At 39.0% G+C, this 124856-nt stretch overlaps 21 protein-coding genes, 1 long non-coding RNA gene and 2 pseudogenes across 29 annotated transcripts in view; 11 read left to right on the plus strand and 13 right to left on the minus strand.

The window, feature by feature from the left end:
- The window catches only part of LOC149382656 (MSF1-like family protein), a 1833-nt gene extending 1449 nt beyond the window's left edge, over nucleotides 1–384 (plus strand). The window contains exon 2 of the mRNA XM_089630194.1: nucleotides 1–384. This exon is cut by the window's left edge and continues 384 nt beyond it. Coding sequence (XP_089486320.1) covers nucleotides 1–187 — 187 coding nt within the window. The 3' untranslated portion in view covers nucleotides 188–384.
- Nucleotides 385–689: 305 nt separating this feature from the next.
- Nucleotides 690–2263, minus strand: LOC149382657 (A20/AN1-like zinc finger family protein). The gene is made up of 2 exons (XM_089630195.1): nucleotides 2087–2263; nucleotides 690–1529 (listed from the first exon to the last, which is right to left on the minus strand). Exon 2 carries the CDS (start codon nucleotides 1476–1478, stop codon nucleotides 957–959), a length of 522 nt encoding a protein of 173 aa, XP_089486321.1. The 5' UTR covers nucleotides 1479–1529; nucleotides 2087–2263; the 3' UTR covers nucleotides 690–956.
- Nucleotides 2264–3191: 928 nt separating this feature from the next.
- LOC149382658 (ZIP metal ion transporter family) lies at nucleotides 3192–6435 on the plus strand. The gene is made up of 12 exons (XM_089601966.1): nucleotides 3192–3576; nucleotides 3860–3918; nucleotides 4042–4134; nucleotides 4224–4313; nucleotides 4421–4499; nucleotides 4606–4661; nucleotides 4767–4823; nucleotides 5077–5117; nucleotides 5548–5615; nucleotides 5776–5832; nucleotides 5917–6034; nucleotides 6138–6435. The coding sequence occupies exons 1-12, from the start codon at nucleotides 3513–3515 to the stop codon at nucleotides 6181–6183; spliced, it is 828 nt and encodes a 275-aa protein (XP_089458092.1). The 5' UTR covers nucleotides 3192–3512; the 3' UTR covers nucleotides 6184–6435.
- A 235-nt stretch (nucleotides 6436–6670) lies between these two features.
- On the minus strand, nucleotides 6671–8061 carry LOC149382659 (uncharacterized). The gene is made up of 2 exons (XM_089629993.1): nucleotides 7967–8061; nucleotides 6671–7725 (listed from the first exon to the last, which is right to left on the minus strand). Exon 2 carries the CDS (start codon nucleotides 7700–7702, stop codon nucleotides 6989–6991), a length of 714 nt encoding a protein of 237 aa, XP_089486119.1. The 5' UTR covers nucleotides 7703–7725; nucleotides 7967–8061; the 3' UTR covers nucleotides 6671–6988.
- A 4183-nt stretch (nucleotides 8062–12244) lies between these two features.
- On the minus strand, nucleotides 12245–15645 carry LOC149382660 (zinc finger protein WIP5-like). Its single transcript, XM_089601775.1, has 2 exons — nucleotides 14628–15645; nucleotides 12245–12898 (listed from the first exon to the last, which is right to left on the minus strand). Exons 1-2 carry the CDS (start codon nucleotides 15375–15377, stop codon nucleotides 12452–12454), a joined length of 1197 nt encoding a protein of 398 aa, XP_089457901.1. The 5' UTR covers nucleotides 15378–15645; the 3' UTR covers nucleotides 12245–12451.
- Nucleotides 15646–23860: 8215 nt separating this feature from the next.
- Nucleotides 23861–24362, minus strand: LOC149382661 (glyceraldehyde-3-phosphate dehydrogenase B, chloroplastic pseudogene; annotated as a pseudogene).
- A 3281-nt stretch (nucleotides 24363–27643) lies between these two features.
- On the minus strand, nucleotides 27644–32122 carry OEP80 (outer envelope protein of 80 kDa). Its single transcript, XM_089601194.1, has 16 exons — nucleotides 31502–32122; nucleotides 31282–31375; nucleotides 31102–31184; nucleotides 30924–31021; nucleotides 30725–30794; nucleotides 30340–30430; nucleotides 30042–30123; nucleotides 29885–29920; nucleotides 29643–29796; nucleotides 29405–29548; nucleotides 29165–29235; nucleotides 28979–29057; nucleotides 28780–28895; nucleotides 28473–28620; nucleotides 28210–28279; nucleotides 27644–28091 (listed from the first exon to the last, which is right to left on the minus strand). The coding sequence occupies exons 1-16, from the start codon at nucleotides 32063–32065 to the stop codon at nucleotides 27937–27939; spliced, it is 2055 nt and encodes a 684-aa protein (XP_089457320.1). The 5' UTR covers nucleotides 32066–32122; the 3' UTR covers nucleotides 27644–27936.
- Nucleotides 32123–38865: 6743 nt separating this feature from the next.
- On the plus strand, nucleotides 38866–44174 carry LOC149382663 (copper-transporting ATPase HMA4-like). Of its 2 annotated transcripts, none has more exons than XM_089601715.1 (9): nucleotides 38866–39031; nucleotides 39362–39663; nucleotides 40054–40799; nucleotides 40901–41372; nucleotides 41468–41635; nucleotides 41717–41971; nucleotides 42075–42197; nucleotides 42295–42780; nucleotides 43461–44174. In XM_089601715.1, exons 2-9 carry the CDS (start codon nucleotides 39406–39408, stop codon nucleotides 43851–43853), a joined length of 2901 nt encoding a protein of 966 aa, XP_089457841.1. In that variant the 5' UTR covers nucleotides 38866–39031; nucleotides 39362–39405; the 3' UTR covers nucleotides 43854–44174. The 2 variants fall into 2 exon arrangements, with proteins under 2 accessions (XP_089457841.1, XP_089457840.1); XM_089601714.1 differs by having other exon boundaries at nucleotides 39374–39663.
- A 270-nt stretch (nucleotides 44175–44444) lies between these two features.
- LOC149382664 (uncharacterized) lies at nucleotides 44445–46091 on the plus strand. Its single transcript, XM_089601721.1, has 3 exons — nucleotides 44445–44602; nucleotides 44787–44868; nucleotides 44933–46091. The coding sequence occupies exon 3, from the start codon at nucleotides 44998–45000 to the stop codon at nucleotides 46087–46089; it is 1092 nt and encodes a 363-aa protein (XP_089457847.1). The 5' UTR covers nucleotides 44445–44602; nucleotides 44787–44868; nucleotides 44933–44997; the 3' UTR covers nucleotides 46090–46091.
- A 186-nt stretch (nucleotides 46092–46277) lies between these two features.
- SLO1 (SLOW GROWTH 1) lies at nucleotides 46278–50178 on the plus strand. Of its 4 annotated transcripts, none has more exons than XM_089601719.1 (4): nucleotides 46278–48387; nucleotides 49506–49610; nucleotides 49704–49821; nucleotides 49916–50178. In XM_089601719.1, the coding sequence occupies exon 1, from the start codon at nucleotides 46295–46297 to the stop codon at nucleotides 48329–48331; it is 2037 nt and encodes a 678-aa protein (XP_089457845.1). In that variant the 5' UTR covers nucleotides 46278–46294; the 3' UTR covers nucleotides 48332–48387; nucleotides 49506–49610; nucleotides 49704–49821; nucleotides 49916–50178. The 4 variants fall into 4 exon arrangements, with proteins under 4 accessions (XP_089457845.1, XP_089457843.1, XP_089457842.1 ...); XM_089601717.1 differs by having other exon boundaries at nucleotides 49923–50178; XM_089601716.1 differs by having other exon boundaries at nucleotides 49704–50178.
- A 2565-nt stretch (nucleotides 50179–52743) lies between these two features.
- LOC149382666 (zinc finger BED domain-containing protein DAYSLEEPER-like) lies at nucleotides 52744–57494 on the plus strand. The gene is made up of 2 exons (XM_089630541.1): nucleotides 52744–53031; nucleotides 53846–57494. Exon 2 carries the CDS (start codon nucleotides 53885–53887, stop codon nucleotides 56828–56830), a length of 2946 nt encoding a protein of 981 aa, XP_089486667.1. The 5' UTR covers nucleotides 52744–53031; nucleotides 53846–53884; the 3' UTR covers nucleotides 56831–57494.
- Nucleotides 57495–60061: 2567 nt separating this feature from the next.
- LOC149382667 (E3 ubiquitin-protein ligase BIG BROTHER-like) lies at nucleotides 60062–62950 on the plus strand. 2 transcript variants are annotated; one of them, XM_089601985.1, is made up of 9 exons: nucleotides 60062–60294; nucleotides 60839–60902; nucleotides 61010–61166; nucleotides 61295–61526; nucleotides 61660–61694; nucleotides 61796–61840; nucleotides 62140–62267; nucleotides 62353–62461; nucleotides 62554–62950. In XM_089601985.1, the coding sequence occupies exons 3-9, from the start codon at nucleotides 61026–61028 to the stop codon at nucleotides 62605–62607; spliced, it is 744 nt and encodes a 247-aa protein (XP_089458111.1). In that variant the 5' UTR covers nucleotides 60062–60294; nucleotides 60839–60902; nucleotides 61010–61025; the 3' UTR covers nucleotides 62608–62950. The 2 variants fall into 2 exon arrangements, with proteins under 2 accessions (XP_089458111.1, XP_089458112.1); XM_089601986.1 differs by lacking the exon at nucleotides 60062–60294 and adding an exon at nucleotides 60325–60462.
- A 5487-nt stretch (nucleotides 62951–68437) lies between these two features.
- Nucleotides 68438–70512, plus strand: LOC149382668 (uncharacterized). The gene has a single exon (XM_089601749.1). It carries the CDS (start codon nucleotides 68483–68485, stop codon nucleotides 70310–70312), a length of 1830 nt encoding a protein of 609 aa, XP_089457875.1. The 5' UTR covers nucleotides 68438–68482; the 3' UTR covers nucleotides 70313–70512.
- Nucleotides 70513–73181: 2669 nt separating this feature from the next.
- Nucleotides 73182–74536, minus strand: LOC149382669 (pectinesterase pseudogene; annotated as a pseudogene).
- An 898-nt stretch (nucleotides 74537–75434) lies between these two features.
- On the plus strand, nucleotides 75435–78144 carry LOC149382670 (G-type lectin S-receptor-like serine/threonine-protein kinase RLK1). Its single transcript, XM_089601973.1, has one exon. It carries the CDS (start codon nucleotides 75543–75545, stop codon nucleotides 78003–78005), a length of 2463 nt encoding a protein of 820 aa, XP_089458099.1. The 5' UTR covers nucleotides 75435–75542; the 3' UTR covers nucleotides 78006–78144.
- Nucleotides 78145–78969: 825 nt separating this feature from the next.
- LOC149382671 (histone H3.2) lies at nucleotides 78970–79759 on the minus strand. The gene has a single exon (XM_089630747.1). The coding sequence runs from the start codon at nucleotides 79627–79629 to the stop codon at nucleotides 79219–79221; it is 411 nt and encodes a 136-aa protein (XP_089486873.1). The 5' UTR covers nucleotides 79630–79759; the 3' UTR covers nucleotides 78970–79218.
- An 8183-nt stretch (nucleotides 79760–87942) lies between these two features.
- On the plus strand, nucleotides 87943–90485 carry LOC149382672 (DNA double-strand break repair RAD50 ATPase). Its single transcript, XM_089602117.1, has 2 exons — nucleotides 87943–88550; nucleotides 88951–90485. The coding sequence occupies exons 1-2, from the start codon at nucleotides 88302–88304 to the stop codon at nucleotides 90397–90399; spliced, it is 1698 nt and encodes a 565-aa protein (XP_089458243.1). The 5' UTR covers nucleotides 87943–88301; the 3' UTR covers nucleotides 90400–90485.
- LOC149382673 (UDP-Glycosyltransferase superfamily protein) lies at nucleotides 90347–92142 on the plus strand. Its single transcript, XM_089602118.1, has one exon. The coding sequence runs from the start codon at nucleotides 90618–90620 to the stop codon at nucleotides 92055–92057; it is 1440 nt and encodes a 479-aa protein (XP_089458244.1). The 5' UTR covers nucleotides 90347–90617; the 3' UTR covers nucleotides 92058–92142.
- Nucleotides 92143–94515, minus strand: JMJD5 (2-oxoglutarate (2OG) and Fe(II)-dependent oxygenase superfamily protein). The gene is made up of 6 exons (XM_089602119.1): nucleotides 93987–94515; nucleotides 93245–93457; nucleotides 93021–93155; nucleotides 92791–92934; nucleotides 92577–92669; nucleotides 92143–92488 (listed from the first exon to the last, which is right to left on the minus strand). The coding sequence occupies exons 1-6, from the start codon at nucleotides 94425–94427 to the stop codon at nucleotides 92330–92332; spliced, it is 1185 nt and encodes a 394-aa protein (XP_089458245.1). The 5' UTR covers nucleotides 94428–94515; the 3' UTR covers nucleotides 92143–92329.
- A 1443-nt stretch (nucleotides 94516–95958) lies between these two features.
- On the minus strand, nucleotides 95959–96735 carry LOC149382675 (uncharacterized). The gene is made up of 3 exons (XR_016301967.1): nucleotides 96641–96735; nucleotides 96482–96522; nucleotides 95959–96336 (listed from the first exon to the last, which is right to left on the minus strand). It is a non-coding gene; the product is annotated as an uncharacterized LOC149382675 (long non-coding RNA).
- Nucleotides 96736–97449: 714 nt separating this feature from the next.
- Nucleotides 97450–100245, minus strand: EIL3 (ETHYLENE-INSENSITIVE3-like 3). 3 transcript variants are annotated; one of them, XM_089600990.1, is made up of 3 exons: nucleotides 99961–100245; nucleotides 97794–99481; nucleotides 97450–97713 (listed from the first exon to the last, which is right to left on the minus strand). In XM_089600990.1, exon 2 carries the CDS (start codon nucleotides 99473–99475, stop codon nucleotides 97829–97831), a length of 1647 nt encoding a protein of 548 aa, XP_089457116.1. In that variant the 5' UTR covers nucleotides 99476–99481; nucleotides 99961–100245; the 3' UTR covers nucleotides 97450–97713; nucleotides 97794–97828. The 3 variants fall into 3 exon arrangements, with proteins under 3 accessions (XP_089457116.1, XP_089457115.1, XP_089457114.1); XM_089600989.1 differs by having other exon boundaries at nucleotides 97794–99495; XM_089600988.1 differs by having other exon boundaries at nucleotides 97794–99552.
- A 4486-nt stretch (nucleotides 100246–104731) lies between these two features.
- On the minus strand, nucleotides 104732–108214 carry LOC149382677 (multiple C2 domain and transmembrane region protein 5-like). Its single transcript, XM_089600979.1, has 3 exons — nucleotides 107272–108214; nucleotides 105821–107197; nucleotides 104732–105050 (listed from the first exon to the last, which is right to left on the minus strand). The coding sequence occupies exons 1-3, from the start codon at nucleotides 107868–107870 to the stop codon at nucleotides 104759–104761; spliced, it is 2268 nt and encodes a 755-aa protein (XP_089457105.1). The 5' UTR covers nucleotides 107871–108214; the 3' UTR covers nucleotides 104732–104758.
- Nucleotides 108215–109314: 1100 nt separating this feature from the next.
- On the minus strand, nucleotides 109315–111970 carry LOC149382678 (NAD(P)-binding Rossmann-fold superfamily protein). The gene is made up of 12 exons (XM_089630544.1): nucleotides 111756–111970; nucleotides 111546–111686; nucleotides 111394–111442; nucleotides 111250–111267; nucleotides 111047–111162; nucleotides 110863–110979; nucleotides 110534–110584; nucleotides 110355–110443; nucleotides 110189–110249; nucleotides 110018–110095; nucleotides 109799–109909; nucleotides 109315–109672 (listed from the first exon to the last, which is right to left on the minus strand). The coding sequence occupies exons 1-12, from the start codon at nucleotides 111876–111878 to the stop codon at nucleotides 109547–109549; spliced, it is 1080 nt and encodes a 359-aa protein (XP_089486670.1). The 5' UTR covers nucleotides 111879–111970; the 3' UTR covers nucleotides 109315–109546.
- A 96-nt stretch (nucleotides 111971–112066) lies between these two features.
- On the minus strand, nucleotides 112067–116721 carry TOP6B (topoisomerase 6 subunit B). The gene is made up of 19 exons (XM_089630543.1): nucleotides 116550–116721; nucleotides 116396–116448; nucleotides 116176–116273; nucleotides 115922–116027; nucleotides 115487–115624; nucleotides 115352–115403; nucleotides 115146–115210; nucleotides 114960–115066; nucleotides 114443–114545; nucleotides 114281–114366; nucleotides 113988–114184; nucleotides 113784–113899; nucleotides 113612–113697; nucleotides 113419–113491; nucleotides 113118–113209; nucleotides 112880–113018; nucleotides 112715–112809; nucleotides 112458–112632; nucleotides 112067–112382 (listed from the first exon to the last, which is right to left on the minus strand). Exons 1-19 carry the CDS (start codon nucleotides 116641–116643, stop codon nucleotides 112236–112238), a joined length of 2022 nt encoding a protein of 673 aa, XP_089486669.1. The 5' UTR covers nucleotides 116644–116721; the 3' UTR covers nucleotides 112067–112235.
- Nucleotides 116722–124856: the final 8135 nt, after the last annotated feature.

Consider the following 124856-nt stretch of genomic DNA (forward strand, 5'->3'; position numbering starts at 1 on the left):
GACGGTTTGCCGTCAAGAGACGAGCATTCGGATCAAGCCCTTGTCGGCTCTGGCGTCCATGGCCGAGAAGGTCGAGCAGCGCTGCGCCGAGAGGTTTCTGCAGAATAGCGCCAAGGGCAGAGAGGTCATGGAGAGAATCTGCAAGTATCTCGAGGCCGAATCCACCGGGAGAAAAATTTCTCTCTGACCTCCACAGCACTTTTCTTTTAGCCTCTTTACTGATTTGTTTATTAGCCTTTGTTGTTTGTAGATTTTAGGATTATGTCTGTGTTCTCTCTCCCATATTTGAGGAATAATAAGAGAACTCTGGAGGTGTAAACCTTGAGATTTTACATCATGTAACGATTTTGAAGTTAGTTATAAAGTTTTCTCAATGTTGAGTTACTTTTTTTCTTTATAATGAAAGTGCTGTTGTTGTACTTGGAGAAAAGATGTACGGCTAGCTGAATTGCTTAACTTTTCATGGTTAATATGCTTCGTTTATAAATGGAAATTGGTATTTGTTTCGATATGCCTTGACGATGGTTGATCTATTGTGGTAAAGTTGTCGTTTATGCACTACCTTGGCGATGGCAATGGCGATGAATTGGTACAACTCATGGAAGAAGAACTAAGCAATTTGAACACCTTTTTCAGGTCGTTTAACTATATATAATATAGTCATTTGGAACTCAGAGACAAAGCAGCAATTGGAGATGAAATAGAACGATATATATTACAAAGTAACCATGACAACGTTCCAGGTAAAGCAGCAGAGACTACAACGTAAACCAGACAACAACAAATTTTATAGAGTGTTCGGAGATGCTTTCCAACCAGATTCGATCGCGGAAGAGCAAAGCCATCTCACACATCATCATCGTAAAACAAGCACCAAACCCTCAGGAAAATGCTAAAACACCTCTCTTTTTCTTACTCTCTCTCTCACACACAAATAATACACCACTCTTCTTCCCTCAGATCTTGTCGAGCTTCTCGGCCTTGACCACCGGGTTGGCCTTGGCTATGGCGTCCCGGCCCTCGGTGCGGTAATCGTACGGGCACTCGTGCTTGTCCGAGTACCGATGCTGCCCACAGAAGAGAGACCCGCACCGGCAACTGAAACCTGTCAATCCGACTCTCTTGTTGCACGAGAAGCACCGCTTCGGGCCCGATTTGGGCTCGCCCTCCAAGCCCGATAGCACCACCGGAGCGGCCACGGCGGGCTTGGGCTCCACCGTGCCCGTCTGAAGGCCCACCAACACCGCCGCCGCCGCCCCGGAGTTGGGATTCAGATTTCTGCCGCTGCTGGAAGACCCGTTGACGAAGTTTCCGATGGAAGAAGCGGCGAGCTTGGCTTGCTCTTGCTTCATCGTTATGTCTTTGTGACATTTCGAACACATGTTCATCGTCGCAGCGCTTCCGAAGAATCCGCAGTTGTTGACGCACAGAATCGGGCCTTCCGGCGCAGCTTGACATCCCGTCTTGTCATGGTCCATCTTTTCTTTATTCACCTCCGCGACTTGAATCTATAGAAGATGAATCTGCTTCTGAAAAACCATGATACCCAGTTTCAATTAAGCGTCCGAGGATTCAATTAAACATGAAAGCATTCACATGTATTATGCTCAAATTTTCAAATGAAAAATACAAACATGCAACACAATCTGGTCATATTTCATTTCAACATAATTTCATAAACACAAAAGCCTTCTCATGAATTCATTCTCACGGCGGAGATAACTTACATGTTTCGAAAAAAACCAATAAAAAAAATTAACACATCAAATTTTGAAAGGCGAGACCTAATCAAACATGGAAACATACGCGGAAAAAAAAAACCTAAAATATTTGCATGCTCAGAAAATATGCATCACAGCTTCACAGACCCCAATAACCAAAGCCAAACCTTTCCTATTATCCACAACCAAAACCTAAACGAAACCAGACTCTATAATCAGAATCGCATCGAACAGATTCATAGACCAGAAAAAGTAGATCATCAGACTCATCAATGAACGAAGATCGATCGAAACCCTAAATCAGTCGATGCGAACAGGAAACACAAACTAAATTTTGAAATCGTAAATAAAGCAGGTTCACATACCTAGCCCTACGAAATTAGAGATTGGCGACGAGAGAGAGAGAGCGAAAAAAATAACGAAGAGAGAGAAACGAATCTCTCTCCTTCGGTTCCTGTTTTTTGTTTTTTGATCTCTGCGAAGTTCTCGTTTCTATTTAAAAAGGGACTCATTTCCTTTACTTTCTTTCTCTGCCAACGAAAGCTCTTTCATTGATTAGGACGTGACGTGTGCGTTTCCTATTGGATTGCTTCTAACCCCACTTTACTTAGTTTCCCTTTTTGTCCCCTCTCCCGAGTCTTTATAACGGGTTTGCATGCTACACAATCACCGCCATTGTTGAACGCTGGCGAACGACACTAAAATAGGCCATCTCGAGTAAACGACAATAATCACACAAAACGACGACAAATAATAGTCCTAAAGTCAACGTATCCATACCTTTTTTTTCAACTGCTCCTCTACGGCGACTTTGTCGGAACGCAGTTGACGAAATTACAGAAATGTCCTTTCATACGCTCAATTTGTTTTTGGATTTATAAAAATCTCCAAAGGACGAAAATGTTACCATGTAATGTATATGATATCATTATGCATGGTTCAAGCAAAACGTTTGTTCCTTAGCGTAATTTATCAATAAACTAATAAGTAACACAACTTTAAACTAATATTTATTATGTTTGGTTGGGAGGATGAAGATAGACCAAGGACATAATAGAGTAGGTAATTGTACATTTTGTGGTCCATGGACATCATATAAATACGCTATTTTATATCTCCATTCCATGAGCTTTGTTTTTTTTATTTTTATTTTTATTTTTGTACACATAGTCCGAGTGACCGTAAAGTAAACTTTATTTAACTCTTATAAAATTTTCAAATTATATTACGTGGGCATCTGATTTTTTTAAACATAACTGACATTTGATTTTTGAATAATTTAGCTGATATTTGTTTCTTTTGCCAAAAAATTCAAAACTTTAGAAGTTGCATGATACTTGGCCAATTTCCTCGACTGCTTTCCGACAAAGCCACCGTAGAGGAATATTGAGAAAAAAAAAATTAGCCGAATATTGAGAAAGAAAAAAAAGCCTCCAATTGTTTGGAGAATATTTTGTAAATTGCCCTTTCTAAAATAGAACCCCTAATGTAACAGTAATGTACGTAAGAGTTACCTAAAAGAAAATAGAAAAGAAACAGAGAGACGAAATCCCCAATTAGATATTGAGAAAGTTAGGTATATGCAAAGAGAATGGCATGAAAAATGAGTAAAAGGGTTTTAAATCTTTCATAAACCCTCTTCTTCAAACCATCTCTTTCTTCGGCCCCACAAATTCCTTTCGGAACCCATCTACGTACAAATATCACAGCTGAGACCTTCTGATATTCGTTTGATTGGCTCTATAAGGTTTTTGAAGTTTCCGATTACTCGGAAGAAAGGCCAAGGCAGCCATGGATTCTCAGGTTTTAATCGCTCTTGCGCTCTCACTCGTCGGTGGACTCAGCACTTCTCTTGGTGAGTCAACTCGACTTCATTATCTTGTTTCCCTGCCCAAAATTATTTTATGTGGATACAGACTATTACGTATGTTTGTATATCTAATATATATCATCTTCATATCTCAAAATTTCTGTTCGTTTATTCAGGGTTTTATTTTCCTTTTCCCTTTGGGGTCTTTTAGGTTCTTGATTTGGCAAAGCATTGAAATATTTACAGTTCAACCTAGATATACAGTCTAAATGTACACAAAATGTGATACCTAATTGTGACAGAAACCATTTTTTTTTTTTGGGAACAGGTGCGATTTTAGTAATTCTCAACCCGACACCGAATTTGCAGATGCTCGGACTTTTACAGGCGAGTTAATCTCATCGTCTAAAGAGACCATTATTTTTGTTTTCCCCTCGATTAAGTATGGGAATATTAATATCAAAGCAATTTAATGTTTAACTCATAAATTTCTGATTGTTCGCTATGCAGGGTTTCGCCGCTGGTCTCATGTTGAGCATATCGTTCTTCGATTTGGCTCACAACGCAATAAACTCCATTGGATTCTTAAAAGGCAACCTATGGGTAAGAAGGCTCATCTCTAACTTTCAGTTCCCACGATACAGATATCATGGGATTTTTCTAATTAGTTGAATTGTACTTTTTTGGGACAGTTTTTCGCCGGTGTCATTTTCTTTGCCGCGGTGGCCAATTTCATTCCAGAGCCAACTCTAGCACCCGTAGCAGACGGGAAAAGTAAAAAGGTCAGGATGTTTTCGTGTTCAGTACCACTTGTGTTTAGGCTTGTCTTAGCTCTGTGAATGTTCGATTTTAAAGGGTTTTGACCAATATAAACTGCTCTCGAGAACAGAATAGAGGCGATGAAGGCAAGGATGTCTTGAAAAAGCACCGGCGTCAAGTCTTATACAGCGGTATCGTTACGGCAATAGGTACGAAGATATAGTTTTTAGATATCATCAAAACCTCAAGTTCTGGTATAATCGTGTTACATATCTGATCATTTGCGAATAATTTGTAATTCATTTCGAATTGTAGGCATAAGCTTGCACAATTTTCCTGAAGGAATGGCAGTGTTCCTCGGATCCATGAAGGTATTTATCGACATAAACTATCAGCAATATCACACCTTTAATGCAAGTGCTTGTTATTTATTGTTTTAAATTGATCTTATCCTTTTGTTTTGGAAATCGGTGTAGGGTCTCCGAGTTGGTCTGAATTTAGCACTGGCCATAGCTCTGCACAATATCCCAGAGGTAAATTACTAAGACTATATGGCCTTGTCTGTGTTTGTACTGATAGAAGATAGGGTAGAAGAATTGTACTACTTTTTAAACTCTTTAAGAAAGTATGTGTATTAGTTATAGAAAAATGGAAAAGAGAATGGGTTACAAATATCAGGCAGTCAATGGACAGTAAGTCCAAACTTAGATTTAGACCAACAATATCACATGGCTTTTGAAACTCGAGAAGTGGCATTGGACTGTCTAACATCTCCGTGTCTTTTAGGGCGTTGCTGTTGCACTTCCTGTTTACTTTGCTACACAAAGGTAATAAACTTTAACAAGAAACTGTGAAGAATGTCATATGAGTAAAAAAAAAAAAAAAAAAAAACTGAGGTGATACTGCATTTTCTGAATTGGGTTCTCTTAAGAAAGTCACCGAGGTAAATTGTGTAGCGAAGACACGTGTTTTTTGGTGATACTTTATGGTATTTATATAATAAGTTTTGTGGATAAAAGAGTCTTTGTCTTGTTAGAGACTAGAATCGACAAAAGTGAATGGGGGTGAGAAATAACGTCATACGCATTGTTAGAATTTTAGACAATATATATTTTACTTTTGTTTTTGCAACATAATTGGAGTAATTTATATTCATAAAATTTCTTTAGTGCTTGTTGTTTTCACGCATTCGGTAAAATGTAAATGGAAATCGTTAATCCATATTTAGATTTAACCCACATATTGATGTATTCTCAGCAAGTGGCAAGCGTTCAAACTGGCAACACTTTCCGGTTTAGCTGAACCTCTGGGCGTTGTAATTGTAGGTACGGTCAGTTTCTCTTGGCTTGTATTGTTCTCCGAAAGATTAAACCCTAAACCCTTTTTTGACCACCAATTTCACGTTCAAGGCGTATAACCAAAACAAAGGTTTAAACCTTTTTTTTTTTTGGTATTACTCTGACGTTTTATACACTTCAAAAACAGCCTATCTGTTCCCGAGGAGCTTGAATCCAGAAATCCTCGAAGGCCTTCTCGGAGCAGGTTTGCAAAAACTTTCCAATCTCTATCAAACTCAAGGTTTTTATTTTTATTTTATTAATATCATGATTTAATATTGTTTTTCAGTGGGTGGAGTGATGGCTTTTCTGACTCTGCACGAGATGTTGCCGTTGGCATTCGACTACGCCGGACAGAAGCGAGCCATAAAGGCCGTCTTCTTGGGAATGGCTTTCATGTCCGCAAGGTATATATAAATAGAAAAAAAAAGAAACATTTTCTTATGTTCGTGCTTTGGCTCTTACAAGGCTCAAGAGTTTGAACCGTGCCGGGTATTTTTTTTTTTGCAGCTTGTATTTTCTTGAAATCAGCTTACCAGCCAATATGAGCTTGTAGAGATTGGTTGGTCAATTTCTTGGCGTTGTACATGCCTGACCTGGTGATAAGCGAGTTTTTTTTTTTTTTTTACTGATGTACACCTTCCCATTGAATGATTTTAACGATCGATCTCGACCAATCGTAAATGTATGAGATGGTACAGGATGTAACATTGGCACTTTCTTCATAAATAGACAAGTATATGGAAACTAACAAATGTATTGAAATTTGAATTTAGCTCAATAAAAGTATCTACACTTTGATGAATAATTTGGGTCTTGAGATGAAAGCAAATTGTTTCTTTTTGTTTTATATATTGATGGAGTTGACCAGTTATACGAGATCACGGATTCATGATATATCGTACAAAACACGTATGTACTGTTGGTTTCAAAGTGCCTGAGATGTTATCGTGAAGATTACTGAGACAGATATTGATGCGACCGCGTAAAGTTGTGAAGCGAAGTCTTGTATGACTAATGCTTTCAAAATACAATCTTTTAACCCCAAGTCTATACCAACTCGCTTTGGTCGCCTCAATTGGTTGAGCTTTTCTTTTTAATGGAGCTAGAATTTACTCTCGCTGCCTAGTCCCAATTTCAATTTGAATTGAGCTAAAGTCAAGTTTTAGTACAATTTTCAAGATTGTTGTTCTCACCATTTCAACTAAATATGTATTCAAAGACCCCAAAATGTTGGAGAAAAAAGTTACTGGCTAATAAAAAAAAAGGTAACTAATAGCACCTTCAAATGAGACCTACTTCCATTTCTCAAGAGATTTAAAAAAACACAAAGATTCTCTCTTTCTTGCTTGGAATTCATTTTAGACCCTGGGAAATCTTATCCGACCCGGTCCAATCCTCCGAACGATCGGAATCTCGTACTTTTGTCGGATCCTCCTTATCTCCTGATCGAGCTTCTGTAAGTAGATGTTGCCAAACAAGGCCGATAAGAGTACACTCTGTGGGACACTATTCGACACACACAAATCAGAGCCTCTCTCCCTCGTGAATTCTTTTCCGCTTTTGTTCCCATTGTGAGACCCTCCTTTTACGCGATTCAGCGTTCCCGGTGACGAACGAACCGGCCTGCCAAAACCAGATGTTCCGAGGACTTTCTGAATGGAGTAGAAAAACTTGGGATCGTTGATCTCTTCCTTGAAGATCGAGATGAGTCGATGCCGGTCGATGGTGTGAAAACACTTCCTGATGTCGAATTCCAAAAACCAGCCTCTTTTTGGAGAGAGACCCCACTCCTCTTTGATCCGCATCAGAGCCGCGTGGTGGTCCCGCGGGGCGTCGTTGCGTAGGATTTTTCTGTCGAATGAGACCTTTCCGTTCGTTTCTGGATTTGCATTGAGATCCTCTTCCCCGCCGGATTTCGGTGTGTCCTCTGGTTTTTTTTCTCGGGAAGCCTTTTCCGAAGAAATGTCGTCTTTTGATGTGTCCTCGGGATCGTAAATGGATGAGAGGACCATTCTGATCGCCTCTTTCATGATCTTCTCTGTCGGGAGAACTACAGTGAGCGGTCTAAACATAACGAGTTGAGTAAATGATGAATCTGCAAGAAACATTGTGCACGGACAATCAAACACAAGCAAAAAAAAAAAAAAAAAAAAAAAAACCAACCTAAACGAAACCAGAGTGTATAATCAGAATCGCATCGAACAGATTCATAGTCCAGAAAAAGTAGATCATCATACTCATCAATCAACGAAGTTCGATCGAAACCCTAAATCAGTCGATGCGAAGAGGAAACACAAACTAATTGTCGAAATCGTAAATAAAGCAGGTTCACATACCTAGCCCTACGAAATTAGAGATTGGCGACGAGAGAGAGAGAGAGAGCGAGCGAAAAACATAACGAAGAGAGAGAAACGAATCTCTCTCCTTCGGTTCCTAGTTTTTGTTTTTGATCTCTGCGAAGTTCTCGTTTCTATTTGAAAAGGGACTCATTTCCTTTACTTTCTTTCTCTGCCATCCATGGAAAGCCTAAAATCCCATCCATGGAATTCGAAAAGTGAAGATAATGGAGGGACCGAAGGTTTACCTCGACGACGCCCGGTGGCTTTGCTATCGATCTCTGGCCGGAATGCGGACACTTATTTTCTTCGTGTCAGACGATCGAGCAAGGGCTTTAAGAAAAGAGAATTTGCTAATAAACCCTCACATTTTTTTTTACCCTCCTAACAAGTCTATTTTTCATTTCATTTGCAAATTGGTCCTTTTTCTTTGAAAACAATATTTCTTCTCCAAATAAATGGACTGACGACATAAAAAAATCAATGGAGAGATATTTTGTTCCATTTAATTTATATCAAAGGTGTTTCAAAACTTATTATCGTCTTGAGTCTGATTTATTCTCAAGAATTAATTCATCAAAATCTTTGTTCGAGAAAATTCATTCATTCGAGACGAAACTTTTCATAATCATTATGAAACCTTAGCTTAGCCTTATATATAAGCACAATTCATGAATCATTCCATAATCTCGAGAAATTTGTATGTGCAACAATTAAAAACTCGATTAAAGAAAAACTCGTTTATTAATTTTAAGCGGTAACAAGACAAGTTCTACCTTACGTTCCAAATCCAATGATCTATTTAGATATTTAGTTTTTCAAATAAGAAACTTTGATTTAGTGTAAAAAATTATGTGATATGATCAATGATCAGTACACTACATAGCCATAGGTCCTTCGTCACGTGTTTTTGCGCGTGAGAATTGTCTCCTCACATTTTTTTTCTCTTAGCTGTTTATTTAGCTTATGCGCTCGTATTTTAAGTGGTCATTCTGATAAAGGCAACACGATCTATCTGAGATCTATTTATATTTTGTTGATAGTCGTTTCATGTAATCATAGGTTTTTTCAATAATTTTTTAATGAATGCTCGCATTTTTCAAAATAGATATATAGAGTTTTTACCCATATTATAACAATTTGGTTTTTATTTTTCTCATTAGCTTTTATAGTTCAATTTACTTTTGCTAAAAAAATAATATTTTATCGGGCTTTTATTTCCCCTTTTATTTTTCAACGGTCGATTTAATTCCTTCCTGATTTCCATGGGAGGAAAGAAAATAAAATGATGTCAACAAATAATCAAGGCACTGTTAGAACCCTGTGCATTAACTAGATTCCTCACTCAGCTTTATTTAGTAGTCTCCTAATGAGAAATTATGTCATTCTCTTAGGTCTGCGTTAGGGTCTACTCTCCTTGATGAAAAAGTCAGTATTTATGATTTTATTGTAAACTCAAATGAGATGGTCAAACTCAAAATCTATAAAAGGTGAGGAATTTGATATAGGGTGAAGTAAATAGCTGGTTAACTACTTGATGAATAAATAACAAATAGTATTTTAACAATTTTCCAATTACTAAATAAATATATATTTCATAATCTTGTGTTTTCCTAAAAATTAAATGGGAAACAACTATTTAAAATGAAGCAATATTTCAGTCGAAACATTGAATAATAATAGGTATAAAGAAAGTTTTGGTAACAAATTGATATCGGCTTTTGCGTACTTCGTTTTGGCTGTCAGGTCAACAAAAGGAAAGAATTTAAAAAAATAAAAGAAGAAACAAATAGTTAGGCAATACGAATAAATGCGTTGGAATATAAAGGTACACAACCATTTTTTTCGTTCTTGAATTATCGCGTCAATCTATATACATAAATACAGATAATAGTACATGTAGTGAAAAATAAATCAGTCGACCTTCACTGGGAAAAATAATTTTCTGGGCGAGCCATATCCAGTGTCTTAGGTTGTGTTTGGTAGTTAACTCAAAAAGTTTTTTGTTTTCTGTTTTCTAATTTTTGTAGTTGTATTGAAAAACTGTTTTGTAGTTGTTTTCAAAAAGTTGTTTGGTACAGTTTTCATTTTTGTTTTTGAGAAAGTGAAAAAACTGAAAAAATTGTTTGGTATAGTTTTCATTTTTGTTTTTGAAAGAATGAAAAGAGAAGATGAGGAGAAAGAGGAGAGAAGAGAAGAAATTTTTTTTCAAAAACACCTTTTATTTGTTTTCAGTTTTCTTTACTTTTTTCCAAAACAACTTCAAAATTTTTTGAAATTTTTTTCCAAAAACACTTTACCAAACATGTTTTCAATTTTTGTTTTCAATTTTTTCAACTCAAAAACTAAAAAACAGTTTTTGAGTTGCTTACCAAACATAGCCTTAACTTCTATTAAAGTAAAAATTAAATGGAATTTTTTATCAAACCAACACATTTAGCTATAGTACTGCTATCATGGAGAGCTAGCTAGGTATTGGAAAGTATATAGCCCAGGTTTTCTAAGAGTTAGGGAAAATTGAATAATTAAATAAATGTATATATAATAAAAGAAAAGGAAAAAGGGTTACGTAACAAAATACAAGGATCGGTCATGTCGTGTGTAAAGAAGTGACTGACAAAATGTGATTAGCTGTGACACAAAGACAACACTGGATCTAGATATAACAAGAAAATAAAGAAAGAAAGAAAGAAAGAAAAAAGAATCGCATAATTAAGGCCTAGCCTGCTCTTCTCACTGTTCCCTTAGATCTATACTATACGTACAAACATTTACAGATAATCAAATCTCTCTCTCTCTCTCGCTCTCTGAGTCTGAGTCTGATCATAACTGTCTTAAAAACAGCACTACTGAGTCTGGTGAGAGAGAGAGAGAGAGAGAGAAATTCATTATCGATCCTTGGCTTTGGCTCGTCGAAGAGAAGAGAAGAGAAGAGAAGAGAGAGAGATATGAGAGTCTCTCAAGTGGGGGACCAATATTTGCGAAGCTCAGTGGCTAACAATCTAAACCCACCAAACAGTTCATACCCTGAAATCTGAATATGCATTGTAGTTTGACATGACATATGAGAAGACCTCTTTTGACTGCTCTCTCTCTCTCTCTCTGATCTGCCAACAAAATCCAACATACTAAATATAAATATATGCTTGTATATTTCTTAATTAGCACAAATATCACATATATTACTTTTTACTTAGAGATGCCATAATTGCGGACACCTAATATTGTGAATCCGTTTATATGTATTAATTAGCCACACCCACACTCACAGTCTCAGGACTCAATCATTTGATTTATTTTGAACTTTTTTTATTTTTAATTTAATAAATTTATAATCTATCTAACTTTAACAAGGTACATATATGTCTGATCAATGTTGAAACAAAGTCACAAACAAAAAAGAGATAAGGTCATCATATCACGTGCACTATACAAAAAGCTCATCATAAATCATAATCACCATACCATAAAATAGTTTGCTAATTATAAGACCGCCATATTCTCAAAACCCATAATGATATATTCTTCCTTTTTTTTCGTCCATTAATCCCTCCACATAATCCTTAAAAAAACCAGTCATCGGATATAACTTTCTTATTTAATATACTGTTTAAAAAGCTTAAAATATAATACAAACATGTTATGTAACATATATATTTAGCCCATATATATAATATAAGTCTCTCAAATGAAATATATATAGGTCTATGAAGAGAACAGACATCTACGTTTAGTATAATGCAGCCATAAATATATAAAAACTTCTCATTCTCTTCCTACCTATACACGTATATGTATACATATATATATGTATATATATATATATATATATATCATATACCTCCATTATTCTTTGCCAGTTATGTCGCATATATATTACATCTATCTGTCTCGACAAAACCTATCATTTTCAATACCTCATACATATAATTTAATTTGATTTATTCGGTGCCCCAAAGCCCTACCATCCATGGACTATATACGCACATTATCTTAGTTCAGCAGAATATTGACATTAAAACGAGAAGCAAAGCATTCATTATACTTCCATACATTACGCGCTAGGTCTCATCTCTCCTATGCATGAATCTAAAATCCGGATCGTAAATTTTTATACAAAATTCGTACAAGAAAAAAATTTGATGACATAGTCTATTTTGATTAGATGTAAAGAGAGAATCCGGATTCCATGTTGATGTGGATGTTTTCATTAGAAACTAACAAGAGATATTATCACCACTTGATAGACATATATATTGATCTTGCTAGCTCAAGATTAAAAGGAACAAAAAATCATTCATTTTTTTCGCCGCTTTAATTGAAAGAAAAAAGAACATGTAAAGTCCTTGTAGAGAACATAGTGCAAGATAATTCAAATTGAAAAAAAAGGACTTCACAATGTCCTATAGTTTGTGAATAATATAAATGACAAAAAGTGCTAGTTATAGTAGAACTAATAGTAGTAGAGATAGTATATAATATAGATTAACGATGATGATGATCATTCGAGTCCTGGTCGAGATCGGAGGCTCCTTCGTCGTCGTCGTGGTCAAAGCAGTCAACGCCATAAGCGGTGTGGGCGTTACCAAAGGCCTTGATGTGGTCCTTGAGAGAGCGCTTGTGCTTGAAGTCGGAGCCACAAGAGCAATACCAGAGCTTCCCACAATTCTTCTCGTGGGTCCGCCAATCGCCTCTGACCGCAAAGGCCTTCCCACACTTTCGGCACATGAACGGCTTTATGCCGTGCTTTCGCTTGTAGTGCGTTTGGAGCGTCCGAAAGTCTTTCAGAGGCCTTGACCGAGGATGATCAATGTTGTTCCGACAACCCGCTGCGCAGCAAAAGCATGGTAGCCTCAGCATCGCTGTCGGTTGAGTCCCCCGAAGCGACTCTGGTCCCTTTCTGTATTGCGATCCGTGTCCCCACATATGCATCTGAACACGAAGAACGCGAAGAATCAATAAGAACACACATATTTAACGAAGTACGCAAGATATATAAAAGAGGAATTTCACTAAGACGAAAGTAAGATATACGCGCAGTTGAAAGGAAATTCACTATATCGAAAAATAAAACAGACGGATATCGGACGAATTTCACTACATCGAGAGATAAGATACAATTTGTGTATACATAAGACGCCGAGAGGAAAAATGACAAAACCCTCTCCTAGAAAAGGAATGTGACAAAACCCTATTAACCTAACCGCTCAATCCACAACTAAGCAAGCCCCGCGAAAGTCAGATTTGTCGCATCGCGGGCTTTTCGTCCCCGACAAAAACTCATTTGGGTCACCAAACTCTTTGACAGTATGCATATAACATGAAGAGAAATTTGTTTGATAGTTAAGGGCAGTTGATTAAAGGATCTTAGTGAAGGTCAGCTAAGGTTTGGCTTTGAAGGGAAACATATAAATCGTACACATGCTGATGTTAGACACCAGTAGAACATAAAAGAGAGGATATAATATAGATAATCGATGGCTCAAAAGTTGTGAATATGCATCCCCACCGACACTATAGAGGGTTTTATCTCGCGTGGTTTATTAGTTGTAGTTTATATGCATGGCGTCTTGTTATTTGTATCATAGGCTTTTGTTAACACATAGCTAGTTTTCCTTATTGCATGGTGTGGCCTAAACATAACCCTGGAAGGTAAACAACAACAAAAAAAAAAAGATATAATATTGATTAGTTGTGAATAAAATGTGTAAAGTAAGCATTTATTCTTGTCATGGACAATTGGCGTTTTCAGGAAATGAGATCAGGGGTATGTCGCTCTTCAGGTTGAGTGCTCAGAAAAGAAACCTTTTTTTTATTTAAAAAAAAATTAAAAATTTTCCTTGGGTGAAAATCATCAGAAAACAAAACTGAAATATATCTTCGGTTTTACACACCTGCAAATGTGTAAATAGCACAAACTTCTAGGAGGCTTATATAAAAAAAATTAAAAAAATAATAAAAGAAGAAGAGAAGCATAATAGTTATGTGTAGTTCAATCACATAAAGAGGGGGTTCTGATCTTATTCTCTTGAGTTGGTCCAGAAGGTATCAGGTTTTTAGTCTTGTTTTTAAATCCCAAAGCCCACAAATCATGCAAAAAAGATAATGATAAATAGGGTGAGAGGGAACAAAACCTTAGCATTCTGAGCAAAAAATAATTAATGAAAACACCAAGCCAAAGTGTCAAACCAAAAAAATATATGAAAAACAAAAAACTGATAATAAAAAAAGCAAGTGTGATTAAAGTAGCACAAAGGACCCATATATATATCCAACTTTTAATTCATTAGACCAGCGTATAAGAAAAGTTAAAGAAGATGAATTTTTATATATATAAGAAGCAAAAATAATAAGAACAAGTTCTCTCTTTTTCAGCAAAATCAAAAGGAAATTTTGAAAAAAGTCATGGTGAAACAAAAGAGAGGAACAAAATTTTAATTAAGAGGAAAAGGGAATATATTATTTTGGAATCTCAATCTCTCTTTTTCTTTCTGTGGTGCTTTATATTTCTGTACGTTCACACACACATATAAACATACAAAGAACAAACATCAAAAGAAAAGTAATATAAGGTATTTTAATCAAACATAATAGTCTACACATCTACGAGTATCTATATATGTTATTATATGTGTGTATATATATATATATATACATATACCTGCATGTTATTGTATCTGTTGAAGGTCTTGAAGCAAAGAGGGCATGAGAACTGAGTTGGACCGATCAAAATCTGGGCTGGGGTTGGGATCCAATATTGGCCTTTGTTGAGCGATCTAATTGGTTGATACCCAGAAGAAGAAGGAGAAACAGACATATTATTATGATCCTCTTTGTCTGAGGAGATCTGATTGTTATCACTGCAAGAGATCAACTCGGCTGTATTAATATTCCTAGGGCTGGGAAGCCCTAAATGCAAAGCCACGGTGACCGTCTGATCATCATAATCATCGCCATCATCGTTATTGTGGCCATGATGATGATCAACATGGTCCTCGTGATCACCATGATGATGATCTCCTGAGAGTATTGAGGTTGAGAAGAGGCTGATTTTCTCTTTCTGCTTGTTGTTGTTGTTGTTGTTTCCATGGCGGTCAACAGAGAATTCCATTTCATGGTCAACGGCGTGTCTTGTAGGGCTTAGGCTGAGCAGAGGAAGGGCTTCTCTGAGAGGAGGAGAAGGAGGTGATGATGTGTTGTTAAAGCAGGTATTATTAGTGTAGTAATTATGATTATTATTGCTGATTGAATATGGAAAGTGATTGCTGTTATTGGGAAAGTGGGGGTTATTAGTGGAAGCTAGTGAAGATGAAGAAGAAGAAGAGGATATTGATGAGGAAAAGTTGTAGTGATGAACGTGGTTGAGATTCAACCAACCGTTGAAGTAATTGGAGAAAGAATGATCGTTCATGATGATGATGATGATGAGAAAGAAAAAGAAAAGCAAAAAAAAGTTGGAGAAGAGAAGACCAAATGATCGAGTTGGGGTAGATATGGGTTTATTAGGTTATATGAGAGAGAGAGAGAGGTGACCAAAAAGTTGATGGTATTTATATATATTTATATGTAGGGCTATTGGAGATTGAACAAAATCACCGAGTTGAAAGAAGTTTGAGGATATAGAAGTGAAAAAAGAAGAAGAGAGAAGAAGATGAATTGTAGTGTACAAAATCAAGGCTGATGATAAAGTATATAGCGAAAACCCTATTTAGTAAAAGGTAGTGACTAAACAGTGAAGAGGAAGAAAATATCTTATATGGAACCATGTGGTTGGCAGGGACACGAGAGATTATTATTTTGGGAATTAGTGAAACAAAGCTCCTTAATTAGTATATAATACTAGTCTAATTACAATAAAGAAGAAAATAGTCAAGTACGTACGTTGAAGAATTAATACGAAGGGAAATTTATTTATTTTTTTAAAATATTGGACTAGCTAAACACAAAAGTAATTAATTATGATGGAGAGAGTGTAGGTTGTCTCCATAACCACAATCTCATTTAATTAAATTTCCATTTCCAATATATATATATATATATATATATATATATATATATATATATATTATAGTGAGAGAGAGAGAGAGAGATTTGTACTTTCTATCTAAATCATTCAACATAAAAACTCATCATAGCATATAAGTCCTTGAAGTTTTCTCATCCACCTTCATGTGAACTCACTCTGGTTTTATTGTTCCTTTACTCTCTGTCTAATATTTTTCTTTTCTTCTTCTTCTCATTCCTAGGGAAACAAATAGTTTGAAAAAAAATAATGAATTAATCAATTGCCTAAACTAAAACCAGCATTTGCTTTGGTGGGCGAGCCCTGGTCGGCTTCAAAACACAGCCATTGTCTCTCTCTTTTTTTTTCTTCTCAATATATGGTCTCCCCTTTCTTCACTACTGTTACATGCACAATCTCTCTCTCTCTCTCTCTCTCTCTCTCTCTCTCTCTCTCTCTCTCTCTCTCTCTCTCTCTCTCTCTCTCTCTCTCTCTCTCTCTCTCTCTCTCTCTCTCTCTCTCTTGGCCACTGCTTCAACAGTTGATAGCCTCAATTGGCCACATTGCTTTTCATGTGTCTTACACAAACAATTAATCCAATAAAACCTAGGTGGGTCTAACAGTTATATGGTTTAATACTCTTTTACCTTTAGGTGCAATATTACTCATTGAATTAAAACATATATGTACAACTATGTAGCTGATTTAACTTGAATATTGACCTTTTTCTTTTTCTCATTCTTCCATGTACAAAATTTTGAAACTCAATAATCATCTTCTAGAACAAAGTGTATTTTTTTAATTATTGAATAAATAAACATAAGTATTTTCTTCTTTGGAAATAATTATTGGAGCAATAGGCGTAGAAATATAGACAAATTAAAGAGTTATATAAGGGAGACATAAGTAAAACTGGGAAACAATTTGCTGTAGCCAAACTAGGTAACCACTAAGGCAAATAGGCAATCCATTGCAATCGCTGCTATATAGCTAGTGCTCCTAGATCCTAATATCTATATATATATATATATATTATAATCACAATAATAATGCTAAAGCTACATAAACATAATATATATGGACGCAAAATCATGATAGCTATTGGATGGATTATTTTTTATTCAAAATTCCAGAAACCTAGTGGGACCCTCCCCAAATGATAAATATTAATGGTCTCACATGATCATATGAGAAACCTGTACATCAAGCCTCTTTGGATTTTTGCTAGGGCTAGATATAGAGAAAGGCGACAGATACAATTTATTTTTTGCGTGACAATTTGGTATTTTGAAAAAAACAAATTACTTTTTAAAGATAAAACGTAACCGACGAGATGAAATTGGTCCTACTCAACGTTTAAAATACCTCGATATACCGACGATATATCAAAAAATGAGAAAATTCGGTACAAATTTTTTTATCACACACAAAATACATATATATTATGGGTATGTTTAAAATTATTACTATAATCACGATTGGATTCAAATCTTCACTTGTTTATAAGATCTTAATACATATATATTATGGGTATGTTTAAAATTATTACTATAATCACGATTGGATTCAAATCTTCACTTGTTTATAAGATCTTTTATTTGTACCCGCTTATATAAGTGACCAAATTTTTTTGTGCATATAAATACGATCTTTTGTTTCGTTTTTACTTTATATACGTAATATATAAATACATAAAAAATACATATATCTATGTATATTTATTAGACATCTTGGCACATATTATATATTTTAAAAATATATATACAACATATTTATAATCCTATTTATAATTATATTTTGTTATAAGATATTAGTCAGTAAATTCATCGGTAAGCAATATATTATCAGTATTATCGATATTTTAATCATTGGTCTTGGTTGTACTGCTAATATCTGTAGCTAAAAGAGATGAGTGAATATTTTTAAGAACTCACTTACACTTAAAATAGTAATTTTCTATACATGCATGATAGGTGGGTGTCGTACGTAGAAAACTCCTACCATCCCAACTAAATCCGAGCTTGTTCTTTAGTAGTTTTGAGGTTTTTCGTGTGTTTTGAAGGTTTTCAGGTCAAAAGTGGGATTTCTATGATACGCTGGGCAAATCTGTACAAATCGAGACATTCGAGATAAAAAAACGAGTCAAAAATGAAGAATGTGGCATGAAGACATCAAAACCTTGCTTCGCGACCCTCATAGCGCGCACCGCGACGTCTGGAAATCATCCCGGGTCATCTCCGAGCAGTTTGCGCGTTCCGCGAGGGTGTGGAAGTGTTGACCTCGCGCCGCGACCCCCATACCGCGCGACGCGAGGTTGAAGAACTTTAGCGTCGAAAATCCCCGAGCGTCAAGCGCGAAACGTGACCTCCCGAGAAGATCGACCTCGCGCCGCGACCCCTCTACTGCGCGCCGCGAGGTGCGCGAAACCAAAAGAATGAAACGCGTTTTTTGGAGCAATATGAGCCGTCGGATCAAGTTTTATTACCCAGTCTACTCCGAAAATTAGAGGAAACACCCTAATTTCGACCTAAGCCTATAAATACACTTCTCAAACTCTTGTTTAGAACTTTTTTTAGCACTTTTTCATTGTTTTCACTTAGTGTTTGGGAGAGATAGAGAAAAAGAGGAGAGCCGTTCTTCATCAATTGGCGCCAATCACAGTTTTATTCTTTTCCTTTACTCTTGAACTCCCGTATTTTAATTTTCAATTATGATTTCTTCTTCTTCCTATTCTTTTATTTTATTTTTGTCTTCTCGCTACGTCATGAACTAATTCCATTAAGGGTTATGGCGTAGCGGGTTTATGATTCGGTTATGGATATGATTTAATATATTGAAGTTCAATTTTCATTCTCTACTACTTTGCTTAATTCAAATCCGTTTTAATGCTTGATCGAGATTAGCTACCTTGTTCATGATTTTATACTTCAACTTGATGCTTGAGAAAGATTAGGTTGTTAGCGATTTGGTTTGAATTACTATGATGCATGCCTAGGCTAGAGATAGTTAGGTTGCCATAGAATCGTGTGAATGCTCTTGATATGAATGCATGTTGTTGTTAGGGATTGAGATCGAGAGAAGATTTTCCTAATTTTGACATAGGTTGTTAGATGCTCGAGAGAGATTTAGCAATATTATTCTGTGAGTATGGTTAGCAAAGAGTAGTGAGTTGATGATTGACTGTGCGTGAAATTCGTGTATCCAAACCGTTGAATGAACCCGTGAAGCCTTGGTCCTTAGCCTTTCTTTCTGCTTACAACTTCTATTTGAGTATTTTGTTATTTATTTGCGTTAGAACTTGTCAATAATTTGTGACATCTTTCCATATAATCTTTAGTTCAATTCGTGCTAGTTGATTTGTTTGTTAATTAAGCTTGTTCCTTGTGGGGTCGACACTCGTACTTAATTCACTATATTACTTGGGCGACACGTGCACTTGCGCGCGTAAAAATCGCAACAATGCGCGCGCGCGCGCGCGCACACATATATATATATATATATATATATATATATATATTCTATATATAACTTATAACTACGAGAAAAAGACCATCCAACCAGAATTATACAAAATAAAAAAATATTAAGCTTAGATTACATAGTTTGTGTCGCATGAATTGTATTTACCTAAATATGGTACTATTATAGTTCTTATTTTTATATATAGATATCATTTAGAGAATATCAATCAATGGACCATCCTTAGATCCTAACACCCAATTGTACTTATTATTAGTTCTTCTTCTATATTTTGTGCTTTCATTTTATAAGACTATAGGGTCCAGTAGCAGATAAAATTGTCCTTTTTTCTCTTAATGTAACTGTCCCAGAACATCATGAATATTTGGACAAAGTAAAGCATGTATATATATATATATATATATATATATATATATATATATATATGCATAATAATAAGGGAACTAGTTTGATTGTCTCAGCAGTTTAAAACTACCACAAATAATTGGGTAAACAGATGAACAATACCTATTACATGAAGAAAGCTTATCTGTGTCTTTTATTGGTGTTTCAACTTATCATTCATTGCGAACTTTAATTTTATTTTTACTTTTAACTATTTTCAACCCTTTATTAAGCACAACATATATGGAAAACTTCATTGGGAACCTTCAAATTCTTTTATTAAAATGGAATAAGAAATCAGCCCAATGGGAACAAACATAATTTTTATTTAGAGACATACGTGACAACATTTAGTTATGGCCTATGGGCACGTGTATATGCCTTGGTAAAAAAATTTAAAACGTTTTGTAAGAGACGTGTGTGGATGTGACAATCTTCAGTTATAGTACGTAAAAACTGAGATTTTGCAAGATTTTAGCAATGGATATGTGGAAGTTACAACATGAGCACTTGAATATTGAGGGTCCACAAATAAAACGACAACAAAATGTGTACCCCAAAGCATAATTTAACTTGCTTTACCAGATGCTATGATTAACAAAATATTGTGAAGTTATACATATTGCCCATATCAATCTGGTTTAGAAATTAGCCCAAAATTAGAAATTTGTAAACAAGATATCAATGTCGTTTTTCACATCAACACTCAAGAATATACGCGTGGTGACAAATGTACAAACCTGAAATGTCACAATCGAGTACTATAGAGATCATTAACATAATGTTTTGTCGAACTCGAAAGAACTGTGATTATGATGGGATAAACCCAGAATTCTATGATTCCTAAAAACTCATAAAAATAAAGATAACAATGAGTTAACAATTGCCTCTCTTGTCTTTTTTTTTTCATTGGAAAATGAATTTTGGATCCTACGTCACTTGTGTCATACAAAGAATGCAAGCTATACGAGCGCGGGGATTTCTCTTGGCATGCGTTCTAATGCTCAACGTTGGTTCGAGTGAAATGTGAAATAGGATTTTTTTTTAACTCTTCTCTTTAGTTAGAAAGAAGTAAGGGGTGGGAGAGTAATTTGAAAGAGATTTAGCTTAATATTCATGTTGCCTCAAATTTGAGTCAAGTTAAATACTTATATAGAGTTTGGATATGATTGGTACAAACATAAGATCCCGACACTAGCTAGGAGCAAATGACTTGCCTTGGAGAAGACTATGGAACTCTAAGAAGAGGTCAAAGGTAGATCTAGGGCGAAGGAGTCGAGTTCTCACCCTTAGCAAGGATCGATATGAGTCGGGGCCTTGGACAAGGGATTCGGATCCTCGCCCTCTCTGTTCACCTTTGATTGGAGGCCTTTGTCATTGGTGAAAAGGCCATTGAGTCTATAGAAAGAAGATGAGTCTTGTGCGAGGACAAGAGTTCATGTTCTCGGTGAAGACTGTCGAGGTGATGCAACTAAGTCCTCACCCTCAGCAAGGATGAGCGAGGGGAAATATCCTCGCACATGGAGAGGGATGGCGAGGAAATTAGGTACTCGGGCACATTGAAGAATGTGAGGAGACTCTGATCATTGGCCTCAATGATGCAATTATCTTTGTAGAGGGCCCGTTGTGGCTAGACGAAGGCTGGGTGCGAGGGCCAGTCTTGCTTTCCAAAGCTCTAGGTGTGTAAGCCGGGTTCTCTTATTGGTTGGGCTATAGTCAAATAGGCCCCGATTTGAGGCTTGGACTTTGACCCGTTTGACCGAGTTGTTCCTTAGACTTGGATGTCTTTTTTGCATTAGTGTCATTTTTTCCGTAAAGAAACAATGCTATAGCATATGCTAAGCTAACTTTTGTGAATAACAACTATATGTGCCTTGGGAAATAAATCTTGATGTTAATATATATATATATATATATATATATATATATATAATATTTGAAAAATATAATTAGCAGCTAGAATGATTTGGTCTTATTTGGTAGTTTCACAGGCAAGTTTAATTCATTAATGGAAGGTCCTAGATAACTATGCGTTCTTAGTAGTTGGAAAACATGGTCGGTGTAGCATATATGCACATAGGGAAATGTAATTGCATGAATTTTTGTAGTCTGATCTTACAAAAATCAAAGATCATTCACTTGAAAGTTGAAACAAATGCAAAATTACAAGGAACTAGACACCCTCTTGCTATTACGTTTTAAATTAATTGCATGTATCAAGATGATACGCGTACGTACAAATACCACACACAAAATTTGTTTACACTTTTACGTAAAGTACAACTATACATATATACTCTGTAGTGGCGAAGCCAGCTAAGAATAGGTAATGCCTCTCTACATTTTTTCAATTAAAATTTGTACTTTTTTAATTTATTTTTATCCCAAATTTATAATAATATTCATATATGTATTCTTAAATATTTATTTTTACAAATCTACCTCTACTGTAATTTCTGGATCCACCGATATACCCTTGTATTATAATTTATAATTAGTATGAATATTCGGGTTGTACCCTTTTTTGAAGTGTGACTGTTGTAATCAATAACATTTTTTTTTTCTTGTTTTTGAAATGCCAAACGAAAAGTATTGTGCTTAAAGTTGCATCTTCACACTATGTATGTACATATATATTATATATAATATGTGGGTACAGAAAATGGAACTGCATAAAGTAAAATGATGTCTATATATATTGTACCATGTCCGGTCATCATTTATTTCTAGTGTATATGAATAGTATAAATTGTCATTCGGATTTGATATTAACATCAAAATGTGATAGTTCACGTGTATCGACACGATAGGTTTTCAAGTATATACATATCCTGTTTTCGATTTGAAATTCAACATAAAAAAAACATGATAGAGTTGACGGAAAAAAATAAAATAAAAGACAAGGCCATGAAAGTAGTATGATATGAAGCGAACAGTTTAGTCTTTGATCCCATAGTTCGATGTTACCAAGGAGACAGAACCAAAGCTTGTTTATTGACATGTTTTTCAATATATCTCCTGTCCATGTTTTGCCATAACCTTTACAAACATCTCTCTCTATTTCCAAAAGCCCACGAGTCTCCCTAATATATATATTTTTTTTGTTCTTTTTCTTTTGGAGCTTTGTAGTTAAGTTATACATTATAAAATGATAAGAATATTATTATTATTTTTCAATATCCTTTGGGATTGTAAACATTTACTTTTTATCGTATTCCTTTAATCACTCCTTCCCTTTCTACTATACTTGGGACTCAAATCCATTAATTCAAGAGCTTCGAGATTAATTCCCTGCGAAGAAAAGAAAAGAAAAGAGCTTCGATATCAACCAACAAGATATAAGGATTAATATGATAATTAGGCGTTATAATAATTAAGTTCTTCAATCCCTTACTATATAAATATATTTATAGTTCAAGTTCTCATTCAAATATCGATTGACACGTATCAAAGAGGATGTTGGTAATTGGTAATGTTCATATGAAGTCATAATTGCATAATAAACTTCTTATATATATCTGGTGAAGACTGGAAGAAAACAAAAGTCAATAGTGGAACTCAGAAAATAACATTTTCCCCCAATTATTTATGTTAGCCAAACAAATTAGAAACAATTCTTAACTATCTAACGCTGATTCACCTAATTTCCATTAATATTCCCAGAGTACTTTTTATTCATTATTTACATTAAGAGGAAATGGCGGCATAAGTGCCCAAAGTTTTCGGGTTTTTACACTTATGTACCCAAACTTTTTTTTTCGCGGCATAAGTATCCAATGTCGCTTCTCCGTCACGCTTTTAGTGTTTTTGACGTTAAATATAGACGGTCTTTGAAATGGACGGTTGTGACTGATTTGCTTAAATAAAATAATTTTGAAATGAAAAAAAAAAAAAAAAACCTAAATCCCTAAACCATAAACCCATTCGCTCGCCCGTGTCCACCTCGCCCCACGCCGTCCCCTCCACCACCTGATCGAACACCGGCGGCGAATCTCCGCCGTCGAACCTGCCGTAGAAGTACGTCGTCCTCACCAGGTACCGCCGCCCCGCCTCCGCCGGCACCGCGAAGCAGTACTTCCGCGCCGCCGCCTCCGGGAAGTACGTACCGCAGCGTCGCTAAGACGGGGACGGCCACAGATGCGTTGTCGAGGGCCGCTTTCTTTCCGACAGCGTCGCTTGCGGAAGGCGGCGTTGACGTCCTCCGCGGACAGGCCCTTGCGGGCCACGTTGATGACGAGGTCCACCACCGACACGTTGGGCGTCGGCACCCGCAGCGCGATCCCGTTCAGCTTCCCCTTGAGCTGCGGCAGCACCAGGGAGACCGCCTTGACCGCCCCCGTGCTCGTCGGCACGATGTTCAGAGCAGCCGCCCGCGCCCGCCTCAGGTCCCGGTGCGACGCGTCCAGCAGCCTCTGGTCTCCCGTGTACGAGTGCGTCGTCGTCATCGTCCCCTTCACTATCCCAAACTCCTCGTCCAGCACCTTTGCAAACGGCGCCAGGCAGTTCGTCGTGCACGAAGCATTGCTCATTATGACGTAGCGGCGGCGGAGGGGAAGAGTGACGGCGGTGGCGGCGAGGGAGTGGTGGGATTCGGTGGCGTTCGATCACGCTGCGACGTTTGAGACGGTGGTGATGGAGGCGGCGGCGAAGGAGGCGGTGGTGGAGGATCTGCAGAGGTTTGTGGGGAGCCGGGAGAGGTACCGGAGAGCCGGGAGGGCGTGGCGGCGGGGTTACCTTCTGGTGGGCCCGGCGGGGACGGGAAAGTCGAGCTTGATCGCGGCCATGGCCAACTACTTGAAGTTCGATGTATAAATTGTTAATATATTTATTAATTCAGACATTGTAGGATGACGACACGTGGCTCAGGGTTTACATTTAACGTCAAAAACACTAAAAGCGTGACGGAGAAGCGACATTGGATACTTATGCCGCGAAAAAAAAAGTTTGGGTACATAAGTGTAAAAACCCGAAAACTTTGGACACTTATGCCGCCATTTCCTCTTACATTAATTTCAAACAATTGTACAAAAGGCATAGTATAGATATAGTGATGTATATCAAAGTCTACACAGCTAAGACCGAAATTACAATCTGATAACAACCCCAACACAATCAGCGTCACTTTAAATTCAGTTACTGTTTTGTTTTCACATACCGTGGTCCAATTTGATGAAAACCCACTCACATCACATGCGAATATAATACACAATAAATATTCAAATGGGTAAATTCTCCTATTATTTACCCCTAGAAAATTTCTGCGCCATCTCAATAGTCCTCTACTCTTTAAAATGTCCGATCTGGCGAACCCTATGTTATCTTCGTAGCCAATAATACCCACACATTGCAAGGATCCTTGAAATTTTATTGGTGACTCTTTTATGTACTTATAAAGTTATAAATTAAATTTTTGAAATTTAATTCTAAAAATGCCGTCTTAATCAATTTAATTTCAAGGATGTCGATTTTACTGTTTTTTTCAACCTTTGTCGGAATCTCATTTTCAAACTTCTTTTGTCGAAGTACCTTAGGACTTATTCTGTGGTAAACAAGTTTCACAGCTCATCGAGTACGTCAATGATCTTTTAGCTGGGAAATAATCAATAAAAAAATGTCCAAATGTTAATCATAATTGGTAGTTTGAAGTTTAAATATTTAGCCGCAATATTTCATCTTTTAAAACTGAAAATTTCAATAAATTTTCTTTTGAAGCATTTCGTTCTTATAATCCTATTCTTTTCGATCAAATAACCATTTTTCAATGCACATCCAAGTACAACGCAATGTTTTTTTTTTTCCTTGTTCAAAATACGCCTTAATTTTATAGGGTAAAGATATAGAGTGAAAATGCATGGATGGAATGGATGGTCATATGTAATAGACAACATGCCACAGGGCACATCAATCAACGTCATGATGCACGCATGCAGAGTGACTGACACGTGGCGTAAACCCATGTCATGATAAGCATGGACGTGCATGCAGGTGATCAGTGCTAGCTAGCTGGGCCAAAAAATTCACAGCAGCAAAACAAGGACTTTATTTTGCAGTGGCGATTATATAGGGCAGTGCAATGATTGAGCAATAGAAACTGTTCACATAAAGAAGTGACGTCAACATTCGAGCATATACACCTTTCTCAGCCTCTCTCTTTTGTTCGTATAGTTTCCAACAATATATATATATTACATATAGTAAATATGGCTTGTCATTTTCTTTCTGCACCTTCTTCAGCATAAGTGAGTGAAATAATAATAATAATACACATGAAGAAGAAGGAGAAAGAAAGAAGAAGAAGAGACGGGACTTAAAAAAACATTTCCCTGTTTGTCTGTGTCCCTGAGACACACACATATAGACATTTTATTCACCCATAAGTTTGCTATGTGATGTATATATATATATATACTATTACAGTGTGACCTCACCTGAATGGCCTTCAATTTTGTCTTGCGTATCTAGATGGACTTCTATAGCTTATTACAATTCAGGATTAATTTTTGTTTTATTGTTCTTTATAATAAATTTAAATGCCAAAACTATGTTGTAATTTTTTTTTTTCAAGTTAGAATTTGACGTAACATGTAATATTGCCAACTAAAAGTGTCAGTGTGAGTAGTGTAGTACTAGTACAACTACAACTTGCATCCAATAATTCATTTCAAGCCCCATATTTTTCTCTGGAAAAGGAAATTTGAAAGCAAAGGGGACTTCTCTATAATAATGATGTCCAAACTGCAAATTTGAATGTCTTGCATTTTTGTATTCTTATATAATAAGGCTAAGCAAGCCAGTGACAGTCAAGTACAAAAATGAGAGCAATACATTTTATATATGTTGTAAACATTTTATCATTTTTAAACACATCATGTTTAATCTGGTTTATATTCTTGACCAAAATATCTTCCTTGCAAGATCTTAGTCATAATTTGGGTTATGATATAGTTTACATTAATTTATACCATCTTGTCCATGTGCAAATTATGTCTGAGACAAGATCTTACGTAACCGTCTTATTGCATGGTATAACGCATGTATAAAAATAGAATAAGATAACTTTGAAGCGAATTATTCAGGTTGGTTAAAATCATGGTATATGAATTTACGGATCTTATTTGCTATTGACAAAGGTTCGTAGTCTAATTTAACCTGCTTAAGTATTACTGATTGTTTTATAATTAAAACACACATCATTATTACACAGCGCAACTACACATCATTATCGTATTACTTACACTGTTGAATCAAGAAAACGAGTACATCGCATGTAAATAAGTGAATAATTTTTTTTATTTTTTATAATCAGAGTAAAGATGCAGTTTCAGAATTTTACCTAAGCCTCGTTTATTTATAGCTTTCTAAGAATCAATTTTGTCTTCCTTGCAAGATGGTCATAAGTTGGGTATGATGAAGTTTACATAAATTTACACCATTTTGTTAACGTGCAAAAGATCTTTCATAAACATCTTTTATAAGAGAACTATTCAGGTTTATCAAATCATCATATATGTATTTACAGATCTCATTTGCTATTGCCAACCAATAATTTCTTAGGTTACTAGTTTTTATAATTCGTTCTTTTTTTTAATTACCAACGTGAGTATTATTTTTTTATAATTTATTACCACAGCAACTATGCCTCATCAAACAAGTGCATCACATGTATGTAAGCGATGAATAATTTTATAATCAAACATAGCAAGCATATGCAGAAATTTGTTTAAGCCTCGTTTTTTTAAGGCCTTCTAAGAATCAACTATGTCTCAAGGTAGCATGCAAATAATATCAGTAAAGGAGAAAAAAATCAAGACTTTTCTCGGTACATTAAACTGCACTTAATTTTCCGATGAAAGGAGATATGACCGTTCTCAAGTCCCTAATTTCCCATTCTAAGCCAGAAGCTAAAACAAAATAAAAGTTGCTACTCCGGTTGATTTGCCAAAAAGATGGACCAGATCTACATATATATTTACTTCTATCACCAGGGGGAAAAAGATTTCAAGAACAATTAACTAAACATCAGTTTCTATTCCATGTAATCCGAAAGGAAGAAAAAAAAAATAGTACCGCATTGTGAGAGTCAAACCGGGAAGGTAAAAAAGAACTAGTTCCGGTGACCAACTCCAAAGTGAAATCTCTTGTTCTGGCTATCATTGAAGGCATATTCAAGACGCAGAGGACCCAATGGAGAGTCCAATCGAATTCCAACCCCATATCCGTACCCACTTCCAGGCTTCAACCTTGCCCCCGCCGGATCGCCTATTTAATCATAAGACAAACTTTTAGAAATCGTAACATTATTATAGCTCCTTGGATTAGAGAAAAAAGATGATTGAAATTTCAGATTAAAGTTTGATGGAAACACAAACGAGCTTACCTGGCACATTCACGCCTGACCCGATATCTGTTCCATAGTCGCCAAAGATAACTCCGCTAACGGGTCCCACCTGCAATTAAAAAAATTGGGACATCTTAGCCTGTTTTCGTATCTATTGTGAACCATCTTTATTCTGGAACCCTTTATTTCTAAACGACTCTTTTTAGCTGAAAAAACAAGTATGTCTTGAACATGCGAGATTTAGATACTAAAACAGACTGCTAAATGGGTTATTCATGAGAGAGAAATTTTGAGCGGCGTACCATGGGGAAAGAGATTTCTCCGCAGCCAACGACATACGATCGACCAGAACCAACGGCGCCTTCTTCGTACCCTCTGACGCTGTTTGTTCCGCCAATGGTAAATGCTTCGTGGGGTGAGAAATTACCCACCACGTGACCGCCAGACAAACTAGAAACACGCATGGTAATGCATTTTTCAGATATGTGAAACACCACACTTGCTCAATTAATCAATCAACAATCAAAACAAATGGAGGCAAGTGACCAAGACGGACCAGAGCTCTAATTTGTATCATAAAAATCATAAAAAAATAAACAAGCATGTGACCTTAAAAGTAGGCGAGTCGGACCGATTTCAACTTCTTTCCTTGCACGAGTAGTCACTCTGTTAAAGAACAGCCATTCCGGCAACACTGGAAGCCCTTGCTCCATATTGAATACAAACTACAAATACAACAGAGCGACTGGTTAGAAAGTACTTTGAAAAAAAAAAACAAGTACATGTAAAACGATTACCGATTACTTACCATCGATGATCCACGTTCACCAGACCCAGTGTAGCCAGTCTCAAACTTGGCAAACAGCGTATCGTCAAACGTCTTCCCACTGAAATTAAAAATATATATGTATATAAGATACTTGAATACCACTTAACCCATATCAACAACCACAACAGGAAAATTTCAGTTACAAATCTCTTTTTTCATGTGTACCTTGCTGTAAGAGGACTACCGAAACAATCCTTGATTATAAGCTCTCCTTTTTCATTATGAGCACCGGTGTGCTGGTAGAATGGCCATCGATAGATGGACGTTAATAATTTACAGAACATACAATATTAGTAAAGAGACTTGATTGTCCATTGCCAATACCATTCCCTAAGCAAACGATGCATAAAAGAAAAATCGATGATCATATATAACTATTAAAATAAGACCAGATTAACCATGTACCTGAAAGACAAGTCCTGCTGTGCCACTCCACTTAGGTCTGATCGGTCGGCTGAATTCAATACCAGCTGTGACACGGCCTATGGTAGGGTCAATATCGTCTTCTTGCACCTTACCATGAATAAGTGTGCCAGGGGTCCTTGAGTTCTGAAAAAATAAAGGAAACTCCACCTTTTAATTTTTTTTTCTTCCCTTTTTCAGGGTTAAAAATAAAATCATAGCTGGAAGAGAAAACCGTTACCTGAACCATTATTGTTCTGGAGGTTCGCTTATCATCTCCAGCAATCCACGGGTCTGTATAGTTTATACGAAATATAGAGTCGATTTGCCCCCTCTCCAAGGAAACATGAAATTTCTGATTTTTTCCAAAAAGATTCCTATGAGAATATGCAAAGCTGCAATAGAAAAAACAAGCAAGCGGATGAACAAAATTCTGTACAAAACACAAATTATGATATTGACCCAACAGTACAAGAAGCTTACCTTCCAATAAGTCCTGACAAAGGCCCACTTGTAATTCTACAAGTTAAATGGAACCAAATTAATACCATCACAAGATGAAGCAAAATATCTAATGACGTAGAATAGAGCTCCTAGAAGCAGCTTTATAGAAACCAACTCTTAAAATCAAAGTACTTACCCGCTTGATATACCACCACCAGCTGAAAAACCCCCACTTGGACGCTCAACAACGTTCATTACTACGTCAACCTTGTTAGTATCTGATAATTTGAAGAAAAAGGAAGCTCCTTGAAGCACGTGTGCATGAAAACTCTTAAACAACCAGTACACAGGTCGTCGTTAAGATGGAAACAAAAATATTCAACTCAATCTTCACAGCTTCACAGATTGTCTACCTAAAATCTATGATATCCGAAATATCAAGTAAATAATTCCGAACAGGAATTCACTTGCCAAGAGTAAAAAACATGAATCACCTGCAGGTTGAGGAGTAATATTCACATCTTCCATGATCCCCATTGTCAAAATGGTATCCTTATCTCTTTTCCCTTGAAGCATACTGTATACCTACGTTCACCAAACACCTCAGATTCACTAACATAAATCTTAAGATATCCTTAACGCTCATATTTTATGGTATAGCCATTGCATTCACAACACAGGCCGATTTACGGACACTCATATCAAAAAACCAAGTTTCATTCAACTTAACGTTCTATGGTCGCATTACATGGAAACACACAAGAAATTTAAGAAACGGATGTCCTCTTGTTCGATAATCAGAATCACTAATCTATAGCAAGAACAAACAACACTTCAAAGAAACATAGCATAATTGCGAAGCTTATGTTGGGAAAGAACCTGTCCCTTCTTAGTTGTGAGCTGGCGAAGCAATGTTTCAGGTTTTGTCTTCCCTACCGTTGGCTCGCCACTGAAGATGCAAGTAAATCATGAGTTAAAAGCTCAATCCTAACATCATCATCGTTTGTCATAATCTATGTTAGGCACATGACAAAAATATTTTTTTTTTCCAATCAAACCAATGCAAAAATGGTCTTACGTTTTGCGGTCAAGGAAACGAATGGAGATATTGTTAACCTCAGCTTCGGATACTTGTAATCTAAGAATACCCCCGGAGAGAATTTCAACATCCGATACCTATAAAACAATCAAAGATGTTCAGTCACAAACCAAGCCAAAACCCAACAACTTCACAGAGTCAGAGCATAGAGACGAACCATAGCGAAAAGACCGCGCTCCATATACCAATCATTGATGGAAGTTATGACTTTGTCCAATCGCTTGAGGTTGATCACTTTCCCTGCACAACTTGACACCGAATACCATCAATCCAAAAATGTACACAAATCGCCAATCACATTTAGTCAATTGCGACAAATTGAAAACCCTAACATTACCATATCCATCACGGAACGAATCCTCGATGAACCTTGTCGGAAGAACATTCGCTCCCTCGCAGACTAGACCGCGGAATTCCTGGTTTGGCTCTACCTTGCACCACAAAGATCAGCGATCCTCAGTTGCCAAAGAAAAAAGGTTTCGAAAATCTATTACATCTGGTTCCAACTAAAATGAACTCAAAGATTGGAAGAGGATTTCAGAGAGCTCGTCCGATACCTGAAACACCAGTCTGATTCCGTCTCTCGTGTCTACGGCGATCGGCATGCAAGAGCAGAAATAGCCACTTCCGATGATTCGATGAACATCTTCCTGAACCTCGCGCACAGTCAGCGCCGAATTGGCTCGGCACGCCTTCAGTGCCGCCATTGCCTCGGCCTCGAGGTCCTTCCTCTCGAGCTCATCGCCGTCCTTGTTCCGGACCAGAACCTCACTGATAAGAACTCTCTCCTCGTCGTTCCGTCCCGAAAGGTGAGCCTTCTGCGGCGGTTGCGCGGACTGAGTCGACTCCTCGCCGCCGGAGCGAGTCACGGAGAGAGTGGCTGAGCAGAGGAGCGGAGATTTCGGGACACGGCTACGAGAGAGCGAGAGAGAGGCGGAGCAGAGAGGGAGGAGGAACTCGGGGAGGTGAGTCGGGGGGCGAGTGGACTCGGCGGAGCGATTTGTGAGCGAGTTGATTAGCCGAGAAAGGGAGTTTTGGATTCCGGTGAGGAGATGCGGCGGTGGAGGAGGTAGTTTGAGGGAGGCGCGAGTCGTGAAGCGGACGTCGTCGTTTCGCGGCATTGTCGTCGTCGCTTGGGACTCCTCTGCTCTCAAAGTTTCTATTGCCAAGAGACTGTCCGGAAATATATTTGTTGTTTTTATTTTATTTTAGAATAAATGACATATTTACCCCTTGAACTACAACATTTATTAAAATTTGCCCCTTATAATATAAAAAATCGATCTTTACCACTCCGTATCATATTTTGTATCATTGTCCTTATGTTAACGGCTTCTTAGAGCATCATTTTTAATGGCTTATGGTTAACAATTGTGAGGATCTGCTAGCAATTAGTAAAATTTGTAAACTAGTTGCTTACCATTATTTTGCACTTTACCTATTAGCTTAATTAAACTACTTTGTTTAACTAAGCTACCTAGCTTAGCAAATTAAATGGGCCCATTTTTTATTTTTTTTATTTAATAAGTGGGAATTGAATATAAAATAATAATAAAATATTAATTATTGACATATGAGATAAAGTTAAGCTATGAGAGTGATTTAACTTACCAATAGAGAGCAAATTTGCTTAAATTAGTTGTAGCTTAAATTGATTATGTGACAAGTTAAGCAAATATGGTATTTGTTTACCATTAAATATGCTCTCTCCATTAGTTTAGTGCCCACGTATAAAAGCTATTTTGGTAAAGTTCATATATATATATGATATTCTTACTTTTATTAAATAAAATAAAAACGAAAAAACACTTTCTCCTCTTAATTCAATGAGAGCCCAAAATGACTTCTGCGTCTTCTTCATCATCTTCTTCTTTGAATTGAACCTGTAAAAAGTCTTTGATTTTGAATCTTAGTCTAGCTGGTTAGGAAAAAGAAAGAAATAATTCTAAGAGATAGATAGAGAGACGTTTTTGTCTTTTATTTTCTTCTAGAAAAAAAAAACTAAAATTGTCGACAATCGTCAAAGAAGATGAGAGCCTGTCACGACAATCTTCGAGCAGTAGATTGGTGAAGCAGAGACCAGACCTGTTCTTGGTGGTATGTCAGTGCTTCAGCGTCTCCCTCGTCAGATCTTTCAAGGACGGTATTGATAGATGGAGATGAATCGATGAATGCAAGTGATCGATCAGTGATCATCTCTGGATTTGAAGCTCCGTCGTCGCCGATAATATCGTTGTCAGCGGACCAGGCTAGGATTGCCTCTCCCTTGAGCGGGAGCCGAGAAGTAAAAGCTTCGACAAATTCATTGGAAAACTCGGATAGGGTCTCTCAGGAGAGAAGGACTCCGATAGGGTCTTGAAAAGGAGAGAAACACTCATCGCCGATTTCCTTTATCTTTGAAATCTCTCCATCGAAGAGCAACCATGTATTTTTTAATTTTGTTGTATACTTTAATAAATGAGTATGGTATATTACAGAGTCGTTGATACTTTAATAGTTTGTATATTGCAAATATTCAATTTAATAAACGAGTATGGTTAGTATTTGATGGCTCTTGTTCAATACGGAGCCAAAGTGAAGGAACGATAGAGATTTGGGGGAAGGTAAAACAAGCGGTCGACAAAATTCCTGAATCGAATTTAGTTTCAAAGAGGAAGAGAATGCTCAGAGAAGCTTCGAGAACGCTAAGGCAAGAGAGATAAATTGGAGATTTGACCATGAACACACGAGAGGGCGGGTCAAGAGTCTCGAGAGTTCATTATCAGAGCATCTTTTCGTCGGCATTGGAGCTAGAGATCAGGTAAGTGAGTCGCGACAGCAGAGATAGAATCGAGATCGAAAGTGGCCGGAGCTTGGACTCGACGAAGATGGAGTCCGCCGTTGTGACGAAGCGCTAAAATCGAAGGAGAAGAGGTAAACAAAAACAAAATTAAACTAAGAATACGGAAAAAAAAATAGATTAAACTATAATGAGAACCCATCGGTTTGATTGTGCTGAATCAATTTTGAGAGATTGATTGAAGGTGCGTAGGCTTGTTTGAACAAAATTGAGACTCATGCGATATATGTGGAGAGAGAGAGAGAGAGAGAGAGAGAGTAGTTCAATGGGCAAACGTGTCATTTACTTGGGAAGGTGCTAATTTATTCTTAGGGTTTTAGGGTTCTGAGAGGAAATAATTCTTTTTTTTTTCTAGCAATTCTTATTCTTGGTTCTAAACTAAAAATGGTCCATTAGGAAAATAGTCAACTTAAACGTTTGATATTAGTAAATAGCCAACGTTTAGTAAATCTTAGGTAAATAGCAATCTTCATGTATTTACAGACGTAAATCTTAGATAAATAGCCATATTCATATATTAGGCAACGTTATTATTTACGGCTATCTAACTAAGATTTACCAAACATTGGCTATTTAGCAATGTTAAACGTTTAAATTGCCTATTTTCCTAATTTTCTGAAATAAAAATGATAAAATCTTTAGATATCTGAAAAATTGGCCATGTTGACCATCTCGTGGGCCCGTTCCGCTTCTCTCGACCCTACTTACTTGTGGCGCTACCTCTGTTTTCTCTCTCTACACCAATTTTTCTCTCTTCGTCTCTTCTCAAAAATACTTTATTATGTCTTTGCTCAAAATTCTTCTAAAAACAAGTTGAATTATAGCTAACAAATAATATGAAAATATCTTATGGAACTCTGGAATTTAACAAATTTGATAAGTTGAAATTTTATATTCAACTAATTCTCGACTATATTCTAAAAGATCGTGTGTACTTGCTTGTCTGAAAAAAAAAAGAAGAGCTTTCATAACACATCATCGATATTTTAAGCTATAAGTTCCTAACTTGTTGTTTGAACTCTCAAGATTTGACCACAACCTAATATCTTTACCACGTCTTTCATAACCTTCACCTCATATTGCTAACTACCACATTTGAGACCGCCCTTTATTTTCTTTCAATGTCATTATTGTTTTTCTTCAGGTCATGGTTGTTGACCTTGGATAAAAGGTTGTTGACAATGTTAGTTGTTAATCGCGTTTTTGGATTAGCATTCAGAACCGTATGTGGATCGATCTAGGGTCGGACCCTATGACCGTACGTAGGTTAGGTGTGGTGAAGCTCTTCTATTCTCGTCGTCCTTGTCTCGCCGGAAAGTGATTTATGGCTCCTCGTATCTTCGTATAGTCGGCCTTTGTGTTCTTCGCGTTCTTCAACCTGAGAATAAGAAACATGAACTAGGGGGCGTGAAGGGTTTTCCCCCGACGCGCGCTCCGACGCTCAACATTAACAGAGGTGGGGGGTCTCATCTCGTCTCTAGATGGTAGAGAGAGGAAATATTTCTCTAGTGAGAGAGATGCGTATTTTTTCAAGTTCAGAGAGAACTTATGAGTCGAGAATGACTTTTCTGAGTTTTGAATGACTTTTGAGTCGAGAGAATGACTTTTGAGTCAAGAGAATGACTTACCTTGAGAAAGAGAGAGATGGGGTATTCATAGGATTTTTGCGCTTCGCGCTTGGAGCTTGTCGCTTGGCGTTTGGCGCTTGGCGCTTGTTGCTTATCGTTTGGCGCTTGTCGCTTGGCGTTTGGCGCTTGGCGTTTGGCGCTTGGCGTTTGGCGCTTGGTGCTTGGCGCTTGCTTGTTGCTTGGCGCTTGTTGCTTGTTGCTTGTCCGCGTGACATCATGAAATAGCTTGCAAGCATGTTTACCGGTCCTCGATTTTGGTCAAACATATTTTTGGCCCGTTTGACAGAGTTATTCATATTCTAATCGTTGTTGATTTTATTGTATTGTCGATATTGATGTTGTGATTGTTCCTCTTCTTCCTCCTCATCTTCATCATCATCTTGTTGTTATTGTTGATATTGATCTTTAATTTAAAGTGTTGCTATTGATTGATTTTGATATATTAAGATCTTGAGTCTCGTCATTATCTTGTTACTCTTGGAAAAATTGTTGGTATTGTAGGAAAAAAGGGTTCTTTGACTATTCATATTTGAATGAGAATTGTGGTTAAAGACTATGGGATATTGGAACAAATGGAGCAATAAATTGAGACCTAAATTGGTTTGAATGAAAGACTATGATCGCGAGTTTATAGTTGGATTGTATCTAGTATTTTAAAAATGATCAACTTGAGACAAACCTAACCAATTTGTGTAAATTGGTTTGTGGGCCGGATGAATCTTCGTGGAGGTGTCTCTTATGGTGGTGGAGGTGTGTTGAAGAGGCGGAATATTAAAACTTTTAACTTTAAACTATGTTATAAGATTTATAATTATATATTAAAACTACCAAGTCTAATTAAGTAATTCAGCATATTGTAAATTATACAAAATTTTCCATTGTGATCGACTCTATTTATGTTCGTTGATGAAATTATCCGAGCCGCCTAATTGTAAAAACCTTTTTTTTATAACACCTCACTTTTCATTCTTATTCCAAAAATCCCTCGTTTAATTGTGACTAAAATCACCTACAAATCAAGCGACCAAAATCAACCAAATAGTCAATAATAATTTATTTCAAAATCCACTAAACTTAAACCAAATCAACCAAATCAACTCAAAATAAACCACATCAACAATAATTCTGATCTAGATTACTATAAACTCAACATAAACCAAAATCAACTGAAGAATCAACCAAAATAAACTATATAAACTCAAAGTACATAAAAAAAAAACTCAAAACCCAAATTTTTTGCGATAAACATGGAAAATCGCGGGATAAAAATTCTTGACGGTGACGAAATGCTCATGAAAACGCGCAAAAAATTACAATTTTTGCGATATATGAAGTTTAGTAGGGAGACCATGCGGTAACTGCAAAATTTCAAATCTTAATTAGTAGTATTATTTTTCATTTACGAATGTTAATTTTTTCACGCCCCACATAATTATTAGTCTTTTTTTTATTTACTGTTGATGTTTTCTCGTACATAAACTCATTTGTATAGTGAACACAAATTTTTGTTTTTTTTTATATTAATAAATATTACATTTTTCTCATTTCCTTTAATTTGTATTCTCTCTATTTCAAATGTTGGTTTTGTTTAATTATACATATAATATTTTAAGTATATTTATAAGTTTTATTTTTATTTGATTAATTTTTAGTTCATCAAATTTCTAAACAACTAAGTTACTAAAAGTTTGTCAATGATTAAATAGTCAATTTTTCGCTAATTATAGATAAATAACCATTCGAATTATATGTGATTATGTGGAAAATTTGAACGTTATATATATATATATATATATATATATATATATATCTTTTTATGAATTACGAAAATACGAGTAATTACGTAAATTTGTTCATATTAATAAAATGAATAAAATGCATGATCATTTATTTACCATTAACAAAAAGTTAATTATACAACACTTGTATTATGTTTATAAAACTAAATATCTAACGAACTCTTCATTATGAAATACTAGTCCGTAATAATTAAAAGTTGTAATTTAAACAAAAATACTCACCATTATTATTTTTAGCAAAAGAGAGAAAAAAAAAGAAAGAGAAAAAACTAGTGGATGAAATGGATTACATTGACATTGCTATTTCAACCGAAACAAACATAGAGGTATAGTCAAAAAACTCAAAACAAATATGGTATATTTACGGGTAGTGTAGCGAAATAGTCATAGTGGCCTAATTACTTACAAATCTCTATATTTATATATTTATAGTCATAGTTGAAGAGAACGTCATTTAGCCTCCAGCCTATCTCGTATGGCTAACCTGAGTGGATATGAAGTGTGGACACATAAGCTGAGCACTAAAAAAAAAGGCTGCTATTCATTGCCAAAAAGATTGGAATCTCTTTCAATCCCATTTGGCATTATTATGTGTAAAAACAACTCAGAGACTCTCAAGAGCACACTTTAGTAAAAAAAAAAAAAAAAAATTAAAGACTGCCCAGATAAAAAGTAGAGATAAGATAAAATCCACGGGACCATCTTCATTTTCACTGCATGCCTGCTATTTTGTCCTCAATGGTGGACACTTTTTTTCTTTCTTCTTCTTCACGGAATTCACTTTACGTAATGTGACAAATAATAGCTGATAAAAATAAGCTATACTGAGAAAAGGTGAAAAAACAACTCTCTTTTTTTTTTTTTTTTTTTTTTTTTCTCTCTTAGTAATTTCATTAATTGTTTTCCCTGTTTTCTTAATAGAAATATCATTCATCTTTCTCAGGCATCGTAATTGTACATTTATGTACTATAATTAAAAAAACTAAACCAAAAACATGTATTAAAAAATGTATTTAAAACACAAAACAAGTTAGAGTATTTGTCTCCATCATAATCTGAATTCCAAACGAAAAAGTAAAATGATTCCAAAGTGTAAATATATATAATTATTAATTTTTTTTTTTTTAAGTTGCAGGCTTTAGCTTAGGAAGAAAATAGTTAAAAAAAAAAGCCTAAGAAGAAAAAAAATAAAAATCGAAAGACCAATTTATATTTTATTTCCTTAATTAAATCTAGACATTTGCAGTTAATTTCACACCGACCGAAGAAAAGAGAAAGAATGAAGAACCTAACGACATAAAATCTTTGAGCTTCAATTTTTTTTTTTTTTTTTTTTTTTGAAAATTCAATCTATGAGCTTTATCTTCCTATATTCACACGGCTATGAGGAATGTGTAACATGAAACAAAATAATCGAATGATCATTATACCCCTGAGTTTATAGTAGCCAACGAAAGTCGTCCGGGGCAAAATCGAGAAACCGTATAGAGGAACATCTTAGACAGTCTGGTGGTGGGAAGTTGGAAACCACTAGACGTTGCCTGAATTCAAATATTCAAATAATAATAAATCATTATTATAATATTGATTTTTAATTTATTTTTATAGTTGGGCCGTATATATAGTATACACCCACATATATATATCTTCTCTGGCGCTCTCCGACGATTCGCACCCTTTTTCTCTTGAATTCTTTCTCTCTCCCTTTTTATAGAAAATAAAAACCCTAACTAAACATTGTTATCAGTTTTCACATACGATTTTGCTTATCAGGAACCCTAGTCTCAATTCTCGTATGATCTAATCCGATAACAAATTCAGGTTTTTGTTCCCTTTGTTATTGCCCAAGCTTTCTCTTCAAGCTCGTTAATTATTGGAATTGTTTACGCTTTGAACTCTGGTTTTCGACTTGCTGTAAAAAATATTTAACTGCGATTCCTTTATTGGTTATGTGTGTTCATGGACTTCAGATTTTTCTAAGGGTCTGACGTTTATAATATTATCGTATTTTGTTTACTTTTTTCAGTCGGCATAGAAAGTATCGACTTTTATGTTTTCATCATAAACTTTTTTGATGGAATGGAATTTTGAAGCCTTTGATTGCTATTTGCTGAATTGAATAGCTCAATAGGTTTTAGTTTTTACTAACAGGTTTCTGTTTAGGATTGGCGGAGTGAAACGACTTCCCTGTAAAGATGGAAGTCAATGGAAATGGTGAGCTTAAAGAGCCTCTATTGCAGAATTCAGACTGTGTTACAATCACAATTCGTGATTCCGACCCGAAGAAGAATGAGAAAATTAGAACAATAATGTTCAGAGTGGGAGGCATCGAATGTGCTTCTTGTGCGACTTCAATAGAATCTGCACTCGGAAAGCTTAAAGGTGTCCGCAGTGTTATGGTGTCTCCGCTTCACGGCCAAGCAGTGATCAAATATGTCCCAGAGCTGATTAATGTAAGCCCTGATCTGATTTTGAAACCAATTTCGATGTCGCCGTAAAAGGAAAAATAAGAAAAAGAAATCACAGTGATTACAATTGCAACTAACTTGTATGTTCGGTCAACCTTAGAAATTTTTACAATTGCAAAAACCCAAAATAGGGGAAGAAATCAAATTGTTAGATATATGTTGGGTGTTGTACTTGGTATATAGTCTGTATGATTTTAAGAGAGAGAGCAAGCAAAGAACATATACTGTGGCAGAAATAATGCAAAAAGTGAGATCCTAAATTTCTACGTTCCCTTGAGTCTTTATACTCAACCAATGATTGTGCTTTTTTAATTTTTAATTGGTTACTTTCTGTGGGCATATCGGAAGCATTTTGTGTTGGAAAATGTTTTGTAGGTAAAAGAAATCAAAGACGCCTTGGAAGACACTGGTTTTACAGCGGACGAGTTTCCAGAGCAAGATATTGCAGTATGTCGACTAAAGATCAATGGAATGGCATGCACAAGCTGCTCAGAGTCCGTCGAGCGTGCTCTCCAAATGGTCGATGGAGTGAAAAAAGCCGTAGTTGGTCTGGCTCTGGAAGAAGCAAAAGTGCATTTTGATCCGAGCATTATCGACACTGACCGGATCATAGAGGCGATTGAAGATTCCGGGTTCGGAGCCACTCTCATTAGCTCCGGGAACGACGTGAATAAAGTGCATCTGAAACTTGACGGAGTTAACTCTCCGGAAGATGTGACGGTGATAAAGTCCTCTCTCGAGTCGGCGCTGGGTGTGACTGATGTTTCTTTTGATATGGAAGAGCAAAAAGTAAGTATTAGTCACGACCCGAACCTCACCGGTCCACGGTCACTCATACAGTGCATTCAAGAAGCAGGAAATGGATCAAAAACTTACGGCGCAAGCTTGTATATTTCCCCGAGAAAAAGGGAAAAAGAGCAGATGCATGAAATTCGGATGTTAAGGAACCAATTTCTTGTGAGCTGTCTTTTCACTGTTCCTATATTTATGTTCTCTATGGTATTACCGATGCTTCACCCTTATGGTTATTGGCTAGAGTATAAGATTCACAATATGCTCACAGTCGGGATGGTGCTAGGTTTGATCCTATGCGCTCCCGTGCAATTTGTTATTGGAAAGAGGTACAATGTTTTAGCCTTGCAAATTGTTTGCTACGGTATTTTTAGGTTTCAAGTTTAATTGTTATTTGCTGATTTCAATTTCTGTTTCTTTCTCCTTTCAGGTTTTATGTGGGATCGTATCATGCATTGAGGCGGAAATCTGCGAACATGGATGTTCTGGTTGCACTAGGCACTAATGCGGCTTATTTTTACTCTGTCTATGTGGTGTTGAAAGCATTTACGTCAAAAACATTCGAAGGGCAAGAGTTTTTCGAGACCAGCGCAATGTTGATTTCTTTCATCCTCTTGGGTAAATATTTGGAAGTTGTTGCCAAAGGGAAAACGTCAGATGCCTTGGCAAAGCTTACCGACCTTGCTCCGGATTCAGCTCATCTGTTGACGTTAGATGGGGATGGGAATATCATCTCCGAAACAGAAATCAACACGCAGTTGATTCAAAAGAGTGACATTATTAAGATTGTTCCCGGGGCAAAAGTTCCTGTAGACGGGGTCGTCATAGATGGTCAAAGTCACGTGAATGAGAGTATGATCACAGGAGAACCAATACCCATTGCTAAGAAGCCCGGTGACAAGGTATAATTCTAATAAATTTTTAACATAGACTCAAAAGTTGATGTACTGCCTTAAAAGCGGCTTTATTTTACTCTCGTGCAATAAACAATGAACAGGTTATTGGTGGCACCATGAACGAGAATGGTTGCTTATTGGTCAAGGTCACCCACGTTGGATCAGAGACTGCACTTTCTCAGATCGTTCAACTTGTTGAAGCTGCTCAGCTTGCCCGAGCGCCTGTCCAGAAGTTAGCCGACCAGATATCAAGAGTTTTTGTTCCAACAGTGAGCTTATGTTCCTCGTACCTTACATCGTAGAGCTTTCATTTTATTTTTCTGGCGGAGTAATCTCTTGGTTGTTATTAGGTTGTTACCGTGGCCTTCCTAACCTGGTTGGCATGGTATATCCCCGGAAAAGCTGGTATTTTCCCTGAACACTGGATACCGAAAGACATGGATGGGTTTGAGCTAGCGCTGCAGTTTGGTATTTCAGTTCTGGTCGTAGCTTGCCCGTGTGCTCTGGGTCTAGCTACCCCAACAGCTGTCATGGTTGCCTCAGGAAAAGGTGCTTCCCAAGGTGTCCTCATCAAGGGTGGAAATGCACTTGAAAAGGCACATAAGGTAACACTCTATATATATATATATATATATATATATGCATTTTACTTGTAATAACTCGGAACATCGTGATTCTAATTCGAATGTCAATTAATTGCGCTTACAGGTTCAAACTATAGTCTTTGACAAGACCGGGACTCTAACCGTTGGGAAGCCCGTGGTAGTTAGTAGTGTGCTCTTTTCAAGCTTTTCCATGGAAGAGGTCTGCGAAATGGCTACAGCAACAGAGGTGGGTTTTTCACCTATTAGTTGAACTGAGACGATTTTATATATATATATATATATTTGTATATCTTAATCATCGGTGTCAAATTCTTTCAATCTAGGCTAATAGTGAGCATCCAATTGCGAAAGCTGTGGTGGACTACGCGAAGAAGTTGCACCAGAATCCCGAGCCGAATGCGGAACACGCCGGAGACGTCAAGGAGTTTGAGGTTCACCCTGGTGCGGGGGTGAGCGGGAAAGTGGGTCCCAGAGCGGTTATGGTCGGGAACAGAAGACTGATGCGGACTTGCAACGTCCCGGTGGGGCCCGCGGTCGAGGGCTACATATCAGAAAATGAGCAGCTGGCTCGGACGTGCGTTTTGGTCGCCATCGACGGCGAGGTCGCCGGAGCTTTCTGCGTGACCGACCCTGTGAAGCCCGAGGCGGGACTCGTCATTTCCTATCTCCGCTCGATGGGGATCTCTAGTATCATGGTCACCGGCGATAATTTGGCCACGGGACTCGCCGTCGCAAAGGAGGTCGGCATCGGCACGGTCTTTGCTGAGACGGATCCGAGTGGAAAAGCCGATAAGATCAAAGAATTACAGGTAAAATATTTAGGCTATGTCGAGAAACCTGATTTTTAAGATGAAAAATGAAATTTCGAAGGAAAATTAACACTCTAGTGTGCTATGAAGTCGAGGAGATTTATAGGAAAAGAGAATGAATTTCGTAGTATTCTGAGAAAATCTAAATACCCCACGTGCGAGTTTGCTTCTGGAGTTTCATTTTTATTACATTACGAAAATGAAATCCGAATTTTATTTATAGGATATTTCTCTCAAGATTACCAAAAAAAGTCGTTTCCTCAATCCGAACAACACTAGGATAATACAACTGAGTCTTATGCTTTCCCATCAGGTTTTCGAGGTTCCAAACATACCCTCTTATTTTTATGCCTTTGAACCTGAATTTCTTGGCAATCATGAACTGATTTGTTTATTTATGTAAAAAACCTGAAAATCGAAATCCCCAGCAGATGCGAACTTGCCTGGATTTTCATTTTCATTGCATCTGGAAAATGAATCCTAATTTTATTAACACTCTCTCAAAATTTCCAAAAAAGTTTTTTCCGCCTCAAAGTTTCCTCAATCCAAACGGCACAAAGAAAATACAATGACTTTTAATTTTTTTCCCTCTGGTTTTAGAGGTTAACCCAAATTCTTATGTAAACATGAAACTGAATTTTTTTTTTTTTTTTTCTGTGTCTGGTGTGACTGGAATTCAGATGAAGGGACTGAAAGTGGCGATGGTGGGTGACGGGATAAACGACTCGCCGGCGTTGGTCGCGGCGGACGTTGGGATGGCGATCGGAGCCGGGACAGACGTGGCGATAGAAGCGGCGGATATAGTTCTGATGAAGAGCAACTTGGAAGATGTTGTGACGGCCATCGATCTCTCGAGGAAGACCATGTCGAGGATCCGGCTCAACTACGTGTGGGCCCTCGGCTACAACATCCTCGGGATGCCCATAGCCGCCGGAATCTTGTACCCTTTCACCGGAATCAGATTGCCGCCTTGGCTCGCCGGAGCTTGCATGGCTGCTTCGTCGCTCAGCGTCGTCTGTTCGTCTCTCTTGTTGCAGTCTTATAAGAAGCCCCTGAAGATTGAACGCAAATGAAGACTCGATTCGTTGTGGCTTTCCTTTCACATGCTAAAATTCCATTTTTGTTCCGTTCTTTTTCCTATCTAATTTTTCCAGCATCTGGGAATTGTAAATTGTTCATTGAGTCAACCATGTAATTGTGTGTTCTGGTTTTAGCAATGTGATATTAAAGTCAAGATCAGGGGAGTTGAATGTGCTAACATAAAATTATAGGAACAAATCAAATTCTGATTTGATCTTTTGTCTGCTATTTTTCATCATCAGCATGTACCATTAGTGTGGAACAAAACATTATTTACAGCGTACATGTAATTTGGCTGTTTCTTTGCCTGTGTATTCACTGTTTTTGGTGGCGCGAAGATTTTCTACCAGGGAAGTCGTTCGATGAAGATGGCAGTTATTTATTTATTTAAATTTTTGAAGTAAACTGTCGATGAAGATGGGTTACAGTAGAGGAGACTCGACTCGAGTCTACTCTGCACTAAAGTGCAGGATTAGACGTCGTTTAACTGTAATTGTCGTTTAGCTGAAAAAACTTATCTTGTCATGTCGTTGCTGTTGTTGTAAGTTGTAACATTACATATTTGTAGCTGTTGTGTTGTAAATGTATTGGACGATCCAAAGCAGAGAGAGAGAGAGAGAGAGAGAGAGAGGTGGTTTCTCGTTGATCTTTCTCACAGTTAACCTGATTGCGAGTCTCACAAACCTTGTGGCTTTCATTCTGTCAAAACGGTTCAAACATATTCACTTCGTGAAGTTCAAAGGTAACTTCTCTTCTTCTATATATTATCCTTATTATTATTTTGGGAAAAATTCTGCTATACCCATAACTAACGTTATAAAGCCGCTTAATTTTATCTAAGCCCAGCTTGTCTGGTTGGGGTTCATCTGATTAGGGTTTATCGAGATTTTGGCTAAAAGGATTCACCTTTACCTATTTTCCCTCAGGAATCAGAGCGCTGAACCAGTTTTCAAGTGCCCTTTTGGATCACTCACTGTTTGCTTGAATTGCCAAAAGCAAAAACTCATGGTAAGAAGAAAAAGACACAACCTTGATGGGCTCTCACAGTTTCTGATAGATCTTGATTTCGAAGAGGGGGAATTTCAAGCTCAGTGAAGCAAGGTTGGAAATTTCGGTTCCGGGTTTGATTCTACACCAATGGACAGTTCAGGATTGGGAGGGATTCTAGACTTAGAGTCACCACAACCTCATCATCACCAAAGACGCCAAACGACCCAGCTTTTGAACCACCCCTCGTTGGTCGAAACCAATCCGATCGGCGGCGCTGCTTTTCTGTTCGGCAAAGGGAAGGCAATCGAGGTAAGCGAAGGGGAAGAAGAAGAAGATGACGAGGCGAGAGAGGGGAAAAAGGGAAAACCGTGGCAGCGAATGAAATGGAGCGACGAAGTGGTGAAGCTCCTCATCGCCGTGGTGGCCTGCGTCGGCGACGACGGAGAGAGATCGGCGATCTCCGGCGAGGGAGGGCAAAAGAGGAAATCGGGGGCGTTACAGAAGAAAGGGAAGTGGAAGACCGTGTCGAAGGTAATGATCGGGAAGGGGTGCCAGGTGTCGCCGCAGCAGTGCGAGGACAAGTTCAACGACCTCAACAAGCGCTACAAGAGGCTCAACGACATCTTGGGCCGGGGCACGAGCTGTCGGGTCGTCGAGAATCCGGGTCTCATGGACTCGATGCCCAATTTATCCGCCAAAGCCAAGCTCGACGTTCAGAAGATCCTCGGCTCGAAGCACTTGTTCTACAAAGAGATGTGCGCTTACCACAACGGCCAGACCATCATAATCCCTGGCTGCCACGACCTCGATCATCATCATCTCCATAACATATCCGATGAAGAACCAGAAGAAGAAGAAGACGATGAAGCCGAGGAAGAAGAAGAGAATCATCATGATCTTGATCATCACGAGGATGTTGATGACGATGAGGAACGGAGCTTGGAGGGAAAGTCGGCGTGGGAGAGGAGAGAGTGGGTGAAGAAGCGGACGGAGGAGCTCGAGGTGAGGAGAGCGGAGTTCGAGGAAGAGGCGTTGGAGCTCGAGAGGCAGCGCTTTCGGTGGCTCAGGTATTGCGGGAACAAGGACAGAGAGCTCGAGAGACTCAGGCTCGACAACGAGAGATTGAGCCTCGAGAATGACCGGAAAGTTCTTCATCTCAAGCACAAGGAGTTCGAGTTGTCCCAAGCCATTGACAGAGTTCAAGCAAGAGACCATATTGACTTGACTACCCCTCAATAAATATATGTATATATATATATATATATATATATATATATTTCTCTCCCCTCTCACACTCTGTCTCTTACATGGGTTTTGTAAAGTTTGAAACTTTCGGCTTCACTGTTCTTTAATGCTCAAAAAGTGTTTTATATTGAAACAAGCAAAGACTGGAACTTTGGATCAAGATTGATTTGCTTATTTATTTTCCCGCCTAAATTAGGTAATGTTCGTCAGGATATTGCCAAGCTCATCGTCAAGATCGTCTCATTTTCTCTTCATTCAAGCTCGCTATATACGTTCCCAAAGAAGGAAGAAGACCAACGAACCCACGAACTGGGAATCGAACCATTCGTTTGTTGAATCGAATCCTCTATTGTCTCTCATAGACCGTCGTTGCAAATGCGTTACCCATCTGAAGCAAATCCAGTCCCAGATGACCGTCTCGGGGCTCATCTCCGACCCGTTTGCCTCGAGTCGTCTCGTCGCGTTTTGCGCTCTCTCGGAGTCTCGGGATTTCGAGTACTGTCTAAGGCTCTTGTTCGCCTCGGACACCACAAACGCCTTCTCGTGGAACACCGCCATTAGAGGGCTTTCCGAGAGCGAATCTCCGAGCAAAGCTCTTGTTCTGTACAAGACCATGTTCGAAGACGGTCGTGGATCGAAGCCGGACAGGTTTACTTATCCGTTACTCCTCAAAGTCTGCGCCAACTTGGAATCGAGTTTGGCCGGTTTTCAAGTTCTTGGCCACGCGGTGAAGTTGGGTTTTGACTCCCATGTATTCGTCCACAACGCAATGATTCACATGCTTGCCTCGTGCGGAGATTTAAATGCTGCACGGAAGGTGTTTGATGAAAGTTCTGTGAGAGATTTGGTTTCTTGGAACTCTCTGATCAATGGGTATTCTCGAGCCGGGCTCCCGAACGAGGCGTTGGCAATGTACGTAGACATGGTGGCCGAGAGGGTTGACCCAGACGAGGTCACGATGATTGGGCTGGTATCGTCGTGCGCGAAGCTCGGGGATTTGAAGAAAGGGAGAGACTTTCATCGAGTCATCGAATTGAACGGCCTGAATTTGACCGTTCCTCTGTGCAACGCGCTCGCGGACATGTACGTGAAGTGCGGCGATCTCAAAACGGCGCGGCTATTATTCGACGGAATGAAGAGCAAGACTCCTTTCTCGTGGGCCGCGATGATCTCTGGCTATGCGATGTCCGGGCTTTTCGACGATGCTCGGAAGCTGCTCGATGAAATGCCCGAGAGAAACCCCGTGCCGTGGAACGCGATGATCGGCGGGTTCGTTCAGGCGAAGCGAGGGAGAGAAGCACTCGATCTGTTCCACGAGATGCAACGCAGGGGAATAGTCCCCGACGAGAACACCGTGATCGGGATCCTATCGGCTTGCTCTCAGCTCGGAGCCCTCGACACCGGAGTGTGGATTCACCGCTTCGTCGACAAGAGCTTGAACTTCTCATCCAACACGGAGGTCCGAACCACGCTGGTCCACATGTACGCCAAGTGCGGCGAAATCGAGAAAGCCCTCCAGGTGTTCGACGAAACGCCCGAGAGAAACGCCGTCACTTGGACCGCGATCATCTGCGGGCTGGCCTCCCACGGAAAGGCCCGCGAAGCCCTGGCCCACTTCGAAACCATGATCCGCTGTGGCCTCGCCCCCGACGAGGTCACCTTCCTCGGCGTCCTCTCGGCGTGCTGCCACGGAGGATTGGTCGAAGAGGGTCGCAAGTACTTTTCCGAGATGGGCTCGAGATTTTGTCTCAGGCCCAACAAAAGACACTACTCGTGCGCGGTGGATCTCTTGGGCCGGGCCGGGCTTTTGGAAGAGGCCGAGGGGCTGATCGAGGGCATGGGCGTCGAGCCCGACGCCGCGGTCTGGGGCGCCCTGTTCTCGGCTTGCCGGGCCCACGGTGACGTGGCGATGGGAGAGAGGGCGGCTTCGAGGCTCCTCGAGCTCGACCCCGGGGACAGCGGGAACTATGTTTTGCTTGCGAATATGTACAAGGAGGCCAAGATGTTCGACAAGGCCGAGAAGGTTCGGAGGTTGATGAGGGAGAGAAAAGTTGTGAAGACTCCCGGGTGTAGCTCCATCGAGCTCGACGGCGTGGTCTCGGAGTTCATAGTCAGAGACGGTTCGCATCCCGATTCGGAACGGATTTTCGAGTGTCTGGTTCGGTTGACGAGTGAGATAGAGATTGGTTGCGATGATGATCATACTTTCAGAGATGAGTTTCTCTTTGGGTTTTGATAAGCAGTGTTTCTAATCATTCCATGGTTTTTGACCTTGACAACATGGATTGTGAGGTTAGATGCTAAATCATTATTGTTTTAACATCTAGATAGTATTCGTTGTTCATATAATATGGAAGGAAAAAAAAATCTGAGACATAATTTCTGTTTTTGAAAGTACAGTCGATTGATTTTGTTGTGATATGAAGATTTACTGCGTTTATGAACCTTTCAAGTTGAGCAGGTAAGAACATAGGATTTGATTTGATGGATGAGTAAGTATAAAACAAGATGAAGCAAAGTTAAGGTTGACTCTTCAACATTGCATTGCATTACTGACTGACCAGAATGCTTCTGTGAGATTGAAAGCAGGCTTTTTGGTTGATAATGAAGTTGAACTTATAACCCCACAGCTTGATAGTTGTTTTAGCTTTATAGGGTTCAGTGGCTTTCTTTTTTCTTTTTCATGTGCTTCTCTGGATGTTACTTCTTCGAATGATTTCGTTATAGTTTACAAATGGTGTATATCTGTGTGATTTTATATCCAAGACTAGATTCCGAGTGTTTGATCTTTTATAGTTCGTCTCAGGATAGCCACTTTTCAATTGGAAAACCAGCAAAACATCATATTTCTAATTGAACTATGCCTTTTCTCAACAACAACAAAAAAAATTGAACCATGCTTTGTTTTCATTTATAAAATGATAACATATGAAAATGCCACTCTATTTGAACGGACTGTAATCATGACGAAGATCTCTATGATTTAAACTAGGGCTTGGCTACGTTATGTATCATATGTTAATTGGAGTTCTTATTGTGTGAAACCCAAATCGTTTCGACTTCTTCGTCGGTGAAGACAAAGAATATCAGGCTCTTCAGTTCACAAGGTCTTCGGTAGTGGTAAAACCCAAATCAATTCTGTTTTGATTTGGATGGTAGATAATAGGGGTTTTTTTTTTTTTTTTTTTTTTTTTTTTTTTTTAGTGTATATGACGATAATCCAAAGACTCGTTTCATATCATTCCCATTTGCTGACTTGGAGTTTTAGTGGTTATTCTTTTTATTATTTATCCTTTAATCCTTTGCCTGCTTTATCACTATTTTTCTGAAAATTTGATACTATCTTTGATCCTGTTGTGTTATATGTTTTATGTCTTTTGTGAATTAATTCTCAGTAACTGATCTGCTAGATGATGATTCATTTTGCTTTAACCACACTGAACGGGGACGATTTGGGGTTTCAGTATTATTGGTGACTTGAAGTACGAACAATTTTGCTTTACAAGTCTGAAAAGGTTAGCAAACTTTCTATGCTTCTGAGTCACACATGAACATCAAATTTGAAGGTGGTTTGGTTTCCTAATTCTGCTTCTTTTGTTCTTTCGAAGTCTTGGGCTTTTGATTACTTATTGACTCCGCAAGTGCAAAGTTTGAAGCTTTATGAGCACGGGTTTATGGAAATTCCATATATGCCGGTGTGAACAGACTCCTGAAAGACAAAGAAAGGTTCTTGTTATAACTCAATTTCACCTGCTTTTCATTTATTTAATTTGGATCTCTCTCCGCGACACTCAAACGCTGATTATGACTCGTCTACGAGATCCCAGGACTTCAACTTCAAGACCGGAAGGAGGACCGAATGTATAATTCATGCATATTAATAATTCTGCCTTCTTTCAACCTTCTGAAATAATAAACAAAATCAATTTGAATCTTTGTGGTTTGCTTGTATGCATGTAAGTCATAGAGCGTTACATTCCGTTATTACCTTTCATTTGCTGTTATCTGTCACCTCGTCTGCGTCGTCTTTTTTACTAAGCCGATATTTCTCGTGTGAAATTCTCGTCGGAGGTAAACGATGATTCTCTGTGTCTCTCTTATTTTCTTTTTTAGGTGGTACTCAATTAGGATTAAAAAACTGAAATACTTTAAACAATTTGCAACCATGTTGAAAAAAAAACCTTCATACAAATTCTATAGGTAATCTGTGGAAGAGAAGAATAAAAAGAGAAGTACCAACACTTAGAAAGAAAACCTACAAAGCAAAGAAGGCTGTGATTTTAATATTGTCAAGAATGAAAAAAGGACTTTCAAAGGATTTTGAGTTCTTCTTTGAACATTGAAGAACTCAAGATGTAACATGGTTTAATACAACTAATCTCTAAACTACATCACCCTTGTAAGTATTATAACCACAAATAAAGTCTTGGTGTACTTTATTTGTAAGTATTATAACTTTTGTTGCAAATTATTTCTGTTTTATTTCTGTTGTTTTCTCCAATCTGATTAAAGATTTTTTTCCCGGCAGAAGGGGAAGATGGTTGAGTGATTATATTGTTTGCAATTATATCAAAACAAAAATTGACGAAGCACGTTTTCCACACTAGTATATAAACTATATATGTATGAATTATGATGTACCAGTTCTCCTATCTCCTTTGCCTCTAAAATTCAAAAAAAGGGTTATGGAATGAGTATACTCTGGTAGTTAATTATAGGTTGACCAACTTAAAAGATTGGATTATCAATATTCATTATTTACTACTATCTATTTTAGCTTAATGCTCATTCTCACAAAAAAAATAAATCATTTTGGATCAAATCTGGTACAGTCACTTAACAAATTAAGAGGAAATGGAAGTTCATTAATGGTGTAGGATTTTAAATGCAGTTTCATCAAAATGCAAAGTCATCAAAAACTAAGTTTATTCAAAGCATCAACGAAATGAGCTTCAATAATCAATAATGACAAGGAACGGACTACAAGAAGGTGAGCCAAATGTACATCCTAGAGTTTTTTTTTTGCGTCCTAAAGTAATTTTATTTGTACTTTATGTATTTGGGACCTCTGAGGATTTGACAATCGATATGTGGACTCGAGAGATGACTATTGGATGTGGTCTCGAGTTGTTATGAGGGTTTGAGAATAAACTCGTGGACCTAAGAGATGATCCTTGGATTTGACTTTTAGTTGTCGTGATGACTTGATCCTCGACTTGTTGATTCGAGAGCTCACTTCTAAACTTGGTCTCAAATCGTCTTGTGAACTTTGGAGACGACTCCTGAGACTCGATTTTGAGTCGTTTCGTAGACTTTGCTTCGAGAGTTTGACCCGAGTGTTTTGTTTGTGCGCTTGGGCTTCGGGCATGCAGTGGGCTTGTCTTGCCCTTTTTTTTCTCTCGAACTTTCGTTTTTGGCTTGTGAAAACGATGGCATAACTCGTACTATTTTTGTATGCCACTAATATATATATATATATATATACACACCGATAATTAGTCTAGATTATAGAAAGAGCACTAAGGGAATGGCTAGCATTCTTAGGTGCCACTTTGCATTAAATTAAATTGGTCGTTAAACGTTGTAAATTCTTTCTGTTTCACTTAAATAAACTGAAAATCAAACCAATTTTGAGATATTGAATAAAATTTAATGATCAAGTTTGAAGTGTTTGAATAAAATTTAGGTAAATTTGGTCATTTTTTAAAAAACTTTTTGAGTATATAACATAGACACTAAGCATATACAATTTATATGCGAAGCTTTTTTGCAACTTTACTTTAAAGCATAGTTGAAGAGCACACTAAGCATATCCAATTTATATGCTTAACTTTTTTGCAACTTTACTTCACAGCATAGTTGAAGAGCCTAAAGGTAGACTATGGTTGAGTGGGAAAGTTACATATGCATAATTTAAAACGTATGTCATTTTTTATATTTCACCCATATTTTTAAAATAGTTCGACAATAATTATTTTATTTTATTTTAGACAATTATGCCTTCATGTTTTATAGATATGATTAATATTTTTTGAAATCTGATTAACAGTTATTTAAATCTTGTTAATTGCTATTGAAATCTAATTAATAGTTATTGAGATTTAGTTAACCGGTATTGAAATTTGGTTCAAAATATTGATATAGTAAAATTGGTTAACAATGATTGAACTCCCGATTATTGAAAATTTGGTTAATAGTTATTAAGAGTAAAATAGACATTTCAAAAATTAAAAAGATTATTTTTTAAAACTAAAAAATTCTACGACTAATATTAAAAAAATTACGAAAAACAGTTGCTGAAAACTATTTCCACAAGTTAAATTAGTGACAGAAAATTAGAGAGAGCCTGCTAATTTTTCTATGGATTCATCAATGGGCTAAAGATACCCAAAAAGAAAATGAGAAAATTAAGGGCAAAAACCCATGCGGGCCCCAATTAAATGGACAATCCCATTATATTTTGTGGGCTATAAAATACCCTGGCCTACACCAAGTACGGAGTATGAGGAAAAATTAAATTTAATTAATAATTATATGAAATAAAAAGATGGGCCTTAAATTATTATCTCTGGAGTCATAGTCCGACTTATTAAAAGAAAAATAAATAATATATAAAAAATAAGACGAATAATGTAGTGGAATTAGCCTTCAGCGGCTCAGCCACAACATCATTGGACCAAAGTCCTAACGTGAAAATATAAGAAAAAAAAAAAAGTCTCAAGTCCAAAAAGAAATTAAGACCAAATTCGAAAGGGTAAAAAAAAAAAAAGGCCCAAGCCCAAATCTCGACTCTCTCTCCGCTTTCTCTGTCTACCGCGCCGAAACCCTAGATCTCGATCGACGAATCTCCGTCGCCTCCGAACCTCGGCGATCGGTCTCCGGCCTCCGACTCGTCTCCTTCTCCTCGCTCTCTCGAGCTTTGTCACCGATCTTTCGGTATAAAAAATCCCTAATTTTTAGCCCTAATATTATCGTACTGGTGGTTGTTCTTTTGGTTTCGTTTATTTGTGTGGCTTTTTCGCTTTATAGAGTTTTCATAGAAAGTCGTTTCTATAAATCGTAATTGTTCGTTGACTCGGAGCTAATTTGAGTTCGAAATCGAAGCTATCTGTTTACATGTAAAGGTTGTTTCTTTGATTTGGGCTTGTTTTCTGGGTTTCTTTTTTTATTCGTCTCTGTCTTTAAAGGCCGAAGCTTTCTTAATTTTTTATTATTATTTACTTGCTGAAACTTAGATCTATATGTTTTTGCCTCGTTGGTGTTTAGTTTAGTGTATTCCTTGCTTCGTTACAGTTTTTTTTTTTTCATTGGGTACCGAATTGCAAACGAAGTCAATCTGTTTTACTTTTCTTTTGATTAGAACCAGTGAACATTTATTTTCAATTTGTAATTTTGAAAAGAAGGAAAAAAAAAAAGATAAATAATTTATTAACGTTAAATATTTTCCTTGATTTCAAATTAAACAAATCTAATGCTGTATATTCGTATACTCCAAGCACTAAAACTGGTCGCAGATGTTTGAGTTAGTACTGATGTGTGATGATTGAATTTGACTCTAATCAACTGGGCTCTAACAAACATGTTTTGATGGTTCATTGTTTTCAATCTTGTGTCCTGTGATCAAATAATACTCCAGCTCTGATCCATTGTTTTTCAATAGTCTTCTCTATATGAAGCTCTTTTTTTTTTTTTTGGTATTATGAGACTATTGTGACTGACCATACCTGTATTGTACATGTTGTTGAAGCAGGATTTCACACTTTAAGTTGAAAAAAAAATAAGAAAAGAAATGGCTGATTCAGTGGAAGAACAGATCGTAGCCACTGAGAACATCGACGAGCCAATGGTTGACGCTCCGGTGGAGGAGCAAATGGCCTCCGAAGCCCCGGTCGAAGACCAATCTGTCGTTGACCCGCCCGCGGACCATGATTCGGTGGTGGTGGTCGACAACAACCCGCCCGAACACCATAATACGGTGGTCGAAAACCCGCTCGAACACCACCACGTCGAAGACCACGATACGGCGATCGAAACCCCGCTCGAACACCACCATGTGGAAGACCACAATACGGTGGTCGAAACCCCGCTCGAACAACACCACGTTGAAGACCATAATGACGTGGTTGAAACCCCGCTCGAACCCCACGACGCTGAAGACCATAATGTCGTGGTCGAAGCCCCGCTCGAACCCCACCACGCTGTAGACCATAATGCCACGGTTGAAGCCCCGGTCGAACACCACCACGTTGAAGACGAGAATTTGCCCGAAGACCATAGTATGGTGGTTGAACATCCGGCGGAAGAACACCACCAGATGGTTTCCGGTGAACCTGACCACGATGTCGAAGACCACCACATGGTCTCCGATCTTACCGAACACCACCACGTCGAAGAGCACCACCTCCACATTGCCGCCGACCCGGCAGAACACCATCACCACCACCACATAGTCGAAGAAGACCACATGGTCGCCGATCTGACCGACCACCATGTCGACGTTGACGACCACGACATGGTCACCGTGGCCCACGCAGCGGAAGATGAATCCCAACTTGAAGGAGAGCAAATGGAATCTATCCATATCATCAGAGAGGACCAAATGGAAAGCCAACATGTGGGAGAAGACGGCCAAGCCCATATGGTGGTGACCGGGGACGAGCTGGCGATCATGTCGACCCCCGAGAACCACCACCAGCACGAGATGTCGGCCTTCGAGGAGGAGAAGCTTCTGATGACGCCGTACGAGGACAAGATGCTGACTCCGTACGAGGCGGAGCCGGACGCGGCGCAGCCGCCGAGCAAGCGGAGGAAGAAGAAGTCCATCGTGTGGGAGTACTTCACCATCGAGACCGTCGGCGAGGGCTGCCGCAGAGCCTGCTGCAAGCAGTGCAAGCAGAGCTTTGCGTACAGCACCGGCAACAAAGTCGCCGGAACGAGCCACCTCAAGCGCCACATCGCCAAGGGCACGTGCCAGGACCGCGGCCTCGCCCCCTACACCCCCGCCACGCGCGGCGGCGGCGGATCCGACCCGCCCCGCCGGAGGTACAGGACCGCCGGGGCCGCCGCGGTGGTCCCGTTCGACGCCGACCGGTGCCGGCACGAGGTGGCGAGGATGATCATCATGCACGATTACCCGCTCCACCTCGTCGAGCACCCGGGGTTCCTCGCCTTCGTCCGGAACCTCCAGCCCCAGTTCCAGATGGTGAGCTTCAACACGGTTCAAGGAGACTGCGTGGCCACGTATCTGATGGAGAAGCAGAACCTGATGAAGCTCGTGGACGCGATCCCCGGGCGGGTCTGCCTCTCCCTCGACATGTGGAGCTCGAGCCAGAGCGTGGGCTACGTCTTTGTCACCGGCCACTTCATCGACGCCGAATGGAAGCTCCAGCGGCGGCTGCTGAACGTGGTGATGGAGCCGTACCCGGACTCGGACGCGGCCCTGGGGCACGCCGTGGCCGTGTGCCTCCACGACTGGAACCTCGAGAACCGGCTCTTCTCGATCACGCTGGCCCAGCGGCAGCGCGAGGCCACTCTCGAGAATCTGCGGCCGCAGCTGACGGTGAAGAACCCGCTGGTCCTGGGCGGGCAGCTCGTCCTCGGGGGCTGCCTCGCGAGGACCTTCTGCGCGGCGGCCATGGACGTCCTCGACGAGGGCAAGGACGCGGTGAGGAAGGTCAGGGAGAGCGTGAAGCACGTCAAGACCTCGGAGTCCCACGACGAGAAGTTTTCCGAGCTCAGGCAGCAGCTGCGCGTCCCCTGCGAGAAGACCCTCTGCGTCGACGACCAGACGCGGTGGGACACGACGTACCACATGCTCGCCGCCGCCTCCGAGCTCAAGGAGGTCTTCTCGTTGCTCGACACCTCCGACCCGGACTACAAGTCGGCCCCGACACAGGACGACTGGCTCCGCGTCGACGCCCTCTGCTCGCACCTCAAGCTCCTCCACGACTCGGCGGCCGTCCTCGCCGCCCCCGCGACCAACCCGACGCCCATCACGTTCTTCCACGAGGTGTGGAAGATCCAGTCCGAGCTCACCCGCGCCGCCGCCTCCGACGGAGGCGAGGAGGACTCGTTCTCGTCGGCGGTGGCGCGGCGGGCCAAGGAGAGCGTGGAGCAGTACTGGAAGGAGAACAGCCTGGCGCTGGCGGCGGCGGTGGTGATGGACCCGCGGTTCAAGATGAAGCTCGTCGAGTTCAGCTTCAACAAGCTCTACGGAGACGACGCCCCGGCGTTCATCAAGGTCGTCGACGACGGCATCCACGAGCTCTTCGACGAGTACGTGGCGCTCCCGCTGCCGCTGACCCCGACCTACGCCGAGGACGGGAGCGCCAGGTCAGCGGGCGGGCCCGCGGCGGGGCTGATGTCGGCGGCGGACAACGGGCTGACGGACTTCGACGTGTACATAATGGAGACGGCGAGCCAGCAGATGAAGTCGGAGTTGGACCAGTACTTGGACGAGAGGCTTCTGTCGCGGGTTCACGACTTTGACGTGCTCGTGTGGTGGAGGCTCAACAAGCCCAAGTACCCGACGCTCTCCAACATGGCTCGGGACATACTCTCGGTCACGGTCTCGGCGGCGCCGCCCGAGTCCGTGTTTGCCACGCGGCCCAAGGAGATGGACGGCTACCGGAGCTCGCTGCGGCCCGAGACCGTCGAGGCCCTCATCTGCGCCAAGGACTGGATGCTCCACGCCGATGCCCCCTCCGACAACGCCTTGCTCAAGATGGAATATTGATATCCGCAACTTTTATTTTTTATTTTTAGTCTCTCATGTGAAAAGAAAGAGATGTTTCAGTGATTGTATTTGTCTAGGGTTTTAAATCTAGCCTAGAGCGAGATTTAGCTTTTTTTTCTTTTGAAGAGTTTCGGTACAATATCTTCAATATTTTTTTTCTTAGTTTTATAACATGTCGTAATATATAGCTACAAAATTAACCAATAGAGTAGAAAAGAAACGAATATCGAGAGAAAACCGACTAACCAAAATATCCCCGACCGGACCAAATTTTATATATAAATCAAAGATGAGGAGAGTGGAGTTTGAGGCCGAGGCATTGGAGCTCGAGAGGCAGCGATTTCGGTGGGTCGGGTATTGTGGGAAGAAGGACAGAGAGCTCGCGAGGTTGAGGCTCGAGAACACACAAGGAGTTCGAATTGTCCCACCCTATTGACAGGGTTCAAGTAAGAGACCACATTGATTTGACTAGCCCTCAATAAAAGAACATGTGTATTTATTTCTCACTGTCTTACATGGGTTTCTCTTGGGGTTTTGATGAACAGTTTTTCAAATCTTCCCATTTTTTTTTTTGCCAAGAACCAGTAGTTATATTTGTTTGACTCTTCTGTACCTAAGTTAAGCCTGATAACATGGTTTAAGAGGTTACATGCTAAATCATTACTGTTTTAACATCTAGATAGTATTCGTTGTTCACATGAATGGTAAAAGAAAAAAGAAAAAGAAAATAAAAAATCTGAGGCATAACTTCTGTTTTTGAAAGTACAGTTGACTGATTCTGTTTTGTTACGAACGAAGATTTACTGCGTTGGGTTATGAACTGTTCCAGTTTAGGAGGTAAGAACATAGGATTTGATTTGATGGATGACTAGGTACGAAACAAGATGAAGCAAAGTTAAGGTTGACTCTTCAACATTGCATTACTGATTGAGCAGAATGGTTCTGTGAGATTGAATTGAAAGCAGGCTTTTTTGATACACATATGTACATCATTCATATATGTACATATATATAAGTGTGTGTGTGTAATGTAATGTATTATTCTGATTTGTGAGAGCAGACAAAAGGAAGGAAAAGAAGCATGTAATGATTTGTCCTTGCCTTCCCTTGCACGCTGTTTCTTTTGTTCCCTTCTCATCCTTCACTCAATTCATTCATTTCATGTCCTCTTTCTGACATACAAATATATGTGTATAAATGTATATATATAATCACATGGATGACAGACAGCCCTTTTCCATTTTGGTCAGAGCTGTGAAACCAATGTAGCGCTACAAAGCTCAAACTCATCACCACCGCCATGAAAAAGTTTGCAATGTTATCACTCATTATTGTTGGTCCTAAAAGGATTTAATAAAAAAGAAGTCATTCACCAAGACGAAGAAGAGAGTGAGTGTAGTGAAAACTTTTGTGACAATGGGACAAAGAATCATTCTTTTTAACACCTTTCAAGAGTCAAAACTAGATAAAGAGCCCTAAAGTGCAATTGGACAACAAATCAGATTCCTAATCTCACTATCTATCTATATCTCTATTAATATATAAAAAAGGTTGCATGTGACTTATATGGAGAGCTTTGGCCAGCGTTTGAAAAGCCCTAATGTGGATTAATCTTCACATCTTCAATCAAGTTTTACATTAAACTTTAGTTTAGTGGATTCTTATTGCAATGCATGTCTTATTAGTTAGTGTTGTATAGTAGCTAATTGCTAATGAGAATCTTAGGAGATTATTAGCTTAATTATTTTGAATAATAATATATTACCAAAATGTGGAATAGGTGGAAAAGATAAAGAAAAAAAAGATCGGAATAATAGATAATGGCACCGCAGAGAAGCTAATGATTTTGTATAATGAGAGCTCGCACACACATGCCATATTTGAGGGCATTACTATACTTTTTGGAATTATTTCGGTTTCACATGTATCAAATCCCACGCAAGCCTTCCTAACACATGAAGGACTCTTCACTCACACGTCATAAAGTAGACCCCATCAACGAGAGCTTCCAAAATATAGTGTGCCCTCTTTATCTATTACTATAATTAATTAACATAAAACATTAATTTATTTCCTATGCCAAAACAACATGCTGAAAAAGAGCATTATGCCCAACAAACCCTCATGCAATCCATAACTTCAATACACGGCTATAATTTCTAAATCCAAATAAATAGAAAAGTAAGTTTGTGAATTTTTTTCAAATAAAACATATGAGTGCCTTTTACAATATATTCGGATATTATTCGGCCTTTGACCCTACATGGTCCATGATGATTGCATTAGTTTGAAGAACACGCATACTAAAATGCTCTCTTATTCTAAAAAGCTTTTTTTTAATATATAGGTAAGAAATAGGTAAAGGAAATGAAATTAATGTATGTTGTGTTTGTTTTTATAGGTTTGATTTTCTAACGAATCTAAGCACACACCAAACTCTTTTTTCTTTTGAGTGAGAGTCGATATGGTTTTGGTTATCTCGACTCAACCAAATTAATGACAAATTTTTGCCATTTACAAGCCAACAACCAATTTTCAAACCTCAACCACAATCTTATCATGCAATTTGGAGCCATTTTTGCATGCATTGCCAAGTGGGCACTAAAGACCTTTATAATATACAATACATGCGACACTTAAAAAAAATTCCAAATTGAGGTAAATATTTATAGTCTATATTGTATTTTTTTTTTCCATCAACGACGACACAAATGATTGATAGGGAACCTAATTCCTACCTATGCTTGTTCAAGTGCATAAATTCAATGAATTAAATCACTTGCACAAAATTTAATGACAAAAGAGTAAGCAGTTTGGCTCCCATTTAAAATAATTGGTATGACATTCAAAATTAGTTGGTGCGTTTTTGTTAGTCTTTTAATTGATGGGAAGTCAAAAATAAAAAAAATTAAAAAAAAATCTCAATTTACTACACACTAGTGACATGTTATCTCACTTAGCACAAGTTTTCACATATATTTTTATACCAAGAAATTTGACAAACAAATAGACAAAGCACTCATTTGATATATCCCTACATAAGTATTTAAATACATATAAATAAGAAATAAGAAAAAGAAATATGGGTAAAGAAAGAAAAGAGATCGAGAGAAAGAGATGGTGGGTAAAGAAGGTAAGCCAAAAAAGAGATGAAGATAAGAGATAGATAGAGAGAGGGAGAGAGAAACGAGGTTCTTTTTGTTTTCAATAAATGAACGTATCGTCGTCCTTTATTATCGTGGGACGCGTGACACTCGATCCCAATCTCTCTCATCAAACTAAACGGACTTCGCGTGTATCTCAAACCCCTTTTCTCTCTCTCTCTCTCTGCTTAAAGACACGACGAACAAACAAACACTGTGATATTATTACTCTTCTGTTCTCTTCCGATTTCAATGACTTTGAAGAGTTCGCTATCGTAAACGCACATCCAATCTCGTCCAGCCTCAAGAAAACCCTCAAATGTCGGTTCTTTATCTCTCTCTCTCTCTCTCTCTCGATACCTTCTATTACTTGATATTTACTCGCATTTTCCCGATAATCTTTTCGGACTAGATTTCTCGCTCTCAATTTCGCCAGAACTTTTGATCTTCTTTTGTCCGCTTGTTTTCTTATCTGCATTGTGTAGTGAGGTATTCTCTTTTCCTTTTGTTTCCGGTCGAATTGCGCGGAAATGAAGGAGTTTTATTACTTTAGCTTCGAGAGAGATTTTTTTTTTTTATTTATTTTTACGAAATATTCGGACCTGTAATTAATCTCTCTTTATCTTCGTTTCTTTGCTATTAATTCTTCGACTATAATGGCAAATATTTAATCTTTTTCTTACCCCGTGAATCGGTCTCTGCGTATTGATCCGTATCAGTTTCCTTTAATTGTGGATTTGTGTGGGTCTCCGAGCGATAACTGAACGTTTCTTTGAAAATTGAATTCTCTTATCAAAATACTCCGTTTGTATTTATGAGCTCGTATCTGTGAATGTAATATGGTTTCTTGCTTCAAAATGCACAGGAATAGCTGACAAAACACAAGTCCTGTTTTATCCGTTTTCCAATTGAATTTGTCGATAGATCAGGTGGGTATACGAATTTTATTTTTATATATAAAAATTTGATCGTGACTTGATCATGGTCAATATTAGGTCATCAAAATTAATATTTAATAGAGTTTTGTTTAATACAGATTAGCGGTCAAAAAAATGAGTTGGAATCCACAGACGGAGGTTCATTACATGAACACTAGTTATCCTTACAGTAATACCGGTAGCTTTATGGAGTATTTCGAAGGCCTAACCTACGAACACGTGAATTTTATTTTTTCCGGCGCTTCACATGCTCAGGTATACATTCGTTTACGTTTCGCTTTCTATAATATATCGTCGTCGTTGTTTTGATCGAAGTTACAATTGCTGTTTTTAGATGATTGCATTGTCTCGATTTGTGATGATTAGTGTATCATTTTTTTTAGGAGAGTGTATATCCGTCCCAAAGTAGTGCTAGTTTTTACAAGTTTGGGGTATCGGAACCCGGAAGCAGTTTGTACTACGATGTGGACCCGAGTTTCGAGGTCCATGATTACGATCTGCGAAACGGAGGAGGATACAGAAGGCCATCCGAGAACTCTTCGACGGTCACCAATGACGATCACGCCGAGTGGGAAGGAAATGCGAACATCAACGCTCGCGACAGTCGCGTTGACTGTAAGTTTCTGTAGCCTTTTTAATTTGATTTTTTTTATCTAGATTCAGTGATTGTTGGGCAGGGTGATTATTGTATGAGTTTTACTTGGTGTAGTTTATGCCCTTTTTGACTCGCCTTTTTATATTATTTCAGGTCCACGTAGACATCACGGTTCTCAAGATCACCAGGTGTGCAGCGCAGACGAATAATCTCGTCTTTAATTTTGTTCGTTTATTTTGTATTTCTTGAATCAATAGTCTTCTTATACTTGTTGATGACAATTATGTAGGTCGTTTGGCAAGACAACGTTGACCCCGACAACATGACCTATGAGGTTAGATGTTACAGCATTGTTGTTTCGTTCCTTATTAATCGATCCATGTTTTATGACAGCTGTTTTTCGTTTGGATTTGGACAACGTATGATCTATTTAGTAGGTGCTCTCGCAATTCATTGTTTGTTTTAAGTAAAAAAAGAAAAGAAAAGAAAAGAGAACTGTAGTTATTGTTTTTAAAATCGCAGTTGAGAGCTGCTGAGCTTGATTTTCATTTATTTACTGTTCTTACGGTGTATTATATGGTTGAATCGGTCCTGTTGTTGAGACATCTTATTTACAAAACTATCCTTATCCAGGAATTACTCGAGTTGGGTGAGACGGTTGGGACTCAAAACCGAGGTCTTTCTCAGGAGATGATTGCTCTGCTTCCGGTCTCGAAATACAAATACAGCTTCTTCTCGAGAAAGAAATCGAGAGGAGACAGGTAAAGAATCAAACCTGTTCTCTCCTCAAGCGACTCTTTTATTTGGATATGGTCTCGAAATGTGAAATATTTGTTTGGTATATAGATGTGTGATATGTCAGATGGAATATAAGCGAGGCGATCGACGAATGACACTGCCATGTAAGCATCTCTACCACGCTGGCTGTGGCTCAAGATGGCTCAGCATTAACAAGGTAAATAATTAAACGCACTTTCAAATTAACGCGTTTTTATTATTATTAATCGGCTAAATCCTGTTTAAAACCGGACCTCTTTTTGTGTACAGGCTTGTCCCATATGTTACAAAGAGGTGTTTGGCGACGCATCAAAGCGAGTATAGGAAAGATACTAAAACACCTGTGTTTTGCTCCAATCCCGAAAAAGTTTGAGCTAAATCTCTTTTCCTTCCATATATACGTAGCCGGGCTTGTTTCAGTTTATTCTACATTTTTTTTTTAGCTTTCCACTTTTTCCTTTAGAAGCAAGCATTGTATTAGTTCTTTCTTCATATAATAAGTGACTGTGGTGAACTTGATACGTGGAGTGGTGTAGCAAACTGTGGGTTTTGTTTGCTTGGTTTCAATTTTAGTTGTTTGTTCTTTTCTTTTCTAACTCAGTTAGAGTTAATGTACAGCATGAACTGCTACAGGAATAGAAACTTTGGCTTTTCTATGTTCTTTTTATTATCAACCTCTCATGACAGTTGTGGAAACTGAAAAACATGGTTGGCTTCGTGTATTTGGGCTTGTGTTGTGGATTATCATTATATGGGCAATTGTAATTCTTGGATAAAAAATGTAAAATGTGTTTTCATCTTGATGTGTAATAACAAAAAAGTCCAAGACATGCACTATACATAGTATACGCTATCAACAATTAAAAGATCTGCTATGGAAGTTATTTGGGACCCAAGTTATTTCTCAACCCATAGTTGTCGAGCCTAAGTCTTTTCAAAATATTAACTATATTTTTGTGACATTTTATTTTTATTCTTATTTGAATTGCAGCTTCTTTTTTTTCTTTTTTTTTTTTTTTTTTTTTTTGCTTGAGGTGGGGATGCTTCTATACTCCATTGCTGAGGTTCAAATTATTACGATATATTTAGAAAAAAAATAATGGTAGAAATCTATTGCTCTATTGGATTAATCAATATATTTTTGTCTTTAATACTACTAAACTTTTATTTTCACACTGTAATCGCGTGATATCTCGCCAATTTCTTATATCTCATAACTCCTCGCGAACACTGCTATTTTCTTGCGGTTTACCTCCGATCTCGTGAAATATAGTAAATCTATCACCAGATTTTGTTTTTTGTTTTTTGTTTTTTGTTTTATTCCATTTGATTTAGTATTGGTCGTTATGGATTATTATGTGTCAATTTGTCTCTGTCTAAAGCTTTTTAATTCTGGCGAAATTTCATGTTTTCTGATGAACAACTATAGGAGCTTTGTTTTATCCAATATATCTAAAACTCCATGTGAACACGAAATTGTTTAAGATTTCATCAGAAAAATAAAAATAAAAAGTTTAATATTTTATGTCGATCCATTTATAATTGTTGATAGCAAAATAGAGATGGAGATCTTATACTTGAAGATAATCGTTGTTAATAAAAAAAAAATTACGTTTAAAAAACCAGGTTTTCTATGGTATTATTGAATTGTTGTTTCTAATTTGATTAAAAAAAAAGGAAAGAAAAAAAAAAGTTGTCCAAGGCTAGTTGTTTTCAGGGGATTTCGATAAGGTCGATAAGGTTAAAGTTAACTAAAAAGTGAAGATTAAAGTTAAATGAAAAGTGAAGGCTAAAGTTAACTGAAATTTTATCTTTTAAGCTCTTATTTTTATTTTATAAAAAAGCATGTTGAAGGTGTACATGAGTTCAACTATAGGATATCTTTTCAAGCTTATCTCTCCGGTTATAAATTATATATGATGTGATATGAATAATGTCAACAACAAAATGAGATATCCCACATATTTCAACCACATATTAGCTCAACGTGGCAATGAAAAAAGTATGTAGTTATTGGAAGAAGAAATTACCTCTAGTAGAGACTTACTAACTTTAATTACAAGAACATCATCAATTTGATTTTAAGAACATAGTGCATTTCCATTTTTGTCGTTGCATTCTTCATTGGATTTTCTTACAACTTCTTTTTTCGCAATCTTTTATTTTCTCTAATTTTAAATTTTATAATGTACTTAATTAAAAAATGAATTTATTTAAATTTTAGGGGACTTAAACATATGATCCATTTGAAACCCCTACATTAAAATTATAGCCAAAATATCTTAAAATTGAAAAATTGTTCAAATTCAAACAAGATACATGCAAGACATAGACATTGAGTTGGACTATGACTTTAATATAGTTAAGAGTATTTTTATTGAGGGTGATCATTTGCCTATTTCATATAGTTTCTTCTTAAATATTTTCTAATTTTTTTAATGATAATATTTATACTTATGAAAATTGTTTATATTTTGAAAATTTATTGATGCACTTCTTTTATTATTTACATTTATTGAAAATATTTTCTGAAAAATGTATGTATTTATTTATAAACATGTTGACAAATTATTGTTTCCAAATATCTACAAAAGGAAATAAACATCAATACACGAAAAGAAATCAAGATTTTAAAAGTTAATGAATATAAAAAAATCACCCCAAATATAAGTAAAATCGGAAACTTTGAAATTTTAAAATTAGTCACGCTCGCACGCACAAACAAACAAACAAACAAAATGTTTCTATTATAGTGATTTTTAAGTTCCCATGAGTACGTCAGTATTTCTATTGATAAATGATAGTTATGCTCGTGACAATGTTACAAATTTATGTATAAATTCTTCCGGTAAGACATAACCAACCGGTATCTCTGTAAATCAAACCTGACGTGTTTTCAGCACTATCGATATTTTAATCATGCTTGATTGTTTATAATTTTAACTTGTAGGGTTTCAATTTTCGGAAATGTTTTTCCTTTCATTTTTTTAGGTTTAGCGGCTAGCAAGCATAAGTTATTTCTTTAATTTGTTCTCATTTTTTTTTGTTGTTGAAATTTAAGTTAGGACAAGCCAATAGTTTTATAGTTGATAGTTTATACAATTCTGTTATCTATTTTTTTTTCATCTTGTTGTCGTTTTTTTCCCCACCTAGCTTAATTAATGTCGAAGAAATACCTCTTTAATTTTGTGTATATTATTTTATTTATTTTTGTATTGGTGTATAAATTTTAAATTTTTTCTAATTGATTTTATAAATTATAAACATGTTTTTTTGATAAATTATTTTTATATAATTTTCATCGGCAACAGGCAACCAATTTTTTTCAGCATTTTCTGTTACAATTTTAAATTTTTATGTATATGTATATAATTTTCTAGTCGATATTCCTATCAAATTGTGATTAAGAAATAAAATCATTAGTAAACCATCAGCCAATAGATTGTAAAATGTAACCATGAATTATTATCTAATATAAGCATCACACTGCTCTGAACGTACGTAGTCAATCAATCGTGGCGATAATATTATTTTACTTGTACATGATCGCATATGAAAGCCATCCAGTTATCTAAAATTTATACTCTCTTTTTTTTTACAGATATGTAAAATTATTTTTCACATACATATAAGAAGTTGATCAATTTGATGAATGTTGAGAGTCCTCACTCCTCAGTCGTGTTTTTGTTTTGGTGGTATGCCATGAAATACACGGACTTTTCTTGCCAGCTTTGGTTTTTACCTTCCATAATTGGCAAATGAATGTGTCTCTGCTGCATATATTATGAATTGCATGATTCGAGTTTGACTATTAGCTCATAATTATATACTACATTTGACCACTAATTTTTTTAAAAAAAATTACTATATTTTTTAAAATATGTAAAAGGGACGTTCCCAGCTGTAAATTATATAGTATTATTATGTATCCCAAGTTGTTGTGTGTGACTGGCTAGCATTGCATTTTTTGTCCTTTTAACGTTCACAGCAATAATAATAAAAGTTAAATATGTAGAAAATGACATGGAGTTTAAATGAGGACAAATTTATACATGGGAAAACCTCTAAGGAATATCACGCGATCAACATACTTAATTTGTAGAATGTAGGAACGGCGTTATATGTGATCAGCTCAAAAGTTCAATGTCTTTGAAAAAAAAAAATAACTTCAGGGAACATATTTGACTTTCATGATATCCTTCCTTAATAAGTTTTTTTTTTTTTTTTTTGGCTCATTCGGAACCCCAGTACTATGAAGACAAAAATATGCTAATTATTTGTGAATGCGATTCAACTACCACATCATGTTACTTTGTTGAGAGAAAATGTTTAATCAAAGTGAATTTAAACATATCCTATTGCATATATGTTCATGTTTAGACAATTTGGTAAAATGTAAAATATTAGGCAATCACTTCGATTTCATTAATATGGCAAACAGAGAAACTAAAACTCGTCAAAATATCAATCCGGCTAAATGTCAACACAAATAACAAGAGAGCATGTTCATGAATCAAAATGTTTCTAAAAGTTATCTCATCGTTGTTTCAACGACAAGAAGTGCTTTTTTTTTTTTTTGGGCAAGAAATAACGATTAAAATTTAGATATACATCTAATTCTCTTAATTATTTATTTAATTATTTTGTGTCTATTTTTTGTTGTTGAAACTTGAAAGGACAGGGTTTATAATAACTTTGATACGATAATAGCAAGAAATTGATATGAAAAGGCCACGCGAAGATGGCTATGATTCATTTAATGTATAACCTTGATTTAGTCAAATGGGGAATCTGATCTAATTCCCTATAAACATATTTTCTACAGGGAGATATAACGTGCTATTATTTATATATATGAGATAGTGATACACATTTAAAATATATATATATATATATATATATATATATATATATATATATATAAACGAGATATTCTTTTTAATAATTTGAAACATATTCCGTGACATTTTTTTAAGTAGGCACTCTTTAAAGAATATTTCCATTTGTTCTTATTTATAGTTCTTTTGAGAAGACCTTCTGGTTCGAATTCTCAGCCAAATTAAGTGCTCTCGAAAATGCAACAAATAATAATATTGAGATATAATTGAGAATAAGGGGACAGTGTTTGACTTCCCTTCAATTATTCTGATATCAATTCTGGAAACCAAAATTAGCAAACTACTAATACAGACCACATTTTGATTCTTCTTCCCTAAAAAGAGAATTTCTGAACTAGTTAAAATATACCATCGACCATGACACGTTTTTCTACGTATATATTAAAATGGATAAGTTGATTATGTTGATGATACTTTTTTCTACTTATATATATTTTGAATAAGTTGATTCTGTCTATTAAAGTGGAAAAATATTATTTCGACTACTTGAAAACAGAACTCAAACTACACTTTATTTAACATCATGAGTCATCATATATATCTGCGAAAATATTGATTAAGAAAGTGATTTCTAACGCTGTTTTCAATTTCCTATTGCTTGTATTTCTGTCGAAGTCTTATTTTTTTTTTAATTCGATTGAGAAGTGGCATAAATTTATTGATAACGTGGATATATGGCTGAATAAATCAGTATGTTATTATCTTTTAAACCCAGCATGTGAAGAAAAAAAAATACATACATGGGCAAAGAAAATACACATAATAATATTGCTGACAAATTAATAAATGTAGGAGAATTCGAAAATCCAAGTCATCATGTATCCATATATATGAGTTTAAATGCTTCTGTATTCTTACCAAAACAAGAGCAACGTTTTGGGTAGGGTGTTTTTTGTTTTTTGTTTTTTTTTTTTAAATATCGACTAGTTCATGAGTTTCCCTGCAAAATAATAGTGGAATGCAACCACGTTGAATTAATTAAAAAAAAAACGACGGTTTCAGGACGGTGTAAGATAAGAGAAAGAATTAAAAATATTATTCGTGAGAAAAAAATGCACTAAAATAATGGAGAGACTTTTTAAACTATATCATTCAAAAGTAGTGATCGATATATTATATACCCAGGCTGTATATTCATAAACGAATAAGTTCTGTTGAATAATTCTCTGCGAGAGAAACACTATATATAGAGGGAGTTCCATTGAACCATACCATTCAATTCACTACAAAGCAACATCTAAGAAAGAAACACACAAAGCAAGAGCAACCAGCTCTATCCTCTCTCTGAGTTCGCCTCAAATATGGTGAGCTTGGGAAATTGGTCTCGACATGTTCTTGCCTTGGCATTTTGCCTCGTAGCTTGTACCTCTGCCACCGCCGATTATGGCCGGCCTTATATCTACCCTCCTCCTCCATCGCCGCCTCAAAAGTATTCTATTCCTTTTCTCCCATTCTTGCACCCCAAGTCACCTCCACCACCGGCCGTGATGAACCCGCCTCAATATTACTACAATTCACCGCCGCCTCCTTATGTTTACAAATCTCCACCGCCACCTTCACCCTCACCCCCACCGCCATATGTTTACAATTCACCGCCTCCGCCTTCGCCCTCTCCACCACCACCGTACATTTACAAATCACCGCCTCCACCCTCTCCATCACCGCCACCACCATATGTCTACAAGTCTCCACCACCACCATCACCATCTCCACCACCTCCTTATGTCTACAAGTCCCCACCGCCACCATCCCCATCTCCACCACCTCCTTATGTCTACAAGTCTCCGCCACCACCGTCCCCATCACCTCCTCCCCCATACATTTACAAGTCTCCACCTCCTCCTTCCCCATCCCCACCGCCACCATATGTCTACAAGTCTCCTCCGCCACCATCTCCTTCACCACCACCCCCGTATGTCTACAAGTCTCCTCCGCCACCGTCACCATCTCCACCACCACCATATGTCTACAAGTCTCCTCCACCACCATCTCCGTCGCCACCCCCACCTTATGTCTATAAGTCCCCGCCACCACCATCTCCATCTCCACCACCACCTTACATCTCCAAGTCTCCACCTCCTCCATCTCCGTCTCCGCCACCACCGTATGTTTACAAATCACCGCCGCCCCCGTCTCCATCACCCCCACCTCCTTACATGTACAAGTCACCTCCCCCGCCTTCGCCCTCACCGCCACCACCGTATGTTTATAAATCACCCCCTCCACCATCACCATCACCATCACCTCCACCACCATACGTTTACAAGTCTCCTCCCCCACCTTCACCTTTACCGCCACCACCATATGTTTACAAATCACCGCCTCCGCCGTCTCCTTCACCCCCACCACCGTACATTTACAAGTCTCCTCCCCCACCTTCACCCTCTCCACCACCACCACCATATATCTACAAATCACCGCCTCCACCTTCACCGTCACCACCACCACCATATGTCTACAAGTCTCCTCCACCGCCTTCTCCCTCACCCCCACCACCATATGTCTACAAGTCACCCCCTCCACCATCACCATCACCTCCACCACCCTATGTTTACAAGTCACCCCCTCCACCATCACCATCACCTCCACCACCATATGTTTACAAGTCTCCACCTCCACCATCACCATCACCTCCACCACCATCACCGTCACCACCACCACCATATGTCTACAAGTCTCCACCTCCACCGTCTCCCTCGCCCCCTCCTCCTTATGTATACAAGTCCCCTCCACCACCGTCACCATCACCTCCGCCACCCTACATTTATAAGTCTCCACCTCCACCTTCCCCCTCACCTCCACCTCCGTATGTCTACAAGTCACCGCCTCCACCATCGCCATCACCACCGCCACCGTACATTTACAAGTCGCCTCCACCACCTTCCCAATCACCCCCACCACCATATATCTACAAGTCACCACCTCCTCCGTCACCTTCACCTCCTCCTCCTTACATCTACAAATCTCCACCGCCACCATCGCCATCACCACCTCCACCATATGTTTACAAGTCTCCTCCCCCACCATCTCCGTCTCCCCCTCGTCCTTACCTCTATGAGTCTCCTCCGCCACCACCATCGCCTCATCACGGATATGTCTACGTTTCACCTCCACCACCTAAAATTTACTAAGTTCTTATGATGCTTGATAGTTGAATCTGTTTTACCGTTCATTTTTTGTGTTTTTGTTTTATGAAATTTTATTTTTCATTGAGACTCAAATGGAAAACCGTACTTTGTTCCTTGAAATGATGTTTGTAATTGGTCTCACTTTATTGTAAGCGACTCTGATATTTGTTTTATGAAATGCTTAACTCCATGGTTCAAAAATATGGGCTCTTTATTTACAAGTGCACATGTATGTTGTGCATAACGCGCGGTGTGCGCTGGGATTTTCATTTATGCGGTCAACGTCTAACACATATTTTATGCTTTTGCTAGAAACATAGTTAATGATATATATGGTGCTAAAAATAACAGAAAATATAAAATATATCCCTTGGAGTGCGAAAATATGATATACTACAAATTCCAAATCTCGTATCAACTACGTGTATGGCCATAACAGAGTTCAATTAAATGAAGACATGATAATATAATAAAGACGAGTAATGTAAACCAATGCCACGACCCCACTCCAAAACTCTATCACTCTTAAAGCAAATGCTCAGAATATTTTAAAACTAATGTCAGGAGTATTTAGAGACGTATTGTATTCGAAAAGAGATCACTTTGACTTATAATTTGTTCTTTGCATTTATCTATTGAACTATAGCGTAGTATTCTATTATCTTTCCATATATTTAACTTATTTACTCTTTTAATCTTTTTTTTTCAAATAATTTATTTATTTACTAAAAAAAAGCATATCCGGATGAAATTTTGATTATTAGATTTAGTCTTTAAAATTTATGATTTAAGACATTGAGACTAATTTAATTTTTTGTATAAAAAAATAGATAAATGTTTGGATAATTTAAAAAGTCAACCAAAAAAAAATTGACTGAGAAAACTACTGATACCTTATTTTGATTTCTTTGTCAAAAATATTTTATCTCTCATTCTTATTCCAAGAATACCTTATTAATTTTTACAATTTTTATCATCGTTGCTAACAATTTATCTGACTTTAATTTTATCATTTTTATATTTATAGTCTCATTTAGTGATTTCTTAGTTTAAATTTTATTTAAAACAAACGGAAAAAAGTATGTGATATTTATAGAATATTTGAACTTTTAGATACTCCCATATTCAATAAAAATCCTAGTTGTTTGTGGGCTCAAAACGAGAGAAGTCGTTGTGAGGAGTAATGGAGAAAGGAAGTATATATATATATAGGACCCTGCAATAATTCACATCACACAAAATCTAAACAGCAACACACCACAAACATAAATATAGGAATAGTAATTGAGAATTAATGGTGTGAGGTGTTGGGTACTAGATGCCTGGGCATTTTTGGTGGCTACTATGGTCGCCGCTCTCAAACGCCGCGCATTAATTGAGACCGTTTATCTCAGGCCCGCCCATGGGCTTTGCCCACGAGCCATCACTCCCGACTACCGGACTGTTGTCTAACTGCCATGTGTATTGTTGTTAGGAGGTTGTTAGAGTTCATCTATTATATCTGTTTTTTTGTTTAAGAAGTGACAATATTGGCCAAAATTACATAATATATTAACAGTCTAAGCGTATGTAGCATTATTAGTTAAAATTACATGATTTAATAAAAAGTCATTAAACTGAAAGAGGATAAATCATACACATGTAAAAAAAACATTATTTTTGTAGTACAATGAGTTCGAATTCAAGACCTCTCAACTGAAATATGTGTGAAATTATCATTAGGCCAACTTAGCAACCATTGTCTATTACATTTGTAAATATCTTATTAGTGGGTATTTGTCATTAGATTTCTGTTTATACTCTTTGCTCTAACGAGAAAGTAGATAGAATTTCGCAAATAAATCCTTCTTCTTCATTTTGGCTTGGTATCATCACATGAACAATTTTAAGTAGTCGAGCCGAAGTCGTTCCATCACACACATTAATCCCCTTGGCCTCATGAGCAATTTTAAGTTATGGACGTCTAAAAATTTCTAATTGTATTATGTACCAAATGAACAATCCAAGCAAATGATTGACCAAGTCAGCTAGCCACAGCTTTGAAGTAGCACAGTTCGCTTCCGAACCAATTTAGGACAAGACTTAATAAGGTTTATAAGGTCATGAGTGAATTGGTTTCTAAATATAATCCATTAATAATTTAATATATGCAAAGCTTACAAGATCACTGGTCCAAAACTTAAGCATATGTATGTCATTCAACTTATAACAGATTGGCCTATCAAAATTCAAACAAGGTCATACATGTTTGATTTATGATTTATAGTCAAACTCGTGATTAATTCTCATTATTACATTTTGTATTTATGCATGGTCTTATTATTTATTCCACAAATATTGGATTCACGTACTAATTGAAAAGGGAAACTACTAATAACAATAGTCAATAAAAAGGAAACTAGATAATGAAAGCCCTAATATGGAATATATTATAAAAACAGTAACAGCATAAATAAAAATTGTACGACTCGTCGTTTAGGACGTTTGAAGCAGCTTTTTCTTCTATTAAATTTTGTTGGTGTTTAAAGGCTTGATCCGTAAGTATTATGTCCAGAATATTATAAACACCGAGATTTGTTTATTTTCTTCACCTTTTCTATATCTGAATTGTGAAATAATAGTTAAAAAAAAGTAGTGCAACGCAACAATAGCTCACAATTAAGAAAGCAACCTTTTATTTTATTTATATTAAAAAAAAGAAAGGAAATCTATTTACAAAATGCAATGTAATTATAAGAACAACTAATAATTATGTTTGTTTATGTAAAAATGCAGAGAGAATGAAAAAGGAAGTAAGTAATAAACATAGACGTACGAAATAATTAAACTATCATGGGATATATATATTTAGAGAGAGAGATGTAATTATTAATTATTTCTTGGGTGATGGGTAGAGGCCGAGATCGAACGGAATATCCGTAGCAGGAAGCCAAGAAGCACCGGCGATGAAAGCGGAAACCGTAAACGACTCAGCTTCCGGTGCGTCAGCCAAGTCTTTGATGAATCTGACCCCTTTCCAGTTGACCCGCATGGCGTCCTTGGGAGCGCCGTCACCGCAATCGGCGTACTCAGCGTACGACACCGTGTCTGCTCTGCCAGGGTGCTTCGGCCAGGGCATCCACCCAAGCTGATTGATGATTTTGGTAATCTCCGACTGCATATAAACCACCCGAGAGTAGTCCGCCCAAGGCCGCCCCAAGAACACCGACCCCGTTTCCACGCCCGCCTCCGCGGCGACGACGCTGCAGCCGTGGATCACCGTCCCGGTGGGCCCGTCGCTCTTGTCGCGCTGCTGCGCGGTGACGACCACGGTAGCCCCGACGGGCCTGCGGGCGAGGAGGCGGCACTTCTGGAAGACGGCGGCGGCGTCGCCGAAGATGAAGTCGACGGTGCCGTAGACGTCGCATTCGCGGTACAACTGTTTCCCTGCGGCGGCGTAGAGAGTGTCTTGGTGGCCAAGAAAGCTGCACTTGTAGAACGCCGACTGCTCCGACCCGTTCCTCACCGCCAATGCCTGAGCTCCCTGTCCGAACGTGTTCTCGAACGTCGCGTTCATCGCCACGAACCCCGCTCCCAACGCACCTTTAATTCATCAATTAATTCACCGTATATATATTAGGGCTAGGGTTAGGGTTAGGGTTTTATTATCAGCTAATTAAGTGTAATTGATTACTACTTACTGAAACTGGCTGTGTCGGGCATTTGGTATCCTCCGGAGACGCTCCGGTTTCCGGTGATGACAGTGCTGTTGATTCCGTCTCCGAGCAAAAGCAGGTTCGTCTTCTCCTTTGGAATGACGATATGTTCGTCGTACTTGCCAGATTTGGAGTAAATCACGAAATAGCCATCTTGGACGGTCAAGTTATTCGGCGCAGAGTCGACGGCTTTTTGGATGGTATTGAAGTCTCCGGAATTGTCTGTGCTCACAATTACGGCGTCTGCCACGTGGATTCCCTTCCCTTGCAGTTGCAGCGCTGGAAGGAACAGCGTTCTCGTAGGGCATGTCTTAATGCTAGTACAGCTCGGTGGTTTCTTCACGCCCTGCGTATTCAAAATTAATTATGTATAAGTACTGCGTAGTTCTTAAAACCAATAACAATTCTAGATTATTATTTTCTGTATAACAAATATGTATACCTGAATCAACTCAGTGAGCGATTGCGCCGGCGAGGAGCTCTGATTCCCGACTGATGGTGTTAGCATGAAGCTCATCACTTTGGAAGCCATTCGTATTTTCTGATCGTGTGTATGTCTACTTTTGGATTTTTTTTGTTGGATTGAAACTATTGTGGTGTGTTTTCTCTTCCTCTATGCATGGGTTGTATTTATAGGACTGGAGTTCTCTCACAATCACATTCCTATCCATTTTGGAAGTTTCCTCTTCTCAACCAAAAACTAATTAATATATACTTCCGATATTGAAATTCTTTACTCTTATATAACAATCAGTAATATATCCAAATGGGAAAAAGGGAAACTGCCGGAATATATAATAACAGGGATAAGTATTCTCAAACCCCTTGCTATTATGCGATAATAATCCAAAAAAAATAATTAAATATTGAATTCCGATTGTCGACCAATAGCCAGACCAAAACAATCCAATTGGGAAAAAAGGGAAATTACTTGCTAATCAATTGTTTAGTCGCCGATTCCATGACATAAAATAGTTATGGTCTATAATCAATTAATTCACACTTAGTATTTGCTAAAAGAAAAAAAAAAATTATTCACATAGCTATTACATTGTAGTCTTTTTTTTTTTTTTTTTTTTTTAAACACATTGTAGTCTTACGGCATAATGACATGACGTAATTATTTAATAACAAACAGCCACACAAATGACCTGGTCTACACGTAATTTGATCCAACTGCTTTCTTGTTTTGCATCAAAGTACTGTCACCCTACTCCAGTTTTGGCATTATCTCATACGACTTTTGATAGAAACCTTCAAAGTTGTCGCACTTTCCTTGAAACTCCGGTGAAGAGTAGTAAGAGCGGCAAACAATGACAAAGACACGTAAATTTCTCGCACGACAAGTCGCCAAATGCCTCAGTGGTGAAATTGAGGACCTGTATCCGCGTGTATTTATCAACTCTAGAATAGTCCAATCTACTCTTTCAATTTAACTTCTCCTTTATGAACTTTCAACGTCAATATTAGTGAATAAATGATAGTTCTCCCCAGGTTTTTCCTACGCAAAAATATCCAGTTCTCATACCAACAAATCAATGGCTCATTCTCTCTCTTTGAAAACCCTTCTAGTTCCCTTTTTTCTTCTTCTTCTTCTTCAGTTTCCATTGACGGTTATACTAGCTCAACCGACCACCAACAACATAGCCGTTGGAGCTTCCATCACCGCGGCGGCCAATTCATCTCCGTGGCTCTCTCCCTCCGGCGACTTCGCTTTCGGTTTTCAAAAGCTAAACAACAGCGGCGATAATGATCTCTTCTTGCTCTGCATTTGGTTCGCCAAACTCTCCGACAAGACCATCGTCTGGTTTGCCAGATCAGGCGATTCTTCTCCAGCTACGGCAACAGGAGGGTCAAAGCTCAGCCTGACTTCCAACCAAGGCCTCGTTGTCACCGACTCACAAGGCAGAGAGGCCTGGAAAACCACGTCCATGCTCGGCACCGTTTCCGGAGCCGCCATGACCGACTCCGGAAACTTCGTTCTCAGAGACGGAAGCTCCGACACTGTGTGGCAGAGCTTCGACTCTCCCACCGACACTCTCTTGCCTTCGCAGAGCCTGGAGAGAGGAGGCTCCTCTCTCTCCTCTCGGCGTTCGGAGACAAGCTTCACCAAAGGAAGGTTTCAGCTCCGATTGGAAGAAGACGGCGATCTCGCTCTCAGCACCGTGAACTTGCCTTCGACGTCTGCGAACGAAGCTTATTTCTCGGTGCAGACTAGCGGCGAGTCGAGTTCGGGGTCGAAGCTTGTGTTCAACGAGACCACTGGTCTGCTGTACGTTCTGAGAGAGAATGGCACTATGGTCGGAATCGGCGCAGTCATTTCAGTTTCCCCGAGCGAATTCTACTTGAGAGCGACCCTCGAGTTTGACGGAGTTTTTATTCTGTATTCGCATCCGAAAGGCGGGAACGGAGGTTGGGCCGTGGCGTGGTCGGAGCCGGACGATATATGCCGGTCAGCGCTCGTGAGGGGCGGCCTCGGAGTTTGCGGCTACAACAGCATTTGCAAGATTAGGCAGAACGAGGCGAGGCCGTTCTGCGAGTGCCCGAAAGGGTATTCCCTCGTCGATCCAGCTGGCGGCGATCCATTCGGGGATTGCAAGCCGGATTTCTTCCAGGGCTGCGAAGAGGACGGGAATTCGAAAGCCGATGAACTCTACGACGTCGAAGTTCTGACCAACATCGACTGGCCATTTTCCGATTACATCATGCTCAAGCCTTCCACGGCCGACATCTGTCGAGAGGCGTGTCTCGGGGACTGTCTGTGTTCGGTGGCCATTTTCTGGGACGGGAATTGCTGGAAGAAGAGGCTTCCTCTCTCCAACGGCCATCTCGACACGTCTCTCAACTCCCAGGCCTTTCTCAAGATCAGAAAGCCCGAGTACTCGAGATTTGTGGCTAACGGGACCGCCCCAGGAGAGCCTCTCCCGAAGAAGGGCAGTGACGGGAACAAGGACAGTCTTATCCTGGCGGGATCGGTGATTCTAGGCACCTCCGTGTTCGTCAACATCTTGCTTGTTTCTGTCGTCTGCGCTGGGTTTCACTTTATCTACCAGACCAAGAAGAAGAAGAAGAATACGGAAAACATTCCCAGGAAGATGAACGTGCATCGCTTCGATTACAAGGAACTTGAAGAAGCCACAGCCGGGTTCGAGGAAGAGCTGGGAAGAGGAGCTTTCGGAGTTGTATACAAAGGCACTCTAAGTTCCGGGCTCGATGTGGCTGTGAAGAAGCTGCACATCGTGGGGCCCGACACATTGAAAGAGTTCGAGAACGAAGCGAGCGTGATCGAGCAAACCCACCACAAGAACTTGGTCCGGTTGGTGGGCTTCTGCGACGATGGCAAGAATCGCATGCTTGTCTACGAGTACTTGAAGAATGGGACTTTGGCGAGCTACATTTTCGGAGACATAAAGCCGAGATGGAATGAGAGGATCGAGGTTGCCGTGGGGATTGCGAAAGGTCTTGTTTATCTGCACGACGAGTGTATGACTCAAATCATCCATTGCGATATCAAGCCACAGAACATCCTCCGCGACGATTATGGAAACCCCAAGATATCGGATTTCGGGCTGGCAAAGCTGCTGATGATGGACCAGAGCCGGACCAACACAGCCATCAGAGGCACCAAAGGCTACGTGGCACCAGAGTGGTTCAGGAACATTCCGGTAACCCCGAAAGTGGACGTTTACAGCTTTGGAGTTGTGCTCTTGGAGATCATTTGTTGCAGAAAGAATGTTGAGCAGAGCGAAAGCGGGAAAGAGATACTCGCAGACTGGGCTTACGACTGCTTCAGAGAAGGGGCTTTGGACGCTTTGGTGAAGTGGGAAGCCGAGGCTTTGGAGGACAGCGAAAGGCTCAACAGGTTCGTGGCAGTGTCAATTTGGTGTATTCAAGAGAATCCCTCTCTCAGACCACCCATGAGACAAGTCGTTCAGATGCTCGAAGGTGTTCTTGATATCCAAGTCCCACCATGCCTCTACTCATATTCCATAACCACTTGATACCAAAAAAAAAAAATAATAATAATAATCACATATGGATGTAGTATCTTCTAGTTCTCGAATAATGTTTGGTTTTAAAGTGTGTAATGCAAATTCATTGTCAATAAGATCATCATAGTATTTGCTAAATAAATGATATTCACATAGCTATTACATTGTAGTCTTACGGCATAATTACAACACGTTATTATTTATAAAAAAAAACAGCAGGTAAATTAATTACACAGCAGCATAGCAGAGACCTGGTCTACTCGTCTTCGATCAAATTTATTGCAGACTACTTTTCTTGCTATGCACACATCAAATACTTTTCACATCTAATATTCGTTATTATCTCATACGACTTTTGATAGTGACCTTCGAATACTTTTCTCAAACCTCTCAGTGAACGCTAAGAGCGGCAAGCAATGACATTTCAACTATAAATTTCCACAGAACAAACAAGGGAAAAATGTGTATTAAACTTTTCATTAGATGTCCATTAGTGAACACAAATTTGACTTTTCGAAAAGATGTATTCTATAATGCAATCGCCAAAACGAAAAGAGAAATTAAACAAATAAAAATCAAACTAATATAAGATTTGTAATCGATTCTACAGTACTGTAAGAGCTTGAAACAGAAGAGCTCAAAACAAAAAGGTCAATTCTGAGCAAAAACAGGTCAGTGTCATGTGGTTTGGCTTTGATCCCATGAGAGCCCAAATACATAAGCCCGCACAAACCATGGGATTTGTAAGACCACGTATCAGTTTGGATCATTCTGACCTAATTGGCTATGAGAAACCTGCTAATAATTACACTCAGTCACAGATACAAATACAATAGCAACATAACGTTATCGCCACAGGGAGATAAGTACTCTTACTCGTTAGAGTTTATAAGAATAATTGAACCTTTGTTTTTGAAAAACCAAAGCAGAATCCAGGTAATCTGGTTTCCAGATTGAAAGATCATAACGAAAATTTCAATAACAAGTGTCCTGATCTATGAATTAGGCACTTGAAAATTATCCGCAATAAATCAGTGGCCACGCAAATTTGAACAATATTATATCATATTGGATGAAGTAGCCATGTGAAAATCTAACTAGAGAAATGATTCGTGAACAATTTTACAGCCCGATTGAAAAACGCAGATAAAAAAGATAATACTATTCAGATCTAGAAACTAACGATCAAACAAACAGACGTTCCAAGCTCCGATTTGAAACCCTACGCCCTCTCTCCTCTGATGCGGCGAGCGAGCTGGATGTCCTTTGGCATGATCGTCACGCGCTTGGCGTGGATTGCGCAGAGGTTGGTGTCCTCGAACAGTCCGACGAGGTACGCCTCCGCCGCCTCCTGGAGGGCGGCGACGGCGCTGCTCTGGAATCGGAGGTCGGTCTTGAAGTCCTGGGCGATCTCTCTGACCAGCCTCTGAAACGGAAGCTTCCTGATCAGAAGCTCAGTGCTCTTCTGGTACTTCCTGATCTCTCTCAGCGCCACCGTTCCCGGCCTGAATCTGTGCGGCTTCTTCACTCCTCCCGTCGCCGGAGCCGATTTCCTCGCCGCCTTCGTCGCCAGTTGCTTCCTCGGAGCCTTTCCTCCGGTCGATTTCCTAGCGGTCTGCTTGGTACGAGCCATTTCGGATTAGGAATTTGATGGTTTTAGGGGAATGAGAAACGGATTTCTTATTGGCGTTTGATTCTCGAAGAAGGTTTGTGAGTTGGAAGCGGGGTTTGGAGGGGAAATATATTGGGAGGGATTTGAGAGCAACGAGAAAAAGCGCGTTTGAAAAATGATAAATGAGAACTTGTAGAAAAGCGATTTTAGAGCGTTGATTCAGGCAGATATTAACGGTCCAGATTCCGCTATACCAAATGTCGCGGATCGTGATCCGCGAGTTTGGAGTTAACCAATCACATTTCATCGTTTAGGCGGGTTTTCAAAAAAAAATTTCTCTTTCGCGGGGATCATTTTTACCAATTAAATTTCTTTTTTGGCGGTTTTCTTGCTATTCAATGGGAAACATACCTTAATACCTTACTATACTTAATGTAAAAAAAAAAGGAAAAATGGCATGAACTAACCAATTCAAACTATGACTTTTGCAAAATAACCATAGTTTCATTAGGTTAGCCAAAATAGTCACCACTCTCTGCAGACTCTCGATCGCCTCACCGCCGGGGATTCTGTCGACCGGGAGGACTATCTCGACTTCTATGCGCAGCACCGCGGGGCCCGGCCGCGGGCGGTGGTCGGCCATGTGGCGGGCGGCGGCGACTATCTCGCCGGCGAGGGAGGGCAGGAGCTCCGGCGACGAACCTTTCCAGCGAGGAAGCCCGCCTCGTCGCCGTAGCGTGACGGAGAGTCACGAATCTCCGTCGATCTCCTCGCCTTCGCCGCCGTGACGGAGAGTCCGATGGGAGGTAAGATCTGTGCGATTGCAGTGACTGGAAGGAGGTCTGAGAAGAAGAAGATCGGAGAAGTCGATGATTAAATTTTAAGGCTGAATAAAATCTCTGGACTAAATTAATCCTGCCTGGATTAAATTTAATCCCGATATCTTGTCTGGATTAAATTTAATCCTGCATGGATTAATAATCGCAGCTTGGTTATTTTGCTTATACTTGATAAACTTTGGCTATTTTGCAAATCCTTAAGTTCTATTTGGCCATTTAGCCGCTTGACCAAAAAAAAAACGTTAATACCTAATGGTGAAAATAAAAATCAAAAAATTAGAAAAATAACCAATTTAAACGTTTGATATTGCTAAACTCATTCTTTTTACTAAAATGTTAAAAAAATTGTTTTTCTTAACTAATACTTTTTATGAAAACAATTGTCATAAAATATAATAATATCTTATGTGATGAATTTCGTCCTAAAACTTTATAAATTTTGAAAAATAACAATCTTGTCTACAAGTTACTATAAAATATTACAGAAAGTATTTACGTCCATTTTCCGACATAAATAAATTTAAGCTCTACAACCTATGTATATTTTTTTTAATAATTATCTCTAATAGTAGCTTTTTAACTTGAATTCAAATAATATTAGTCTTAATTAAATTCAAATAATGTAGTGCGCCTCCTCCTTTTCCATTGTACTTTTTTAGAGTTATTTTTTCCTTTTTTTTTAGTATTTTAGTTTTTTATAAATGAAAATATTTATAGGAATTAATAATCATATTAGATTTGACAATAGAAAGTAATAATTTGTTAGTATTTAAAAAATTATTTTTTGGCGTAAAACTTCGTCCTCTATAACAAACGAACTTTGACAACGAGTTGGGTCTGACCAAGTTTAGCTTAGTTTGGGAGGAACAAACGACTTATAAGATCAGGTCATTGAAGGAACAAACGACTTATAAGGAACAACTAGACTTGGAGGCCCGAGTTTATAATCAAAATCGAATCTTCTTTTTTTAAAGTTTGAGATTGTTTGAGGTGAATTCTCGCATCAATACTATCCATCGAGCACAACGACTATAGGAATGACGTTAGTTTAACTCTTGTTGTAATAAGACACATCGAGACTGTTTGAGGTAAATTCTCGCGTCAATACGAGCCATCGAGCACATCGACTGTAGGATTGACGTTAGTTACACCCTTTGTTGTAATAAGGTACTATCGATTTTCTCTTAGAAAAAATTATTTATTAAAACCAGATAGATATTTAGGTTTAGTTCTCAGGTTACTAAGAATATCTTATTCGAAAATTAAGTATGGTACAAACTGCAAATTATTCTGTACATAAGCAAAATTCTTATAGAATGCAGAATCTAAAAGGCATAGAAGAAGACAAGTCTAATACGCAGGAGACAGGAAAAAAGAAAAAGAAAAAATAAAGGTATATTTTCGAAGGTAAAAAAGAAGAGGTGTTGGTAAAAGAGTTAACCATGCAGGGATGAACATGCCTTCACTCGAATTAACGAAGACAACTTACAAATTTGTAATGACCCTATCTTCACTAAAGTTGTCATTTTCTATACGAACATGTCTAAACTCTAAACCATGCTCAAAAGTTATTAACCTTTGCAACACATGCATATACTAAAGGTTTTATGGGTCAATGTATCACGTGTGTGGTGTATATTGCTTCGACACGATAATCTGATTTGTATGTTTTCGCCTATAATAACGACATACATATTAAGCTATAGCTTATAACAAATCTACTTAATTATAGGCGTTATAGGCGTCATTCTCACATGTGATCCTACTCGAGGACATAGGATTCCAAGTTTCAACTATATATCCGTAACCAATTTCATTTTATTATCTTTTGAAAGGTCGTGTTTTTTTTTTTTTTTTTTTTTTTTTTTTTTTTTTAGAAACATTCGTATATTTATCTTGGAAGTATATAATGTTGACATATATTAAAAATATTTAGTTATGCTAGTAATCATTATTAATGATTAATTCTTATATATAGTTATGTCTCTTATGTGAATAGATATGCCTATAAATATAAGAGTAAATATACTTGATTTAAAATTTTATATAATAATTTAAAGTATACATTTATATTTACTATAACAATGAATATTGTTATAGCTATTAATTACAATCATGATAATAGCTAGTTATTTAAGCTTAATTTGGACTATTTATTAATAAATAATTTCATATAATAATAATTATTAAAAAAATTCATAAAATAAATGCAGACACATGTTTTTTTTTTTCAACAAATATAATTTCTAACGTCACACATTTTTCATTTTTCCATATTTTTCCTTTTGATTTTGTTAGGAGTTCCAAGCGGAAAAGAGCATATATAAACCAATAAAAATTGTAAAGATCATATTAATTGCTAGGGGTGAAACTGGATCGGTTCGGTTCGGTTTTTGACAATTTTAGTATCCGAATCCGAATTTTCGGTTTTTAAAAACTCGGTCCAGTATCCGGTCCAATTTAGTCTAAAACCGAAATTCGGTTATCCGAATATTCGGTTATCCGGTTTCTTAAATCCAGTATCCAGTCCAGTATCCAATTTTTAAAATTCGGTTATCCAGTTTGTAAAATTTCAGATCCAGTTTAATATCCAGTTTTATAAAATGGATATCCAGTTTCTAAAATCCAAATCCGGTTTGTAAAAATTCAAAAAACGAGTACAAACGACTCTTATAAAGCTCCAAAATGACAATACATAATCTAAAACTGAGTAAAAAAATAAAATTCAAAAGGACACTCGTCTCCAACTACCTGCACATGTAAATATCATAGAGAAATTGCCTCATTTGCCACCAATTTTATAATTTTTTCCCACTTTCCACCAAAATGATAATTTTTCCCAAAATGCCACCATCTATGTCAACATTGTTGACATCTATGTCAACAATGTTGACATCTCATAGTGAAGTGCAAAAATAGATGTCAACATTGTTGATATAGATGGTGGCATTTTGGGAAAAATTAGTGTTTTGGTGGAAAGTGGGAAAAAAATTATAAAATTAGTAGTAAATGGGGCAATTTCTCAATATCATAATATAAAATTAAAATTACTACCCTAATGATCATAATAAACCATACAACAATTGAATTTGTGTGTTACCTTTATAGATCACATAATCAAGTTATAGTAGCAGTATGAGTTGATATATGAGAAGTTTGTTCTTCTATGACAACTTGACCATCATGTGTTAATAATAGTGACATAAATTTGTTTTAATATATATTTATTTTTAATTAAAAAAAATCGGTTAAATATCCGATATCCAGATTTTCCCAAAATCAAATCCGATATCCGGTCCAATTTTGTAAACCGGATCGGTTATCCGAATCCGAATTTCGGTTAGCTGACGTGGCTCCGAATTTCGATTTCGGTTCGGTTTGGATATCGGTTTTATCCGATTTTCGGTTCGGTTTTGTACAGCCCTCTCAAAATGCCAATTAGTTTTTAGATGGAATCTCGTGATATTTCACAAATGATATATTTTTCATATGCATCGTGCTTTTCGAGACCATTGAAACGAAATATAAATAAGTGGTCTAAACTCACATTTTAAACTATCTTCCTAATTTAAATCGTCAAGACTACATTTAAATCATTGATCTAAGCTCATAATTTTGACCAAACCGAAACCAAAATATTGTATGGAACATAACAAAATTCTGGCTTGCCTACTCCCTCACGAGTGAAGTCTCTAGCCTAGTCCGTCACAAGCAGGGATCGGAACAAAATTCCGATCCGCCTAAAACAAATACGAAAAAATTTCAGTCCTCATTGTTGGATAGTGAGAAGAAAAAGTTTGTTCTGCTCTGTTCCAACAACTAAGGCCGTTGTCATGTTTTTGGGAATGAGACTTCTCCTAGTTAGCTAATATATAATTCCAATAATAATAATAAAAGATAATATAGAATGGTGAAAAAAAGAAGAAGATAATATAGAGGGCTAGGCGTTACATAAGGAATCAAAACTTTTGTTTGGAGTTTGGACCAAACAAAGAAAACAAGACAAAAACCAAAAACGTTGTATACGAGGAGGACAGACCAGCAAAGTAAATATATGCATCACCTTTCAACTTTGTTTTACTAAATAATTGAACAAATTCACCAGAAAAGTGAAACGGAAAAGAGAGTGGACGTAAAAGAATACGGCATCAATTATTTATTTATGAATATTGGTGCAGAGAAAGAGACTTGATATAGAAGGCACTTTCTCTGTGGTTACATTCATTCAAGGCTGTAAATGAAAACGAAAGGAAAATGATCTCACATTCACAAGGCTGTTACTTTGTATAATTCTCGCTACAATATATTATTATGATTTGGGATTATCATAATTAATTTTACATTCTATCTTGTGAGTATGACACATCACATGCGTGTGCGTACTTTATGAATTGTCAGCTCATATGGAATTCGGATTAATTTTTGAGAGATGAGAAAGAAGCAACATATATCTTTACACCAAATACGTACAGATAGTTAGTGATACAATAGTGATCTCCATGTGTAAGAATATATATATTATCATTTTATTGCCTTTTTTGTGGCTTACTTTGGTTATATTACACTCTAATTGAGATTCTGTTTTCCCACCCCTCGAAGGATTTAAAATTATATAAAAGTTTATAACTAAAGAAAATATCAATTGGAAGGAAAAAAAAAGAAGATGAATATAAATGACAGATTTGCCGTGTACGTACGTCAATCCTCAAAATATTTATGCCGTCTCTGCATGATTAATGAAGAGCTTGAGCAAGTATTAATATGATAAAACGTTTCCACAACGAAACAAATAACAATAATAATAATTATATAAAAATAGTTATTATCAGCAGTTGACAAGTTGACCACAACTACTACATTAGCGCCTTTCCTACCTATACACTTTGACTCAGCGAAAAATGTCGATAATTGTTCAACAGGGTTGGTAAAATGGTATTATAAATATTGAATTTCCTTGTGCCAAAAGTCGTATTCCTCTACTGATTTACCTGCTTATAACAAGCTTTCCATAGACTATTTTGTTTCATATGGTGATGTTTTAATAAATATAATACTGGGTGTGCTTGCACATTTACAGCGGCACTGGTTGAAGCTGCGTTTTTCAGCTCTATGATTAATAAATAAATAAACTAATGAAAATATAATAAGTGATATGTTTACTTTAAACAAAGCTAAAACAAACGCTTTTTTGCATGTGGAGGTTGAAAAACTTTTGAGAGGGTTTGTTGGCCTAAACTATCAAAAAAGCAAAGCAGATACAGAAAACAGCGAACTATCTAATCCTTAAAGGACTTCATATATATAATCTAATAATCCAGTGAATAGTGTCTCCCCCCAAAAAAAATATGTGGTGTTTTCAAAAATACCCTAGTTCTTCCTCGTAACGTTCACCATGTTGCCGTAGCACAAAGCACAAGGTGTCACAATCCATTCTGTGGGAAATAGGCATAGAAAATAGAAATAAGCCGGACCTAATCAATCAAAGGTTAAAAGAAGTAGAAAAAATATATATAAGCTAATTAAATATGATCAATAACAACAAAATTTTTTTTGTTACCATTTCTCAATAATTTCATTTATTAAAAAGTATGATTCAAATGAACCAAAATACATAAATTTCATCTTTCAGAGATATTTTGGTCTAACGAGCGTAATATTTTTCCAACAAAAAATTCATATATTATTGGTAATATTTTACCAAAATTTTCAAATATAATCAGCCATATATATTTCTCAAATAATTAATGCATAAAGTACCTACTGAAAGTAAACAATAAGTATTTTACCTGTCGAAAAGATGGATTAATTAGTAATAAACTGTATTCAACTGAAAATTTTAAGTATTTAGGTAGTCATTTTTCTTTTTTTCATTATTATTATTCTAGTTGAAAAGGAAAAGACTCATTTGGTCCCCCACTAGAGTACAGTACACCACCACCACCACAGCACACACACGGTATGGTTTTTTTTTGTAAGATGGAAATTGGAAAGACAATTGGATGGTTTGGAAGGTTTTGGATATTTTATGGACCCCATTTTATACCCTTTCGGCAAATAAAATGAAAACCTAGACAGCTCACACAACTTACTTATATGTGCCAATTACCGAATTATCCTTTTTGTATTACACTCTTTCTCTGCATGTTAAGTAGTAACTTGCTCCAAACAGATTTTTAACGTAAATCAGTGATCTTTAATATATCAACAGACCAAAAACACTGATCTCATGATTCTCATCGTACAGATCAGTCAGAATAAATTGAAAAAGAAAAATGGAACGGCAAGTAATAATATGAATCGCTATTAATCAATATGAAATTAAAGCAGTAGCGTCACCTTTTTATTGTTGCAAAAATAGTCAACTATCAATGTTTTGAGCCACTAGCACCTTTTTTTTATATAATTATATATATATATATATATATATATATATATTGATTTTTAATATTAATATGGGAGAGCTTTGGGTAGGGTTACATCAAACAAAACCACACTTACGACGCAATGATATGCCTAGCTTTTAAACCTCATGCTGTTATGGGAAAAATACCCATTACGTTACGCCAATATAAGAAAGTCCCTCTCAGCAAAGGGAAGTAATACAAAGTAGAGAAAAAAGTTTTTTTGGTTCTCCTTTAGTGTTCAAACAATTTTTAACACGTTGAGAGGGAGAGAAGATAAAAGTGCAACTACTTTTTGTATTGCTATTTCTTTTTAGTTCAGCTCTTTAATTTCACATTATAGCATTAAAATCCCAAATTTGTTGTCCGATGATGAAGGGTTATGATTACGTGACATGTTCTCTGGCAATAAATGAATAAATAATAAAGAATTATTGTAGTATGTTTATGACACGGCCACGCGGGAGAATAACAAATGTATCCCATATATTCATAATTTATTTCTCAATTTTCCCTTAAGAAAAATACTTAAAATGGAGCATCGTGAAATTTTGTGATTTAAAATTAATTAAAGGGGAGAGTGATACATTTAAAATTTTATAAGACTAGTTAACTCAAAACTTCAAACAGAATACACCTGATTTACCCTAAAATTAAATATGACACTTTCAGTTTTATGATTCAAGCCAACATGATATAAAAATAGTTTGCTAGTTTTCCCTTGGGATAATAATGATGATGGTGTTCTCTCTTCCTCGGTGGCAATCATGTCACACACCACTTCAAATTTTATTCTTCATGAGATCATATTCTTTCTTCCAGGACATGAGTTCATTTTTTTTTCTTCCCTTTTTGAAGGGCTAAAAAAGGACATGAGTTCAATCCATGTTAAATATTTAAGTTTAATTGATCTCATTGTAATGTCTTTTTTTTTTTTAAAAATGATCTCATTGTAACGTGTGATTATCTATATATATATTAATATATATGTTTAATTAATAATAGTAAGAATGAAACAGTAAAATAATAATTCCAAGGTCTTTTTGGTAAAAATACCCTCACAGCATGATATCACAATTAACAATAGGCTTTAATAATTTTCAAACGACATGCTTGCCTGCTTTTAGAGTAAAAACTACTCTTCTCTCTCTCTCTCTCCCCATATTGCTTAGCTTCACAGTCACACACACAGATACCCTTTCAATTCATGAAGGCCAAAGACAAAAAAATAAAAGAACCTCACTGGCGTGAAGTTTTAGTCTTTTATTTTTATTTATTTATCTATTTTCCCCTCTCAATATACCTGGCTCAACAAGAATCGCAAGTAGATATATGCGATATGATTATTCATTCAAACACGTTCATAAAATAAAATCCCAGCACCACCATTAGACAAAACCCAAAATCCATTTTTGTTCCATTTGGTGGCTCTACATGCTCAGCTCTGCCAAAAATGGCTTCTGTGACAACTGACACGAGATTCTTGAATAACAACAACAGAAAGGAAGTTAACAGGCAAGAGATTCAAGCCGCCATTGCCAAGGCAGTGGAGCTCAGAGCTCTCCACGCGGCTTTGGTGCAAGCAAACAGCCCTTCAAACAATAGTATTATAAATAACACCAATTTTATCAGATTTCCTTCGCCGGCTAATTCACTTGCTGCTTCTCATTTCTCTGCCCAAGACTACCCTGTTTTCACTCCTGTGAGTTCCAATCTTTCGATTTACTACTATTAAGTAGTAATCCAATTTGCTTTGGTGAATGTTTTGAAATGAATTTGCTTTGGTTGAGGTTCTCATATTTCTCTGAAACAAGCTGGAAATTTACAATCTTGACCTAATAAGTCAACCAAGATGTTGTCTTTTTTGCCTTTGTTGTACGATCTCTTTTTCACTATATTTGCCAATGGATTATTGAGATTGTGGCAAATACTAGACAATGCAGAATCTTTTTTTCTTCCAGAAATTGGGTTTCTTTGTGATAGAAATTCCTCTGACACGAGTTTTCACAAAGCACACTTTTTTTCTACTTCCAAAATCCTTGGAAAGTTGTTAAAGAGTTTTTTTTTCTTCAAGTAAAGTAACGTCTTTCTGTTCTTCACAGAGTTATGAGGATGAACCGCTATCTGGGTACCACCAAAACTCGACAAGAAGCCGAACACTTTCCGAGATTTGGGACGAGCATGGTCTCGGAGGCAATGTAGACGAGACGGTCTTATCGGACTACAGAACCGAAATCTCTCCTCCGGATTCACGCAGAGGCTGTTTTCCCTCTGATTCGGGGTCCCATTTTTGCCCGTCCGAAGATCACCACAACCACAAGTCCGTGCCCCGAAACCCCATTACCGTTCTCCAGACTAACTCGCCGAGCAGCAGAGACTTGTTCAAGCCCAGAAGACGTAACAACAACAACGGCGGTCCGATGGCCGATCCCCGCCCGGGCTCGTCCTGCAACCGATGCAGACCGGCCACGATCTTCTCCGAGTCCGAAAGCCGGCGAGCTTGCTCGAACTCCACCACCATCGTGCCTCTGACGGAGTCGCACTCCTCGGCCCAATCGCAAGATCACCGTCAGCCCAAGCCCCGCGGCGGAAGCGTGATCTCGAGGCTGTTCCCTCGGATGAACAACAAGAAGAAGAACAGGAACAACGAGGCTTCCCCGACCCGGACCGAGTCCGAGGACGTGGTCTCTCAAGTCGAGGCGCTGAGGAGAGAGCTGATCGAGGCCAACGCGAACCGAGACTCCTCGCTGGCCGAGGTGTCGGAGATGAAATCCTCGCTGGGTGAGCTGGGCAGGAAGCTCGAGAGCTTGGAGACCTACTGCGAGGAGCTGAAGAGAGCCCTGAGAGAGAACACGAACACGAATAAGACGAATAATAATACGATCTCGAACACGATGCCGGTGAGCGAGGAAGTGATGGTGGAAGGGCTGTTGCAGATGGTGTCGGAGGCGAGGCTGTCGGTGAAGCACTTCTGCAAGGCCGTGGCCGAGGAAGCCGAGCAGCCGAAGCAGAAGGGGTCGAAGAAAGCGGTTCTGTACCAGCTCGAGGGGACGGTGAACTCGGCAATGTACGAGGAGTTCGAGAACAGCGTGTTCCGAAAAAACGGGGCTCGGAGGATCCTGGACCCGCGGAAGGACCGCGAGGCTCAGTTCGGGTCCTTCGTTGGGCTCAGGAACCTGAGCTGGAACGAGGTGCTGAGAAAAGGGACGAAATTCTACAGCGAGGAGCTGAGCGGGTTCTGCGACGACAAGATGAGCCGGATCATCTCCGCGCTGGGCTGGACCCGCCCGTGGCCCGAGCCGCTCCTCCAAGCCTTCTTCGTGGCCGCCAAGTGCGTCTGGCTCCTCCACCTCCTCGCCTTCTCCTTCGACCCGCCCGTCTCCATCTTGCGGGTCGACCCGGGCCGCGACTTCGACCCGGTTTACATGGACGACGTGTCGCCCGACAGGGACCGCCACCGGCCCGCCCGAGTCAAGACGATGGTCATGCCCGGGTTCTACGTGCGGGACCGGGTGCTGAGGTGTAAGGTCCTCTGCACCTACAACAACTAAAGGAGGCATCTTTTTTTCTTTTGTATTCACTATTCATATTCAGCGTTGTAAAAGTTGATAATTCTAAAAGTTCTATATTTGGTCAACTTTATTGTGTATATAATTATAAATCAAGAGTGGAATATTGTCTAGTAGTCTAATATTTATTACAATTTACAACCACCACCACCACAACCAAGCAATAGGAGAGCAGAGAGGTGTGGGATCGTGATTCGTGAATGGCGATGGAAATGGGCGACGGAGATGGGAAGAGGAACGTGGTGATGTTTCCGTTTATGGCGCAAGGCCACATAATTCCGTTCACGGCGTTGGCTCTCCGGATCGAGCGGGTCTGCCCTGACTACACCGTCAGCCTCGTCAGCACTCCCCTCAACATCGCCAAGCTCCGATCGTCTCTCCCGCCGACCTCCGCCGTGAAGCTCGTCGCGATCCCTTTTCGGAGCGCCGACCACGGCCTCCCCCCGGACTCCGAGAACACCGACTCCCTCCCCTACGCTCTCGTCGACCGCCTCCTGTGGGCGTCGATCTCGCTCCGACCAGCCTTCGCCGACCTCCTCCGCCGCCTCCGCCCGATCTGCGTCATCGGCGACATCTTCTTCGGCTGGACCGCCCCCGTGGCCCGCGACCTCGGCGTCTTCCACGTCATCTTCAGCGGCAGCGGCGGCTTCGGCCTCGCCTGCTACTGCTCCCTCTGGCTCCACCTCCCCCACCGCCGCCGCACCACCGCCGGAGAACAAGAAATATCGTCGTTCTCTCTCCCCGACTTTCCGGAAGCCGGGAGCCTCCACGTGTCTCAGCTCCCTCACAACATCGCGACGGCCGACGGGCGGGACTCCTGGTCCACCTTCCAGGCCGAGAATTTCTCGGCCTGGTCTCAGTCCAACGGAATCCTCTTCAACACCGTGGCGGATCTCGACCGCCTCGGCCTCGAATACTTCGAGAGGAAGTTCGGGTATCCGGTCTGGCCGGTGGGACCGGTGCTCCTCCCGAAGGAGTGCCGTCCCGAGGCCGGGAAGGCGTGCCTGGACTGGCTGGACTCGAAGCCGGCCAAGTCCGTCGTCTACGTCTCGTTCGGGTCCATGAACACGATCTCCGCCGAGCAGATGGTCCAGCTGGCGACCGCGCTGGAGACTTCCGGGAGGAGCTTCCTGTGGGTGGTGAGGCCGCCGACGGGGTTCGACATCAACGCGGAGTTCCGCGCCGGGGAGTGGCTTCCGGAAGGGTTCGAGGGGCGGGTCGGGGACCGAGGTCTGGTGGTGCGGGGGTGGGCCCCGCAGGTGGAGATTCTCGCCCACGTGGCGGTGGCGGCGTTCCTGAGCCACTGCGGGTGGAACTCGACGCTGGAGGCTCTCAGCAACGGGGTCCCGATCTTGGGCTGGCCTATGGCCGCCGAGCAGTTCTTCAACTCGCAGATGCTCGGGAAAGAGGTCGGCGTGTGCGTCGAGGTGGCTCGCGGGAAGGCCTCTCCGCTCGACGTCCCCGGCTTGGTCCGAGGCATCGAATCGGTCGTGGGAGACACCGAGACCGGCGCGGAGATGAGAAAGAAGGCCTCGCTCGTCCAGGCTTCCATTTCGGCTTCTTCCTATTCTTCCTCCTCTCAGGCCCTTCGCGATTTCTTCGACGCGGCAATTGCGCATTCGCGTTCGTCGTCCAACTAAAATGTATTCATCTCTTTCACACGCCGTTTGGTTTGTTTCGTGTTTGAATAAATATGAGATTGTGGAAAAGATTTATTCTCTAGTAGAGACATGTAATCGCGTGACATATTAACTCATAAATGTAAGTCTAGGTTCGAATAAGAGAAACGGTCGCTAAATGATTGTTCATCACAACAAAAAGAAAGAAAAGAATAAAAGGCGTGTCCAGGGTCCCGATGGAAACATAATAAAAGGAAGAAGCCAAGGGTTCAGAGGAGCCAAATGGTCGGAGACTAGTTTTGCCACCAAAAGCTGACGGAGAGGCTGGGCGTGAGGGATCGGACGTAGTGCCACCATTTGGGAGGGATGTAAATCATCTCTCCTTCTTCGAGAACGCAGTCCATGAATTCCAAATCCCCTATCTTCCCATCCACTTCCTTGTCCAGATCAACCTTCATTTCAGAATAAACACAACTAATAACGAATCAACACGAAACACGATTTCCACGATCGACAGTCACAGCGTGACGACAGAGTTACCTGGCTTGAATTACAAAGCATGGTTTCGTTGTATGGCTGAAGTTCCTCCGTCAGTGAAGCCGGGTAAAGCCTCACGTACTTCCTTCCAACCACCTGCAAAATCAGACACAACAAACCAACTGAAATTCGAGACAAAAACCAGGCTCCCATAAATTGAAACTGTTTTGGATTCGCAAAATACCCAAAGTTTGTCTAAGATTGACAGCTTCGATACCTGAGCAAGTATGTTATGATGTGGATCGTGATGCAACGGTGTCACCGTCCCAGCCGGCCCGAACCAAGCATTTATAGACCTCAATTCGCCACCGCCAGCAAAACAGTAATCGGGGATGCAAATATCCTTTCTCAGCTCGTCAATCTGCAATCACACAAACAAAGTCCGTATCGAAATCGATCACTGCTAATTAATTGACCGATCGAGGCAAAGCGAGTCTGCGCGAAAACCTGATCAAACAACGGGTGCTGAGCAAGATACGTCGGGCCGAGAGGAGAACATTCCGTGGCCTCTAATCTCTCGAGAAACTTGGAAAACGTTATGAGCTCTTGCTTCCACTCCGGACACAGGTAATTTTTCCCTACCTGCAATGTATTCGAAGCTTTACCAAATTTCATTAGTTTAAGAACAAGTCAACGCACGGGGCCTCGAAATGGCGCGAAAATTTGACCACCTCAACGGGCACAGTGCGGTCACCGGCAACGGTTTTCAGGTAATCAATGTCGTTCCACTTCGAGATCGCGGGCCAATGAGACATGCAATCGCTTATCACCACGGGCGACCCGGGCTCGAAATATTCTTGCACGAATTCCTCCAGAGACAGCTCGGAATTCTGCTTCTCCACTTTCTTACTGGAAAAAGACTTTTCCGGCAAAACTTTGAGCATCTGCAACATGTGTAAACAGCCAATCTTGAATGAATACAAGAATTCGAAGAACAAAATATACACCTTTCAATCTAATAATAGCATACTGTATATATCTTCATAAGGTCTCCAAAACTAAGCTGATTTTCTTCTTCTATATCTTTCATTCGCAGAACTTACTGGAAAGGGACTTTTCTGGAAAAATATTAAGCATCTGCAACATATATCAAAAGCCGACCTTGAACGATGCAAGAACTCAAAAACCATCTTCAGCATGATAAAAACATAAACTACGGCTATATTCAAACATCCATTTAGGTCGGCGAAAAGACAAACCTCGGCTCCACTTTAGTAATCTCGCCGTGAACCAGAGTCTTCAACATAACAATAACACATTGTATATATCTTCACAGAGTTTGTAATTCAATGGTGTTTTCCTTAAACGATAAGGCTCTTCTTCCAATTTACAAAAAACTTGCGAGATAAAAAGATCTTTTCATTCGCAAAAAAAAAAAAAACAACTCTATACGATTTCTGTTCGAGACCTCACCTCTGCTCGGGTTATCTCGCCGCGAACCAGTCGCCGGCGAGAATCGGAGGCAGAAGCCCTAGCGTCGGCGGCGGAGGAGAGCTTGGCGACGGCGGCGTGAAGATCGCGGCGGAGGAGAGGGCCGCCCATGATGAGTCCCATATCGAGGACGCGGAGGGCTTCAGCGAGGTCGGCGCCGGCGCCGGCGGCCACGTGGAGGTCGGCGACGCGGAGGCAGGCCATGGAGAAGGCGTCGCGCCAGAGAGGGAGGACGGAGTGCCAGGGACCGGAGTGGAGCTGCTCCCACGCCATCTCCCTCGCCGCCTCCGCCGCGCGCATGTCGCCGGAGGCCGCCTGAGCCGCCAGACTCACGAAGGCGTAACCGCCGTGCTCCGACACCGCCTGGAGGAGCCCCGCCGACTCCGAGTCCAGCGTCGGCGTCTCGAGGCGGTCGGAGGACATTGCCGAGCCTGAAAGAAAAGAAAGAGGGATCTGATAATGCTCTCTTTCTCTCTCTACTCTAACATCTCTTACGTGTTTATGCGTGTGCCGATATATTATTATAATATATATATGCCATGGTGTTTACCGTGTTTTGGAGCTGAAGAAATAAAATCCGCGACTTTTTAAAAAAATATATATATCTTATTCCGTGTCTTGATGTCAGAGGTTTTCGTTACTGTTTTGTGAGAAGATATTTTTGCTGGGCCATCCCATTCATGATACTTGTTTTAAACCGTGGCAACGTGGCATAACTTTTTTTTTTTTTTTTTTTTTGCAGACGTTATTTTTTGCTTCACGTTTATGTGGTGATTAAATAAAACTGTGTTTAAAATTGAAGTCTATCCTAATTTGACTTAGTTTTACAAATTCATGGTATGATCAACCGGATCATAATTTTCAGAAAGCAAATCCAATTCTAAGGTTTGATGAAATACATAAAGCTTTTTTTTTTTTTTTGGCATCAAGAAATTTCATCAAAATTATATAAACTGGTATTGAGCAAAAATTCAAATAAATTACAAGTCCACAAAATATTTAGCGTCACTAGACTAATTATAGCAGACAAATATATAATGTCTCCAACTCTATAAAATACAAAGATATAACAAAAATCCGAGTGAATAATTTCAAACAATACCGGAAATTACGTTCTGTGAATGGTATCAAAACATAATTCCGGTTTGGTTCTGTTCAGGATGCTCAAATTTACTCGAGTGATTTAGTTTTTAAACACGTGATAACTGAACATATTAGTCATCAAATTGTTATTAACATTCGTTTTCAAGTTTGAACAAATAGGAGAAAATGGCGTTTGATATGAATGATCGATTAATTTGATTGGTTTATGGCCTAAGAATTGGAGTCCACCAAACACTTTTTGAGAAGATATTTTTCGAAAGTATCTAAAAATATCTCAAAGATATTTCCCGAGAGGAAAGCAAAGCAGAAAAATAAAAATTAAAGAAAGAACACACACAGACACGCACAAACTGAAGAAAGGAGCATTGTCGTTATTATTTTTTTTTATATCGAATGCCTACGTGAATTATGATATGACCATTCAAAGGCTTGAACATAAATATCTACATCATAATGTAACCGCCCACTAAGATAACGACATTTATTTTACTCCTAGGGAACTTGGTGACGTGGACACATATTGCTCTCAAAATTGAGAGAGCTGTATTACATCACTATTACTCCATTCATTGTTAATTCGATGGAAATTACCCATAAAACCAATTGAAAAAGATATTTTAGAATTTCAAAAAAATACCAGATACTACTAGAATTCTCATATTCAAAACCTGTATTTATGTCCTTTTCCTCCTACTATTATTCCATACCAAAAAACTTGGTTTTGTGAAACGACAGTAGTTTGGAATAGTTTGTATGTCGTTTCATTGATACACGTACTTAGGATTTAAAAGCACATTAATATAGGAATAGAACTTAAAATGTGCCAAAACTCATAGAAGTACTTGGTGATATTACAAAATGAGAAATAACGAACACAATGGTATATAGACATAGTGTATGGTTTGCATAAAACTCAAGCTAAGAACTTCATCCAATATGATATAAACTAAACAGTAGCCATAGGGTCATATTAATTAGGCTATAATGTAGAGAAATCCATTTGGTATCCGCAAATGAAACCAAACGTGGAAAGGCCTCAAAAAAGCTTTGGTATCCAAAGAAAGAAAAGAAATGAAAAAAAAAAAAGTTATGGCTTTTCTGGGTTTTGGTTATGGTGGAGAGGGTCAGGACCTGTGGGAATTAGCCTTGTTGATTCTTCATATTCGCTCACATTCGAATCTCCGTCCATGTTTTCCATTACACTCACCTCCTTGATTTTCTCTGACCCCTTTAACAAACAAAACCCATCACAATCACAAGACTTGTTTAATTAGTGGAAACAAGTGCAACGACATTGCTAAAAGATTCAACATTTATTTAGGTTTGGCATCTCGAAAAAGAAATGAAAAAAGGGTTAAAGTTAAAGAAGTCACCTTTGTTGTGGGCATTGACAACGCTGTTCCTCCTTGGAAGCCTTAAAATGACAAGAGCCAAAAGGAAGAGGCTTTATGTAAATGCATATATAGAGGGTTTATGAGATATTAGCACGGAAAGAAATGAAAAATAAAAAAAGAAAACAAGGATGAACTTACTAACAAAAGCAGCTGGGGCTAAGAAGGATTGAGCAAATGGCAATGACAGTGAAGCGAGCATTATTAGGACGAGCATGAACGTTGAAACCCCTCTCATTGAGTTTTTTTTTTTTTTTCAGAGAAAGGACGGTGTGTGTGATTTATGCGACGAGGTTGACGTGTATGTAATCATATATATCCAAAAGAAGAAAAAATAGAGAGTTTTGTAAGTATGAAATCAGCAAATGTAATAATGGCATACTGTGTGATCAAAAGCTTAATGAAGCAAGCCACAAAGGGAATAATTAGCTAAAAGAGAGTTTTTTTTTTTTTTTTTCCTGGTCAAGCACAGAGAGCAACAGAGTATGTGTTGTTTGTGTCTGTGTGTGTGACAACGTTGTTGTTAATGTTGTAGCGGCTCTACGGTGTCACTGGTGTGGTGTGGGGACCAATATTCGTCCACTTTATTTACCATTGTGCCCTAGAACATACTTTGGTTCCACACCACAACTACAATTACAGAATTAGTCTATATTAATCATACTACTAATTGTTTATTTGAAGTTGAACTGGAAATACGTTTTTATCACCAACACCCGAATTATAGTCAGCAACTCAGCGTCGCTCAAACTGGTTAGCAATTTCTCAATTTCAAGACACGTCTGTGTATTTACATGACCAGTTAAAAAGTGTATCTTAATATGATTAATAAAAGCACACGAGTATCAATTTTTAGCAGCTGTAAACTTAAAGATAGCAATAATGATATAATCATGAGTGAGACTGTGAAGCTGTAACCACCACTGAGAATAGAACCAGGCATTTTTAAAAAAAACAGTATTCCAATGTTTGACTGTACAGCAAGCAACAAATAACGGAACATACATTTTATTATAATCTTCCATCTGAACAAATGACCACAACAAATTGACTTCCTATTTACATCGGATCTATGCTCTCTATGATTTTGCCTAATTGCTTGCAACATCAAGAGCTCTGAAAAACTAACACTGGTACGGACAAAAAATTTAGAAAAATAAAACGTCAAGCGGTCAACACATTGCTTATGACTAACCCAGTGAGCAATACCAATCCTGCACAGACAAAATACAAACAGGACTCATAATCCGAAATTCTTGGAACAAACAACAAAAGAGCGAGAATAGCGACTTACAGTCTAATCTCCAAAGACTCAAAAACCCCAACAATTCAGGCCCCGAAGTACTGGATCAAATCTTCGTCGTGCGAGAAGCCCTCGAACGAGGCGAGATTGAACGGGCTGCTCGGGAACCCGTCGAAAGTCAGCGACAAGCCATTGAGCGGCGACCCAAAGTTGGTGTCGATCGGTCTGTCTTGGTCGCCGTTCATGTAATACGGCAAATCTCCAACGGCAAGCTCAGCGCCGTTGTTATCCATGGCCGCCGGAATATCATGGAACCCATCCGCGGCCGCCCCGATCTGCTGAGACTGTTGATGATCCACCGATTGGTTGCCGTAGTTATACGTATCCCCCGGATGTACCCACATGCTTTGCTCCGCGGAAATCACATTCTCGCAGGGCATTTCGACAAAGGCGTTGAAATCGGAGACCGGTAATTGTGCCCCGATATCGACATCCTCGTTCATCATCGGCTCGACCAGCTCGACCTCTTGGGTCCGGTTTATGTCGAGCAAATCGTACAACGGTTCCACGTCTCGAGACGACCCGGGTATTAGGTCCTCGGCGGGCGGCTTCGGTCTCGCACCACCCCTCTTCCGCTTTTCCCCTCGTTCTTTGGGAGGCCGAGGGGCGTTATCGGGCAAGTTGCTTCCGGAAGGTTCTAGATCCGCACGCGATTGGCTTCTTCTGTCGTCTCTGGACGAGACGGAGCAAAGAGCGTCGTCGTCGACGACGTCGTAGTCGCTGTCGTCGCCGCTCTCCGCGGCCCTCTTCCCGTTCCCCGTAGCTCCTCCCAAGGGCGTTTCGGTCACGCCGGAGTTTCCGTTGTCGCTGCTCGGCTGGCGAACCAACGACTCCTCTCGGCCCAGCACGCCGAGCCAGATGGCGCTCTCCTTGGCCGTCATCTTGTCCTGGAGACACTTGGACTGCCTGACGTGGCGGCGTATCTTGGCGACATCTGGCGACATGTGCTTGATGACGCCGGTCAAAACCCCGACTTTCCACATCTTCTTCAAATCGTGCGGCTTCTTGTACGGCGGGCTCTGGCCGTGGGGGATCCCGAGCTTGGCCCACCAGTCCTCGTTCCCGGTGGGCCACCACGGCGGCGGAACCTTCTTCTCCAGCGGAAACTTCCGCTGGGGCGGGTCGCAGTGTTGCATCAGAGACGACAAGAGCGACCCGAGCGTCGCGTCTTGAAGATCCTGAAGAACGCTCTTCTGCGAGTAGCTTCGGTTCTCGGCCTCGGAGGCGGCGAGGCACTCGGCCTCGTGCTTGGCTATGGCCGCGGGCCCGTTCTTGTCGAATTTCACCTTCTCTTTCCACCACGCTCGTATGTTGTCCGAAGCGCCGCTCACCGGTTTTCCCTTCTCGGGGATGATTCCGTACACGAACCCGCGGGCCTTGCAGACTTCCATGAGCTTGAGCATGTATTTCAAGATCCCGTCTTGGGCCCGAGACATCTTCTTTCTTCGGGCCTGGTCCGAGGTCTGCTTGGGCTTTTGCTTCTCTTGGGCTTGTTGGGCTGCGATCCTCTGCTTCTCTTTCAGCCTCTGGAGCTTTATGCGGTCCTTCCACATCCGCCTCTGGAGATCCTCTGCCTCGATCTCCTCGTCGCTCACGTCCTTCTCGGCTATGTCTTCGCATCTCAGATCGTCCACTTCTATGTCTGAATTGTATCCCATCGACTCAAAAGCCATTTCTACCTAATCACGTCAAGCTAAAAACCCTTGATTCACTGCCTGGTTTTTCAGTCTTTGAAATACACAGTACATACCTAAAGGAACAAAAAAAAAAAAGATTGTACCATTCATACCAAGGTTTTAAAAAACGTTAAAAACTTACGTACTGAGGCGTGGAAACGGTAAAACGCCCTGAAAACCTTGATTCATACATGAAATCAATGCTCAAATTAAAAAAATCCATTTAATTGCAATGAACCTCGGAACCTCCCAAATTGTACACAAATAAACAAACCGTACACACACCAACAGAGCTCAACGACATGTCACGTCAAAAACTGAAGTCGTTATCGTATCAAAATGAAGAGACCCAAAATGAAACAAATACAAAGAAGTCTTATACACAAATCCAGCCATAAGAACGCAATTGTCAAAATCTCGATATCTTTTAATTGGAACATAATCTAATATATACAGAGACGACAAAAAAAAATAACTCTCACCAGGTATGAGATACGATAAAAAGCCGATTCCGTCGCGCACTTCACGAGATTCTAGCTCCGAAAATTAAAAACCCTACACAATTCGGTTTTCTGTGAAATTTGATTCACTAGTTTGCGAGTGATTCAGAAAACCTAAAAAAGGTTGTGAATTCGGGTAGAGAGAGAGCAAAAAAAAAAAAAAAGGTTTCGGAAAACGGAGGGGACGAGACGAAACAAACTCGGACTTTGCCAATCCCGAAAGAGGCCTCATCCTCTGCACCGCAAAATTCCTACTTTTAGAAATCGTTTATTTTATTATAAAAAATAACCAAAAAAATGCTTTTCCACATATGAAATGTATTATTTTATTTCCTATCTTCTTTGGTATTTTTTTTTTTTTTTTTTTTAATAAGACGACCACTTTGGTCTTTTAAAAATGCCAAATTGCCTATATGCACGAATCCGTCTCCGTCAATTAGAGTTATTGGTTGAGTGAGTTCAAATCATTTGAGAACCTTCAATAAAATAAAATAAAATAAAAATAAAAATAAAAAGTCTCCATTAGAATATAAAATAAACGACATAAAAAGTAGTGTCGTTTACAGTTATAGAAAACGACAGCGAACAAATGGGGACACGACAATAAAGTGGATGCTGAAAATTTATTATCCGTTATTTTTTTTTCTACATTTTTATTTCTGCCAAATACGAAGAAGAAGAAAGCTGCACATCCTCCCCTGGAGTCGGAGTCGAGCCTCTGGAGAGTCCAACAGCGGTGACCGATTCCCAAAGAGCGGCGCTGGTTTGTAAGCGTTTTTGGGTTTGCGCTTTGTTACTTTAAGTGAGAGAGATCACGAAATAAAGTTTTCTTTTGCCTTTGCTATTATGCCTTTTTCTTATTAGAAACTGGGACTTAGTACTTCAATTCCACTCCATGTAATTCTTCATGCTGGATTAGGAAAACTCATATGCCAAGGCACAACGAAATCAGTAGATTTAAAATAATTCGTAAAAGGTCAATCACAACCTTTCACGAACTTCCACTTTTATTTAAAATCTTATTTTCATCTTGCTACTTCAAGTTTCTATACTTGTGTTTGTAATACTTATGCATAAATGTTTACACATTTATCTTTGCTATGCATATAGATTTATGCTATACTTATGTTTGCTAATTACTTAAGTTTCTTTGTTTGTGATTGTTAATTGTTAACTTCATGTATATATTTATTTTGTAGACATAATTACAACTAAAAAAAAAAGGCACATGGGGGTATGAGTATCAAAATTGTCTCGTTTTAAAACCATTTCAACCTACTCACTTTTTACCACGCTCAGACAGTTATACCCTCGGAACTAACGAGAAAAAATATTTTGGAAAAACTCAAGAAAGGCGCGAAGAAATGAACGAAAAGGGCAAAAATGACTTTAGGTACATAGATATGTAACAGTTAGTGGCGCAGCCACATAGAGATTAAGGGGCCAATGTCTCCCTGAACGTTTTGACGATGAAGGCCGCGCTGATGATTCCGAGCTCGAATATCTCGATCCGAGGCCGCCAGAGCTGCCTCGCGCTACGGCGGAGATCGCTCGCGTAGAGCGTAGACTCGTCCATGACGTGGTAGCCTCCCTCGAGGCAGACGCGTAGATGGAGCCGGCTCGAGAAGCGCTTCTTGAGAGGCTCGTTGGGTCCGCCGGAGTCGACCTTGATGTAGCGCTCGAGGTTGAACCACTTGGTGTGGACGGGCTTGTGGTCCATCCGTCGTTGGACGCTCTGCAAAGGCAACAAGCATTTCCCACCGCGGCCTTCACCACCATCTCCCTGGCCACCGCTCTGTTGCCGGGGAGCACCAGATCCTTAGCCTCAATGACGTTGACGCGCGGGGTACCTGTTAAGAATCCCACATTGAAAAAAAAATAAATGAGAACTGAACCAGAGTTTATAAATGTCATTGGTTACTTTTCTTTCGATGATGAAAACTTCGAAGTACTAAAAAAACCAAACAGAAAGCTAAATCAGTAAATTATTGAGGAAATTAGAGAGATTACCTAGTCTATGATCGAAAGAGAGGAAATGAAATTCAAAGGTACTTGAGAAGTTTCAGAAAGATAGAGACTAGTAAAAAACAAACCAAAATAATGGCGGGAGAGACTATTAAAATTTTCCCATTTACCCTTAATGAAATGTTTATTTTGCACTTACCCCCTTGTGAATATTCACGTACGGCCAACCATAACTATCTCGCTTTCTAGTCTCAAATTTTAGACCTTCGAGCTTTTAGATCTATGTTTTTCAATTGTACGCATTGTTATCAATAAATTTAGGTGAGTTTTTAGAACTTATAGATGTGTTTTTGGGTTGATTTTCAAGACATTACAAAATAAAAAAGGAATAATTACGAAGCGCATAACGAGCTTCGCTTTCTCACAACTGGTTCAGAAATCAAAGCATGTAGACGAATTGAAAATTAACGAGAAACAAACAAGTGACTGAGACTACTTTTTGCTTACCACAAGAAGTGAATATTATTCGATGTTCTCCGATTAATACGATAAAGCATTTCGTTGATTGGAGTTTCATAAAAGAATTGGAGATGAAAGAAGTATAAGAAATCTTATGAATTGTTATACATAGTAAAAATTGCGAAAAATGTTCCATTTCTATTCAATGATGGTAGGCTTTTATTACATTTTCATGTTTTTCTCACGAAAATGCCCGCCTTTTTCTAATGTTTCAACTCTAAAAAGGGCTTCATTTGATAGAAAAACATGAAAACGGTATAAATGCCTATCACTTAAAAAGTTGGGGCATCGGTGTCATTTTCTCCAGTATATATACACAGTATTAATGACATAAACGTCCTCCACTAACAAACGACGCATAATTAACTAAAGAGGACTATGTCGTAAATAACACTTAAAACGACATTAAGAGAAATAAAACGAATAAAAGTTAATAAAAGCTGTACAGAACGTAAACTAAGAACAAAACAGATGTAAAGCTTATACACTAAGAAACGCCTAATACTCCCAAAATCTTCATTACCGATTCCCAGCTAATGAACAGTGGCTTGAACAAGATAAACTATTGTATCAACAATTCATTCTCTTTTTAGTCATTATTATATTATTCCTATATATTTTTCTGTATTTGAGTTTAAATTTCAACATTATTTAGGATTATTGCTACTTGTCAGTTTCAAAATTTACAAGTTTTGATAAACCAATCAAATTCATAACTTGTTAGTTCATCTCTTTGTTTATTCATTCTGTATTTATATTTTCCCAAGTAGCTAGTTATTGATCTTTGTCTATTCAAAAAATGAGCAAGTAGCTTAGCTGTGATTTTTCTAAACATTAAGTGAAATGTATAAACATACACTAAAAAACGGAAGAAAAAAAAAATCAACAATGTTGATATTGTAACAATACCCAAATAATTAAATTATTAGGCTTATTCTAATAAATTATTGTGTGAGAAAGTACCAGTTCAGTTGCTAAAGAAAAATGGCAAACTAAAAACAACATTGATCATATTTTTCAAATCACCCCATTTTTTTAAAGTTGAGAATAACATAATTTCACAAGAAAGCAAACTTTTAAGTAAATATCTTAACTTACAAGCATTGCTATGTAGTTCGGGTCAAGGAATAAATCAGGATTTGTTTATCTTAGTTTTGCTATTTATGATGTGAGTTTGGTGCTTTGTTCGTATGATTCCTATGATTTAATTGTTTTCCATTAGCTAGGTGTGGTGTTTTATCTTTTCTATCTAATTTGGCCAACCTTACTCGTAGACGGTTCTCAAGTCAAGGGTGAACTTTTCCCCTTGATCTATTCAATAGCAAAACGAGCGTTTATAAACCACTATAAATCACTACATGCAAATAAAATAGAGACTAATTGTTATAAATAGTTGGTGGTTATAAATCATTGTAAATAAAATAAAACAAAGAGGACTAACTATTATAATCGCACGGTTGTTATAAATTACCATGCAAGTTCGACATTATTTTGGTTAGTTCATGTTTTTTATGGATCTCTAAATTTCTGGGGATTTGGTTTTTGAAAGAAAAAAAAATAGTTGGTTACGTGCTATTGTGAGTGTATTTTTTATTTTATTGATAATGTTATTTCTTGCTTATATCCGGTCATGTTTAAGTAATGAAGGGTAAAATTTTCATTTCACAATCGTTTATAAATGACTTGTGAACAAAAACATCAACTATTTTGCAAATTTATATTTTGATTTGTCTAATTAGCTAAAACACCATATTTTGTTTTAATAAGTCAATAAGTTTAGAATGTTTTAGAAGGGAAAAATTTAGAATAAATAAGTTTTTTGTGTGTGTGTGTGTGTGGTAGCGGGGCTGAGGAGTTGGACCTCATATCCCTAATTTGGGACCAAGCCCAAATTAACCTCCCGAATGAGTACTAAGACCTCATGCTCAGGTACAACTTGTAACTAACATTAAACTCTAGTCCTTTTCTTGCTGTAATTTTTCTCTGCGAAAATAAGAAGAACATAAAAGTTCAACTAAGACAAGTCGCTGGCGATGGAGAATAACTAGAGTAAACCATAGGTGACCTTGTAAAATTTGGTTAGTAAAAGTGTTTTGTGTGAGGTCAGGTCAATTCACGGTTTCTATTCAAGATACAAGAAACCAATCTTGACACTTTTGAGTACACTATTATTACAGTAATCAAACATTATTGGTACAAAGAAAAAACAAACGAAATTACAACACGGAAAAAGTAAGTAAATAAATGATGATATAATACCAATGAGAGAGAGAGAGAGATGAGTGAGTACAGTGTGCTAGAGCATGGTGTCGGATCTGGCGGGAAGTCGTCGGAAGAAGTTGAGCGGCACGGTGGGAAGTCTGTGGCGGAAGCGAGGGTGTCGGAGGATATAAAGTCCGGCGATGAGGCAGATCACCTGAAAGGGCGTGACGTAGAGCACTACTGCGGCCACGGAGCAGAAGACGAGGAACATGGCCGTGGCGCGTGGGTCCCGCCAGCTCAGCAGCGAGTGGAGCCTCTCCCCCTGAGTCGCCAAGTCCCCCACCACCGTCTGAACCCTCCCCGCGATCGTCCGCAGCCGATCATACCTAGAGCTCCACATTTTTACCGGTTAACCATTTTGTCCACTTTTAATCGTACTTAGAAGTGGGTATCTAATCCGGTTTAAATTAATTAACATTTTTATCCGGTCATTTTATATTTAATAGCAGTTAACCAACCATTGTAAAAATAAATAAATAAAAATTCACCATTAACCGATTAAGTCTTTTAACCGTTTTGCACGATTAATAATAGGGAAAATATCACGAGTATCTCTTGTGTTTAATCGAAATGCGAGATTTATCCCTTCTATTTTTAGAAATATCAGACATATCCCTCCAGTTTAATATAAATGACATATACATCCCCTAAAAAATGTTATATTACAAATATCATCATTTTCGTTTATTTTTTACAAAAAAATAATTTGAAATCCCCTAAATACCCTTAATGAAATAATTTTTTATCTTCTATTCTATATACAAAAAAATTAAATTAAAAAAATTTCTTTAAAAAAGGTTAAGGTTTTTTTTTATATAGTAAATAAATATTTATTCTATTAAGTGTATTTTGAGGAGTTCAAATTATTTTTTTGTAAAAAATAAACGAAAAGGGTGATATTTGTAATATAATATTTTTTGAGGGGATGTATATGTCATTTATATTAAACTGAAGGCATATGTCTGATATTTCTAGAAATAGAGGGGATAAATCTCGCATTTCGATTAAACACGAGGGAGGGGTACTCCTTGATAATAAACCGTCAACCGTCTAACACGGTTAATGGTTAATCATTTTGCCCACATTTTAATGGTACCTCATCCGTACTGTGTCTCCAGGCTTGGTGGTGGGGAACGTGTCGAACTCCTCGTCGAGCTCGTCAGGCTGGGCCGCGTGCGCGTGGGAGAGCCGCGTGTCCATGTGCGGCGGGTGGCGGGGCCGCCGCCGGAAGTTCCAGAGTCCGACGACAAGCAAGTACAGAAAGAACGTGGGAAGGACGAGCTCCGGGTAGCAGACGAGGATGACGAGGAGGACGTGGATGAGGAGCGTGGTGAGAGGGTTGGTCCAGTGCCGGACGTGGTGGAACCACCGCGCCGCCGCCACGGCCCCGCCCGTCACCGCCATCACCCGGAAGAAGTTGGCCTTGCTCCGCCGCAGGCTCCACACGTGCGAGTCCGCGTCCAGCATGTACTCCACCACCTCCCGCCGCAGCGGCGGCTCCGCCCTCTCCAGCCTGGCGGCCACCGTCCGCATGGCGTGGTGACGCAGCGCTTCCAAAGCCGCGACCGAGATCGGGTGGACGTGGTGCATCTTGGGGAGCACCGGGTGGGTGTACACGTGGAGCATGTTCGCGAACGACGAGCACGTGAACCGCGCCGCCAGCTGGACCTCCCCGGCTTTTTTCACCCCCGAGGCTTGCAGGAGAAGCAACGGGTACGAGTGCGTGTACACCCGCTCCGTCTCCAGAGTCGAGAGCCGGATCCGGACTTTTCCGATCCTCGAGTCCTTCCCCGCGGGCCCGCCGTTCGCGAACACCCCGACCGTGATGACCGTGCACGGGTCGTAGACCTCCCACGTGTACTGCTCGTTCCACTTCGGAGCCGACGAGGCCACGATCGTCCGCGTCCGCACCCATTTCTGCCCGTACTTAGCCACGCAGAAGGCGTCGGCTTTCCCCGCCAGCCCGGCCGCGCTGATGACTCCGAGCTCGAATACCCCGATCGGAGGCCGCCAGAGCTGCCTCGCGCTGGGGCGGAGATCGCTCGCGTAGAGCGTAGACTCGTCCATGACGTGGTAGCCTCCCTCGAGGCAGACGCGTAGGTGAAGCCGGCTCGAGAAGCGCTTCTTGAGAGCCTCGTTGTTGGGTCCGCCGGAGTCGGCCTTGATGTATCGCTCGAGGTTGAACCACTTGGTGTGGACGGGCTTGTGGTCCATCCGCCGCTGGACGCTCTGCAGAGGCACCAAGCATTTCCCGAGCACCTCGCCGGATTTGTCCTCCACCGTCAGAACCAGCGGCTCCTCCAGCGGATCCGCCGCCACGAACATGAGATCCTCGTTCCACTTGGCCGCCCCGGACGGCCGCGTCTTCTGAAGCTGGTGCCCCACCGCCGCCTTCACCACCGTCTCCCCGGCCACCGCTCCGCCGCCGGGGAGCACCAGATCCTGAGCCTCGATGACGTTCACTCGCAAGTACCTATTAAAAAAAAAAAAGAGTAAGTAAACGAGAACTAACCAGAGTTTATAAAGGTCATGAGTTACTTCTTCTACCAGAGTCTGGGCGCGAGGTAGACTTTTGAGCGGATCCACGAGACGCCCTCGGGGCCCACGGAGGCGGCGTCGGAGTGCCAGGCGTCGGGAAAGGACTCGTCGGCCTGGGTCCCCATCCAGACGGCGAGCATGAGCTCTCCTTTCCTGAGCTTTTCGCCGGACGAGCGGTCCTCGAGGCGGTACCACTGCGGGGCGAGGGTGCTGTCGGGCGGGGCCCGCTTGGGGATCTCGTTGACGTCGAAGGCGACGCGGCCGATGACGTCGTCGAGGACGACGTCCTTGTCCTTGACGAGGACCTCGAGGACGGAGGCTTGGATCCTTTCCTTGGAGAAGGCGAAGCACTGGTGCCACTCGGGGCTGGTCCGCTTGTCGAGGTGCTTGGTCTGGCCTTTGTAGTTGCCCAGCTTCACTTCCACGTAAGGGTCGCAGCTTCCGGTGACGTCTCTGGGAGGCAAATCCCGAGCTTTCACCACCTTCACGTAAAGGTACTGCATCTGCTCCACCAGGTCGTACGCGCACGACAGCTTGTCGCTTCCGATCGCTCCGGCGCCGATGTTCGGCGCCGTCTCTTTCAGCGCAAACTCCACTTGCTGCGCCATTTTTTTGCAGCTTTGCTTGTCGGTGAAGCTACGCTAGCTGTGCAGATCGATGGAAGAGCCGAGAGAAAGAGAGAGAGTGGGTGATTGATTGAAAGTGAAACAGTACTGTTTATAAAGAAGCTCAGTTTTACTGTTTATTATTCTTTTTGACTTGCAGAAACGGAAAATAACTGATGAACCCAGAGACACACGTGGGCGAATCGCGGTCGGAGAAGCTATAACAAAATATGCATGATGATAAAGGCCTTATTTCTGATACTAATAATAGTGAACTTGAGGAAACTAAATAAAAACATGGGTTCACATTGAAATATAGCCTAATCAATGTTTTCATTACGACAAAAGGAGACTTTACATTGAAATATAGCACTATTTATTCTTGACTAATAATCACTTGTTGACATATTGCTTTTACCTTTTTTATTTATTTATTTATTTATTATAGCTACCAAATTATTACCGTCCTACCTCTCTCTCAACATACATCGAACTCTTTTTTGTCATCAACTACTTAAATACATTACATTGCTCCATGAGAAAAAAAAAATTCCAGCGGGGCCAATATGGAAAACAACATGCTACCGCAATGTCTTCGCTCTTCACAGCTCGTCATCAATGTAATTCATGGACTTTATTTTATTTCACAAAATATATTTGGTGGCGTACTGTTGTTTTCCGAAGCGTTGGGCCATATAATTACAAGCCTTCGCTGTTAGGTATGGTGGGCTTAATAAGGTGAAGAAAAGAAGAAGATGAATTGATCTTTCACTTCACTAGTTCAGTTGTTTCATGGGACACCATTTTAGGCAACTTTAAACTCGTTTTGAATACCACCCAATTGATCAATTCAATCCGGTCAGTCAAAAAGTGAACATTAACGTCCAAGATTTTATTATAATTAATTACGGTGATAATAAGTAATAATTTATGAACAATTCACCTTCACCATATTGTTGTGCGAATCGGGTACAGCTGCCAGTCTATGCACGTAAATTACAGTCAGTGAATATCGTTTACATGTAAAAAAAAATTCTTGTACTTGTATGATCATCTACTTAATACTTCGCATTGCAGAGAATAGTAATAATGATGTCTTTGACTCCGCATTAAAATATAGTCTGAAGTCTGAACTGAACAGCGAGTTTCTACCTAAAAATGAATGGTTGAAATGCGAAATATTTTCTGTAAGAGAGCAAAAAGTCTTGGAGCAAAGTGTACGTAGAAAATGACTAGGCAATTTTTTTATTTTTTTTTGCCTCATCGTTATCCTATTGTTGCCGTGGAATTTTTATCCACGTTGCGGGTCAATGAAACAGTTTTAATTGGGTTGGGAATGGGAAGAAGTAGCTTGAGTGTCTTGAATGAGATAAAATTAAATGCCTACATGTGCTCACTTATTTACTACACTGGTCCATCTTCTGCAATATGTCTTTTGAAGGATCTCTTTAGGCTCAACTCAACAACCTTTTTTATTCTCTTACAATTACAATACAACTTGATGTATAATGCCACTAGACTTGTTCGGATTATAGAATTTGCAGGCCTTTAAATTATGCTGCATTACAATGAGTCAACTATAAATGAAGACAGAGTTATTGCAAACAAGACCTTTTTTTTTTTTGGTAAAATGTGAATCTGGCGAAGATTACTTGAGACGACTTTGCGGGGATTCGAGTTCAAAACATCTTTGTAAGAACGGGTGCACCGTGCTTGGATCCAGATTCCAGCATTGCCTCGAGAACAGCAACGTCTCTGGCGCCTTCCAAAAACGACATTCGAGGCTCGGCTACGAATTCATTCCCCTTCATCAAAAACACCAACGAGCCGGGTCAGATGATTGGTCAAAATGATTGAAAATTGAGAGTTGTATCTTAATCAGAATATACAAAATGACATGCCAGATATCGGTTAACGGGTCAGTGAATAACCTGCAAGCTGGCGTGTGAGATATCGTGGATAAAACTTTTGAATTCATCAGTCACACCGCTAAATTTGTGGAATGTGCTTTTACTTAGCCCATCAGCTCCACAAAACGAAACCTGAAACAGATACGAATTACAAAAATAAATATAAAATTAAAGTTCGAAAATTAAAATTTTAACGCCTGCGAAATGATTGGACTGAAAAGAGTTGATCTTCAAATTTACAAGGTAGCCATGTTGACCATCATGCTTTCCGCGCTCAACTTGTACGGTTCCTTTCAGCCCAACAACTCTCCAAAGTATCTACAAGCAAAATAAATAAATAAAATTACAAATTAAGTACATATCAGAGAGAAGTCTACGGTTATAACACAGAAAAGACTGAAAAAAACATGCCTTAGGTGAGCTTGAGGAGACAACCATCACAAAAACTCCGGAACAACCATTTTCTAATTGACTGTATCAAGCAAATCCAGGTATTATTAGAGCTTCAGTTGTGACTGAGTATATATATATATATATATATATATATATATATATAAACTGACATAGTTGGGCTTACAAAAGCGATGAAATGTTATCCGGCGCAGGTAAAGTCTTGTCTACGTGAGACGTTGAAGCTGAAACTGAGAATATCTCGCATCCGACAAGCTGTTTCAAACCCGGAACTCGAAATTTAAAACCACGCAGGTGTTGTTAAGAAAAACAATATAGACATAATGTCGAGGTCATGGAAATTACCATCCTCAAACCTGCAATGAAATGCACTCCCATGTCTAGAATGAAACCCCCCTGCCATAACGGATTACATTTTAGCTTAAGAAACAAACTGGAAGGGCAACAAACATTCTATCAGACCCAGGATAAAACTTATATGAGAGGGAAAATATTTTTCGCGAGAGACAAAAGAACTATAAATAGATTGTACACGCTCCTCTCAATTCAAGGACAAGAAGAACTCAAACCTAAGAAAAAGAATAATAGTTCGTTCTCAGAGAGCAGCTTAAAATCGTGTTGTATGAGAAATTTTCTTCACGGGAAAGGGTAAAAAAAAGGGGGGTATCACATACATTAAAATCGCGTCTCCAAGAGCTTGAAAAGTAGGGGTTTGAACTGTTCATTGATCCTTCGATGATAACTTGGACGCTCATCATATCTCCAACCTCCTCAGCTACTAGCCTTTTGCTCTGTGATAGTAGAAATTAGTTCAGCTATCAAGTCAGGAAAACGAGATTACAAACGAAAAAGCGGTACCTCAACGAAAGCAGGTTCAAATCGATAGTTTTCTGCAACGGCCCAAATGGGTTTAGCCGGTACATTGGCACAGAAGGAGTTATAGGCAGAAATGGCAGCCTCAAGTTCGCTCGTACCTGCATTACCAAACCGTTCAGTAACTTGCAATATAAGTAACATAACCAATAATTTTTTCAACGAAATTAAAACACCGGACTACTCACAAGACGCAGCCGGCTTCTCTTCAGATCCCCCGAGATGACAACAATTCGTGTTATGCAATACAATGCAAATCAGAAACGTCAATGTCTGCAAATAGTAGGGTTACCAATACACATGAATATTTGTTCTGAAAACCCAAAACTGACCTTGAAGAACATGCTTTCCTGCCCTGAGCAACCTCAGCGAGTAATCAACCTACACAAGTTTGTCCATAGAGCGAAAATCGGATCAAAGTTGCCATTAGGAAACGAAGGCATATTAGGAAACAAGGAAAGATAGGGGAAAAAGGAGTGGTGACCTGAGCTTGGCCAGCTAAAACGACAGCGACGCCGAGAATGGATTGGTCTTCGAGAATGTCGTCGAGACCTTGGTCGCCCCATTTGCATTCCACGTCAGGGAAGTGCTTCCGAGCGATCTCAACAGCTCCTCTCGCAGATTCCTGGCGAACCAATGAAGTCAGAGTTTCTGGGCACGTACGAGAAACAGAGAGGGATAGATCGTAAAGTACCTCGGAGCGACTCCAAATGAATTTCAGAGAGACGAGGTCGGAGATCTCGGAGAGGCGAGGAATGTACTGCGTTCGGACAAAGATTCCGGCTCCAAGAATGCCGATCTCAGGTGTCTTTCCCATCGTCACTTTTGGAGATTCCAAACCAAATGCCAACAATGCCCTTATTTAAGTTACGCCCGTGATGTTATATGTGACCTTCGTGTTTTTCGTTTTGTTTGTGACTCGTAAAGGTATCAACAGTGACTTGGAATTACATTAACTTCTGGATGTTTTATTATTTTTCGGATCAAGACAGAATTAAAGTCTATTTTTAATCTGATTGGTTTATTGAAACGATGTTTGCTTGGTATTATTTAAAAATAAAAATCCACTTGGGATCAGCATTTCACCACCCATAACTAGAAAAAATCGGAATATAAAGAAAAAAGTAAAAAATAAAAGTTATACAAATAAACAATATAATGCCTCTACATAATATCAAGCAAGCAGTCTGAAAACGAATACAGGGTTGTGCAACTCAACCACGGGTTTCTCTGTTTCGAGTGACCGTAAGAAAATGGGTTCTCTTGGTTCCTCGCTGACTCCACTTTGCGTAGCGTATTCCAATGCCATCTCATAGTCAACCTATAATTCAAACGTGTTAGCTTGTGTTGCAAGAAATCTCAACAACATTTCGCAGGCAGACATGTCAGTAATAACCTGTTGAACATGTTGAGCAAGCTTTTCCATGAGCGTTTCTTTTGTAACCAAACGGTCCGAAACTTTCTCGAGCAACTCAGCGTCCTCTTTCTCAAACCGTTTCTTCTTTGCCTTGTGTTGTTGTGCCATTCCCTTCACAACTTCGTATATAGCACCAGTGGCATCGGGTATGTACCTGCAAAAAAGGATATTTGGCTTATATATCAGTTTACGAGATCATTACCACAAACAATCATGAGCTGAGCTATTGATTTTACTTGCTCAGGTTTCTCTTTCGCTCTTGCTGCTCGCGAGCCTGTATTTTTTTCAGTATCTTGGACTTCAGCTGAATACAACACTGTTGAATCGCGGACTGAAATTCAAACATATTTAGCATCGTAATTATGTACTTTTGTTGTGAAAGTGGAAGTGTTTTTCTTTACCTTGACCGCTGTAGCTATTTCGGTTATATCATCTCCTATATACTCTTTCCCTGTCCCTTTGAATGGGATTTTCGTGCTGACAATGCTCACGAAAACACCAATTTTGTCTTGCGCCTGGTTAACCTTGTAGCTATTCCAACTGAAAAATATACCAGTTCCAAACACTATCAGTGACATTTATTAGCTTTTATTGTTATTACTCTATAAAAGTTTTACATGAGAGTTTTTTTTTCCATACTTGATCCTTTTTATGGCAGTCCTGGTGACAACATCAGCACCTTGCTCAAAAAGCAGTGGAATCCGATTTGCAAATCTGAATATATTTAGACCCTACAGTAAATATAGGAATCAATTTTAACAGATTGATCAGTTCTTAAACTCAGAGATGATTTACTATTAATATTTTGGGATACTCTACGAGCACGGAGAGAAGGTTATCCAGGGTGTGATTACAATGTGTTACTACGAGTTCAGTTTAGTCATTAATGTAAGCCTAGCAAAGTTTCAAGGGTCATTCAGAGCAGCAGAGAATAACCTACTTGCTTCACGTCTTTTCCACCGATGCTGACACCAGCCTCCACAATGAATGGGTGGCCTTCAAAAACTTGGGCACTATCTCAAAGCGTCGTTAAAGAGAAGAGAGCACATTCAGAAACGTGAATTACATGGTTCGGGCGATAAAAGCCATTCCATAATTCTTGAGAAATGGAGATAAGCAAATGGAAGCACAACCTGCCTGAATATGTTGCAACCATGTCTGGATGAAGCTCTTTTATAATGCCCAGGCGAAGATTGTATTCTCCAGCAGGACTTAGACACTAAGAGCACTTGGTCATTCATGAGGCCAATCACACGAGACTTGCAATTGAAAAAATAAAAGATCCAGAAGAAAAAAAAAACTTACATCACCGCTCGGGTCATCAAACTTGGCTTGACGAAATAACTGATGTATCCGAACAAGCTGCTGAGAAGTCAAAGATTTGACAGCCATTTTCGGAGTAAAGTCGGGTCCCATTTCACCTTTCGAAAAAAAAAAAAAAAAAACAAGCATCAGCTAACTAGGACTAGCAGTTTGAAAAGGGTCATCGAAAACAGAGCATAGTCTCACCGATTAATCGTTCGGCATAAGGTTTCCCTATATTTACAAATTCATGTTGAAGAAACTGCATGAGGTTTTGCTTTGAAGTTTCCGTAATGAGGCGTTTGATCAGCAGTAAGTCTACCGATGAGGGATGATGCTTTGTCTCGAGAGGAATTGGTGGCATTACATCTGTTCTTCGTGCAAACTTTATGGTCACATTTTTACTGCATAAAAAAAAAGGATGGAAAAATTACAGATAGAGGAAATTTAATTTCTGTTCGGTTTTCTGGCTATGTCAGAGAGAGAGAGAGAGAGCATACTCAGACGAGTCTGAAACGAACTTGAACAGAAATTGAGAATAAGGCGTTATAACCGCCATCTGCCGCATGTAGTGCAATATCTTTGACTGCATACAAAGATAGCTTTTTCTTAGTTTCGAAACACTCATGATTACAAAAAGTGAGACGTTTAGGAACACATACACGGTAAGTTGTCCAGTTTCCCTCAATGACAACTTGAATTTCAGCTCCACGCCACCGCTCCTTATTATCCCGCTTTTCATGTAAATGAATATGAGGAATGTTCCTGAAATCTCATGATTAAAATAAGGGTTATTAAGTTATATAGCCACACGGATATAGTGGATTGAGATATAGCCCACCTTTGGTTAATTTCTTGTAAATAGCCAAGTAAACTTATTAACAAATTAATAGAAGCCTTATTTAACACAACCAAACATATATTTTAGGTAGTTAATTGGCTGCCACGTATGCAAGTTGGCTATTTACAAATTATTTACCAAAGGTTGGCTAATTTACAATTCCTATAGTTTAGGTGGCTTACGTAGCCAATTTTTTGTTAAAATAATAAAGTGTAAACCCCTTTTACTTTTCAGAACTATCTGTTACACTGATTACCTAAACTTAACTTCAGAAGCAAATAAGACACGTGTCATTGAACATAAAAGAATACTTTCATTTTTTGTTATATTTGACCTACCGATGTATATCTATATCCAGCCTGCAGAATGTCATGTAGCTTTGGTTCTTCATTGCAGAGGATATCTCTATAGGAAGCCCTGTACTCATCTTCGACCAAATCAATGCCTGAAAAGGGGATCATATGATTTAAATACGAGCCATAAAAAACTACCACAAGTACTGGAACATGAGTACTAGGTGTTACCATCTTTGCACCAAGTCCAAACTTCCCCCGTGTCTGCTTCAAGCCATATTTTGTCCCAGATAGAACTGCATGAACACGATTTTTTTTATGTTAGCATATGTGAAGTGTTACAGTGAGCTCAAATAAAGAGCTACAAACAAACCGCAAAATTTTGTGCAAGTACAAGGAAATCTAAGGGAAACTTGGTTAAAAGAGTAACTCTGAACCTCGTCCAAACATATTCGGGATCTCGTCATGTGGCATTCCTTTTCCGTTATCCTGCATAAATTTCATGCAAAAATATAAGATGCCTCTCATCTAACAGGTGAAATCAACTCAGAGAAGAAAGTTCTAAAGCTAACCCTGCAAGTCACCCTATAAAATGAAGCTTCACCCCGACCCTTCATTGCCTTAGAAACTTGCGACTCTTTAGTTTTTTTCCCTGAAGCAATATTCTTCGCTTGTATTTCTTGCGTACGGGCTTCCTTTGCTAATCGTTTCTGGAGCATGGGTACGGAATGAATTTCACATGACCATTTAGAAATAACTAAAGAACCAACACCGACTCACACACCGGACAAAATTTGATATGCCAAAAATATATAAATAAATAACTCGTAAACTATATTACAACATAAAACCTCTGTCTCTCACAGATATACACACATAAGAAAAAAAATACTACCATGTGAAACAGGCCACGAATCAAATTACAAAAATGTACCCTAATCAAATGGAAAAGTACCTCCAAACTTTTGAGCTAGCATATAATACTAATAGCACATAAGCTGGCTTACCTCTCGTGCCTTGACTGTCTCGTAATCATCGTAGAGTGCTGCGTCAACACGCTCTCGATCAACAAGCCCAATCATAGAGTTGAACTTGCTTCTCCCAATCTCTTCACTGAAATCAGAAATCACGCGGCAATACACAATTTCAGAGGAACCCATTGATCAACAAGAAAGCTATCGAGTTCAACCTCATTTCATATGAATAAATAGACAAATAACATCAAACTTCCTCCGATTGATAGCCTCGGGTATCAACTTACATGGTTATTTCCACAACAGGAAGCTCGGAAATTGACTCGGCCGAATCGAGCGCGTTCTCAACAAGTTCCCTCACAGTTGTGTACAGTGATTTCCCAGGCTGAGAGATCAACAAATAAGATCGTGACAAAATGATGAAACGCTTAATGATCTGGATCGTAATTAAATAGTAATTGGTTCTTAGTAGAATCGAAGCATTAGTAAGCAAATCAGAAAAATTACATTGTCGAAGCCCGCAATGTTCTTGTTCTCTGCGAAGAACTCGGCCGGAGATTCTGCGTATCAATCACAACGAAATTGAACACTTGGAATCTCGCATTTGTATTCATATATGTATATGAAAATGAAAATCGGAGAGCGAAAGAGAGACACTGACTCTGCTTGAGAGTGCTTTCCTTAGGTTTAGTTGGAGTCTTGGATTTGCCCTTCTTCGTCTCCATTGGGTTTCCATAGCTTTCTTCGGTTTCCATTACGAGGGAATTCGCTTACAATCAACCAATATCGTCAAAGAAAAAAGAGCTAGGGCTAGTTACAGAGTAAAATGCTCATGGACCATGGTGCTTCGGAACGATGTCGTTTTTAAGGTTCAAAAAGTAACTAAAAAAACAAAGTAAATCCCAATCTCCAAAAAAATAAATTTCCCGCCAAACCTAGTTCCGAGGCGGGATTCCATCGTCATAAGTATAAGTTAACTAATGATTGCATTCTATATTGTTTTCGGTTTTCATACTCATTTTATTTTAAATTTTTTCATTTTCCATGTATGATTATGCTCAAATAATATTTGAATTTCTTTTTTTTTTATAAAACGTGGCCGGTACCACGGACGAGATTTCATTAAAAAACCTGATTTATGGCGGAGGAATACCGTGGTTACAACGGGGTATATCTTTAATAACCTCACTCATCGCGCATGTTGGGATAAGCCCCAACCACCGCGACGCCGAAGAGAACTTAAGCGCGAAACGAGCCAAATTATGGGGTGCGATGTTACAAAAACGGGGAAGAAAATAGAACTCTAAATGAGGAAAAAAAAAAAAAAAAAAAAAAGAGACCTACTAACCTTAATATCCTTAAGGAGAGTGCCGAGTTCCGTAGCTGGTATAGACTCCCTCTTCACGGCTTGGACAACTTCAAGACAATCCGAAAGAACCACAACCCGATATTACACCCGAGCTCCGTCGCCAACCGTAAACCCCCAAGAATGGCAAAAGCTTCCGCAAGGATCGATGTGAATCCGACGTTCTTCACCAAGATTTTCGAAGCAATAACCCACCCCCGATGGTCCCAAAGCACACACCCGGTTCCAAACTTCCCTTCACGACTATCGAGGGCCGCGTCCACGCACACACTCACCACCCCGGGCGGCGGGGGCTGCCAAACCGAGACCGGCGGCGAGTGGGACGCGGAGGGCTGCGACCTTGAGGGCTTGGCTCTCCAGTACGAGTCGAGAAAGCCCCCGGCCCACTCCACGAGATCCTCTGGGGCCCACTTGTCCTTTCCCATCGAGACGTTGTTCCTATGATTCAAAATCTCTCAAACCATGACAAGAAACAATTCCAAATTACTAACCTCAATGGCTTCCATGACGGTGATGAAGAAGGAAGTGACATCGTCTCACCGAAAGGAACTAACCAAGTCCCCGAAATTCGTGAGCTCCCAAACTTTTCAAGGCCACCGGCAACCCCAAATGGCATGGGCAATTGTCTCCGGGCATCCGAAGCACACCCGGCACTTGGTATCATGGCAAACTTTCCGTCGGACGAGGGTTGAATTCACCGGAATCCAATCCAATCTTTGCAAACTCTCCGAGCGAAGAGCTTGACTTTAGGCGGGATCGAAAGCTTCCAAAGAGTCTTCCACCAAGTCTCGGTAATCTCTGGAACGGAGGCGGAGGCGAAGGCACGCCCGGTCGGAGTCGTGGCCAACTAGTAAACGTGGCTTACCGGTAGCGGGACGGGACGGAATCCCCGCTACCGGTAATAGAGGTAACGGGACGGGAGGTCCCGTTAAGCCTAACGGACGGGAGTCCCGTCCCGTTACTGTAGCTAACGGGATCCGCGGATCCCGTTAGCGACCGTTGCTTTTTTTTTTTTTTTTTTTTTTAATCTCGGCCGTTGGATCAAAGATCCAACGGCCGAAAAAAAAGAGCCGTTTGAATATGAACGTTTGATTATAGCCGTTGGAGCCGAAAATGAGGTTTTATTTATTATTTTTTTTTCCCACTTATTTCTAAAATCTATAAATACCCCCCCATTTCATTCATTTTCTTCACACCTTTCACTCAAACTCTCTCAAACTCTCTCAAATTCTCTCAATCTTTCTCTCTAATTCTCTCAAACTCTCTCAATTTTACTCTCTAAAGCTTTCATTTTCTCATGGCATCATCATCCCACAACCGAGGAGGTCGAAGGGGAAGAGCTTCCCGAGGTGAACGAATGCACCGTTTTGAAGAAAATTGGTTGCATTTGTCTCAAAACGCCCCCGACCCAAACACCCAATACTCTTTCGATCCAAATTATGTTGCTCCTACTTTCCACAATACGGAATTCACCGAAATTCCAAACACACAAATGCCATATTATCCTCAAATGGATCCCGAGCAAGCATATCAAGCACAAATACCGCCATCCGAAGCCGCTTTTCAAGAGTTTCAAGTGTTCGAGGAACATTATCATCAATCCCAAAATCCAAATGAAGAAGAAGACGACGACGAAACCCAAGATCCAAATGAACAACATGATGACGAGGAGGAGGAAGATGAAGAAGAAGACGTCTCACCGCCACCACCTCAGCCTCGAACTCAAGTTCCACGACCTCGACAACGTGAGCAACAAGAGGATACCCGACAAAGACGACAACGACGTGCCCGAGAAGAACAAGAACAACAACAACCACCTCAACAACAACAACCACCGCAACAACAACAACAACCTCAACAAGCACAAGCATCACGACGTCGAGCGAGGTCTGTTGTCTGGACGTTCTTTGAAGAGGTGATTGCCAACGGTGAAAAAGCCGGAAAATGTCACGTTTGTGGCAAAATCTTTAGCGCTCATAACACTAGAGTTGGGACGTCGCTATTGTGGAGTCATCACAGACACTGCCAGGGGGGACACAATCTGGAGCCTCTACAACCCAAGTAAGTAACATCGATCCTTTAAGATTTAGACGTGATTTAGTTGAATATTTTGTATCAACCGATCAATCTTTTAGTCATATCGAATCTCAAGGCTTTGTTAGATTCATTAGTTCTTTTATTCCAAACGTACAACTAATGTCTAGGAAAGCCTTGAGATCCGATATCCTAAAATGGTTTTTAGGAGAAAAGGAACAAATGAAAGACTCAATATCATCTGGTAGATATAGCGTAGCCTTAACATCGGATATATGGACCGGTCAATCTAAGATGGACTTTATGAGCGTTGTAGTCCATAACATAGACGACGATTGGAACCTGAACAAACGTATCATAGCGTTTAGGAGGATAGAAGGTTCTCACACTGGTGAGAACATCTTAGATATCATAGTTAGTGTTTTAGCTGAGTGGGGTTTGAACAATAGGGTTATATCTGTGACCTTAGATAATGCCACTAGCAACAACGCCATGATTAGGGAGTTGACCCAAAAACTTAACGCAGACGAAACCCTTATACATCAACGTTGTGCTACCCACATCATCAACCTCATAGTTCAAGCCGGAGCCGCTAGTTACGACCCTTCGATAAACAAGATTAGGAATTACATAAGTTGGATAAATAGTTCAACCTCTAGAGTAGATGAGCTTAAGAGACGGCTTAGACTAAACGGCCTTCAAGAACGCACATTTCACCTAGATAACAAAATTAGGTGGAATTCAACCTTTCTTATGCTGACCAACTTCTTATCCGAGCGTTACGTCGATGTTATTGTTTCTTACATTAACAGCGTACATGGCGAAAACGCTATATCTGATTTGGATATTAGGATGGCTGAATCATTTGTTTCTTTTCTCGACATTTTTTATAAAGAAACTTGTTATCTTTCTGCTGTTTACACTCCCACTTCTTTTCTCGGTCTTCATACTATGACCGCAATAACTGTGCATCTTGATAAAAATAAAAACGAAACTATTTTTCAAGATTCTATTCAAGCAATGACAGCAAAGTTTTTAAAATATTGGGGGGCTGGAAAGGTTCCATTACTATACGGTTTTGGAGCCATTCTAGACGTCCGATGTAAAATTGGAGGTTTAAATTTTTTTTTGAAATACATAAGAAACCATTTTGTGGACCAAGATTACGTTGCACTTGATCTTCCGAGGATCGTGCAAGCTTTTTTTGATCTTTTCAAGGTTTACGAGGCGAAACTTCTACCGCAATACCGAGCGCAACCTTCTCAATCACAGACGCAATATCCGAGAAGACACCAATACACGAATGTCTTTGTCAACGCGCCCGCGTACAGCCCGTCTCCTCAACAACAAGAAGCTGGGACAAGTCAGACGAGGTCAAGCGCAACCGACGCACGGTCCCATCCGGAGATCCAAGAGTACGATAGGAACGATTAGGTCAGGTCGGACGACGAAGCCATCGACCTCTTGGTTTGGTGGAGGCAGAATGCGAGGAGGTTTCCGATCTTGTCATCTATGGCACAAGACATCCTCACCATCCCAGTTTCAACTGTGTCCTCTGAGGCGGCCTTTAGCAGCGCGGGCCGGATCATCGACGATAGAAGATGCAGCCTGAAACCGGAGATGGTCGAAGCATTGACGTGCGGAAAAGATTGGATTCAACATCGAAATCGAGCACAAGAAACATTCATGTGCTTCGATATTCTAGACGATTTTGAAGTTGATTTTGCAAACGTAAACATAAATGGTTAAAGTATCGTGTATAACAAAGGGATATCCCGGCCCTTGTCCGGGATACATTTTCAAACATTTAACGAGGAAATGGGTGCTCTTTTTCCTCGCCGTCGCACCTTTTTAGGGGTCGGTGAGGTTTTTTAGGAGACCCATTTTTAATTTCACATTCTTCTTTATTGTTTTTTTTACCCATTTTTAATTATTTAACAACATTCATATTTTTCATTTCTACCCACTTATTCCAAATCTTTTCACTTTAATCCTTTCATTTTATTTCTTAAATTCTTTTTTAAATTTTTTTTTTTTTTAATGCCTAACGGGATCCGCGGATCCCGTTAGACATTTACCGCCTCCGTCCCGTTATATAACGGAACGGGACTCCCGTTCGGCGAATTAACGGGAGTCCGGGCGGGGGCGAGACGGGAGGCGCGGTAACTCCCGTTAAACCACGTTTACCAACTAGTAACCACTTTGAATGTTAGCAGAGTAGAGGTGTCATAAAAATGTAAACGATGCATATATTGATTAAAATATTATTGAAACTCATAAATTCTTGTACTTTAAATAAGATACAAAACAATTGAAATATATTGTAAAGTCTAAAAGTAAAACTAACAAAAGCTAACGTGTCCATGAAAAATAACTTCACATAATTTTCTTAAAAAATCAAAATCTTAGAGTAAGTTTTATTAGCATTAAGGGTACAAAATATACCTCATTTATAGTACAAATTACTATTGACATATAAATATAATAACACATACACCATATTATAAAATAGGCTTTTAGATGCAAAATCATATCAAATGCGACATGATGATTCTAAAAGACCATAAAAAGCAATATGTCACATCTAAAATATCACCGAGTTTTGAAAAAAGCGGTGTTGTTTAGTTCATTTTAAAAAATTAGATGTGAGATATAGAAGTGAAAGTTCTCATTTTTTCTGTTGCTATTGTTTCTCGTTTTTTTGTAGATGGCTTATTTCAATTATGTGTTTTCCAAATCAATTTGTGTAGATAAATTTATAACCTTTATACATATAAAACTTACGTATAATACAATATGTTTATTAAATGAGACATGTATCAAAACTAAAAATATTCTAAATAATATACAATTTCAAAACTAGGCTTTTTCTTTATTTTCTATCTATCTTTCACTTTTAAAAATCCAATGATCACATTTAAAATCCATATCGAACTAAAAATTTCGCTGACTTGTTTTATGTTGCAATTGAAACCTGACATTAGGTATTTTTGTCGTGAAAAAAAAGTATTTAAGTGCGTGTTTTTGAAAACATTAGACATTTATGCCGTCATTTGCCTCAATAAAATAGTAGAAAATTTAAAAAATAGCCAACTTAAACATTTGAAATTGATAAATAGTCAACGTTTGGTAAATCTTAGGTAAATAACCGTAAATGATGATGTGACCTAATATATGAAAGTGACTATTTACTTAAGATTTACGTTTGTAAATATATGAAAGTGGCTATTTACTTAAGATTTATCAAACGTTGATTATTTAGCAGTGTCGAACGTTCAAGTTCTATTTTCCTAATTGACCCATAAAATAATTATACGGCTTGTTCAAAAAGTCATAAAACATAAGGATGAAATCAAATATACGAGGAAGAGACATCCAAAAAGATGTACGACTAAAATTAAAAAAAAAAAATCTGAACGATGACTATACCACTTAAAAAAAAACTCACACTAACAATGCGGAGAAAACAACCCATATGTACAATAACAACCAAGCTAAACAACTAGATTAAATAAAAAAAAAAAACACTTAAAATAACTATCGATAAAACTACATCAATAACGTAAACTGGCCGTCATTAGATAATCCCTCATTCCAAATCCATCAAAGTCTTGTCACTTATTTTTCTCCACACCCGATAAATCTCTAGATCCAAAGTGCATGAAATTACACGAAGCAACTGGAATCGTGAAAACGGATGAGCATATGTGAGATAGTGGTGGAACTCGACTTCGGAAGTGAAATCGTAGAACATTAAACTCCAATACACGACAGCCACAATTGAAACGACAACAAGAACCAACTCCTTTTTAGCTGAAATAGAGTGGAGGGAAAGAGGGCTCGATTTGGTGGCGACGTCAGATAAGACTTTTCAACAAGGGTAGTGTTGGCAACCAACGATTTGAGTATACTTTTTTAACGTATGTTATTTGAATTAGATGTATAAGAAACTACTTTCATAGCCAAATGACTACTTTCAACTAACATTCATGTCCCAATAAAATAATGCATGTATATTTTGCTTTAGTCATGATTACGTCTTTATAATATGTGGCATGTGTCTTGCTTTAGTTTAGATTATTTTTATAAAAAAAAATTTAGAGAGTTCAGGTAAGACGTTTAATCCCCCTTTGAATATATGTTTTTTTTTTTTTTTTCAAAATATGTTGTTTTAAATAACTTTTTGTTTTATCTTAATGTATAAATTTATAATAATTTTTATTTATGACGGTATTATTGATTCACCCGATAAAAATAGGTATCGTCCTACTCATTTAGGTCGGGCAACAATTACACGAGTGATAAATGTAATTGCCGTCCCTAGGGTACATGTTTAGGATAGCCATAATAAAAACGTCAAGAATATTTATTACACTTAAATGCCCAGCAATGTGTATGTGTGTATATACGTGTATGTGTATGCATGTCCATTTAATGCATGCGTGAGCAAAGTCAGATTAATAACATTATTAATAACATTTAGTACTGAAAAAACTACGTGAATGTCAATATTATTAATAGCATGCAAACCAAAACATTTTCTAGAATTCTAGTGATTTACGCTATACCAGCTAAGGAGATCCTTTAATATTGTAATTCCAATATATATCCTTCTATTATTTCGTTGCAGAGGATTATATTGACCATTTCAATTTAAAAAAAAAATTATATTGACTACATAAGGATGAATTTTAAATAATAATCATTTGCACTTTATTAATTAAATTATTATTATATTGACCATTTAAAAAAAATTATTGACATTTAAAGATAATCATTTGCACTTTAATAATCAAATTATTTTTTGACAAGAGATCGAACTCTTACTCTCAAAAGAGAGGACACGAACGAAGTCACCTAAACTAGATCTTGAGCATATTGCAAATATAATTGTAGTCGGGTTTTTATGAAGCCTAGAGCCTATACATAATGTTCGAATTATGATAAAAGGCAGAACCAAAAAAAAAAAAAAAACTTGAAGAATAGCTTGTTAGAAACTTAGAAGTTAGAACTTAGAAAACGATAACGATTTTTAATATCGGCAAAAGAGAATAAATATATCGATTACTTATGAGACTCAAGTTGTTTGAAGTGTTGCACAAAACTCTGAAATATTGTTCAATAAATTACAAAACTCTGAACTATTCAATAATTTAGGTGTGCAAAGCCACCATCATGTAGAAATATATTTATATTATCAATTGGTATCTTACTTTCCTTTTAGATAATTTTGAACGATAATTTTGACTTTTAGATGTTTTCCTTTCCTTCTTTATCTTTTTTTTTTTGGATAACAGAGCGACGTGGAAGCAATAGCTGTTTGACAATTCAGCTTTATCTTTCTTCTGGACCACAACTCTCAATTTAATAGAACATCCCATTTTGAAGCAGCTACTATTATTATAATCCTCATTAATTTGAAAAATACTAAGAGAAAGACTTGTAAAAGTTAGCGTCATTTATCGTATTTGGTCCACTTGCGACAAAATGCACATACCCATCTTTCCGACGGCTCAATTGAGAGACATTATTTCACAAAAGTATTCCAATGAACGAAATTAAAACCAA

Source organism: Urtica dioica, chromosome 11 (assembly GCF_054948205.1).
Source record: "Urtica dioica subsp. dioica isolate 48M chromosome 11, U.dioica_male_clone48M_v1_H2, whole genome shotgun sequence".
Lineage (NCBI taxonomy): Eukaryota > Viridiplantae > Streptophyta > Magnoliopsida > Rosales > Urticaceae > Urtica > Urtica dioica.

Excerpts from the sequence above, each read along its gene's own strand:
- LOC149382657 (XM_089630195.1), bottom strand. The coding sequence starts at position 1,478 with ATGGACCATGACAAGACGGGATGTCAAGCTGCGCCGGAAGGCCCGATT.
- LOC149382658 (XM_089601966.1), top strand. The coding sequence starts at position 3,513 with ATGGATTCTCAGGTTTTAATCGCTCTTGCGCTCTCACTCGTCGGTGGA. Across the intron at positions 4,662-4,766 it reads TGTTCCTCGGATCCATGAAG|GGTCTCCGAGTTGGTCTGAA; the intron begins GTATTTATCGAC and ends AAATCGGTGTAG. Across the intron at positions 4,824-5,076 it reads CTCTGCACAATATCCCAGAG|GGCGTTGCTGTTGCACTTCC; the intron begins GTAAATTACTAA and ends CGTGTCTTTTAG.
- LOC149382659 (XM_089629993.1), bottom strand. The coding sequence starts at position 7,702 with ATGTTTAGACCGCTCACTGTAGTTCTCCCGACAGAGAAGATCATGAAA.
- LOC149382660 (XM_089601775.1), bottom strand. The coding sequence starts at position 15,377 with ATGAACGATCATTCTTTCTCCAATTACTTCAACGGTTGGTTGAATCTC. Across the intron at positions 12,899-14,627 it reads ACAGATACAATAACATGCAG|ATGCATATGTGGGGACACGG; the intron begins GTATATGTATAT and ends CTTCGTGTTCAG.
- OEP80 (XM_089601194.1), bottom strand. The coding sequence starts at position 32,065 with ATGCCGCGAAACGACGACGTCCGCTTCACGACTCGCGCCTCCCTCAAA. Across the intron at positions 30,795-30,923 it reads CGTTTCCTTGACCGCAAAAC|TGGCGAGCCAACGGTAGGGA; the intron begins GTAAGACCATTT and ends TTGCATCTTCAG. Across the intron at positions 30,431-30,724 it reads TCACAACTAAGAAGGGACAG|GTATACAGTATGCTTCAAGG; the intron begins GTTCTTTCCCAA and ends TGGTGAACGTAG.
- LOC149382663 (XM_089601715.1), top strand. The coding sequence starts at position 39,406 with ATGGAAGTCAATGGAAATGGTGAGCTTAAAGAGCCTCTATTGCAGAAT. Across the intron at positions 41,636-41,716 it reads CAAGAGTTTTTGTTCCAACA|GTTGTTACCGTGGCCTTCCT; the intron begins GTGAGCTTATGT and ends GGTTGTTATTAG. Across the intron at positions 42,781-43,460 it reads ATAAGATCAAAGAATTACAG|ATGAAGGGACTGAAAGTGGC; the intron begins GTAAAATATTTA and ends ACTGGAATTCAG.
- LOC149382664 (XM_089601721.1), top strand. The coding sequence starts at position 44,998 with ATGGACAGTTCAGGATTGGGAGGGATTCTAGACTTAGAGTCACCACAA.
- SLO1 (XM_089601716.1), top strand. The coding sequence starts at position 46,295 with ATGTTCGTCAGGATATTGCCAAGCTCATCGTCAAGATCGTCTCATTTT.
- LOC149382666 (XM_089630541.1), top strand. The coding sequence starts at position 53,885 with ATGGCTGATTCAGTGGAAGAACAGATCGTAGCCACTGAGAACATCGAC.
- LOC149382667 (XM_089601985.1), top strand. The coding sequence starts at position 61,026 with ATGAGTTGGAATCCACAGACGGAGGTTCATTACATGAACACTAGTTAT. Across the intron at positions 61,695-61,795 it reads ACGGTTCTCAAGATCACCAG|GTCGTTTGGCAAGACAACGT; the intron begins GTGTGCAGCGCA and ends ACAATTATGTAG. Across the intron at positions 62,462-62,553 it reads GATGGCTCAGCATTAACAAG|GCTTGTCCCATATGTTACAA; the intron begins GTAAATAATTAA and ends TTTTGTGTACAG.
- LOC149382668 (XM_089601749.1), top strand. The coding sequence starts at position 68,483 with ATGGTGAGCTTGGGAAATTGGTCTCGACATGTTCTTGCCTTGGCATTT.
- LOC149382670 (XM_089601973.1), top strand. The coding sequence starts at position 75,543 with ATGGCTCATTCTCTCTCTTTGAAAACCCTTCTAGTTCCCTTTTTTCTT.
- LOC149382671 (XM_089630747.1), bottom strand. The coding sequence starts at position 79,629 with ATGGCTCGTACCAAGCAGACCGCTAGGAAATCGACCGGAGGAAAGGCT.
- LOC149382672 (XM_089602117.1), top strand. The coding sequence starts at position 88,302 with ATGGCTTCTGTGACAACTGACACGAGATTCTTGAATAACAACAACAGA. Across the intron at positions 88,551-88,950 it reads ACTACCCTGTTTTCACTCCT|AGTTATGAGGATGAACCGCT; the intron begins GTGAGTTCCAAT and ends TGTTCTTCACAG.
- LOC149382673 (XM_089602118.1), top strand. The coding sequence starts at position 90,618 with ATGGCGATGGAAATGGGCGACGGAGATGGGAAGAGGAACGTGGTGATG.
- JMJD5 (XM_089602119.1), bottom strand. The coding sequence starts at position 94,427 with ATGTCCTCCGACCGCCTCGAGACGCCGACGCTGGACTCGGAGTCGGCG. Across the intron at positions 93,458-93,986 it reads GCGAGATAACCCGAGCAGAG|ATGCTCAAAGTTTTGCCGGA; the intron begins GTGAGGTCTCGA and ends CACATGTTGCAG. Across the intron at positions 92,670-92,790 it reads ATCATAACATACTTGCTCAG|GTGGTTGGAAGGAAGTACGT; the intron begins GTATCGAAGCTG and ends CTGATTTTGCAG.
- EIL3 (XM_089600990.1), bottom strand. The coding sequence starts at position 99,475 with ATGGCTTTTGAGTCGATGGGATACAATTCAGACATAGAAGTGGACGAT.
- LOC149382677 (XM_089600979.1), bottom strand. The coding sequence starts at position 107,870 with ATGGCGCAGCAAGTGGAGTTTGCGCTGAAAGAGACGGCGCCGAACATC. Across the intron at positions 107,198-107,271 it reads TACCTCGCGCCCAGACTCTG|GTACTTGCGAGTGAACGTCA; the intron begins GTAGAAGAAGTA and ends TTTTTTTAATAG. Across the intron at positions 105,051-105,820 it reads GGAGACACAGTACGGATGAG|GTATGATCGGCTGCGGACGA; the intron begins GTACCATTAAAA and ends GTGGAGCTCTAG.
- LOC149382678 (XM_089630544.1), bottom strand. The coding sequence starts at position 111,878 with ATGGGAAAGACACCTGAGATCGGCATTCTTGGAGCCGGAATCTTTGTC. Across the intron at positions 110,980-111,046 it reads TTGAACCTGCTTTCGTTGAG|AGCAAAAGGCTAGTAGCTGA; the intron begins GTACCGCTTTTT and ends CTACTATCACAG. Across the intron at positions 109,910-110,017 it reads ATGGTCAACATGGCTACCTT|GTTTCGTTTTGTGGAGCTGA; the intron begins GTAAATTTGAAG and ends TATCTGTTTCAG.
- TOP6B (XM_089630543.1), bottom strand. The coding sequence starts at position 116,643 with ATGGAAACCGAAGAAAGCTATGGAAACCCAATGGAGACGAAGAAGGGC. Across the intron at positions 113,492-113,611 it reads GTTGCAACATATTCAGGCAG|TGCCCAAGTTTTTGAAGGCC; the intron begins GTTGTGCTTCCA and ends GCTTTGAGATAG. Across the intron at positions 112,383-112,457 it reads TTGCTCAACATGTTCAACAG|GTTGACTATGAGATGGCATT; the intron begins GTTATTACTGAC and ends TTTGAATTATAG.